Raw genomic sequence first — 144,179 nt, 5'->3', positions numbered from 1 at the left:
TGGTAACAACTGCTTGATGCTGTATATTGTCATGCCAGTTGTGGTGAAGATCTAAAGCATTTTTGATATTTAGTACTTGAAGGGAAATTCCCTAGAGGTTCCTGTCATGGTTCTCTGCGGTTAACGATCTTAACATGACCTTTCCTTCCTCTGTCTACGAACCATGTTTTATGTCTTATCTAAGCGATCCTGTTTTTCAGCAAGGACAATTCATGTGGCTCTCCTGAAGTTCACAAGTGCTACAGAAACACCACTTTGGAAATCATAGTTTAATTAATATAGTTGATATTTGCCCTTTCCTTAGCATTAAATAGTAATGAGACTGCCTTTTTTGTTTTTTCTTATTAGATCTATGAAATAATAGACATGATTTATTTATAAGTGAGAGTAGGAAAAGTCAAAAGGGTAAGTTTAAGACACACATTTGGACAAATGAGGGATTTTACGTGGGAAATTAGTAGATGGGTGGAAAATCTTGGAAAATATATGTGTGTAGAAACCCTTAATTGTTTAGAACTGTTTCCTCTTAATTGTTCCATTAAAGGAATGGGTTAGTAACAGCCATATGAAATACATTTTAGCATAATTTGAGGAATCACTATATATTAAAGGAATACTAAATTTAATAGATCATTGGTTTCTTGTGGCAAAAAAAAACAACTTGTGTTTAAGGAAAAGCTGTATATACACATAGGAACAAAAGGAACAAAGGAATTTTCTTTATAGATGGATGGAGAAATGATCTCAAATTTGCCCCACTTTATATTTACGACAGATTTTATAATTTTATGGAGCCATGATATGAATAAGTAGAATCAATGCTTAATATTAACCAAACCCATACAGGGATTTAGATGTTTCATTTCTATTGGGTGTTTTGAATAGTTATAGTAAAAATATATTTTTAAGACTGTTAGGTAATCAGTATATATTGTTCTTTGCTAATTCCATGGTATTTTTCTGTTTGTAATCTTTTCAGTCAGGATGAAATACAGGATGAAATATTCATAAGAATATTATCTTTAAAAGACTGATAAAAGCAATAGCATTAATAACTATCATTAAAATAAAAATATGGCAGCACACGTTTATTTCCACCAGGGAGGAATCCCAATGTCTGTAATTCTCAGAACCTGCATTTAAATAGCTTCAGATTCTTTGAGTAAATATTCTTGATTTTTGCAAGGGCAATTAGTATAATTCTTCTCTCAACTATAGACTCTGAGTTTAGAAGAATTAAACTCCCGAAATAAATGTATATGCATATAATTATGTATGAGTGTTTATGTGTATATTTTTCTATTGAACAGAGTGAAATATATATGATATGGGAAACTTAAAAGTATATCTCAATGGAGTGATAGCACAGCGGTAGGGCATTTGCCTTGCACGTGGCCGACCCGGCAGACCCACATTCCATTCCTCTGCCTCTCTTGGAGAGCCCGGCAAGCTGCCGAGAGCTCACGGTCATGGTCCTCTCATTGTTCATCGATTTGCTCGAGCGGGCCCAGTAACGTCTCCATCATGAGACTTGTTACTGTGTTTGGCATATCGAGTACATCATGGGTAGTTTGTCAGGCTCTTCCGTGTGGGCGAGATACTCTCGGTAGCTTGCCGGGCTCTCCGAGAGGGGCGGATCCATGACATATTCAATATGCCAAACACAGTAACAACAAGTCTCATAATGGAGACGTTACTGGACCCGCTAGAGCAAATTGATGAACAACGGAGGACAGTGCAGTGCTAAATCTTTCCCTATATTATATATCAAGAATATACTATTTTAGTTGACTTTATGTATAATATGCAAAATGGCAGCAATCACCTGAGATGTGCTATTTCAAGACTGTTTTCGGTATGTGCCAAGAATTGTGGTTAAGTGCTGGTGGAAATTATGTTACATGCAGTTTTGACCCACAAACGCATATAACTTAGTGGAAGAAAGGAAGGAAGCCAACTTAAAACTATCTAAATTAGTTCTAATTAAGTATTTTTGCACAGCTCTTTATTTTTAGCACTTACCGCCCATTCTCAAATAGGACTGGGTCCTTGTACTTGCTTTCATTTATTGTCACAAAATCACAACTCAAAAATCATCCTGTTAATCGTCGATTGCCTTGAGCAGGCCCCAGTAACGTCTCCTTCATTCTAGCCCTGAGATTATATTCAAGGCTCTTTAGGAGAATGAGACCCATCATTGTTACTGGTATTTGGCATATTGGGTACGCCACGGGGAGTTTGCCAGATTCTGCCCATTTATTGTCATCATACAAAATTATTTCCATTTTTTTTCATTGAATTATGTCCCATAATTCGAGTGATATTGTTTTTTTTTTTAAATAGAGTGGCTAAGGAACTGTGTTGATTAAATAAACATTTACGTCACTAACGAAGTATCTTTGCTTTCAATAAATCTGATAAACACTACTATTTAGTAAAAGTGAGTACAGATGACAATGATGATGATTAGAGAGTCACATCTGGATGTACTCAGAACTTTCTCTGGGCTCTGGGCTCAGGGATCACTTTGGGGGGGGGGGACCAAAACCCATATGTGCTAGGGGGATCACACCGGGATTGTGATGCACAAGGCAAAGACCCCATTGCTGTAAAATTGCTCCCATCCCTTAGATATGATTCTTTAATTGGTCAACCTATTGCAAACCGATGGGCAGGAACAGATTTCTGAAGGATGACAGATTCCCCCTGATAAAATAAAATTGGCATTTTTTTTTTCCTGAACTAGTACATTAATCCCACATGACACAATATATTACAATACTCTGTAAGTTAAAAAGGAATTGGGAACAGTTTGTCTAACAAAGAATAAGAAAGAGAAATTGTCTTGCTTGTGGCGAAGACATATGCAAAGATTTACTTATTGATTCAAAGTACTTAACATTGAGGGATGAGCCATAAATTTCAAAGATTGCTTTTCCTACCGCCATGGAAATTTGCTATTCTCCATCATTTTACCAATCCATCCTGCTGAAATTGTCCCCGACATTTTATTGAATCTGAAGATGAAAGGAGGCCTGAAGAGAGAGGACAGGGACGAAGATTCTAGTCTTGCCAAAAGTGATCCCTGAATGAGCCTGGCGTCAGCAGGAAGACCAGAGCACCGCCAGGGGTGGCCCCCAAACTGACAAAGCACACAGAAGTGGGAGGTTCCAAACTCAGAGAACTGAAACCTTAAAAGTAACTCTCTTGGGGCTGGAGTGATAGCATAGCAGGTAGGGCATTTGCCTTGCACACGGCCAACCCGGGTTTGATTCCCAGCATCCCATATGGTCCCCTGAGCAACGCCAGGAGTAATTCCTGAGTGCATGAACCAGGAGTAACTCCTGTGCATCGCCAGGTGTGACCCAAAAGGAAAAAAAAAAAGTAACTCATTTGAGGAGTAATGAAGTCTGTGAGTGAATCTTCTCAATGTCATCATTTTAAAATACTTTTTTACACATTATTTTAAATGTGACCAAGTTGACTGCAAAAGGCTGACTGCAAAATATCCCTGAGAACCCAGGTAGAGGAAAACCAATCCTCCCCCCTCTCCCCAGTCCTTTTTCCTCCTCAATTAATGATTTCCACACAACTTATCAACTCTTTGCAGTAAAAAACAAAAGTTCTAGTTGATTTTGACCATGTTGTGTGTGTGTGTGTGTGTGTGTGTGTGTGTGTGTGTGTGGCGGGTGGTAGATTTTTCCCTTAGGGAAAGGAACAGGATGCAGGTCAGGTTGCTGTGTTCTGGGGGTAGGTCTGGTGCTGGAGGTCCAAAGGCCTTCCTTTCTCAGCACAATGAGCAGACGCTGACGGTAGGGCCACAGAAAAGTCCACACTCTTTGGTAAGCCTCATGGTCTGAATTTATAACTGAATTTCTGCCAGTTCTCTCCCGCTCATGCAACAGCTTGAGCCTAACAAGAGAGTCAATAGATCTATATATTTGAAAATATTGGTTTTTTAGAAACACGCCTCTCACCCCCTGCTCCTGCTACAAATCTGGCGTGCTGACAGCTGAGTGCATTGTTGAAGAACCTGTCGAGTGGCTGTCAGGCAGAGCAGAGGGACAAGGGGCCCTTCCTGGAAAACATGGAGCTAATTTTATTCACGTCAGCCTGTTTGTCCTGCTCCACTTCTAGAGAATGACATCTTGGAGTTCCCAGGGAAAGCAATTTGACTCCATTCAGCCTCAAACCTCTCGTCTGTTTGGACAGAATAATTCTAGGATATAGATGATGAAAATCTATTTTTATAGGAAAGAGAAAACCATAAAAAAAGGTTAAAAGTGGAAGAATGAAAGAGGAAGATGAGAAGAAAGAAAAGCAACAGGAGAGAGACACTGGTAGAATCTCCAAGGTCCAGGCTGAGGCACGAAGGGTTCAGGGAATAATATACAGCCAGTGGTCAGGAGACCGTGGCGATGGAGAACTGAGTGTTTGAAAGACATTGTGCTTGTTGGAAAGGAATCCCCAAAAGTATCATTCTTCATCCTTATTAGATTTTTCAGTTCAGATAGACACCTTCTAAATAACCACAGGAAATCTTCCATGTTTGGCGAATGTGGGAAGGGGACACAGACTGAGTTTTACCTAAGTCCCCCTAGCAGGGATTATTTTAATACTTACTGAAAAGTGTGATTCTGTTGCGAGAATATTCTTGAAAAACTTGAAATGCAGAGTATGATCATATATATTAGAATGGCATGAGTAGGAAAAAAAGAAAAGTACCTTGCTTGGAACCTCATCTGTGTTTTAAATAGAAAAAAACAAAATTCAGGGTAATCCCATCAACGCAAACACAAAGAAACAAAATCAGGTGGACAGATAAGACACTGAAAGAAAGGAGGCCCATCCTCAGGGGCTCAAGAGAAAGAAAGACAGGTTGTAATAGGAAGTTCATTTTCTTGCTCTCCGCAAAGATTATTCTCTGAATATTCTCTCCTCAGGGATAGAGCTGCTCAGGAAAAGTTACCTAGGCAACATTTATCCAAGAATAATTTTGTCATGTGTGGTCACCTGCAAGTCTCCAGCCCCAACTGGGTAAGTCAGACTCAAGTTTTTAACAAATCGTTGTCACTCACTGTGGTGGCCACACTCTGTGGTCAGGGATAAGAGGACTCACGTGACTCACCCCTCCAATGTGAGAGGTTCCTTTTCTCTGTTCTCCCCACCACAAGAGAGTTCTCATTAATATTCAAAAGTTTTATATAAGAGATTCAAAATATTACACAATTTATATTTTCCCCCAGTTCCTTCCTTTTCTTCTTCTTTGTTTCTTTTTAACATGTCCCAGGTTTTGTTTTGATCTTTTCCTGATGAAGGCGCTTTCTAATTCAGCCAAGCACACATGCATGCTCTCTCCAACCATCAAGACCAAAAAAGCTAAATCAAAACTGAGAGACACATTTTAAAGACTTGCCAATGGGCGCAGTGTCACCAACATTGTTTAAATTTACAAACTCAAACACCTCCCCATGGAGAAGTCTGGCTGGCCTCTTTTCAGCTGCACAGAAAGAATGTTCCAAGACAATTGTGTGCACCAGCTGCCCTCCCCGCCACTCTCTCAACGCCCTCTCCAGAGCACTCCACAACAAAATTGCGCCTTTCAAGTTCTCATAGTTCCACTGGACAACTTCTCTAGTCGCCTTTTAATTTAGCTTCGCTCTCACAGACGCTTTCTCTGCACTATCTTCCTTTCTTCCTTTCCCCGGAGTCTACCTGGCCGTTGCTCTTGTCACTGCTAGAAACCCGCTTAACACATGTGCTCAGCATGGAAGGATGAACAGACAGTAAATAAGTCCATAGAAAATGAAATTAAAAATTAAACCTAAAATCCAAGAGTGCATAATTGTATCAGTAGGGTTGACCATCTTATTCTTCAGAAATAAGCTACCCAAAATATCCATTCTAAACTGTAGTTCTCCTATTGTCTTCATTTTCGGGCCAAACTGTGGGAGGAACTTCTACCAGGAATGCAGTTGAGGAAACAAGGGCTCCTTGAGCATGTGTATTGGCCAGAACAGTTCAAATGACCCCACAAGTGTCCCCTAGGATGGGAGGATAGAACTCTTGGCAGAGCAAGACCGTAACTTTTGCTTACAGCTGTGATCTCTCCCTAAATGCACAAATATAAAAGCATAAACATCAACACTGCAATTCACTAGCACCCAATAGAATTATAATAAATTGCTATAAGAAATCTGTTAAATACATCAATACTATCAAGATTTTTCTGCCCTTCACGACAAACACTAAATCACCTTCTCTGTGGGGAGGAAAGTTACAGAAAATGTCTACTAATAAATAAAAAAAAGGCTAGGAGGTTCGGAAGGACATATTCAAGGAAGGGTTAGCCATAAATACTAAAATCATTATGTGAAGGGCCCGGAAAATGGTATTTTCTCAGTGCCCAAAGACCTTACCTGCTGCTGAGTGAATTCTTGGTGCAACACTGCCTCTTTTTCTGGAGGAGACAGGAGGCTGGCCTGCTGAATCCCAAAGCTGATGAACTGAGGGGCAACTGACATGACGTTTTTCGAGTGGTGCTGCGACAGAGAAGAGAGATCATCACTCATGAAATATTCATGCACGAAATGTTGAATTTGATCCAATCAAGTCCAGAGAGTTGACTCTTAGCTTACAGGAATAAGGTTTAAAGGAACAGGAAATGCTGCCATCAAGGATTGCTTAAGGAAGGCCACGTATATGTGTGGGGATTTTATGATGAGGCTGGCCCAGCCTTTTCAAAGTGGACCGGGAGCAGTAGGTAGGGCTGGCGAGATAGCAAAGCAGTAAGGCACTCCTTTTCCATGTTCCAACAAAAGTGTGATGCATCACAAAAGTTCCCCAAGTTCTCACCAGCGTGATTCCTGAGCTCAGAGGCAGGAGTAAGGCCTGAGCAATACTGGGTATGAGCCAGCCCCTTCTCCCTGGGAAATTAAGTTGAGGGTATTTCTACATTATAAAAATAGGAATATCTCAATACACTGTGCAAATTGTGTTTGTATCCTCACGATCACGATCGCAATCATCCTGTTTTTCTTCGATTGCCTTGAGCAGACACCAGTAACGTCTCCTTCGTCCTAGTCCTGAGATTTTAAAGTGCCATATTCAAGGCTCCTTCAGGGTTAGGAGAATGAGACCCATCATTGCTCAGTCCCGATCAGAGCAGGCTTGGAGATCTCAGCCCTGGGACCCGCATGCCTTTGTTCCTCTGCCGGTACCTTCATGCTTGTGGAGAATGGTCTCAGCATGGTTGTGGCTGGTTCTAGAGGTCTTTGGCTGCCGGAGCTCTGCTCGGGGCAGGGAGGGAAACTCAACCTGCCCCCTCCAAGGGGCCCCGGCGAGGACAGCTAGGTGTGCAGGCAGGAAGTCTCCTGCCTTTGTATCCTCATTAAAATAAAATAGTTATAAGACATTGCTTTGGAAAAAACTGAAACTGCCTATACATGTGACTGATAATGTACGTTTGTGGCTCAATTTCTTAGTTGTGGATCAAGTGAGAAAATGGTTTAATTATTAAAAGAGATCAATGTACTGATTTATTTACAGGCACAATTTTATGTTTGTTGCTTGCTTGTGAATGGTTCAAAAGAAAAAAGTATAAAGTAAAATAAAATGATTTGCAGTGTGTGTATGTGACCATTGTTCTACTTTATTAGTTTTATGTGCTCAGAAATGTTCATACTAAAATGTAGAGTATTGCACTGAGATTTCATTTCTCCTCTCAGCATTGGCAGAACATTAGAGATGTGATGGTTTCCGGCCATAGTCTGAGTTTGCCACATAAACTGCTCTGTATTTTAGTGATTGGATAATAAATTTCCTTAAAAAGTAATTTATCAAAATGGAGCAAAACTGGAAAGCAATTCATTTCTGTTTTATTTACAAGATAAAACAATTGGAACTAACAAAGAAGACATCTGCAGAAAAGAGAAGGCTTGTCGGCCAGAAATCTGCATCCGAACTTCTCTTTCTCTGTTGGTTCTTTCTCTTCTCTTCATTAGCAAAGGTCCAGGTAACTGGCCAAGGAAGTGTCTGCTTCTCAGGACCTGAGATTTGTGCACATGAGAACACCACAGCTTCTATCTCCTGGCTAAATAGTGCAGAATCCAGTTACTACTCTTCTGTAGAATCCAGTCTCTACTTGCCAATGGAACTCTTTGACGTTAAGCAATGCTCAGCTTCTCTGAGCTCAGAACACAGAACACAGAATGCATCTATCCTAAGAGCCACGCAGACCTCGTTCGATATATCTGAAACTTCGCCCTCTGCTTCAATTTTTGAACAGTCACGTGACTCTGATTCAATATATCTGAAGCTGCACCTTAATCTTTTTTTTCTCAACTCTGTGTGTACAAAAAACTAATTTTAGAACTCAAAATTGAATGAGAATTAATTGGACAATGATAAAGTGTTCTTTTTTAAAAAATAAAAACTTTAAAGATTCCAGTTTACAAAGCTGTTCATGATGCAGTTGTTATGTGCATTTGATGTTCCAACACCAACCCCACCACCAATTGTCTCTATTTTCCCAACCACTAACCCCAGCCACTAACCTTAGCAGGCACATGACCTTTTGTTCTGTATTTTTACTACTAGATGGCTAAATAATTATAAAAAAAATAATTCAGTAAAAGAAAAGGTAGAGTCATCTTTTACTTAATTTGAAAAGCTTATATAAATTTAAAAACCAAAAATAAGAGTCTCAGAACTATAACCCTGAAGTTAATATTTTCCTTTTCTTTCCCACACATATGCTTCAATGATATGTGAATTTTCAAGATACCGAAAATAAAGTAGATCAATGCTTATACCATTCTTGTTATATATTTAATACCAATCCAATTTGATCGTGGACCTTTCTTTTTTGTGGCAGTGGTGTCTCTAGTTACTCAACAAGCCAACTTCAAGAAACTTATTTTAAAGATTTTAAACTGAGTGAGATAAATAACTTATTTGGAGTAAAGCAATCCTTCAAAAATTCATGCACCATATTGCATAGGTATATAATGTACCCTAGCATTATTCAAAATAATATTTCTGAGGTTTTAATGTTTGAAAAATTCTCCATCATATGAGACACTTTAAACAAACATTAGAAAGTATTTTACTTGAATAATTTCACAGACTTACTGTAATATTTCAGTGCCGAAAGTCTCACACGGGACAGCTCAGGTCTCTGAAGTCACTGTGTCTCAGAGCAACATCAGCAAACGTTGGCCATGGGTTCATTTTCCTATGGACAGAAGGTATACTTGGGGTTTTCCAATTATTTATCAGTATATGGATATACTGATTATTTGTCAGTATATGGATGACTTTTCCTCTCACATTTTACTCTGGTGCATATTGTTGTTCACATTTTATTTTAAGTCGCTATTTCTGTGAGTTCAGAAGTGATTCTTTTTCATCCATGCAAAACTGGAGGACATGGCAAGATTGAGTCTAAGAGTAAAAAAAAATGTTGGAGGCAGCAAAGGCATGACTATTCTAGGGTAATGCTAAGAGCAGACATTATGCTAAGAACATAAGAACATTAAGAACAGACATAATGCTAAGAACAGAAGAAGAAAGTCCCTTTCTCCCTTTCAAGCTTTCATTTTTCTGACTCATATAAGAAAAAATACAGCAAAATGCAAAATATAAAGCATCCCAGAGTAAAAGCACAAGTACAGACTATAAGAATAACTTTCCTCTCCATCCCCCGTTAGTCAGTGTGCCTGTCCCCCTGGAAGTGTATCCCAATATCCATTCAGTAGTGATCCCTGGGTTTCCAGGGGGTGGTGAACCTCTGATAAATGAAAAACCTGCCATTCGCACCAAGCTAACATGGCATGCATCTCTGTCCGAGGCTAGTTGAGTCAAAATCCCAAGGGAGCTCAACCCGGACTCTTGGGTGAGAGCCCAGATCTTCCAGCTGAAGATTGAAGTTGGTTGAACTTCCTGCTGGTTTTGAAGTTCAACAGCTTAGTAATAAGGGTCTCGGACATTAGTAACCTCTGGCTACCAATCGTCAGAAACTCTTTCATCCATTCCCTCATCATCTCCTTCTGTTTGCCACACTTTCTTCCTCCATTTTTTTTCTATGAAAAACATTAATTACTTTAAGTAGTGATAAAAATCAAGGCAAGACAGATTTAGTGGAGGTCTACATTAGCTAATACAAAGAGTTCAAGTCTTTCTACTGTTGGTTAGTATCGTTAGATCAGAAGTCAGGAATTCAGCCAGAGATGTCTTGGTGTTTCAGAGATCTTACAGATATTTTATTGTAATAATTATTTTCATTGTTTTAAATGAAAACATATAAAATTTTGATTTTTTTGAAATCAAATATATTTAAAAATATATTTTGAAAATATGTGAAATTTTGAAATTTTGATTATGATTTAGCTCATTATTCATCACTCAATTTCAGGGGAGCAGTGCTCCAACTACAATACCACTACCTGTGTAGACGTTCCTTTACCAGTATCTCAAGGTTCCTTCTGGCTGCCTCCTTAACATGTTTAAGTTTGGTTGTTGTGGACTGAATTGCCTAATTGCAGCATTGTTGACTTTGTAGCTTCTATATGCATATCTATACATGTAACACATATGTACACGCATCTTCATGTATCAAATGTCTATACCACTGATGTGCTCAAGGTCTCTTATCCCATCCTATCCCTACTTACTTGTCACTCCTGTACCACCTGTTTTCTTCCTTCCTCATTCTTTTAATTTCTAAGATCAGGAGTCAAGGGTAATTCGGATATGCCCCATCCCTCTCCACCCCATCGCTTTGAAACCATGCATTGCCTCCTCCTATTGTTCTGCCACAAATAAGTGAAGTCATTCAGTATTTGTTCTTCTGGCTCACTTCACTTAGCTTAATAATTTTCAGTTCCAACCAAGTTGCACCAAATTTCATGTAATGATTCTATTTTTGTAGAAAATATGAGTGAATACGTTTCTAATCACAGGGTTATTTTTATTTCTTCTTACCAGTAAGGGGACATTTGATGAAATATTACAGTTATAAAAGCCACGTGGAAAATATATTCCTTATATTTTAAAAGTCATGACCTAAGCCCCTTTACAGTCGAAGATTGAGGAATAATAACAATGGTGATAAGAGATATGCAGGTTCAAATGGCAGATTTATTACATGCAACTGCTCTTAAAAGGTCATATTGAAACAGTAAAAAATGCATAAGGAAATAATTGCATGAATTTTAAAAAAACAGATAAAAGTTTAAAAACATATTTTGGAGAAATTCCCATAAGAAAGTATATCGCAGTCAATGCAATTACATTATTTTTAAGCAAAATAGTACAACTGCTATTTAATCAATATTTTATTTCTAAGGAAAATTATAAAAAATCCTGATAAATTTAATATAAGAAGAAAATACAAATGTATATCTTAAATTTATAAGGTTATATGTTCATCACAGAAAAAATAAATGGTATAGAACACTAAGATACATAAAGAATAAATATTAATTACACTAAGTTTTTCCTCTTTTATATTAGGATGCATCGAATATGCTCATTAGGATTCATGGATTTCTATTCACTACTAAAAGAAACAGGAATAACAAGGACCCAAAAAAAGTCACTGAGAGGGTATAGGTGTCAATAGTATGCTGATAAAGGGAAATATTGAAGTGTCATATTTGTACTTACAAGAACTATCACTTAATTAAAAGGAAGTGTTTAATCTAGCCAATTTGTCATCTGTTCTTTGTCTTCTTAACCTTGACGTGATTGATAGGTCCAGCAAATCATTAAGCAGAATGCCTCTCCATTTGGGTTTGACATATCGTCATATTTAGATTTAGATTGCATTTTTGGCAGAATTTCCAACAAGTGATATTATATCATTTCAGGAAGCCTATAAAGTGAGATTTATGCACAATAAGTTGGAATATAGGTAGTGTTGACTTTAGCCACTTATTTCCGATGGTACATAACAGGTTTCCACATTGTCAACTTGCTCTTTTCCTGATATAACTGATCAACTGTATCTGGAGAGATGTAGTAGTAATATGCACTGCATATAAGTTCTGTTGATATAAAGTGCCTATATTTTGATAACTATACTATGTATGAGACATTCACGTGTTTGTTCTTAGAAAATATATGTAAAATATTAATAAGCATAATATTCTTGATTTCACGTGATTTTGAAGAATGTTGTATACAGATTTATACCAAGATGAAAATTCATTTAATGTTGCAACAAGAGAATGAATAAATCTGTGGAAAATTATCTGAGAGATTTATTTATTTATCTTGATTTTATTTGCAATTTGAAAATAAGAGTTAAAGGTACTATACTATGATAACTATATTATGTATGAGACATTCACATGTTTGTTTTTAGAAAATATATGTAAAATATTAATAAGCATAATATTCTTGGTTTCACGTAATTTTGAAGAATGTTGTATACGGATTAACACATTTATATCAAGATGAAAATTCATTTAATGTTGCAACATGAGAATGAATTAATCTGGGGAAAATTATCTGAGAGGTTCATTTATTTATCTTGATTTTATTTGCAGTTTGAAAATAAGAGTTAAAGATACATAAATAAAAATAAATCATTTGCACTCATTTTAGATTATGAAGGCCTTGAGGATGGAGGCAGTGGGATTATTTTTCAAACATATGCTCTTAGTTCTCTAAGGAAACGAAGGATTTTATAATAACCTGAAGCATTGGGCCTTCCACTAGGCACACTGGAGGGACTGAAGGAATGTCTCTGGAGACAGTGTAGTCATTCAAGAGAAATCAGAGGGGAAGCTGGCTCTGTGCCTTTGCAGAATTGGACACTGTGGCTGTGATTCCTAAAATGTCCTGGCTTCTGGGAAGAGGATTAATACTCTGAGCCCCTGCAAACCTTCAGCTGACACCATGAGCTCGGTCCCACAGTCAGGATTTACAGGTGAGAATTGACATGTCAGAGTGATCTACAGGGAATCCAAAAGTGTGTCCTGGGGAAGTTCAAAAATCCTAAGGAAGAGATGCTGTTCTCACATCACTTCCTCCAGGGTTCCTCCACATAACGGGAGATGATATATTCAAGAACTGTTTCACCCAATGATTCTTGGCTGTTTGGAAAACTTAACACTTTATAAATATAAAATTTTTTTAATTGCTACTGAAGATTATTTGAAATTCACATTGAATTAAGGGAAATATGTAGAAGTATGATTCTATGTATGATAGAAATATGAAGTATGATAGAAATATGACTCGATCCAAAGGGGTTTGCCACTCCTGGTATCCATTTGTGCTTTTGATACTCTTGAACAAGACAACATTGGTTTGATAGAAATAAGGCACTAGTAGAACCGGCATTCACTGGAAATAAGAGACTTCTGTATTACTGAATGCAAAAGGGCATGCAAAAAAATAAGAGTAATTTCGCACATGGCTAGAACGATAGGCACAGCGGTAGGTCATTTGCCTTGCACGTGGCCAAACCGACCAACCCAGGTTCAATTCTTCCGCCCCTCTCAGAGAGCCCGGCAAGCTACCGAGAGTATCTCCCCTGCATGGAAAAGCCTGGCTAGTTCCCCGATATGCCAAGCACAGTAACAGCAAGTCTCACAATGAAGAAGTTGCTGGGCCCACTCGAGCAAATCGATGAACAAAGGGAGGACAGTGACAGTGACAATGTCCCACAAAAGGTTTACTAAAAAGTTAGTTTCTATTTGTACTTTTGGACTAAATTTGGTATTCTATGGAAGGACTTATGTTTGGACACAATGTAAGAAAACACACTTACATTTTCTCCTTTAGAGTATATGAGTTTTATACTAAACATTTCTTCATTAAAGTGTGATATAAGAAGCTTTCCTTTGCCAGTGTATACCATCAGTGTGCAAAGTACTTTAGAAAATACTTTCAGAGTGCTTTCTGCCGTAAAGTAATTGACTGTTTATAATACTTGAGAGTTGTTCGAACTCTTAAAATTGTACCAATGCATTAAAACTTAGTGACTACAGTGTAAATGGTGGATTGGACCATACCCAGTTTGGTCTCGTGCAAAGCAAGCTTTCTACCCGATATATTCTCGCTCACCCCCCCAAAGTATTATTAAAGTATCTTATGAGGTTTTACCGTCAATAGTAAATCTTCCAGTGACTTTAAAGAAATTCCTATGACTTTATTATTATTATTATTATTATTATTATTATTAGACATACTGGCAGGCTACCGAATGTAACCTGCCCACACGGCAGAGTCTGGCAAACTCCTCGTGGCATACCCAATATGCCAAATACCAGTAACAACGATGGGTCTCATTCTCCTAAAGAGCCTTGAATATGGCACTTTCTTAAAAATCTCAGGGCTAGGATGAAGGAGACGTTACTGGGGCCTGCTCGAGGCAATCGACGAATAACAGGAGGATCGTGATCGTGATCGTGAACATGAGAAAATAAAACATCATATAACTAAAGGTTCAGGAATGAACTTCCTGTTTAGCTAATCGATTTGAACTAAAACTTAAGAAGAAGTTCCTATGTAACTGTGACACCAGTTTGAGGGAAGAAATGAATTTTATGCCAATTTCCTACACTGAATTAAGTTTTCACTAGAATACATGTAATAAACTATTCTGAGTGAGCAGACAACCTATTAATTATACGGTCACATCATTAATACAGGCATTCATTTTGCAATCATAAAGTACACCTACACACAGAGGACTTTCTACTCAGAAAATTTATTTGGTATGTGAAGAAAAATTAGAGTCTCCTTATTTTCCTCTTCTTATAATCTATTTCTCCCTGGCCTTTGTTCTGCCCCTCAATTTTAAAAAATTGGTCTATGCATTGTGTATTTGAAGATGAACCAGGTCCAGTTGTGCAAGGGGACATAGAAAACAATAGCCCCTCTCAGGATATTTTGGGGTCTCCTATGTCCAAGGACCCCTCGCTTCCTGGGGCAAGAATCTGCAACAGACCCTCTGGAAGGGCACTTCAAGGTTATTGTTCAGACCCTGGCAAAGCTTACATGTGTATCACAGAAATACAGACTTCATCATAAAGAACAAATCATCCTACTGCCAAGAATCCACTAACCACTGACCCCAGTCCCAGGAGCCTTCAGACAAACTCCCTTCTGCTTTAAAATTTCTTTGAACCTGTTATCCCAAGCCAATCTATCAACCTTAGAGAATGATGTGTCTTTGGGGACCAGAGCTTACCATCTTCTCAGCTGCAGGCCCTGAGTATACTCTTTACTTGCATCAACACTTGTATCTTGACTTTAAGATCACTTTGAATGAAAACGTATGCATGAAACCTTGTCATTTGTGATATTGTAAAGCACAGTGCCTCGAATGAAATAGAAAACCTTATTGGATATTAAAAATCTGAACAGCTATGAGGCCCCTAAACAAATAAAGACATGACTTTAAATTTGCTGGCTAATAAAAAAGTGATAGACACAATTTGGATTCATCTACATATTCACATTTTTTTCTGGAATCCCAAATTTCATAATCCTTTGATTTTCACTTCATCTCATCACTCTTACAAGTACAGAAATGAAAGTCTTGTGGTTGGGAATTTTGGGTGAAGGAAACTGTTTGTGGGGGCCTATCCCAGGGTAAAAATAGTACATTTTTACATTATTTTAAAATTTATCTTCTTATATTATTTAGGCTATGCCTGTATTTGGTTCTGTGATTCATACTCTTTTGAACTTTTGCACAAGTCAGTGGACATTCTGCTCAGAGGCTTAGCTTAAGCATTTTTGAAATCTTCTCAACTTGGATCTTTGTAGATGGGATTCTGCAGCTGACTTTGGTTGGGTGGTATTTCTTTAGACGGAGCACTGTTTGTTCCTTTGAAGATCAAAGGACGTATACATCTTTTCTCCTCTCCTTCACAAAGCATATGAACAGTAAACAGACTGTCAGGGAGTAATTCTCCCAGCTCCCCCTGGCAGGCATCCTGCTTGAACCAACTCTCTCATAGATTAAGATCAGAAGACTTGAACAAATCACTTCTTTAACAAGGGTCTGAAATCACTGGCAGGTAATAACAAGACAAGAGAACAAGAGTTCTTTCTTCCTGAAGGGTAGGCAGTGCCTAGGTAACATTCTGAGTTTACAGTCTTTACAATTCAGTGGTGAACACTCTTCCCTGGGCCCACGATTCTGCACCCAACTGTAGGTGTGTTCTAGATGTCAGAAGACAGATTTCAGAACTAGAAGATTGGAGGGAAAGAGATTCAAAAATCACCTGTATTTAAAACTCCACACAATAAGGGGCACCCCAATACAAACACTGATAATACCCCAGTAAGTTTTGCAAAGTAAAGCTGGAAACTTCAGTTAAGAAGCAAAAAGAACTGAATGAAGATTTATTCCATTGCCCATCTCAGGGGTTGGAGGGCATGTTCAGAGGATAACATTACCTAAGTCAATTTGTTTAGTTGCCCCTGCCCAATTACAATCTTATAATCTATAAATTTTGGTATGTGGTGTTTAGGACTCCCGGGGGAGAGGGGGCATTAAAAGCAAAAGCTAAGCAAACCAAGAAACACAGAAATCTGACTCAAACTTAAGGCAAAAGGCAGGTAAACAGAAACCAATTCATCAGAAAAAAATAGCATCCATGTTAGTGGTTAAGTTTCCAAATCTGAATAACAAATGCTGAAAATACATTAAATGTCTTAAAAGGAATGATGTTCATAATAGATTTTTTTAAAGTATGGGCGAGAAAACCTAGACATGGAAACATTTAAAGGAAGCCATATGACACAGTCCATCTTCCGGAACTCAGCAGCTCTTAAACAAACTCATTCCTTCCTTTTCCATTTCCGGAGAAGCCTGTGTTCTCTCTTGAACACGCCTCTCTCCCTCCTCATGTGCCCCTCAGGAAAATTATTTTGCTTTACTAAGTAACTACATTAATGTAAAAGCTAAGAAAAGCCAACTGAAAATCAGTTTTTTTTTTTTAAAAAAAACCCTCCCCAAAATGAAGGGGAGATTTTAGATGTCATGCATTTTTACCTTCTCCAAAACTGTGATTAAAATCTCGGCATGGAATTTTAAAGAGCAAGTGACCAAGTCTCTGAAATATGAAGCCACAGCAGATGGATGATGGAGGGAAGCCAAAACACGAAGGGTTTTTTAATCTTGTTTTTTTGCTCTTTTCTTTCCTGGCTTTGATCCAAGGACTGTCTCAGCCATGGGATAATCTAGGCAGCAAGAGAGAAGAGAAAAATCTTTCTCTCCAAAACTCGGGACTGCAAAGCATGACAAGAGGCACGCGTGTTCTTCATTTCCTCCTATATGAAAATACCATTAAGGTGCAGATAAGATTTAGTGGGCTCTATGGTGGCCTCAATCTTGAGTAGTCATCCTCTCTTATAGCACAGGAGAAGGCCGTTGTGCTCACAGCAACTGCCGAGATTTGGATTTGGGTGTTTGGTGAGTTCTGATTTCAATTTCCACCTTCAAAGGCACCAGAGGCCATGGGGCCAGCTCACGGGATGGAGGGAATGACGAGCTGTGTAAGGAAGGGTCTGAGTCTGACTCTGCGCCACATACCTGATGTCCCCAGCACTGCAAGGAGCAGCCCTGGGGGCCCCAGGACTTCGAGGCTCTGAGGCACCATCTTGTCCACCACAGAAACATCCAACCAGCACAATGAGATGAGGTTCAGCTGGGAGTTACCCCAGCTCTCCAACCTCACTGGAGAACCTCCCCCAAGAACCTTTTGGACAGCACATAAATAGAAAACAATAAAGAGCTGTCACTGTCACTGTCGCTGTCCTCCCATTGTTCATCAATTTGCTCGAGCGGGCCCAGTAACGTCTCCAAGTCAGTATAAGTAAAAACCAGAAAATAAGTCTATGAAACCAAAAGTAGGCTCTTTGGGGTTAGTTGGTCTTCTGCTGTTGTTTGGTGCTGGGACTTAGCCCAGGGCCCCACACGTGAGGCATGTGCTCTGTTACTGAGCCATATCCTGATCCCAGAGTTAGTAATTGAAAATATTGTTTTTAATTAGCAATGTAGGGCTTAGAGAGATTGTATAGGGACTAAGATGCTTGCCTTGTAAATGGCTGACCCATAAAACTCTTATTATAGTGATGGTCAAATATGTAGTATTGGTTCACATTACTTGTATTTTGAAATTTTGTGAGAATTTTAAACTATATTTTTTCGCCATATAACTTTCCTAGGAAAGGTTCCTAGCAAGATGTTACTTTTTAAAAAAATAAGCATTCCAAATTAAAAATGTCCTAGGTACTCTGCTAGATATTTAGAAATATTCGATTCCTCCGCCCCTCTCGGAGAGCCCAGCAAGCTACCGAGTATTCGATATGCCAGACACAGTAACAACAAAGTCTCCAATGGAGACGTTACTGGGCCCGCTCGAGCAAATCGACGATCAACGGGAGGGCCTTTACTTTACTTATACAAAACAAGCTTGTGCAATATGTGAGAATTTTCACATCAGTAAAATTTATTTGTAAAATTATAAAATAATTTTATGTATAATAACTATCCTTAAACACTATTTTGGTATTTTCTTATTTTGTATTTGTTGTAAGGCTGTTTACAGGCCATATAAAATTCATGTCATTTTTCAAAATTGAGTTTTAAATGGCTAAGCTTTTGCCAAACACAAATACCCATGTTTTACACCAGATGTAATTTTAAATTACATTTGGCTCTTTCCAAGTAGCAAAAGCATTCCTCAAAAAAAAAATAAGAAAAGAAAAAAAAAGATAAGAAAAAATAAAAGAAAACCCATCCAACATTATTATCAGTGAGAATATACTTAATATATACTGATTCCCAGGCTTATTTAAAGTACAATAGTTTCTAGTTAAATAGAGGTCGGAACTAGAATCATGGAGTGAATTTTAGCTCAGTTACATAGCAGCTCGATGATTTGACTGATTGCTTTATCTCCTATATGAATTGATCTCTGCTACAAAGTGTCAATAATAGTACTAGCTCACTTATATGTTTCTTATTATATACAACGAATGAACTTATGTCAGTGTAAAATTTAGAATACAACATAGAGCATTCTAGAAATCAAAAAAAATGTTAGCCAAGGGAGTGTGAATTTGTTTTTCTAACGTGAGATAATAAAGGCAGCTTCAACAATCAAATCAAACATATTGACAGAATATTCACTTTTCAGAGAAGAAGCTCTGGTTGAAGAAGTAGTTCTGCCTAATTTTAACTGTTATATGATACTAGTTATTCAAAATGCATATGTTGATAATCTCCTGGTATTTTTCTGTGGTTTTATGCTATTAGGGATTGTTTTTGTTAGAGGACATTATTTTGGTCTGTAAATGAATCAAAAGAACATACAAAACAAAGCAAATACAGAGGTTATTTTTGTTTATATAGTTTATGCTTTTTTTATTATATACACATGCAGGTCACATGCTGTTGGCATGGAAGCATATTCTCTGACTGGGCATACGATCAATAAGGGCTAAAACTGGGCATAAGATCAATAAGGGATAAAACTTGAAACTTCCTCTTACCCTGTGTTACAGGAAGCTTTTTATGTTAAAACTGGATTGAATACCAAGGAATTTATACAACACAGATGATTAAAAATCTGATTCAAAATATTTAGATGATTAAAAAAATCTGTACTATTAGCCTATCTGAACGAAGTTAAATTAAATACTTATTAAGGATACTGTCCAGAACATTATGCTATCTTGAAAGGAAAACAGTTAGCAACTATCTGAGTTTCACGTGAGTATTGGATAATCTCTTTTAGGGGGTCCAAAGGAGGGAGTTTGTATTGCATGCAGTCAACCCAGGTTCAGTCTACAGCACCCCTAATTTCTGCCAGGGTGAGTCCTAAACTCAGTCAGGAGTAATCCTGAGCACTACTGGGTGTCAGCCCTAAGACCAAAATTAAATACAATGTCACTGTCAAAAGTTAATGAGTTAAATAAATCTTGAAAGAGAGTAACAAGCTGCACCAATACCTCCAGACCCCAGGCCAGGCTGAATCTCATACAGGCACCCCAGAGTGGGGCAGATGAACCCACCATCTGTCCAAACAGAGCCCCAGCAGCTGAAAACCTCCATAACCCAATCGCTGTCATGCCCACTGCCAGACTTACACTGCTAATCTAAAAGAAAATATTTAGATGAGAAAAAAATGCATAAAATAGATGAGAAAAGAAATATAGCTCTGTTATGCAACAAACATATTATTCAATCAGAATAAGGGATAAAACACCCTCCTACCCCACTATACAATACAATGTACCTCCAATTTATTTCAGTGGAGAGACTGGGACATGCAGACTTTCCCATGGTTCACTATTAATGTCCTCAATTTTTCTTTTTCTTCTAAAATAGAGGAAAAACTCTTGCTTAAAGACAAATATCTGTGTGTTCTTTCTTTTTACTTTTAGAATCACTGATAGCTGATTAGATTATTGGAATGAACAGTAAGGATTAGAGAACTGATATCCTGACCCTTGTCTACTGAGTCGGATATCTTTGATTTTATTTGAGACAGGAATGGGGGGGTTAGTGCTGGGGTTTTATTGCCAGATGTAATATTATGGACAATTTTCACTTATATTTGGGGAACTCTGAGATTCAAGGTATTAAATGAAATTTTTCTGATAACAAATTTGGTTTATAGAAAAACAGATTCCTCTCTGATGTGGTGATATTTCCTCTGACTACACCATGCTGAGCAACCAGAACATCCAAAAGTCACTGTGTTTCTCATGAGAAAACCAAGAAAACAGCACAGAGCAGTTTAAAACGGAGCTAAATCTTGCTGGATTCCAAGAAGATAAGGCCAAGGAGGCCAGCATATTCTCCAGAGTTTACTGCTGAAGGATTAGACTCCCGGATGCAAACAATTATTACAGGCAAATCAGTTTCTTCTCAAATGACCTCCACGACTCTATTGACTAACTTTGATTCTAATAGAAGAATCTAATATGGAATCTTTGTGCTCTGTAGCCTAAAGAACTACTTCTATCATTGATCTAAATGAAGTGAAGGAGAAAACAAAATACTAATTCCATATGGGAAGCAGCCAAAGAAAATCATTACAGTATTGGCAAAAATTGATAATTACAAAGAGAGTTCCTTACAGTTCAGGCATACATTCTTCCATTAATGAGTTGGTGAATATTATGTTTTAGCAAATGATAATGTGATTAACAAAATGTGTTCTACAGCAATCCTTACTTTTCTTAGATGACACAATTTTTTTTTTCCAGTGCTGGATATGTTTGGTGGAAGCTATGGTATTTATTGTGTGGAATATACTTACTTTCTCTATTGAAATTTCCTGATAAGGTTATGAGAGGTCAATCTTCTAGCTTGTAATTGCTTTGTGTTGCAGATCAAAAGCTTAAGAGAAATCATGGCAGCCTGACTTTTCCAAAAACGTTAGCACAAGCTTATTTCCTCACAGTTATGACATCCAAGAAAATGGAAAAAAAATATTTTTAAGCGTGCCAGTTCTTCAAGTTTCGATTCAGCAATGTCACATGTCACTATTATGTAGCTCCAGGCTACCAGGTGGGCTCCAGAACACAGTGTGTTTAGAACGCATTGAGAATCAAATGAGAAACCTCTTCACTCACATACGGAGGTTCTTTCTGTTCTTACACAGAAGCAAAAAAAAAAAAAAAAAAACCAAAAAAACCAAGGTACAAGTTGCTGAAAACAAACAATTAGAAATCAAATCAAAACCTGTTTGACTTCACAACTGGATGCTGAGATACTGAGAAACGGTGCGAAGTAATAGCCTACCGGATTCAATGAATATGGCTTAATCCCTTTGGACCATCAAAAGACTTAGGCAAAATTAAAAAAGAATTGGAAAGCTCGTTGGGTCCGTTTCACTAAATTACTATTCAGAGGCTTGAGTCTGTTTCAGCCCTTCACATGTACTTCTGGTTTTGCTTAGAACAGTACTTGCATTAGGACACATTCATGTGCACAAAATATACCATATGCTCATCTGGAAATTCACAACAGAGTTTTCATTAGTCGAAAATAATGCCAGTTTTGCAGGATGGAACCTGTTGTCAATAAAATGGATTGTGTGTCACTAAAACCAGGTGACATGCTAATCTTCCGGGGGTCTCTGTTCTTAATCTCTGCAGGACATGAGTCAGTTTCAAAGTCCGAGGGCTCTCACAGGTAGTGACTACTAAGCGCTTTCATGCAAATTCAAAAGCCAAGCTTATCTGTGTATTTCAGAAATTGTTTCAGTGTGGTTGCGGTCTATGAAAATAATTATGCCCCGTTTTCAGTGCCTGGGAGCATCTTTTAATTATGAGGAAATTGGTTTAGGTGAGAGCTGCCCTGTGACCAATTGGATTACAGGCATTTCTTCTGGCTATTACGAAGCTAACCTGGGTATTGCCCGAGGATAGTTTGGCATGATCAAAATATTAATTAAAGCAGTGTCTCAGGACAGATCTTCATGGCCTAGCAGCCCATGTTCTTGAAAATAAAGTCATTTTATAAGAAAAGAGCTGACTAATAGGATAGGAATAAAAAAAGACCTATTTGGTTTGTAAAGAGGATTGCAGAGAATATTGAAAATAACTTGGATTTCTCTTCTAGTATTTTAAAATCACTGTCACTGTCCACTGTCCTCCAGTTGTTCATCAATTTGCTCGAGCGGGCCCAGTAATGTCTCCATCATGAGACTTTTTGTTACTGTGTTTGGCATAATGAATACGTCACGGGTAGCTTGCCATGTGGGCAAGATACTCTCGGTAGCTTGCTGGGCTCTAAGAGAGGGGTGGAGGAATCGAACCTGGCTCGGCCGGGCTGGCTGCATGCAAGGCAAACGCCCTCCCACTGTGCTATTGCTCCAGCCATTTTTTGTATTATATCATAGGGAATCTAGAAGGCTTAAAGACATTCTACATATTTCCCCCTGGATCTAAGAGCTAAATTGATATACAATAAAAATCTTTATCACATGAAATCAAATCAAAGTCTCCATTCTCTTTTACCTTCAAAATGCTAACAAGTGTCTATTTTCTGTGTTCTTGTTCAAAACGGAATGGAACACAATTGTCCACTGTCCACTGTTCTCCAGTTGTTCATCAATTTGCTCGAGCGGGCACCCGTAATGTCTCACAACAAATTGTGAGGCTTGTTATTACTGTTTTTGGCATATCAAATATGTCACAGTGAGCTTGCCAGGCTTTGCCATGAGGTGAGATACTCTTGGTAGCTTCCTGGGCTCTCCAAGAGGGAGGGAGGAATCGAACCTGGGTTGGCCATGTCGGCAAGGCAAACCCACTGTGCTATTGCTCCAGCCCCTGCTTTGGCTAAAAGTGGTGATCTAAAAAAATTAAGAATATGTGATATAATAATTACAGAAAATATGGATATACTTACAAGAACGAATTTTTACTTTACTTAAGGAACCTATTAAACTACTGTCACTGTCACTGTCCTCCCATTGTTCATGGGTTTTGCTTGAGCAGGCCCAGTAAGAGCTCCATTGTGAGACTTGTTACTGTATTTAGCATATCGAATATGCCATGGGGGGAGCTTGCCAGGCTCTCCGAGAGGGGTGGAGGGATCGAACCCAGGTTTACCACATGCAAGGTAAATGCTCTACCTGCTGTGCTACTGCTCCAGCCCTTCTTACATAATCAGGACTCTGTTTTAGTAACATTAAATGGTGCCAGGGGCTTACTCCTGGTTCCACACACGTGGGTCACTCTGGTCAACACTGGAGCATCAGAGCCAAGGCGACCACCTAAAGCAACTGTCACGGCCCTGGCCCCACATTTCCAGGTTTAATTCTACAAAAACAGTCAATCAACGGTTGCTATTCACAGCTGTACAGAAGACACCAGCTCCGGGGCCATAGAAGGCCATGAAAACGGGTGGTCCAAAGCCTGCGCCCCAAGCAGGCACGGCCCCAGTTGCGGGGTGGGGGTGGGGGGGACGTCAGCTCAGACCCTGGATTCTGAGTTTCAGCTGCTGGAACACGGACATTGAATCCCCGGGCCACACTCCATCCTCTGGGTGGTAACAGGCCACGGCCAGGTTCAGCCAAGGGGTTCCAAGGGAATGCAATTCTTATGGTGAAAACTGATCTCCTCTCCAGTATGCTATTTTCTTTTAATAAAACAAGAAGATCACAGTTATCTTCCTTTTTGGTAATAATGACATTTCTTTGTTAAATTGTAGCACTGTATTTGTAATTGTCCTTCTGTTGTTCATCAGTTTGCTCTAGGGAACCCAGTAACATTTCCATTGTGAGACTAGTTATTGTTGTGTTTGGCATATTGGATACATCACCTGGAGCTTGCCAGGCTTTGCCCTTCAGGCGAGATACTCTCCTTAGCTTGCTGGGTTCTCCAAGAGGGGCGGAGGAATCAAACCGGGGTCCGCCTGGTCAACCATGTGCAAGGCAAACCCCCTACCTGCTGTGCTATCGCTCCATACAAACATAAAAAAAAATTGAAAGTAAATTTAATTTGGTGACATAAAAATGATGTCCAAAAAATGAAATTATCATATATTTCATCACCTCCAAGCTCAAAGGAAGATAAAATATATTATGGAATTCAGAGGTATTCTTGTCTAAAGAGATATTTTCAAATTTAAATAAAACTTTTTACAAAGTTTTGTTCAACACATTCAGTTTTAGTAAAAATGTTCCGAAGTTTTATTTAATTTTGAGTTAATATATGTCACCATTGGCATTGTTATTATAAAGATAATATGTCTTGATTATTTACATGTAAACACTGAAGCATACACATTCGGAATAGTGTTTATCATTCTAGAACAATGTACTCACATATGCTTTTGACTATAGCTTTCATCTTTGTGTGTGTTATTCCTATAATCTTAAACAATGTATACCATGGATGATCCAATGAATATTATTAGCATTGGGTAAAAAAATTTACTCTTACCACGATAAATCAGTTTACTGGTCACAATAAAAATATATCACATATTACTTTAATATAAAGAAATACTCAAAATAACAACTTAGAACCATTAACAGAGGACTTACAACTGCCATAAAAGCCTCTACTCAAGATTTTATCCAATAAATCTTTCTCTTAGATTGAGGAAGAGACACAGATATCCCCAGACGAAGTAGCACTGATGATAGGCTGAATGATAGGCTCGGGAAAGATTTCTAAAGGATGAGTTTGAGGAAGAAATGTTTCATAGCTATGAAGGATGCTGTTATTACAACTCGTTACACAACTATGAAGGGTTTTGCTACTAACTCCATATTTAGTAAATATTTAGATAAGTAGATCTTAATATAATAAAAGTGTGAGGACATGTCTTATTTCTGAACACATATATAGATAATATTAGACACATGCATTTATATGAACATGAATCTCATTATTGAAACTTATAGAATGTAAAAGACAAAAATACAGGACATATTTCATAAATAATATAGCATATGTGATGTTCTACTATTTAACATATAGTACAAATATTCATCTAATGTTAACTATTATAAGGTTTATAGTCCATACATAGGGTATTATGAATTATTTTTTGATAATGAATGAAAGTAGGTTATCTCTTTTAGACACATTGATGTATATGTGCTGCCCTTAGTAATCTCTCCATCATAAAGTCTATAGATTACATGTGTAATCTAAGCTCAGACTAGTGTCTTGAATGAAACATCATGTAAGTATCTGATTCCTAGTTAAGAAAAATAGACTTCTCAAATTAATTTAATTGCCAAGCATGTCTGAAAGACACTTTATTCAAAATTTCTCTAATATCTAAACTCTAGGATGGGTATTAGAATAAATGGTTATTGTAGCTGTGTGTACATGACATTTCAAAAATAAATGAAAAATTACTGAAGTACTAAAACATGAACAGTGGTATGTCTAAGATAATCCTTGATACTTTTGATTAAAGAGACTATTGATTCTTATTTAACAGAATATTTGGAAAACATCTTGCAGAATTCCTGAATAACTGATTCTTCTGTCAATGAATGATTTTACTAAGATATTTCCTAGTATTTTGAAACCATATTTAATCTCTGACTGAGCCCATTTATGATATTTAAATGAAATCTAGATAAAATTTATGTGCGATACAAAACTTGAAATCACGTTTCTTATAATTTAAAGAAAAACATGCACTTAAAAATACAGTTAATATTGAAAATAAGAGAGAGTTATTACTTTTTTGCCTTGAGTTAACTTTTCTCCATATGCCTCCAAGTTATATAAAACATAAAACTTTTGTAGACTTAGCGGAATATAAGATTAAGACTTTTTTTTAATCCAAACATACAGATACATGCAGGAGAGAGGTGGTTTTATTCCCCATAGTCTTCTTGAGGTCAATCGAAGAGAGGCTGAGCAGGAAAAAAAAATGTCTGTTGATGCGGTATGTATTTATCTATTCTGTAAGGACTAAATTATATTGATGCCTGTTATAGGAGGGATATGACAATATTATCACTCCCATATGCAGTTTCTGAAAGCAAATGAAAGGATAGAGAGAGAGTCAAAGGCTCAAACACATACAACATTGCTGGGTATTGAATCTCTCCCCAGCAATGTCTGGCTCCAGCTAAGTCTCCAAACACACACTCATATCACTGGGCCCAGGAACACACACCCAGCAGACCCATAGCCAAGGGGAAGCAGGAACACCAAGTGACACCCAGGCCTTGTGAACATTGGTTACTCCCCCATCCCCAACTCCCCCCCATAAAACAAAAGCATAAAGCAAAGTCATGTACTTGGCATAATGGAAGGGCAAGACTGAACATGGCTCATCAGAGCCATTACTTCAAAACTTGAATGTGATGTTAGAATTGAGAGTATTAAAGTGAAGGAGATGTGGAACTCGATTTCACAACTGAAGTTTCTGTGGTAATTATTGCCTGGGTCATGGATAAAGACAGAGGTCTTGTCTTCGAATGCTTCTTTTTATTATGTTCAGGTAAATTGTGTGGGTATAAATTTTATAAGTTAGGAACAATGGGAGGACAGTGCTACAGTGCTTCAGTGCTACTGAAGTGAGTTAGATTACTAACTAAAAAAAATCCATTTATTCCTTCTAGGAACTTACCGTGTTTTTATCTGATTCACAGGCTTGAAGGACCCAAATTTGATAGCTTTGTTAGTGTGAAGCTCTAAAGGAGAAAGATTTCTAATAGAATTAATGGGACACATTGAAGGTTTACTATGGTTAGAGAATGAAAAACATTTTTGTTCTTCGTTTCATTGTAAATCTTAGGAAAATAGAGAAATATTAATGATATTTCAGAACTGAGGGTTAGTTAAGGAATTTTCTGCAAGTTATGAAGCTTTTATGTATTAATATTACAGTTTAAATCCCAATATCAAAATCTCTCCCCTCAATGTATAATTCATTTTTATGTTTGTTTTGGGTCCACACCCACTTGTAGTCAGGGTTTACTCCTGACAATATTAATGGATCATTGCTGGTGGTATTTGGTGCTTGGGGGACCTTATATGGTACCAGAGATAAGTCCCAAGTTGGTCATATACAAGGCAAGTATCTTAACTGCTACCCTATCTTTCTGCACCCTCCCTTCATGCATATTCATAATTACCTGTTCCTCACACATTACATTCAAATCTGAAAATGAATGTTACAATTTGATATAGCACAGTGAACAAATGTACTATACCAAATATTGTCATAGATATATATAACACAATTCTTTATTTCTAAGTGTTATTTATGCTTGTATTTATTGGAATTTATCTTTAGAATAAGTTGCAGTGTGTTTATTTAAGACTTTAATATGTTTTCTAAGAGATATTTAAAAACATACATTTGAGTTGATTTTAAATGTTTTCTAGTTTTTTCCTACTTGTGAAACTTTAACATTTCAAATACCTGTTCATTTTTGGTTATAACTTTTCCATGGTAGTATTTTTCACATTAAACACAAAATCATTTTTGAAGTATTCCTTAGAATACAAATATAGGCAGCATAATGAGTTAGCTTTTAGTCACAGTGAATTCCAATTACTTGGTCATGATGTACAATCCTTTTTGACAAATTCAAGTTGCTAAGATTTTGAAGAATTTTTGTATCTAAGTTTATTAGAAATAGTGGTCTGTAGTTTAACTTTTGGTGGTGTGCTTGCCTACTTTTGGCATAATGTCACGTTGTCCTCATGAATAAAATGCGTTTGGGAACTTCTTCAGTTCTTGGGAAGAATGTGAGAATTCACACAGTAATACTTTGAGACTTGGATAGCTCTAGCCAACCTCGTCATTTAGCCTGTGTGCTTGTTTCTCTGATAGTCTCTGTTTCATCCCTTATATGATTGGTCCATTCGGGTCTTTTGTTTATTCTGGATTGGTCTTGGAAGGCTGTATACTTTTGAAAATTCTACCCATTTCTTCTTAATTTTAATTTTGTTTGTTTTCTTTTTTTATTTAGTCATTTTAATTTTGTTTTCTTTTTTTTTAGGTGGATATTCATAGTAGTCTCTTATGAGTCTTTAAAATTTGGGGCTATTTGTAATTTCTCTTTCATTTCTAACTCTTTTAGAGATTTCCTATTTTCTTTTCAGCAGGTATAGTTGAGGATGGCCAAAAGGTTATGAGAAAATCACCATCATCACTTATTATTAGGGAAATGTTCATCCAATATACTATTAGATAGCAACTCAGCCCTGCAAGACTGTGCCAGAATTTCCAGGATTCAGTGCGTAGCCACAGCTTCAAGATCCGGATGACTGTGTGGGTCTTCCCTCTTCAGGTTCTCACTGTGATTCTAGGGTGCTGCATACCCCACAGCCCGATGCTCCCCTCTGGTCTGCAGTTCCTACGGAAGTGAGTCTCACCTCCGTGCCCTAGACTCTACAGCACAGCCCTCCCACCCCCTACTCCAGAAACAGAAGCCATGTCTCACTTCACAGATGCTGCTCCTTAGGCTGACCACAGAGAGACTCTTCAGGGATAAAGTTTTATGAAATAGGACATTGATCCCTCTTGTTGATTTAAGGGTATTGTTGGTTTGTTTGTTTACCTCTTGAGAGCCCTTCCTCCGTGTTCTGCAGCCTAATACTCCTACTAATAGTATTGGTGAGGCCGTGGAGACAAGGAAACCCCAGTATACTGTTGGTGGAACGAATGTAAGTTATGCAGTCTATACTGAAAGCGCGACATCTTTTTATGACATCTTATTATCTCATTCCTACTTTGGACAAACTTGCAGGCTATCGAATGTAGCCTGCCCACAGGGCAGAGTCTCGCAAACTCCCCGTGGCGTACCCAATATGCCAAATACCAGTAACAATGATGGGTCTCATTCTCCTAAAGAGCCTTGAATATAATCTCAGGGCTAGGATGAAGGAGATGTTACTGGGGCCTGCTCGAGGCAATCGACGAATAACAGGTAGATTTGTGATTGTGAATACTGAAAGCAACATGGTGATTTCTAAGATAAGAAATTAAAAGCCAATAAATATAATTAAGGTTTCCAGCAGTTCTATTCTTAGAGAAATACCAAAAAAAATTGCAAAAACACTCTTTTGGGAGATAAGCACACACACATCTAAGTTCAGTGTAGCACCATCTATAATCTTCAAGGAATGGAAACAAGTTCAGTGTTGACAATTAAATGAGTATGTGTAGAAACACACACATGCACACATTCAACAGGATATTATTTAGATATGAAAAAACGTTAAGGTCTTATAAGCTTGGACAACTTAAATGGAATTTGAATGGATTATGTAAAGTGAAATAAGAAGTGTGAGCATTTACTTTCAAAATATAAGGGGCTGTTGTACATAGATATTACTTGAATAAATAGCGGCACGTAAGTGAGTAACATAATAATAAAATGTATTTCTTTCAGGATGGATTGATAATGATGATCTCTTTAAAGACAAAAGAGGTTCTTAATCTATAAATATATGATATCAGAATATCTAAAGAGACTATGGAAATTAAATATTTAACAAGGCTTAGTGTTAACAATGTTATTTTGTTTTAAATCATTAAAAATTTATAAAGGAGCAAGTTATCCCTATTAAGGTTACAATGAAGTTTGCTACTGGTCAAGCTAGAAAAAAAATTTGTCGTTTAAATAGTTAAAACCTTCGGTCTCAAAAATGTAAAGTTTAAGTTTCAACCAGAACTTAAGTACTAAAGTACTGGTGTTGGTTTTCCTTGTTGGACTAAGCCCCCAAACACTTTAAAAAGGTTTTATTTATTTATTTATTTTATTAAAGTGTTTGATCAGATAAGTGGAAGCCATGTCGCTGGCTTTGGCCTTTTGGTTTAAGGGAATAAGAAAGACAGAGACAAGTGTTTATTAATTTATTTATTTTTTGAAGAGGAACCTGGATAGGACATTTGTCTTTGGAGCATGTAGAGTTCATGGCTTTGCTCTCCGTGTCTTCAGGCTAGGGTCCAGCTGTTGGAAAATGATATTGTTGTTGTGTCACATTTGCTCAGAGATGCTGCTGACTTGTTCTCTCAGCCCTTTTCCTACCAGTTTGCTGATCTGAGACAATGGGAGTTGTGGGGCATGGAGAGATAGCACAGCGGGTAGGGCGTCTGCCTTGCATGCAGCCAACATGGCTGACCTGAGTTCGATTCCTCCACCCCTCTCGGAGAGCCCGGCAAGCTACCAAGAGTATTCGATATGCCAGACACAGTAACAACAAAGTCTCCAATGGAGACGTTACTGGGCCCGCTCGAGCAAATATAAATGCAAAACAGTAATAATGAAAGAAGTGCACAAACGGACTGAGAAACTAAGTACAGTTAAGTGTATCTTGCTTTTCATCTTCTTTGGAGTTTAGAGGCAAACTCTAAAAAATGCAAGCAATTTTTTTTGGGGGGGTAAAGAGATAACAGAGTCTGAAGGCATTTGTAGGCATACAACCTGGGTTCCATCCTCTGTAATTCATCCAACCTGTAGGCATCCAACCTGGGTTCCATCCTCTGTAACACATCCTCTGTCCCGAGTGCCCCGTCTGCAGGAAATCCTGAGTAGAGAGAAGTTTGGCTCCCCACAGAAACAATACAAATAAGCTACTGTGTTTAAAAATAAAAACTCAAGGACTGATACCAAATTAAAATTCCAAAGGGGAATTTTGAATTTCATTTTTCTTTTTTTTTTAATTTTTGAAACTTCTTAAAGGAAATGAACTTTTTATTTCAATAAATATCAACTTAGGAAATTTTTCATGTGTATAAATCACTGTAATTAGAAAATGCAGTCACAGGAGAATATTAAAAAAGATGTACTCCTGTTATAATATTCCTGTTCTTTTCCACTGTTATTATAATGTCTCATAAAGAAAACTGCTACCAAAATTCAGAAACAATCACTCTTTATCAATAGTACTATGTTTTAGATGAGGTTCTAGGAAGAAAAGGAATCAATAAGAGTGAATTCCTAATGAAAGTTAGACTTTAACAGTGAAATGTGAAAGTTGCTTTTAAAATGTGAAAAGTGTTTCAGGGAAACATAAGATGTTAATATTGAGGGGAATTGGGTCAGGGAACAGGGAACTTTCAGCAGACATAAAAGCATCCTATCATAAAATGTTTATTAAAAAACATACCCTAGGTCTGGAGGGACAATACAGTGGGTAGGGTGCTTGCCTTCCCATCACCATTACAGGTTTATCCTCGGCATGCTTTAAGTCACAGTCCCCCAAGAGAACAGGAAAGATTCCTGTGTGCAAAACCTTAAATAAGGGGGCTGAAGCGATAGCACAGCAGGTAGGGCATTTGCCTTGCACGTGGCTGACCAGGTTCTATTCCCAGCATCCCATATGGTCCCCCAAGCACCATCAGGAGTTCCACATTGTTTGAGTGCCCCAAACAAAACAAAACCCCAAAACACAGCACCAGTGATCTGTGAGACAGCACAGTGGGTAAGGAACTTGCCTTACATCAACAGACTAAGGTTCTATCCTTGACACCCCATGGGGTCCGCCAAACAGTAAGAGGAGTTCTCCCAGAGCATAAGAATTGTCAGATCTACCAGACTGTATTTTAGGGGTACAGTCTTTCTCTGATTATTTAGCACATTTTCATTCAAAGGCTCCTGCAGCTACACTTTGGGCTTGGCATTGAGTGGAAAGCAGAAACTAAAATCAAACCACTCAGATATATTAGCACTATGACTCAGATGCTTAAGAGAATTTAAAGATAAGTTGGGAAAGATGTTCTAATCAACTGACCGGCAGAAGACAAGAAAAACGCATTCTAAAGTTTTTAATTTCATAACTTAAATTGTAATAAGGGGAAAATGTTATTGAGATAAAGTATTTTAAAAAGTTTCTTTTTTTTTAGATTTTTCTCTCAGTACAATACTTGTGGTATGCATTTAATAATTTTAATGGAATAATTCCATGACATCAAATATATCCCCACTCATCATATAGCTTTTCATCATCTGCAACTGAAGCTCCTCATTTAAAATATCTCCTGCTGGTCCCCACTCTAGCACCTGGTAAGCCCATTTCCATTCTACGTGCACTTCGAAGTGGAATCTTGTCTTTGTGCTGAGCTTTACTTAGTCCAGCTGACTTGAAGTTTATCTGTATTGTATGTATGAATGAACAGGAAGCCTGTTCGAGGATGAGTGACTGTAAGTTAAAGGAAACACTACATTTGTTCAACCATCCATCTCTTGATAGGGACTTGGGGTGCATTCATCCACGTTTTAATCACAATAAACATTATTGAGGGAGGGAGAGACATCTGCACTTGCTTCTGATCCCTAGCTTTTAGATCTGGAAGTGCAGTTGCTGGGTTAGACAGTAATTCTGCAATAGATTGTTTTGAGGCACCACCAGCCTATTATCCACTGCTGCTATTTGAGGAGTTTCCCTACCAAGGGATGATGGTTTAGAGGTACAGAGTCCACTCCTGGAGATACTCCAACAGCAAACGGTTCGGAATCTGGGATGCAGCTTGGGCCTTGTGGTTCCAGGGACCACGCCAGTAACCTCAGAAATGTTGGAGATCACCGAGGTCAACTGGCTATGTCCTGTGGGGATCCAGATGGTCCGGGGATCTTTGGAGTGACACAGACTTTGCATGTGCCTTTGACCTTAACCTCTGTTTCAGTCTCTGGTTCCTTTCTTTACACACCCCAAAGGACTTACTTTGGGGCACCTACAATTTGAAGCATGTATGAGATAGAATTACTTTACTAAAAGCTATCTTTATTAAAGTCTTACTTCTTTTTGCCTTGCAGAGGAATTCTAAAATATCTTTTTTGAAATCATTTTACTTTGATAGTAATATACAACAGTTTATCAAAAGGAGGAGAAAAACAAAGAAAAATGCATATCACATCTTATTTGAATATTTTATTTCATAGACAGAGTAAAATTTATTACTGGCGATTATTTGATTAATTAACCTTATGTAATTTGTCAGTCCGGGTCACTCAAGCAAAATATGTACCACCTTTAAAATACATTAAAATTTGCCTGAATATACAGAGCCAATATACTGTGAAAAATAATAATAAAAAAACCCTATATATTACTTAATTTTACAGATTAACTCTCACTTTGGTTCTCTATTTCTGAAGCATCTTTTTATGTTTTAGTAATCACTATTGTTTGGATTTTTGAAGTCTTCTTTTCCTATCCCACATGAATAGAAGTGTCCTGGCAAAGGAAGTCTATTTGTCACCCATTGTTAGGACTTTAAAACTGTTGTCAGTTGGTCATTTATAATCTCAGTGTGCTCAGAATTTTATTGGTTTTATGCCACTTTGCAAGCAGCTCCTTCTCTCTGATATTTTACAATATAATTATTAATCAGGCCATTCTACTTCATACATTTCATGTTCTAGAATATATTCCCAAATAAAATGCCTACTGAGGAGTTTAGAGAATCTTTAAGTAGGGCAAAAAGATATTATGGTTCTATTCAGGTAATCTTATATAAAAAATCTGCACTATTGTGGCATTCATGCCCAATTCTACAGCTTAATCGATGGCTGAATAAATAACAGGACTCCTACATTAATATATAAAAAATTAAAAAATTCTGCACTTCATTTGATAATTTATGTGCCTTGCTATCATTACCAAATTGGAAGTAATCAGTAATGGGAATTTACCAATATGGCAGCAAAAAGTAATTATCACTTGTACTTCAGAATTGTGATTATTCAAGTTTGTTGTGATTGTATGAGTTTATCATTTGTTTTATAATCTCAATTTCCAACTCCATATTATCCAAGAGGAAAAATGAAGGTTTTCATAGAACAACATAGAAAAAAACTAAAAAGGAAGAGAGAACAGAGATAAGAAAAGGTCCAAGGGAAAGAACTACAGAGCTGGCACCCAGTCCTCCTGAACATGCCCTTTATTTGACTGCAGTCCAAATTAACATTAAAATAAAGAAATGCATATATTAACACCGCTTCAAGCACAGTTTAATCCTGTACAGAAAAAGTACTCGAATGTTTATATAATTCAGATACATTTGCATTGCAAAGCTTTGCTCTGTTTCTGTGACTCAATGTGTCACTAGTACTTCTTGGCATTTATTTTACTAGCAGCCTCATTGTAGTGACCTACTTGACATGTAGTCTCATAGAGACCCTCATGGGCATGGAGAGGACAAAGACCTCACAGTGCATCTAGAAGGCGGCCAACTTGATATAGTATCTCAACTGAGTAACTGATTGGTGTCTCTCCCTTTCTGAGAAAACCTATAAGAGTTAATTTGTGGAGCAATCAGAACTTTAGGGACAGGGTTTATTTTGGCAGGGGGTCACGGTCACGGTCACGGTCCTCCCGTTGTTCATCGATTTGCTCGAGCGGGCCCAGTAACATCTCCATCGTGAGACTTCTTGTCACTGTGTTTGGCATATCGAATACGTCACGGGGAACTTGCCAGGCCCTGCCGTGCGGGTGAGATACTCTCAGTAGCAGGGGGAGGGGGGGATAATATTTTGTTTAAGCAGGGTCATAAAATAGGTGTATCTTTCTAGAAAATGTTCAAACACAAGTTACAAATGAATTCTCCACGTCATTTTAGAGATATTCTAATATTTGTGAGAAAGGGAAGCTTATACTTGGAATAAGATGGTATGTCCAAATTTTGTCTGTTTTTCATCCACAAAATGGAAGTATCCTTTAAACTCCCGCATGTTGGCTCAGTTTATTTATTTCTATTTTAGTTCAGAGCCATATCTGGTATTGTTTGGGGCCACACCTGGCCATTCTTGGATTGTCATTGTGCTTGATGCTCAGGGTTTGTTCCCGGTTTTGCTCAGGGCACCAAAGATTGATCCAGATTGTCTACATGCAAAACACTCACTCCTCCTACTGAATATCTTCCTATGACCATTCTTGCTTAATTTATTAATCATTAAGATTAATCAAAAGTTCTCTTTACCAGATTATTGTGATTAAAGACGTTCATGTCAACAGATTCAGGAGTGGCCACACTGAGTGACCAGTGTCTGGTACAAGTGAATTGTATGCCTTAGCCATGATTTCTATCGCCTGCATGATTTGCCCTGACGCTGCTCATTAATAGGTACTATCTCATTCATATGCTCATTCTACAATGAATCATATAATTGGCTATTCATGCATGACATCTTTCATGTGGAAAGGTTGCACATTTTATTTTCTCTGCCCTCCTCTGTCAGCTCAGAGGGTATTCTGTCAGAAGATGGCGTTAGCCATTTTCTCACTGATCCTTGAATTCAGAGCTTTTTTGTGCTTTGCAGACAGACTTTGTGCAATCTTACTTTCATGAATGCTCTCCAGAGACCACTAACTAGCCTGGAGGTGGGGTTGGGCTAGAAAAGGTCTTCACCCCTGAGAAAAGGGACTTGAGCTTCAGACTTTCTCTGCTACTCAATACTTGGTCTTGAGCAGTACAGCCTCTTAAGACCAAGTGTGTGTCAGTACCCAAAAGAAGAGAGAGAGAACAGGGAGGAATGCCCTGCCACAGCGGCAGGGTGGGACGGGGGGGTGGGGGGGAGGATGGGGGGTGGGAGGGATGCTAGGACCCGTGGTGGGGGAGGATGGGCACTGGTGGAGGGATGGGTACTTGATCATTGTATAACTGAAACCCAAGCACAAAAATTTATAAGTCTATAAGTGTACTTCATGGTGTTTCACTAATAAAAAAAATAATTAAAAAAAAAAAGACCAAGTGTGTGTAATGTGTGTGTGTGTGTGTGTGTGTGTGTGTGTGTGTGTGTGTAGATTCACTCAGAACACTAACATTCTCCTCTTCTCCATTTCCGAGTCTTTGCCATTCTCTTCGCAAATATCATAGAGCTCACAGAGAAAATCCTTTCGAACATGAAAGACCAACACTGATTATGAACTGAGAGGAAAGATAATTGAATACATGTAGGAAATAACACTTTTCTTCCCTGAGATGCATGAGAAGCGCAAGGACAACACCGTCAGAGGGAAAAGAAAGATAAATCAATGAGTAAGTTCTGTTGCCAGAGCAGAGAGATTTGATTTTCAGTTGCCAAAATACAGTGAGAGATGACAGAAGCCTAGAGAAGCATCCTTAGAACCAAAGACAGGAGCGTCTAATTGGGATGAGCCTTGATAAAAACAGATGAATAACTTGTTCTTGTCCAAAAATCTGCTTTCATTTGGGTCTCAGTGAAATATGCTGCTTCCTATCTGTGTGTTGCATGTTAATTCTGTGGATTTGCTACCTTCTCATGAGATGTCTTGATACCACAATGCGGACTTTTTCTATCTGAGCCAAATATATCTTAACTGGGGGGCAAGGGAGAGTCAAAGCCAAAAAGATGAAGACCTGGGATTCCAGGTAATGTGCGAAAGAATATTCGCTATGTAAAACCTGATTCTTGGGCAGATGCAGAATTAACCAAGATGATTCAAAGAGGGAAAGATGCAGCTTAAATTCAAATCTCTGTTTGAAAAAAGCCAATTCCTGTGTTTTTCTTTTAAATTTGCTTGTTTGGGGTCCATACCCAGTGGTGATCAGGGATCTACACCCAGAGATCACTCCTGGTGGGTATGGAGTTACCCTGTGGGGTACTGGGGATCTAACACAGGTTGGCTATGTGCCAGTCAGATACCTACCACTATACTGTAGCTCTGTGTCTGAATTCTACATTCTTTTTTTTAAAAAATAATTTATTTATTTATTGAATCACTGTGGGAAAAGTTACAAAGCTTTCAGGTTTAGGTCTCAGTCATGCAAATATCAAACACCTTTCCCTTTACCAATACTTATTTTTTACCATGAAGAACCCCAATAAAACCCCACCCCCCACCCCTCCCAATGCCTGCGAGGGAGATGAATTCTAGTTAACACTCTATCTGCTTTGATTAGATTCATTGTTTCAATAAAAGATGCACCACTATTATTTAAAGTTTACCCCCTCCCCCAAAATCAGACATGCTGAGAAAGCATTGTGAAGTGATTCGCTTCCTACAGCTGGATTCAAGAATTAAATGTTGGTTTTGGATTTCCGCTATTTTGCTAATTAACTCTGGAAGTATTTCTACTGAGAGTCAGATAATTAAGAGATTGGTTTCTGTGCTCTGGAGTCGTGGCCGTGCCGGAGAGCCGCTTGTGGGGGGCAACTGGTGACCTCGGTAGGGCGTGAAGGAACTGACCGGAACGACCCCCTTCCCATGAGGTTTTTGTTGCCCCCGCACCCCCGGCTCATACCTGCTCTCCACAAGGCCCCCAAGCGGCCGCCATCTTTCTTTCCAGAGCAAATGGGGCATGGATTAATGCATAGTCCGTTCACTTTTCTGCTCCAAGGTGCTGGCTTCTGCATTAAGTCCTTGTGCTTCTGAGTCAGTGGCCATGCTCCAAACTTAACTCTGATTTTCATGGAGAAACGTTGGGTGATTTACTTCCCATTGATCACTTTGTATATACAGAGATGTCGCGCGGCCGCAGTTTGGAGGAAAAGTCCTAGTTCCCGCATACTCAAGCTATGCTTGTAGAGGCTTCTGGTCACCGGGGTTCCATCTGGGGGAGGCGGGATGCGGCACCTACCCCATCCTGGACTTCCCGGTGATCTCGTCTCTTTTTGGAACCTGGTGTCTTCTCCGGGAGCTGTGGAGCCAGCCCTCCATGTGGTCCTTCTTCTCTTTCTGAATTCTACATTCTTAAACATAACCCAAAGCTTGTGAATGGTGGCTTCTGAAGGGGAAGAATGTGCAGGAATACCTTTTTCTTCAAAGAACAAAAGCAACCGGTGCTGGCACGCATGTGGCAAGAAAGGGACCCTCCTTCACTTCTGGTGGGAATGCCAACTGGTCCAACCATTTTGGAAAACAGTATGGACTATTCTCAAAAAATTCGAATTTGAGTTCCCATTTGACCCAGCAATATCACTCCTGGGAATATATCCGAGAGAGGCAAAAATATATAGTCAAAGTGACATCTGCACTTGTTTGTTCATTGCAGCACTCTTTACAATAGCCAGAATCTGGAAAAAACCTGAGTGCCTGAGAACAGATAACTGGTTAAAGAAACTTTGGTACATTTACACAATGGAGTACTCTGTAGCTGTCAGAAAAGATGAAGTCATGAAATTTACATACAAGTGGTACTACATGAAAGTATCACGTTAAGTGAAATGAGTCAGAAAGAGTGGGATAGACACAGAAAGATTGCATTCATCTGAGGAACATAAAGTAACATAATGGGAGACTAACACCCAGGAGTGGCTGAGACTAGTTCCAAGAATTTTGCTCCATAACTTGGAAGCCAGCCACACATGCTAGGGGAAAAGGCAGCTCAGATAGACAGATAGAGAAGGGAACACCAAATAAAGGTGTTGGGAGGATCCTCCCAGGATGGGAGAAGCATGCTGAAAGTAGTCTATAGACCAAACATGATCGCCACTCAGTGCCTCTCTTGCAAACCACAGAACGCAAAAGGAGAGAGAGAGAGAGAGAGAGAGAGAGAGAGAGAGAGAGAACAAAAGGGAATGACCTGCCACAGAGGCAGGGTGGGAGGGGAGAGGGATGGGGGGTGGGAGGGATGCTGGGATCAGTGGTGGTGGAGGATGGGCTCTGGTGGAGTGATGGTTACTTGATCATTGTATAACTGAAAGTCAAGCACAAAAATTTGTAAGTCTATAACTGTACCTCGTGGTGTTTCACACACACAAAAAAAGTACTAGTGCAGCAGCAAGAACGCTGTGCCCAGAGTCTCCAAAATGCTCTAATCTTCTCCCTTTATTTCCTCAACCACACACAGGGTGCTGGGCTCATTTCCCTGGATACCCTTTCGAAAAACGCAGAAGAACTGACCGACACGACAAGGTGAACCAAGAAAGGCAGAAAGAATAAAAATTGGAAGAAATAAACTGATGGTGTTCACCACTCATTAAAACTCAAAATGTTGAGCAAGAAATTAAAATGATCCCTCTGAAGGAATCCGTACATCTGAGCCAGGAGTCCCTGTTAAGATCTGCCAGATCCAGATCTGGTATGGTGGAAAGAAGCCTTGGGTGGGTGTCAGCCTTTTTTGAAGCTCCAGTTGAACCAAGGCAAGACCTCAATGCGATATTTATCTTATGTTTTTATAGCAACCACCTTCATAATGATAGCTGTTAGTTTATTTTAATCTCCTGACTGTAGGCATGTTTCATTGAGGCCCAAGTAAAACCATGATAATCTCCTGATTATTACAAGAGTGGGGCTGGAGTGATAGCACAGTGGTAGGGAGTTTGCCTTGCATGTGGCCAACCTGGCCTGGCCACCCCCAGTTCAGTTCTTCCGCCCCTCTTGGAGAGCCCGGCAAGCTACTGAGAGTATTTCGCCTGCAGTGCAAAGCCTGGCAAGCTACATGGCAAATTCAATATGCCAAACACAGTAATAACATGTCTCACAATGCTGACATTAATGGGTCCGCTTGAGCAAATCTATGAACAATGGGAGGACAGTGACAGTGACTTTAGATGCAAAGAATACCTGATATTCCTAATTTCAACTGCTGCATAAAATACATTTATGTTTTCACAAATTTACAAATGGATCCCATGTTTTAAATTTATTGACATATATGATAACATGGGCTGGAGCGATAGCACAGCGGGTAGGGTGTTTGCGTTGCATGCGGCCGACTAGGCCAACCTGAGTTCAATTCCTCTGCCCCTCTCAGAGAGCCTGACAAGCTACCGAGAGTATCTCGCTCACATGGCAAAGCCTGGCAAGCTATTCATGACGTATTCAATATGCCAAACATGGTAACAAGTCTCACAATGTTACTGGGCCCACTTGAACAAATCGATGAACAACGGGAGGACCGTGACCATGATGTGATAACATATATGATACTCATTGGTTCTGAATTGTGTTAAAACATTATATATATATATATATATATTAGACAGAATAAATATTTATTACATATACTAAGTAGGCCATTGAGTGTATTGGTGAAATTAATCCTTAATGTTTCAGGACGTACTGAAATTGTTCTATTTTCAGGCTCTGAGCTTCTTAATTTGCCAAAGCTATGTCCTTTATCAAATTTAATCTGATGTTACTCAGCTTCCTTCCCAAAAGAATAATAATAGCCTCTACCCTGGGAATCTGATATGGTTATTGCAATGTTCACACTGTTGCAAATCTATTTTGGAAGCTTTAGGAAACACGATTACAGAAATCTTAACTTCATGATTGTGAAGTACAAAGTTATAGTATCTTCACCACCACTGAAGTGCCTAAGACCCTCCATCCTGCACTGTGTCCTTTCATATCTTCCGCTTCATTCTGGGCCCCTTGGTTGGGGAGAACACGTGATTATCTTAACAAAAATAACTATCAATAAAACTGTAATAAAACTATCTTATTTCTTAATATTTGAAACAAGCATTCTAGGAGAACAGTAAATTCCTATTCTTTATCACAATGAAATAAGAGCAATCATTAAACTTAAATATTTAAAAAGTCTTATTTGGGGGTCAGAGGAGGAGTAGAGTGGAGAGGGCACATGCTTTGTATTCAGCCAACAAGCTTTGGCCCTGAGCACTGCATATGGTCACCCAAGCTCCACCAGAACGGATCCCTGAGCACAGAGTCAGGAGTAAGTCTTGTGCATCACCTGGTGTGGCTTTTAGAAGCCCGCTTTTTTTATACCACCAATATAAGATCCAGAAGATGAAATATTAATTTTTTGTCTTTATATTTTAGCACTATATTACCACAACTATTTATTTATCAATTACTTATTTTGTTTTTATTTTTATATGGTTGTTCACATTGGGAAAGAGGAGTAAGGAGAGGCTGCTAAAATCTCAGGACTGGGACAAATGGAGACGTTACTGGTGCCCACTCGAGTAAATTGATGAACAACGGGATAACAGTGATACAGTGATAGTTGTTCACAATAATTTATTACATTCCACATACCAATCCCACCATTATGGCTTCCCACCACCATTATTTTGAATTTTCTCACTACCATGCAAGCTTGCTCCCAAGTCAGATGCTAAATAATTTACTTTTCATTGCTTGTTATGAATAATCCACTAAAATGAACTGAAAAAGTTTCCTTAAAGGAAATTTTGTAAGGATTGTTGTATCTCACCCTGGCAACATTAAGCCCCTGTTAAAAAAAAAAATATATATATATATATATATACACACATATATATGCTTCTTGGCGAGCCTGGCAAGCTACAGAGTATCCCACCCTGGCAATCTCCCCTAGCATATTTGATACGCCAAAAACAGTAACAATAACAGGTCTCATTTCCCTAACCCTGAAAGAGCCTCCGATATGGCAGCATTGAGAGAGACGAGTAAGGAGAAACCGCTAAAATCTCACAGTTGGGACAAATAAAGACGTTACTGGTGCCCACTCGAGTAAATCGATGAACAATGGGATGACAGTGATGTATATGTATTATAAATCAAGATTGGTTTTCTTCTTCTTTACACCTCATCAAATGTGGTGTGATACTCTTGGTACATCAGTGGCCTAGAGAATGAGATGCCATGTTGGAATTCTAAAATTTTAAATAGTGTAATAGAGCTGGAGTTAAATTTTTAACTCTGATGACTTAGGGGTCTAGAGGCATCTCTCAGCACGTTGCTCTCTTCCAAGATTCGTGAGTCTCTGAATCATGGCCAGTAATGAGCTTATATGGCGCCCAGAGGCTGCTCCTGGACATGACTTCCAGGAATTAGGAAGCACAGGGAGATTGGGGGAGGGTGGGTCCATTCGCAACTCTATGTGAGCCTGGAAATTTCAGTCACAAAACTCCAATACCTGTTTTTTTAGTCGATTCATTCTCATACATAAGGGGCTCTTCCTGAGCCTGTGAAGATTGGCCGTGAGCTTGGTGACGATTGTGTTTTGGTGATTTTTGGCTGCCTGGGCTCTGTTGGAGCAGGTGGTAGGCTCATCTGTCCCTCTCTGTGGTACCCCAACATTTGTCTTTCTTTTAAACTCAAGGTATTCTTTCTTATTTACATTTTACTTATATTTTAAATAATTGTACATGTCAATATTTACTTATATATTTTTCTGTTAAACCTATATTTAAAATAATTTAAAAAATAATATGCCAACCTATTTTCTAGTATTTATAAATGGTTTTCTCAATAGTTTTGTACCTAAAAGGTGTCTCAATGTTTGCCTACATTTAATACTTGAGTGAGACATTTAAAAATATTTGACACTACCTCTTAAGAACAGAATCATGTAATAGTCAAGACTATAACTGAGGAAATAATATTTTTCCAATTAATCTGATTTTTAATGGTGAGCCAGTTTCAAGGGTTCGAAACAAAAAAAGAATATAAAATCGAAAGAATAATGTAAAATTTGGTAATGTTAAGTAAAGCATTCTGTCCTTCACTAAAATTTTAAAGGCTAGGACAAAAAATAGAGCATGAAAATAAGCAAATTCTTAAGAGCCATCTTAAAATGTGTGGACTTAAACAGATATGATCTCTAGGTTGTAAACTGTGATTTAGGGCTTCATACATGAAAAGTCCTTATGGGAGTAAACTCTTGAAATGAAGAAAAGTTCCTAGGAGTTTCAAGACAATGTGTAAAATGCAGAAGCGGAGATGATACATTTTGGATTTCATAAGAAGACTGCTATCTTAGGATTCTTCTTGTAAATTCAAACCAAAGGCCAACCCAGATAATAGAAACTGTCTTCTAATGAAAAATGTCCAAATTTATAAGGGCGTTTTCAGCTTATAGTCTTGCATTTTCCTTTTTATTTGTAATGCTATAATACCATCCATCCCATTTTAAAAACTGCCCATTTTCCTAAATATAATATTATATATACCTTTTAAAAACAAAGTACGTGCCAGCAATTACCTTACTAACTTTTGTGTTATTGATAAATACAATAAGTAAAATTCCTTAAAATATAACAATTATCAGAATTATCCAGGTGAATACATATGCTTGACTTACCCTACTAATATGCCAGTCATTTTGCATTTCTAACATATTTTAATAATCATTTTTATTTTCCTTTACAAACACCCATGTTAATGTATTATAATTAAGACTTGAGTATTAATAGTTAATACAGAAATTAGTAATGATAGTAACATTTATAATAGAAGTAATTCTCTATTATCCATACCGGAACTATGAACTGAACATAGATCAACTTTTTTTGGTGAAGAACGCAGATAATTTGCTTTATGCTAAATGAAACAGATATGTTATAATTTTAATCTCTAAATTATAAAGTTTTTTATGGCTATCAACAATGTGTTGATATTTTCTAACAAAAATGCCTACTATATTAGAAGAAATGACTTTAAATTTTGTATTCATTTTCTTCTATATATTAAATATATCCTTTCCTTTTTCAAATAAAATATGTATATCATGCAATAATTTAAATGTGAATTTAGAAGTGAGTTTCTCAATTATGTGAGACAGAGTAATTACCACTTCTGATATACGAAATTTGAAGATTTAGAATAAATGAACATCCTTACAACAGAAGTTGTTTCCACCACACTTTAAAATTCTAACATTAAAAAAAAAAGTTGCTAAGCTCCAGCAACATTTCTGGAGATGATTGATTTTGTACTAAAAGGTTTTAAAAAGTCAGTACCAAGGATGTCTTGGTAACAAGTGACAGAGTCATATTCAGAGGATCAGATCACTGAATATTGAAATTAAAGATAAGCATCATTTTAGCACATGAATATAGAATGAGGAGAACTCAGAGGAAAATGGATGTGTCAATTCAAAGGATTGTGTACATGGAACTGATGACATTAATTCTGCAGTACGTGTGAAATAGAAGCCAGTAAGGAGGTAAGTCTTTGTTATGAGCTCTGTGGCGGCAAGTCAGCTACATATAAGTGGGCATACACTCCAGTCCAAAAGTCGAGAGGATTCCAGAAATTATAAGAAAAAATGCAAGAATATTTTGAGAAGAAATCAGAGAAACCAAACACTTCAGGAAGTATTTGTCTGAAAGTCCTATAGGGCTTCAAGGAAACCATATGGCACACATGACAAGGAAATAGTCATATAGGTTATATCCATTGAGCACTGCCATGCTCTCTCAGTATAGCTTCATTCTGGACTACCAGGTTTACAAAATAATATGAGAGTTTTGTGCAAGTTATTTCAAATATATAGTATGTTTATCTGCGGAGAGTTCTAGGTCAACTGAAACTGTAGACACAGTGCTATGACATAAAAAGTCAAAAATTTTGAAGAGTTCATATTTCAAGAGTTCTTTTGCCAGTGAACTGGAAATAAAAAGTACTGTATAAAATACAGAGTGTGTTTTTTTCTACTCACTGATGACATATTCACAATCAATCACAACCATCCTGTTATTTGTCGATTGCCTTGAGCAGGCCCCAGTAACGTCTCCTTCATCCTGGCCCTGAGATTTTTTTAAAAACTGCCATCTTCAAGGCTCTTTCAGAGTTAAGAGAATGAGTCCCTTCATTGTTACTGGTATTTGGCATATTGAGTATGCCATGGGGAGTTTGCCAGACGCTGCTGTGTGGGCAGGTTACACTCGGTAGCCTGCCCGTTTGTCCAAAGTAGGAATGAGATGATAAGATGTCGCTTCCGGGAGCTGTTTTTTATAGTCTCTGAGTCTTGGCTGTTGATGGAATTACACGGCGCCAGTGGGCCAGTTGGTGGGTGTGACCCCCGCCTACTGGAGTTGAGGATCTGGGTGGAGGATGCTCAGCCCTGATCCGAGTAGGCTTGGAGATCTCAGCCCCGGGATCCACGTGCCTTTGTTCCTCTGCCAGTACCTTCATGTGTGCAGAGAGTGGTCTCAGCATGGTGGTGGCTGGTTCTGGAGTTCTTTGGCTGCCAGAGCCCTGGTCGGGGCAGGGAGAAAAACTCAACCCACTCCCCTCCAAGGGGCCCCGGTGAGGACAGCCAGGCGCTGGGGCAGGAGACTCTGCGCTGTTCTCTTCCGGGAGCTGGGTTTTATAGTCTCTGAGTCTTGGCCATTGATGGGATTACATGGCGCCAGGGGGCCAGTTGGTGGGTGTGACCCCCGCCTACTGGAATTGAGGATTTGGGTGGAGGATGCTCAGCCCCAATCCAAGTAGGCTTGGAGATCTCAGCCCTGGGACCCACGTGCCTTTGTTCCTCTGCCGGTACTTTCATGTGTGTGGAGAGTCAACGGCCAAGACTCAGAGACTATAAAACCCAGCTCCCGGAAGAGAACAGCGCAGAGTCTCCTGCCCCCATGCCTGGCTGTCCTTGCCAGGGCCCCTTGGAGTGGTGCGGGTTGAGTTTTTCTCCCCGCCCCGACCAGGGCTCTGGCAGCCAAAGAACTCCAGATGACATATTATGACAATGTATTGACCAGAAATAAGTAAATTATGGGGCCAGAGTGATAGTTACAGTAGTAGGACACTTGCCTTTCATGTGGTCAACTGGGTTCAACACCTAGCACCCTAGATGGCCCCCAAGTCTCGACAGGAGTGTTCCCTAAGTGCAGTGACATGAATAACCCCTGAGCACCCCTGGTGTGGTCAAAAATAAGCAAATATCATTTATTTAACTACCAATAACAAGGCAGTTTAATAAGCTATTATATTACTAAGCACTCTAAAATATAGTTGGAAAAAATGTACTGAAGAATTTAGGATAACAAAGTATGATGATGACCACAATGGACAATGTTTAGGAAAATTATCTGGTAAGATGTACAGTGTTATTGGAATAGTTAAAAAATGCAGGGAGATTTGTAACTAGCACTAGTCCTGAAGATACAATAAGAAATAACAATTATTGGGAAACTGAGATGAAACATATATGTAGATCAACGTTCAATATATACTCTCACAATGGGTCTAGCTAATTAGCCAATGGCAATTTGGAAGTGATGAAAAAGAAACTGTCTACCTGATACCCTTCTGAAATTTTCACAGGCGAAATCTTTGATTTCTAACATGCCAGATTCTTTAGGATAAAGCTAGGAAGAGAATAGGAAGTGGATCTGGAAGACGAATAATTTCATTAACATATTAAATATCCTCAGGTCCATTTCCTTCAGCAGAAGCTCAAACGTTACCAATGTACACACAAAGAGAGGAGGCAGACTTGGACAACTATCAGCATTTCATTTTCTCCAAGTAGACTGTCAAGACATGGTCCTTCTCTCTTTATTAATCTTCTCTACGAATTGGGTGAATGACCCTTGGTAATACATGAGGGTGAGATGCGTTATGAATTAAAATGCATCTATATAAAATTGAGCAGATGCCACGCATTCAAATCTGTTTTATCCCCTCTTGTCAATCACATTTCATTATGGTACTTGTCCATGACACACCTTATTAAAAAAAAAGTTCTTGCAAAGAGCTATTTTCTGGGGCCAGAGAGATAGTTGATAGGTGCCTGCCTTTTACAGGACTGACCCACGATTGATCCCTGGCACCAAATATGACCCCTGTGGCACTCGCAGGAGTAATACACTGAACCATGAGTAATCCCTGAACAAAGATGGATGTGCCACCCACCCTCTTCCTCACCCTATGTGAGCTTGTGGGTGTGCGCGTGCATGCGCTCGTGCCTACAAACACACACACACACACACACACACACACACACACACTTCTGAGGATGTCTTTATTTTACACTACTTGAAAGTAGGAAAGAATGATTTTAGATCTAAGAGGTAATACAGAGGTTAAAGAAGGTGTTTGCCTTGCACATAGTGGGCCAAGTTTCTTCTTTGACACCACATATGGTCCCAAGCACTCTAAGGAATGAACCCTGTGCACATAACAAGGAATAAATCCTAAACACAGCTGGGCTGTCTCAAATTAGTCAAAAAAAAAGGAAATAGGACTCTGAAAAATATTCTATATTGAGTATACTTAGGAAAATCAGGATTAAATTATATTGCAATAAGTATGACTCAGAAACTTTACTATATTTTAATATATTACACTGAATTTTTTATGCATTGGCAAAGTTCGACATGGTAAAGCAAAATGAATAATAAAATTAATCCCAGTCATATGTACCTTTAGAGTAGTGAGTAGTGATTATTGCCTCCATTATTGAATATTTAGTTTGCTTAGTAAAGTATGATCGAATTTAATATAGCATTGCAGAATTTTTTTCATACATGCTTTTTTAACTCAAATTTCTATGCTTTAAAGAGCAAGATAAAAATCTGTGAGAAGATAATTTATTTTATCTTAAACAACTGGACAGTAGTAATAATTCATGAAATTATTAACCTGTTAAAGGCTAGCATTTGAGCTTCGTTATTTTAGGAGTGTGTGTCTGAAGCTGACACTCCTGAAGTTGTTCTCAGTGAAAATAGGACATTTATTCAGCAGAAGTTTGTGAGAATTTTTTTTATTTTAATTACTTGAAAGCTACAAACAAACAGAAAAATTCACAAGAGTCCTCAACCTTGATCTCTGATCATGCCTGTTGAAGAAAGAAACCATATGCTTCTTTGAAGACTTGAGAACATATTTTTATATAGCAGATTATTAAGAAAAATAAAATATTATTATTAATCAACATATTATACCTCTTGCACAGCAAAGCCTGGCAAGCTCCCCGTGATGTATTCGATATGCCAAACACAGTAACAAGAAGTCTCATGATGAAGACGTTACTGGGCCCACTCAAGCAAATCGATGAACAACGGGAGGACCGTGACCATGATATACCTCAGATACAAATATTCAAATGGAGTTCAGAAAGCACAGAGCCAAGAGTAGGCCCTAAACACAGCTGGGTATGGCCTCAAAATTAGCAAAATCATACATTGTATTCTTGAATAAAAAAACCCCTAAATTTAATTGTAATAAAAATAAACAATTTCCCCAAATAAACCATTGTGGTTGATACATACAGCTTTCTCTTTTGCAGTTTCTTATACTATGAATGAGATGAATATTTCATATAAAATGTTATTAGAAAATGTTTTGTTTTAATAAGGATTATAATATCTGCATATAATATATTGAAACAATTTTTGAAAATATATTGTCAGACATATTTATCCTCAATTAAATTTAACAAAATCAATATATTGATTATTTCATGTGGGATTCAAACAATATTTTATTTTACAGAATTAAGGTCTATTAATCTTTTAATACTTGCAGGAACCAAGCTTAAACTGTACTGCCAATTGGTGCCTTATTTTATATTGTGTTTTTTTTAAAATTAAGTTTCCCATACTGTATTTTAAATATATAGTTTGTGTATGAAGCATTCAGAAAAAGAAAACAATCGTTTATAAGTGTATTAACTTACAGTATCCTTCCTCCTTTCTCTTAAAAATAAAACATGAATTTTAGAAATGAAATCTATCAAATGCAGTGTTTAGAGAGGCCTTTTGAAGTATACTTTTAAATAATAGTGTGAGTTACTCTAGTAAATGATACTAAACCAATTCCAAGAAAGTGCCATACCCGTTCATTCCTCCGCCACATCTCTATATTCATTCTATATTTTTCAAGAAAAAACGTTTGCCCTTATAATCCAGTTCCTTCGTTGACACCCACAAAAGTAGAAACTGATGAAAACTGTTGAGAAAGCACATGTTTTTTTTTTTATTAGTGAAACACCATGAGGTACAGTTGTAGATTTACAATTTTTTGTGCTTGGGTTTCGATTATACAATGATCAAATACCCATCCCTCCACTAGCGCCCATCCTCCACCACCATGGATAATATTCCTCCCACCCCCATCCCCCCATCCCACCCTGCCTCTGTGGCAGGGCATTCCCTTTTGTTCTCTCTCTCCTTTTGGGTGTTGTGGTCTGCAAAAGAGGCATTGAGTGGCAAACATGTTCAGTCCATAGTTTACTTTCAACATGCATCTCCCCTCCTGGGAGGATCCTCCAAACACCCTTTATTTGGTGCTCCCTTCTCTATCTGAGCTTCCCTTTCCCCTAGAATGACCAGCTGGCCTTTAAGCTATGGAGTAATCCTCCTGGGAGAAAGCACATGTTTTAATCATTGTTTTTCTCCTTGAGAAAATACCTCAGAATAGACTGTGCCTGGTTCAAGAAGACTTTGAAACCCTAATGAAAATGCTGTACTTAGTGGTGCCTGGGAAAATCTAACATATATGTTGTGTTTCTAGCAGTGCCTGGGGTCTCTTTCCCTTTGTTAAATGTCATAAATATGAACTCAAACATTGCCTAGCCCTTTTATTATCAATAATATGAGGTTTAGATCTAGATCATAACTTAGGTTTCAAAAGCATTCTGATCTAGATTTGAATATTGTTTTTTATTGAGATATGCTCATTGGAAATCATATTCTTATTTGACAGAGAAATACTGGAAGATAATAAGCTCATGAAATTAATACTTGTCACAGATCCCAGTTTATCTTGTCTTAAAGTCTTTGGGCAAAGGATGAATGAGGCAAAGTTGATGCTGTTTAATGGCAGGTGCAGGGTAGTTACTAAGGAAACGGGAGTTCGGGGGCTGAAGGAAACATGTGACCTAGTAAATAATTGTCGAAAATGCAGCCAAAGAAAACCAGAAAGGTTATTGATGAATAACAATGAGAGATATTTTAGAGGTAGAAGCTTTCGACCTTAAAAAAATGAAATGCCCAAACAGGCAGGTGCAGAAGTGCCTCTCATCACTGCATTCAAAGGAAATGAAAATGACAAAAGAAATCGTATCACACACGTGAGAATGGCCTATGAGAAAGGCTTGGAAACAACCCGTGTGATGTTAATGTGGTAAAGGGCCACCATTATGGGTAGGGCAGTTGTGAGGGCCAGCCCTTATGGAAAACAGCAGAAGCTCCTCAGATGAGATGACTCAAAGAGAATTCAGATATGGCACAGCAATCAGTCTTCAAGATATATGCTCATTCACCTATGTTCACTGAAGCATGTTTCACCAAAGGCAAGGTAGACAATCTCAGCCCAAGTGCCCCCATATAAAAGAGAATGTAAAGAAGTTATGCAAATGGGCACACCACACAGCAATATTACTGTGCTATGAAAAAATAAAGATGCAATGATGCCGTCTGCTTCAAACTGGACGGAATTGGAGGCAGTCATGTTAAATGGAGTGAGTTGAAGGAACTAAACACATATCAATAATCTTGCTCCACTGTGGAACATAAAGAAACGCTGGGATTAGAGATTCCCCCATGGAAGCAAACAAACTCTGCAATAACGCCAAGAAACAGTGAACTGAGGCTGGAAAACGATGATGGACAGAGGGAGAAAGGACCAGGGGGCATTGATCTCTGGTGTTGGGCTAGTGAATAAACATTAGAAGAGTTAAGCAATAATATAAGAATTGTTGTCATCCATGTTGCCTCAATCAACAAACACACAGACACGTAGGACAAGCACATCAAACACCATCAGTTACTTTTTATTTTATTTTATTTATTTTTATTTTTTTATTAGTGAAACACCATGGGGTACAGTTATAGACTTACAAATTTTTGTGCTTGGGTTTCAGTTATGCAATGATCAAGTACCCATGACTCCACCAGCACCCATCCTCCACCACCATGCGTCCCAGCATCCCTCCCACCCCCCATCCGCCCCATCCCACTCTGCCTCTGTGGCAGGGCATTCCACCTTGTTCTCTCTGTCTCCTTTTGGGTCCTGTGGTTTGCAAGAGAGACATTGAGTGGCAATCATGTTTGGTCTAGAGTCTACTTCCGGCATGCTTCTCCCACCCTGGGAGGATCCTCCCAACACCCTTTATTTGGTGCTCCTTCTCTATCTGAGCTGCCTTTCCCCCTAGCACGTGTGGCTGGCCTCCAAGTCATGGAGCAAAATTCCTGTTATCCATGTTGCCTCAATCAACAAACACACAGGCACATAGGACAAGCACATCAAACAGACCATCAGTTTCTTTTTAGAAAAAAATTTCCCCTTTGTTTTTTGGACCCCACCTGTTAGTGCTTCCTTTCACCCTGTGCTCTCTCTATGCCCCTCACCCCAGCCCCATTATTCTTACCAGCCAGGTGTACAGCCTCTGCTCCTGGTCACCAGCAGCGCCTCCTTGCTGTCCTCCTTCTCTCTCCCTCTTCTGAGCCTTGAGGAGAGGAACATGCACGGGAGCTCCCCCTTCTGGCCTCTGACACTGTTTTCAAGGAATTTTCTTTGATTTATTGTCATAAAAGCCAGAAACATGATTTAGTAGGCAGAACGGAGGAACGGCTTTCCTGGAATGTGAGATTTGAAATACATGATTCAATATATTTCTGGCCCAAACGAGGATAAGAAGGGAAAGGCAAGTTTTAGGGGAAGAAGTGATAACACACAGCAATAACTGTATCTGATGAGATTAAACGGCTCGTAGGATGTTTGCAGGTGAATTTTCAGAAAGGTCTACATTCATCGGGAAATGACATTGCCCTGGGCAATGGCGTTATCAGTAGGTGTCATAGAGCTTATTTAAATAGCTTTCGGTGATAATAATTACTTATTTTCTAAAGGAACATGTTTTATGTATTTCATCATCTAGTTTTCTTTTGGGGTACCGGGCCACACTCCCAGTGCCCAGGAGGGACTCCCGGCTTGGAGCCTGTGCTGACAGGGGTGGGAGTACGTGTTACTGACCTAATCTTCTCGAGTGCAAAATGTGCATTACTGGTGAAACTGAGTCATGGCTGGCACTGAGTATTTCAGAAGCCTATGTGCCTAACTAACATAATCTCAGCCTGGATCCAGGACTCCAAGAAGCAAATGTCAGGAGAACGAGCAAGTGTCTCAAGGCAGATAGTCATAATTTTGGCTTAAAAATCCTATAGTTGGAGAAGCATGCTGAAAGTCGACTATAGACCAAACATGATTGCCACTCAATGACTCCTTTGCAAATCACAACACCCAATAGAAGAGAGAGAACAAAAGGGAATGCTCTGCCACAGAGGCCGGGTGGGATGGGGGGGGGATGGGGGGTGGGAGGAATACTGGGATCCATGGTGGTGGGAAACAGGCACTCGTGGAGGGATGGGTATTTGGTCATTGTATAATTGAAACCCAAGCACACAAATTTGTAAGTCTACAACTGTACCTCATGGTGTCTCACTAATAAAAATTTTTAAAAATTTCTATAGTTGAGGAAAAAATCAAACTCAAAAGGGATACACTGTCTGATTCCATTTACACGACATTCTGAGTAGGACCAAACAGTAGAGACAGAGAACAGATCAATGGTTTTCAGGATCTTAGAAGTTGACTTCAAAGGATAAGTGGAAAATTGGAATAGGGAAGCAGTAATGAGAATATTATATGCCCTAATTATTCAGATGCCTACATGACCATGTGCATAGAACATACTAGAAAGTTTTAACTGTATCGCATGCAAACTATATTTCAGTAAATCTTCTTTGTGTGAGATACATGTGTGTGAAGTGTTATACACATATGCATGGCAGGTTTGGGGCCCATGAGTCCCCCTTTGTCTTTAATCTGGTACCTTAAACTATCATGTCCCAGAAGCAAACATGTTTAGTGATATGATGAACATAATTCTGTTTATACCCAACTAATTACTACTGCCTTACTATATGCTTTGTCAGGTGAAATTCAACTTCCTGAAAATAAATATGAATAGAAATGGCTGAATTCACCAATGGTTGGAGTTTTCCCTTGGATGAGACATATATTAAGAGCGTGGGAGGCAAAAGTAGAGAGAAAGTATGGGGAATATTGTCTGCCATGGAGGCAGTGGGAGGGTGGGAAAGGTGGGGGTATACTGGGGATATTGGTGGTGAGAAATGTGCACTGGTGGAGGGATGGGTGTTTGATCATTGTGTGATTGTAACTCAAACATGAACGCTTGTAACTATATCTCATGATGAATCAATAAAATTTTTAAAAATTAAAAAAAAAAATTCTATAGTTGGGCTAGAGAGATAGCACAGCTGCTAAGGTACTTGTCTAACATGCAGAAGACCCAAATTAGGTCCATATATATATATATATATATATATATATATATATATATACACACACACACACATATATATACATTCCTTGTGGTCCTCCAGAAGCCAGGATTGACCCCTGAGTAGAGTCAGCAGGAAGCCCTGGGCATCTTCAGGTGCAGCCCTAAACACACACACACACACACACACACACACACACACACATACACACACAGAATACTTCCTATTGTTTCATTTTTATTAAATACAAATAAGGGGAAATGAAATCAGGTTATACCTTACTTTCTAATAAAACATAAGAGCAATTGTTACACTAAGTTACATGACCACAATGATGATGCCGATGATAGCTAATACTTACCTCACTTCCTCTGTATCAGGATTGTTCAAAGCCATGTAATGTCCCAAGAATTTTACAAATGTTCCCTCATGTATTTCTCAGACTGTATTACACAATGTCCATTGAACTTTGGAGTCACTTAGACTAAAAGCTGCCTCAATGATGTAACTGGAATATTTCATCCCAATAGATTTTTATCAAGCTATCAGAATTAGCACTCTGGGATGGGAGTGTAGCTCAAGGCGTAGAGGATGAGCCTTCGATGTATATAGTCCAGTTGGACCAGAAGGTGGGCCACATCTATTCAAATGCAAACGTCCGATTCAGGTTGTTAGGCATTCGAATGAATCAATGCTCATGGCCAAGTTTGTGTTGACAAGGACACCGATGCCTCCGACACCTCTTTTATTGCATGTTCCGAGGAACAACGGAACGACCATCTCTGAATGCAACAGCTATGTGTACCTAGGTCGAGAAGTCAAAATGACAAATGACCCGGCACCCGAGCTGCGCAGGAGGAAGAGAGCGGCTTGGACCACCTTCAAGAACGTCGAAGAAATAGCTAAGAGGACGAAGAACCTCCGGCTCCAGGCACATCTCTTTGATTCCAGTGTTCTTCCTGCATTAACATACGCCTCAGAGACCTGGGCCCTACGCAAACAGGATGAGACCGCTATTCGGGTCTCCCAAAGAGGAATTGAAGGAGCTATGCTTGGAGTATCACGCTTCACTCAAGTGAGAGAAAGAATCCGGAGTTCCGACATCTGTCGACGATCAAGAATCAGGGACGCTGTCTCGTTTGCCAAGGTGTCGAAAATCAGATGGGCTGGTCACGTAATGAGATTTAAAGACGACCACTGGACTAGAGCTGTTACCGACTGGATTCCAAGGGATGTCAAAAGACCTCGTGGCCGCCCACCTACCAGATGGTCAGACTTCTTTGTCAAGATCATGAACGATCGGTATGAGGCCCTTCATGTTCCCGGAGCGAACAGATGCCATTGGGCTACACTAGCACGTGACAGGGACAAATGGAGATGTTACTGGTGCCCGCTCGAGCAAATCGACGACTAACGGGAAGTTAAGTGATTAAGTGATTAAGTGGACATGAAGGTCTCCTGAGTGCTGGTCAGTAGACCATGGCTCTCCCCTGCCTAAGGTGGCTACAGGTTTTTGGCACCATGGAATATCTCATGTGAGTCAACATAAAATCAAGAAAAAAATTTAAAAAGTGTATTTAACTGAAGTAATGGTAAAAATAAAAAATTAAAAAATATATGCAGCCGAAGACCTCCAGAACCAGCCACCATCATGCTGAGACCACTCTCCATACACATGAAGGTACTGGCAGAGGAACAAAGGCATGCGGGTCCCAGGGCTGAGATCTCCAAGCCTACTTGGATTGGGGCTGAGCATCCTCCACCCAGATGCTCCAAATTCCAGTAGGCGGGGGTCACACCCACCAACTGGCCCCCTGGCACCGTGTAATCCCATCTACGGCCAAGACTCAGAGACTATAAAATCCAGCCTTCGCGGTCACATGTCATCTTATTATCTCATTCCTACTTTGGACAAACTGGCAGACTACCGAATGTAACCTGCCCACATGGCAGAGTCTGGCAAACTCCTCGTAGCGTACCCAATATGCCAAATACCAGTAACAATGATGGGTCTCATTCTCCTAACTCTGAAAGAGCCTTGAATATGGTACTTTTTTAAAAAAAATCTCAGGTCTAGGACGAAGGAGACGTTACTGTGGCCTGCTCGAGGCAATCAACGAATAACAGGATGGTCGTGAAGGTACTGGAGTCTGGTGCTTATCTTTCTTGTGACCAACTCTGGCTGAATCCTCAGTGCCATATAGGGTCCCCTGACATTGCCAGAAGTCACACTAAGTGCCAAGCCAGGATTAGCCACTGAGAAACTGAGTTTGTTAGTTCAATACAAACTATCTTGCTTCACTGAAAACCCATATTAAATCAAAACTATGTATATCCACTTAAAAATCCGAAGGCATTAGCCAAATCACTATGAACAGAGTCACATTGATTTCAGTTAACAAGAGAGAGTTGTTAACCTCTGTCCTAATTATTCCTTGTACAAATTATATTTTTCTCAATACAGACTCAAGTCTGTATGAGGAAAAATTCTCCCTGAGATAATTACAATCAATAGAGTGTACTTCACATCCCGGCTTCATCATGACATGGAGCAACAAAAATATTTATACTCGTAAGATTGAAGCATATACTCCTCAGCACTATCGATCTCTCTTAAGTTTATCCATTTCTTTCAAGGGCGGCTGGGGTCACAGTGGGTGGCACAAGGAATCAGGCAGTGCATCCATGTCTCCTGAATGAAAACCATGTGCTCTGTCCCTCTGGGTCAGGGCTGTGGCCTTTACACTTGTATTTAAAACTCCAACAGTGGAACTAGAGAGATCTTCAAGGGCCTGGGGAACTCGGAGATGTTCAAGGGTCTGGAAAGCACGCCTGGTGGGGTCTGGCTTGGATTTCCATCCCTGACATGATGCAGTTCCCTGGGTAAGCCTGGTAACCCCACTGATCTTGAGCACTCCTGAAGGTTTGAATTCTCACTTCCACAGGGCAGGGCTGAGCATCAGTAGAAGTTGCATCCACTGGAAGGAAGGTTGGTCTTATTGAGCACTGCTTAGGGGCTCGCTCCCCAAAAGCATCCTCCAGTTTTGAGGTTCCTTTCTCCTCCCCACCCTTGACTCCTCCATTAACTTGCATCTTACATTTTAATGCTCACCTTTAAAGAGAAATTTGGGGCTAAGTCAACAGTCGGATTTATCATTTCCTAAAGTATGCACACCAAAATATAGGGCTGAACGTCCAACTCGAAAACAAAAGGATTGGTGGACACCAAAACTAACACAGAAACTAGCCAGGAGTTTAGGGAGAGGGGATAGGAGTCATTGTTCAGTGGGTACAGAGTTTGTGTTATAGGAGTCAAATCTTCTGGAGATGAATACTGTGACTGTAGGCAGCGTGTTGATATCACTGAGCTGCAGAATTTAACATGGCAGGGGTATCATACTTCAGAGCATAGTAAAAAGAATGTTATTAGACTTGTATGCAAAGTATTCCACAATTAAACTTCTTGCCATTCACATCTCCTACCAACTTCTCTCCAAAGTCTACCATTTGATTGATTTTACCCCCCAATATGTTAGGGTTATTATTTACTTAAGCACTCATTGTCCAAAGCATTGCTTAGATTTTTGCCTGTCATCACCTTATCTTTCAATTTTGACTGGGAGGAGGGGTTGAATACAGAAATAATGGCTATGACCCTTTGACACTCTGGTTGAATATGCTTTCATGTTCAAGAGTGGCTCCACATTGACTGTCTCTGTTGGAAATGCCACAAATAATTTCTAGAAGTCCTGACAATAATTTTATGCCTTTCTATTTAAAATTTGCTTCAATATTTAGATAGAAAGCTCAAAGTAGCTCCAATATTCTTCCCATGTAAAAGTTTGGTGAGCACTTCTAATTTGATTTTTAACATAAAATCATATTTAACATAACTGAGCACATCAAAATTCTGAACAACGAGGAAAGCTTGACTGGATAGTTGTGTGTGTTCACATGTGTGTGTTTGTGTGTGCATGTATGTGTGTACAAGTGTGTGTACATATGTGCGTGTGTGTGTGCATGAGTACAAGAGCAAGAGAGAGAAAGCATTGTTTCTCTCTTGAGAAAAAATAGAGGGGACTATTTTAATGGAGGTAACTATCCAAAATTGAGAGCATTTATAGAAAGCCTAAGTTGAAAGGCAAAGGCCTGCTTTAACTTCATGCCACTCTGCTATCAAAAACTCAACAGAAACAAACTAGGCAGCTTTCATGACTTTGTGTGTTCCATCATGTGTGTACAGGAACTTAACAGGCAGGAAAGGACAAGAGAAACTTCAGAGGCTCAGGGGCTCTGAAGCCACAGTACAAGACCTAGCAGGGAAGGTGCATTGAAAACCGATGGTTCCCAAGGGAACTCTGGTAACTAGAGGATAGTTAGACGGAGTTGGCTGCTAACATAAGTCCTGGGTCTGAGTCTTCAGTCAGGAAAAGCCAACGATAACAACAACAAAAGGACTTTGATTTCCCGTTAAAGAAAACTACTGTGTTTAAAACTCAAGACAATATTTGATGTTGTTCTAATTCCTAATCTTATTGCTTTCTCACATTTTCTTTTTAAAACATATGACTCTGAAGCATTTTACTCTTTTTAATAAAAATATTTGTATTGAAACTTGCTTACTGGTACAATAAAGAACTTCATGGTGTGAATTATGGGGTAATAATTCACACCTTGTGCATTAAATTGGGTTCGGCGCAGTTTATATAAAACAGGGAAGCCGGTATGAATGATTACATCATAATTCACATCCTGTTGTGCAGTGCCTCTTAAACATCAGCTCTTTGAGGAAACGGCCACTTTGTATTCATAGGTATCATTCTTCAATTTGGATTGGGTCTAGGGGTAAGAGGAGGACACGATACAATATACTTTGATGTTGTGGATTAAGGTAGGTTTTATTTGTATTATATCAAAAATGCTGAGTTGTTGTGATCACAATATATAATTCTAACCCAGGGGTTCTGTAAACATCTGAGCAGGGATTAAACATGCATTGTGATTGTTTATCAGTTGACATTCCATTATTGTTGTTAATGGCAAGATATATGTTTGCACTTTTCTTCCACAAATTGAGACGATCACTATAATTATTTGAATGCCATTCAGATGAAAATCCCTTTTATATTTAGGGTTATATCTTGGCAAATACTTCAAAAATTTACTTCTGGGTTTCTTGTTTGTTTGTTTGCTGTTGGTCCACAAGCAGTAGTGCTTCGGGCTTTCTCCTGCTTGGCACTCAAGGATCACTTGTGGTGGTGCTCAGGGAGCCGTATGTGGTGTTGGGGCAAGAACATTTGGCTTCCTGCAAGGCAGTGCCTTACCTAAATGGTCTCTCCAGTCCAAATTTACTTCTTAACTCTGGGAGTAGACGCATAAATGTTTTGACAATGTGACCATTTTTGCTAGTGTCAAATACTTAATGGAAAGTTAAAACATGGAGATTAGTTTGAAAATAAAATCTGGCACAACTTGCTTTACTTCGCCTTTTTTTTTAAAGACCAGTGCAATTCTAGATTAAGTTTAATACATTTGAATATATGAGAGCTTAAATTTTTCACTTTTTAAATGGCATATTTGATAAGAGGCATTGCCGAGATTTTTAACAGTTCCTTCTTTTTTTATGCTTCGATGAATTTGGAACAAGCAGCAAAGCACACAGTCTTCAAAATGCATGTGAATATATATTGCATACTGATTATAATTACGAATCGTACATGTATAAAAGATGGGTACTCGATCATTGGATAACTGAAAAGTAAGCATGAAAGTTTGTAAGTCTGTAACTGTACCTCATGGTGATTCATTTAAAAATAAAAAAAAAATTGTGTCTACAACTGTACCTCATGGTGTTTCACTAATAAAAATAAATAAATAAATAAAAATTAATATATATATATATATAGAGAGAGAGAGAGACAGATTTTAGGGACTAGAGTGGTAGTATAGCAGGTAGGACATTTGTCTTGCATGTGGCCAACCCTGGTTCAATACCCAGCATCCCATATGGTCCCCTGAGCACTGTCAGGAATAATTCCTGAGTGCAAAGCCAGGAGTAACCCCTGTGCATTGCCAGGTGTGACTCAAAAAGCAAAAAAAAAAATTACAGATTTCTATTACACCCACCATCTGTGATTTTGTTTAGTTACATTTTACTTAAAATTAAATATTGACTAATTAGCATACAACACAATTTAAAATTTAGTGCCTTGGTCAAATAGTCACATTTTAAGTGTTCACCATTCAAGTATGGTTAATAACCAGAGCCTGAACAGTGTAGATATAAATCATTTTCATTACGGCAGAGGTTTCTAATGACACTGTTTAAGGTACATATATTGATAGTTCAGAACATTAACCATCAGGTTAGAAGTGGAGGCTTCTACTTGCTAACTGTGTATACAAGAGAGTGCAGGGAGCATTAGCTTTAAAAAATGACAAGTCTGAGAGGTTCTTAATTTTTTTCCATTAAACAATTTATCTCAGTAACTTGTTTACTATTTGTGTTTTTTCATTTGTTTTATATTTTAAAACACTTATTTTCATCCTAATTGAAATATTTGATTCAAACTGCGTGTATGCTTCAAGGATATAAAATTTCCAAATTGTGTTTAGGAGGATTTAAAAGCAGGAAAGCTAAATCCCAAATGGAGCTCTCTTTCAGTTTATGCACATTTAGCAGGTACCTCCTTCAATTTGTGTAAATAGAGTCATTTTTCTCTATGTTGTCTAAAGTATTTTCATGCAGTCATCATACATTTTTATTTATAAATGCCTATACTAATTTGACTGCAAAACTTAAGTAGACTGTAATTGGATTTGACTGCAGTTGTTTTTATAATTAATTTTCATGTTTGTTGAATGTATTATGCACACATTTGCCACATGGAATTAATTGTAAAATATTTGACCTGATATGCTATTTTTCTTTAATTAAAACTCTAGCTCACTGTTATGATGAAGACTGGCACCGTGAATATGACAAGAGATTTGAAAAGGGGTGTAAGTGAACTAGCTTTAAGGAAGCATACGCACCACAGTTGAAAGGAGGGGAGAGAGGTGTCATCTAACATTTCTCTTATTACCTTTCCTATGGGAATTATCTTGACATTATGCACTCACTCATGTTTTAGTCATTTATTTAGCACCCCTCATGTATCTGCTTTGGATAATAACTGGAGAGATAGCACAGCGGGTAGGGCGTTTGCCTGGCATGAGACTGACCCGGGTTCGATTCCTCCATCCCTCTTGGAGAGCCCAGCAAGCTACCGAGAGGATCCCACCCACACTGACAATCTCCTTGGCTCCATTGTAAAGGAATGTAAAACTAAAAAAAAATAAGAAAACATAAAACCATCATAAAGCAGAGCTGCACACAATATTTGAAGAGAACATTTGTCTCAGTCCTATACACAGTGAAGCGAAGTGGAATTCCATAGCGCAGGCTCGGAAGACAGAGCGGGGTGGAGACCCATTTCCAGGAAGGTTGCAGATGGGCATGGAGAGTCACATCTAAGGACAGCACCTTTCTTTACTGTGCAGTGAGTCAGGCAATGCGTCACCATTATCTCCCTGGTTCTTCCCTCTCTCTGCACCTTCTTTCATGGCATCTTCCTTTCTGGGAGACTTCCCCTTCTCACTGTCACTGGCCTATTCACATTCTTTAACTTAAGACTATTTTTCTCCCTGAGCACAGAACATTCTTCTTATCTCTGACCTTCCACAAGTGCTCCACTCTTCTCACGAGTTTCCCAGTCCACAGGGGTAGAAACCAGTGATGCTGTCTCAGCCCTGCAGCATGGAACTCTAGAAACTTACTCTACCCACTGCCATCACTTTCATTCCTGAGATATCTCAATCTCTAAAGTTATGAATTCTGCCCCCCATCTCTCCCCACTGACTTCTATCTCTCTTGCCAAAAATTTAGTTACTCACGTATGAATGGAAATACCCAGACCGCTATTCTACTATTCTACGGATGAAAAAGGATAATACAACCTATGTATGACTATCTTAGAAAAAGGAAGCATACAGTATGGACGGTTCTCAAAAAATTAGAAATTGAGCCCCCTGCTTTTGAACACTGTATTCTATACAGCAAAAGTGAATTGTCAAATTATAGCTAAATGTATTTTAAATTATAGCTCTTGCTAGACTTTTTTTTGTAGAAATAAATGCTCTCACGTGAAATGGTCCTTTGTTGCAGAGCAGAGTTGTCAATTTGATGGGAAGGGTCTTGACAAACAGTTAATTATCTGAATGAGCCAACAGGTTCTGACTGGCTTCCAGACTGGGATCTTTGTGATTTGTGGCATGGCCCCGTCCACGGGAGATGTGGAGATCAGATAGATGGTTGAGAGCCTCTTTTCTGCTCCCAACACCTGTTGATGACATGCTTGGCCTGACTCTCATGTAGGTATGAGATTCTGTGAAGTTCTGAGGTCAACTTAGGATTTCAAGTTTAGCCCTTGGCGAGGGCCACATCCCCACTTGAGGGTCTTACATGTGATGGCTTTGCAATGACCCTGGGAGAGAGAACAGTGATGCTGATGACCCAATGATTTTGTTTTTGCTTTTTTTTTGGGGGGGGTCACACCTGGCGATGCACAGGGGTTACTCCTGGTTCTTCACTCAGGAGTTATTCCTTGCGGTGCTCAGGGGACCATATGGGATGCTGGGAATCGAACCCGGGTTGGCCACGTGCAAGGCAAACGCCTACCCGCTGTGCTATCTCTCCAGCCTCACTATTTTGTTTTCAAATAAAATTGGAAATAAGAACCAGAAATTGTATGTGAAAGCCTTCAGCATCCCAAAGAAAAATATGACAATCAAAATTACCTCCCAAACATTCTCTTGAATTCCAAATACAAATAAATACACTGACCTTTTATAAGAAAAATAGAAATAACCATTGTTCTTAAAGCCCATATCCTTCTTAATAACTCACGCTTAACATTTTTTTTTTGGGTCACACCCAGCAATGCTCAGGGTTACTGCTGACTCTGCACTCAGGAATTACTCCTGAAAGTGCTCAGGGGACCAAAAGGGATTCTGGGAATTGAACACGGGTCGGCCACGTGCCAAGCGAATGCCCTGCTGACTGTGCTATTGCTACAGCCCCATGCTTACATTTTTAAAGATGTATTTATCCACATTATCATTCACCTTGAATTTTTTGCAATTTTTAATGATCCCAACTCCTTCAATAGCATACATTTGGTGAGTAAACAAAAAGTGAGAACTTGTATGTATTACTGACTGCTTTCCTTTCATTAGTGTACTCTATTACTGAAAATATAAATAAATAAATAAATAAATAAATAAATAAATAAATATAAGGTTAATACAACACACATTTACCCAGATATTTTGAAAATTTTTAAGTAAACAAAATGAAAAAATAAGAAAAAAGTCAACTACTTATCCTTTGATAAAAGGATATATGTAGGAGCTGGAGTGATAGCACAGCGGGTAGGGCGTTTGCCTTGCATGCGGCCAACCAGGGTTCGATTTCCAGCATCTCATATGGTCCCCTGAGCACTGCCAGGAGTAGTTCCTGAGTGCATGAGCCAGGAGTAACCCCTGTGCATCGCCGGGTGTGACCCAAAAAGCAAAAAAAAAAAAAAAAGGGATATATGTAAACGAATGATTATTCATTCTTTTACATCCCACAGGTCCAAATAAAAAATTGTGCATCTTTTTCCAAGGCCATGGGGCAGCTAAAACAGAGAAGTCTAACTGCTCTGGATCCTCTCACCGAATCCCAGCCTGTTTGGAAGCTGATTAAGGTTAATTTGAATCACATCAATTTGAATTAGCATGGCCTTTGCAGAATGAACAACACCTCAGTGCCAACATGATCAATTAGTACCTTTACCTCCATACATCCGCCTGGAAAGGTTAGATTTATTAGTTATCAAGATAACATTTTAGAATGCAAATACATGTGATTTCATTTCCTACAACCAACCTCACCTGAGCACCTGGACGTTCTCAGGACAGATGTGTCGCAGAGGAAAATCATCTAGAATCTTAATCAGAAAGGATGTATGCGGAAGCACATGGGTTGCGATGCTGAAAACAGAACTTTGCCTCTTCTCAAATGCCACACAAATGATCTCAAGTGGCCTAGAAGAGTTAAGCTTATAACTTGGGATAAAAATAGTTTATCTTGTTAGGCATATAATCAGGCATCCCGTGTTGAGAGTTTCCAGTGTCCTTGCATCTAATTTCTTAATTGTCTTCTTCCACCTCCTGTTTCTACTCTTTTTTTTAATTACTAATATTTTCACACACCTATTACTAGATAAAAGTGTAGCAAAATGGCCTGGGCACAATAAATAAAGGCCACAATAATCACTGGCACTGTGAGTAGCCAGGCACAGATGACAGCTTTCTATTTTGGGTAGAGTCTGAGATGGCTGACCGGGGCTGGAATGTCCGAGGATGGACATTGACAAGGTTGTCATCTAACTGGGCAATGACCAAGGACCATGTTGGGAAGAAACTTTCACCCTCCACTTAATAATTAATAATAAATCTCCCTGAGGCCCCCCACCCACCGTTTTCCTTGTCGAGGACGCTCTCTTCCCAAAGTTATCTAGATTTCTTTTTGATGACTGTCCATCAAGAAAAATTGATAGAAACTGCTAACCACTTTATGTCCTAGATGGGTAAATAAATAATACTTGAACTACTTTCTAATAGTTATAGTCAAGTTTAGGACCTTCCCAGGTTAAATCTAATGGACAATCTCTGTCCTGTCTGGAGAGAAGGCACAGCCTTTGAGGTTGGAAGAAATTGTTGGTGAGCATTTTTGTCATTAGTTGCTGTGACATTGGCAAGTTGAGTCCTGTGGTAGAAGCCTTCCTTACATATGCCAGTTAGCTGAGCTGTGACTTTCTACCCTGCTCCTTACAATTACCTGTTTACAGAAACAATTTGTGACTTCTTTCTTGCAAGACAAAAAGAGACAAGAAAAACATAATGTTATAATGTGTCAATAGAAAAATATATGCTGAAGAGTAAACAAGAATACAATCAGTTCTTATGTTCCCCTGTCTCATCTGCATTTGGATCAGGTCTTCTGTGGAAAGCAAACGCCGATAAAAGATTCCCAAATAGTATTCAAACTTTAACATGTTTTTAATACTAAACTGAGAGAGGGAAGTTGTGTTTGGAAACAGGACAGCTCACACAGTGAGCAAGTAATTATGATACTTTATGACAAAAATGTAATGGTAAAATGAAACAATAACACCGAAGAGTTTACCAAGTTTGTATTTACTCTTCGGAATGATGCAGGATATTTGATTCTATTGCAGGATATTTGATTCTATTGTGTGATGTCTCTAATTCTGCTTCAACTATATTAACTCATTTTCATTTATGTGCCTCCATTTGGCCTTTGTAAATATTCTTATAGATGTACATCTTATATATACCTCAGGAATTATAAGACAGACAACCATTGCAGTCAATGGTTTTGTTCCAAAAGTGAAAATCTCAAAAATCTCAGTCCAGAAACTTAAAAAAAAAACTCCAACTACTCATAGATGAATATCCACAGTCTACATTCGTACATCTGAGAGATGGGATTTCCTTCACTGAAATTTCCAACAACCACTTATTTACAATGATCTCCAAACACTGGAAGTACTTGTGAACTTGGAACAATTTATACAAATATGCTATTCCAGGAGCTGGAGCAATAGCATAGCAGGTAAGGCGTTTGCCTTGCACGTGGCCGACATGGCCGACCCGGGTTTGATTCCTCCACCCCTCCTGGGGAGCCCAGCAAGCTACCAAGAGTATCTCATCCTCCTGGCAAAGTCTGGCAAGCTGCCTGTGATGTATTTGATATGCCAAAAGCAGTAACAACAAGTCTCACAATTTGTTGTGAGACGTTACTGGTGCCTGCTTGAGCAAATCGATGAACAACGGGAGGACAGTGCTACAGTGATATACTGTTCCAAATCAGTGAACTGTATCAACCATTTTATTATTTCTTCCCATCCTTTTCTTTCCTCCCTCAATTCTTCCTCCTCCCTCCCTCCCTCTCGCCTGGCAGAGTGCTCTACAAAATGTAGAGCTAGTTTCCTGATCTCTTTTACAACTGCGAGACACAAAATATGGTGGATGTAACATATTCAATTTCTAGTCCTGAAGAAGAGTTTGCCAATAAAAACAATACCTGTAAAGTTGTTTTTCATCCCAAAACAATGACAACATATTTTTTTTTTGGCACACTAAAGAATCTATGTGTTACGAACTGCCTAGACACAATAAAAATGCTGTTTTCCAATACGAATCACAATGAAGAATAAACTGCCACTTTCCTGTTTTAGCAGTAACTTTGTTTACATACATCAGGCCTTAAATTGTTATTCCACAAATTAGTCCCATTAGCTTTCTATTTCCTCTCATTATGGTGAAGACTATGAGAAAAAAAAAAGCCATCTGAATCTATCTAAAATTTGTCCTCCAGAGAGAACTTTTTAGTAAAAACGAGAAACAGAACCCACTCTAATGTGAAATTTAAAAGTTAAGACTACACAGATATGGTCAAAATAAAGTTGTATATTTACTTCAGGGGCTGGAGCAATAGTACAGTGGGTAGGGCGTTCACCATGCACGCAGGCAACATGGTCGATCCGAGTTTGATTCCTCCGCCCCTCTCGGAGAGCCGGGCAAGCTACTGAGAGTATCTCACCCACACGGCAAAGCATGGCAAGCTCCCGGAGGAATATTCAATATGCCAGACACAGTAACAGCAAGTCTCACAATGGAGCAAATCCATTGTGGGCCCGCTAGAGTAAATTGATGAACAACAGGAGGACAGTGACAGTGACAGTGATTTATTTCAAATTCCTATGTGAAGATCACATGGCTTGGGATTCTATAGCAGAGAATAAAATTGCAAGGCAAAGAAAAAAAAGTCTTCAGGTTTTAATTTTTAATAGGAAAATATTAATATTTGATGGGGGGGTGGTACCAAAGTGGTGGTCAGGGCCCCAGAACAACTTTGGTGACACTCAAAGATGTTGGAAGGCCAGTGACACCTGATTTTCAGACCCAGTAATACTGGGGACCGCCAGTCTCAGCCTGCTGTGCTAGGATACCACTACCACTTCTAGGGTCTGTGCCCATAAGGTTCATAATTGCTAGAATATCACCTGCATCCCTTGAACAAGAAATTACAGAGGGGGCCAGTGGTAGAAGCAAAAGTGTTTCCCAAGAAATCTCTCTGCAAAGTGAGTGTGTAGAGGCAGCTAAAACCACATGTTCCCCATTTTTTAAATTTTTTAAAAATTTTATGTGGTTCACAATATTTGATTATATAGTTAATATCCTAACACCAATCCCACAACCATTACACCTCCCACCACCCAATTTGGGATGTTTCCATCCCAAGCCCCAAGCCCTATCCCAGAACACAACCGAAATAAGATATATTTGTATTATCTGTTATAAAAACCGGCTTATTAGATGTCACGTGGCCTCAAATGCAGCCGCATGGTTCAGGAATACGTTCCCTTGTGCATGATGCTCGCCCCCGAGAGTGTGGGGAACAGCCTTGAGCATTGGGGTGGTTGGGTTCTGGAGGTTTTCAGCTGCCAGAACTGGGTCTCCTGGTGTGGGGAGGGCTCTCACCAGCCCCTCTCTGGGGGTCCTTAGTGGAACACCACATGCTCCCTTTTCAACAAAGAAAAGTGTGAAGTAAGGGGGACTTGTCTGCTTGCCTGCCACAAGACTCTTTCCTGAGACTAGTCCTTATGATTAATCCAGGAGAAAAGCATGGAGTCAGACAACGGACTAATGGTATTCCTGCCTCTCATATCCCATACTTCTGGCATGATCCTTACTGTCAAGGTGGGGTCAGCTGCTCAACTGTGGAAGCAATACGATCGTTTAGTGACTCGTTATAAAACAGGTAACATTTTAATACTGTCGATCACTCACACTGTCTTCATTATATTTTCTAGAAGTAGATGTTTGTGATAAAAATATCATAAAATTAACTTTTAGCAAGCACTGGTTTGTGAGTTTAAAATATTGACATCTACTGTTGAAATATGTTGACATAAACGTACTAAAATTAAAAATGTAACAGATATTCATCTGCATTTTATTTAGCCGAATGTTTTCTTTTTTAAACTTGCATACTTGCATCCAAAGAACATTCTGGAGTTTTTATCTATTTCCTGTCATTCTCATTTAATAATTATGTCTCTGTTTGTTCATCTTAGCACATTTCATATTCATCAATGCAAATAGCCTATCTTTATTTATGGAACTCTAAACAATGCTTAAATAAACAATCGGGTGCTTCATCCCATTTAGCAAATAATTGCTGTGAGTAGCTCTATAGCTGAAATCCATTAAGCATGCAAACTTTATATATTATCCACACGGAATATATATGCTTCTCTTTGCATGCATACCTTATATCTGGTTTATACTACATGAGACAGCAATATCAAAACAGAAATACGAAATATAGGAAAATTTTTGAATACAATAAAAAATTGATCTTATAGAAAAACTACATATAAGTGGAAAACATGTTGAAAACGAAAAGGGGACAAACTGTTGTTAGAAACAGTCATTCAAATCAGTTGTATTAGTTTATGAAGTTACAACCGCGTGGGTCTATACTTCACAATCTTCAAATTAGAGAAAATCTAATTACCTCATATGATTAAGTACTGATTAAATTCGTAGGTCTAGAAGAAATAGGATATTCAATAAATAGCCTATTTTCACCCAGCATATTCAAAAACAGATGCAAGCTGTTTAACTTCTTTGAATATCTATTAAATTCATAATACAAGAAAAGCAAAGAAAAAAAGTTTCTGGTTTATGAAAATTTAGATTCCAATTCCGATTGTTCCTAAGATTTTACACTGAGTCACTTAAAAATCACTTAACTTCCCATTAGTCGTCGATTTGCTCGAGCGGGCGCCAGTAACGTCTCCATTTGTCCCTGTCGCGTGCTAGTGTAGCCCAATGGCATCTCTTCGCTCCGGGAACATGGAGGGCCTCAAACCGATCGTTCATGATCTTGACAAAGAAGTCTGACCATCTGGTAGGTGGGCGGCCACGCGGTCTCTTGACATCCCGTGGAATCCAATCAGTAACAGCTCTAGTCCAACGGTCGTCTTTAAATCTCATTACGTGACCAGCCCATCTGATTTTCGACACCTTGGCAAATGAGACAGCGTCCCTGATCCTTGATCGTCGACGGATGTCAGAACTCTGGATTCGTTCTCTCATTTGAGTGAAACGTGATATTCCAAGCATAGCTCTTTCTATTCTTCTTTGGGAGACCTGAATGGCGTTCTCATCTTGTTTGCGTAGGGCCCAGGTCTCTGAGGCATATGTTAATGCAGGAAGAACAGTGGAATCAAAGAGATGTGCCCGGAGCCGGAGGTTCTTCGTCCTCTTAGCTATTTCTTCGACGTTCTTGAAGGCGTTCCAAGCCGCTCTCTTCCTCCTGCGCAGCTCGGGTGCCAGGTCATTTGTCATGTTGACCTCTCGACCTAGGTACACATAGCTGTTGCATTCGGAGATGGTCGTTCCATTGAGAGCGAATGGGGCGTCAGGAACAAGGCTGTTTCTCATAAACATTGTCTTCGTAAGATTCAGCTGTAGTCCTACCTTTCCACACTCACGGTCAAAGTCGGCCAGCATTTGTGCCGCTTGGCTGATGTTTGGTGTTATTAAAACAATGTCATCAGCAAAGCGGAGGTGGTGTAGTTGCCGACCATCTATCTTCACTCCCATTCCTTCCCATTCCAGTCGTCGCATGATGTTCTCGAGGGTGGCACTGAAGAGTTTTGGTGAAATGGTATCACCCTGCCGCACCCCTCTCTTGACATCAACGATCACTTCTTTGTAGAATGGTGAGATCCTGGTAGTGAATCCGCAATACAGCTCACGGAGGATCCTGATGTATTGGGCTTGAATGCCCTGATTGGCTAGGGCTTCAATGACCGCTTCCGTCTCAACAGAATCAAAGGCCTTCTTTAAATCAATGAACGTTAAGCAGAGCGGCATCTTGAACTCCCGAGAAACCTCAATGAGCTTGGTTATCATGTGGATATGGTCGATGGTGCTGAATCCTTTGCGGAACCCTGCTTGCTCGCATGGTTGTCCTTCATCTAGTGTTCTGCCAATCCTATTCAGGATGACTCGAGTGAACAGCTTGTAGATGACAGACAATAGGCAGATCGGGCGATAGTTGCCAATGTCATGGATGTCTCCCTTCTTGAACAGTAGTACGGTCCTGCTGGTTTTCCATTGGGACGGAACCTTGCATTCAGATAGGTAGCGAGTGAAGAGCCGAGCCAGTGTATTGATGAGTACTGACGGCAGGTTCTTCAGGTGTTCAGGTCTGACCTTGTCTGGGCCGGGTGCTGTTTGCTTCTTTACCAACGAAATGGCATTGGAAGGAAGACAAAAATGATTGTCTGTACTTTCAATGCACGTACGCTAGCATCAGATGCATCCATCGAGGACCTGATGGTACAAGCGCGAATGATCAAGTACGACATCATTGGTCTGACCGAGACAAGAAGGCACGAATCTCACCATGCCGTTTTCGACACCGGAGAAGAATTGTTCCTCGGAACATGCGATAAAAGAGGTGTTGGAGGCGTCGGTGTCCTTGTCAACACAAACTTGGCCAAGAGCATTGATTCATTCGAATGCCTAACAACCCGAATCGGACGTTTACATTTGAATAGATGTGGCTCACTGCCTGCAGTTTCTATCTTCGTTGTCTATGCACCAACATCTCATTATGATGAAAGAGAAATCGAGAAGTTCTACATGGAGCTAGAGAAGTTCTATAAAGAAGACCACACCTTCTACAAGATCATTGTGGGTGATTTTAATGCCAAGATAGGACCGAGAAGATCAGCTGAAGAACTTCACATCGGGACCCATGGCCTAGAATGGAACGAACAGGGTGAGAGACTGTCTGAGTTCATCATGTCGACCAAGACCATTCATGGTAACTCACAGTTCCAGAAGGCAGAATCTAAACGATGGACATGGGAGTCTCCCGGTGGACGATTCCACAACGAAATAGACCACATCATATTCAATCGACGGTTTTGCCTGACTGATGTCGCTGTTGTCCCAAAATTTCTAACGGGATCGGACCACCGTCTCCTTCGTGCAAAATTCTACTTCACAGAGCGGGGAGAAAGGGCTGCAAAGTTCAAAAAGAGAACTCCCAGAATGACCACCAACTGGGAACTCTTTGGTACTATTGCGGCAACATGGGAAGATGCCATTGTTGACAACATTGACGAGGAATACGATCGACTGGTTCAGCACCTCCATGAATGTGCGAGGAACGCCAAGAGAGAGAGAGCCACAAAAAGTCGCCTATCTTCGAAAACTCTTGAGCTAATTCGCCAGCGTGGTTTGGCGCATGCCTCAGGCAACCGCAAGCTAACGTCCGAGCTCGCAAAGCAGTGCAGAGATGCGATCAAGGAAGACCTCAAAGAGAGAAGAGCAGAAGTACTGGTAGATGCGGCAGAAGCCGGGAACGCCCGCCTGTCCTTCGCCAACTACAAGACCAAGATGACTGCCCTCCGACGTCCTGATGGATCCATCACATCCTCCAGAACGGCAATGGAGAAGATTATCCATGACTTCTACTCAAATCTCTTCGATAGCCATGTCCACTTGCCGACATACCAAATTCCACAGGATGGGTATGTCGTTCCTAACGTTCTCCCTTCCGAAATCCGACACGCCATTTCGTTACACTGAGTGATGTTACCAAAATGAATTTTCATATTCACAAAATTTATTTTGAGTTTCCTGGTATACAATAATGCATTAATTATGAATAAGGGAAACATGCATAACTCACCAAATAACTTATAGGAATTTGGTATTCTAATGGTAAGAACATTCTATATTTATATAATATTAACTATGATAAATACTGAGCTAAGGATTTTTATATAATCTTATTTAATACTCAAATGTTCTTAATTTTTATTTAACTGGCTTCTCAAATTGTTTGTAATTCCTCTAATATCACCCCCAAAAAAACTACTTGTGATACATGAACTTTTGATATTTTCTGCCTTCTGTATTATATAATATGTTGATCATCACCTGCCAAAGTATGATTAGTAGAAGAGAATTTTTTTTTTAAGATTTAGTTTTAATTATTTTAAAACTAATTTCTTTACAGAGGGCCACCTCCAGCGGTGCTTGTTCTGAGAGTGCTTGCAGAAGAATTCCAAGGGTTCGCACCCTGCTGTGCTCAGGGCTTACTCAGGGCTCTGAACTGAGGCTGAGGGGTAACTCATGGTGGGTCTCTGGGACCATATGAGATGCCAGGGATCAACACCTGGTCAGTCACGAGAAAGACAAGCAAACTACTCACTGTACTATCATACCTGAGCCTGCATTGTATAATCCAACACTGACTCTTACATTGCCAGGTGGCTGTTATTTAATGTACATAGTACTGTCTCCTCAATTTGTCCTGAAGGCCGAGGGAGGTGACCATTGATTTTACTTTTTGCTTTGTTTTGTTTCGACTCTATGTTCCTGTCATTAATCCTTTGCACAACATTACCTTCTTTTTACAATTTTGGCATCTAAAAGTAGCAATCACCAAATATTTATCACAGTAGAGCTGGTTATGGGAACACATTAATGAATAAACAACATAAAATCATTCACTATATGAAATGCTATATCATAAAAGCATGAAATTATCAAACTTTAATTTGCAAATTTTGATGATTCTCTATTATTTCAGGTTTCACTGAGTATAGGATCAGCTTAGCCACACTCTAGATATTTTAAATATATTTATTAGAAAGAAACCACAGATACTATACAGTGTTTTATCTACCTGGGAACTTAGACTGACATTAATTTAGGACAGTATTGCTAACTTATAAATATTTAAAACTCATTTAAAATTAAAGATGAAAGCCATCAAAAAGCTTTAAAACATTTGTTGGAAAGAAGATTTTTACTAATGTCAAATAGTGAAAATCATGCTAAATATACTTGTGGTAATAAGACATTATTTTGAGATTATTGTTCTATATACCGCTAAATAGGTTCCCTTAGTTTTTTGTCAGTTATTTTAAATTCTTCCAAAGTGTTTATTTTACCAAAGTAAAAGACAAAATAAAATGAGAATAAAGAGAATGAAAGAATAATTTACCATTTTTTGTGTCAACTTTCTTAAATAAATCAATAAGCATGTGCCTATCAACAAAGAATACGACTATATATTTTATCACCACTGTCAATAAAGGTCTGCAAAAATTTTTGAAACAAAAAAAATTCTTAATTGGACCTATATTATTTACAAAAGTACCAGAACAAGACAGCTTATTAGTAATAAAGATTAGGGTTCATCTCATTAATGGATCTTGAAAACTAGAATAAAGTTCATTTATAAAGCATATTTTTGGCTTTGAATGTAGACTAATGACTTTTGAGTATGATTAAAGGTTCCAAACATAATTTTAAATATAAATTTTACATCTCAATGAAAGAAAATAAATTCCTGGAAGACAGGCCTCATAAATCAAAAGTTCCAGATTTGCAGACCACACAGCTGAGTAACTAAGTGGTGAATTTCTTCACCTGGAATTAAGTGACATTCACTGTGCTAAAATACTATGTACATATAAGACAATAAGAAATTACATGTTACTACAAAGCTAGAAATTTCCCCAGAGCAGTAATAATATAGCTTCAGGATATAAAAACTACCAAACACACCACGGGCGTGCGGTGGAATACTGTGGATATTTTTAAATAGATATTTTTTATTGACTGTTTAGAATTAGAAATCAGTATATTAGTCTTTAAGATGGAATTATTAGAAAATAGTATTATAAATGCATATTATTACCATACACTGATCATATCATTCCACATTTCTAATAAGAAAACTAAGTAACTAGCTCGCTTTCACCGTTTCCTTTCATTTGTTTTTACCTTCAAGCTAATAGCTGAATTTATTCTCTTTACACTTTTTTTTTCTTTGAAGATTAAAGACAAGCCTCGCTTTGTACTATAGCTGCCTGGACAGCTGACAGCCCATTACATTAAAGTCATACAAGCTGTACATTTTAACGCCTTGATTCCAAAGCGCAACCAAAATGCATTTTTTTTTTTTAAGCCATGGAGGAGTCCGGCGTTTCTGCAATGTTTTGAGATGGCTCCATAACACTTTCATAAGCCTCTCTTGGCCTTTTGCCTTTATAGGAAACACTGAAATAAAATAAGCTGATTAAAAATCTATCTTGGTCAGGACTTATGGAGAATTGTGTGGCCTATAGAACATGTAATACTAGCTTCCCATTAACTCTGAAATAGCTTTGGGAGTATGTAGAATGATATAATCCCGAAAGGACTATGAGAGTGTCTAGTAACAGCTTGAAAGCTACATCAGAAAAGGTAAAATATTTTAAAGAACTAACAAACCTGGTGCTGATCCGACAAAATCACTTTATGTGACAATAACCACTGCCACGTGAATTATCCTGTGCGGAAGCATTTAATCATCATTTGTGTGTGTATTTGAGAAAAGGTGCTATTTTATATAGATTTCAGATTCCCTTGCGAGTATATTTTAACTACGAGGGAAAAGAGACCCACTCTGTATACCCGTACTCCTACAGAAAGGTAAAGTTCAAGACACAGCTTTGTAAGAGCCTATTTTCATGACAGAGAGCAGAGAGCAAGCCTCCTAGCCCAACTCTGATTTCTTTTAGCAAGGACAGGAGGGGAAAAAAGGGGAAAAGTTAGTAATTAAAAGAAATCAAATTTGCACAACTCTGACGTGATTCCGAAGGGCATCTTTTAAAAGCTGCACATACTTTGACTTCCTCATCTCCAGGTTATGCTTGTTTTAAAGATTGCATATGTCCTAACCGGGGCTGGCCTAGACCACGGCAGAGAACAGTGATGGATGCTTCTTGTTATGTGGTCAGATTGCTTATTCAGATCCTAACAAAACACTGCTATGTCCTACCTCGCTCCCACTTAAATTCTCTCAACGAAGAATAAATTGCATTGCCCTTTATGTGCGTACTTTTCACTTGGAAGCAGCCTACATCAATTCAAAAGTGTTAAATTTTTATGTTTTGGCACTGCATAGATAAAATTTTAAATAAGCGGATAAAAGGATCTGTTTGTTTTTTATTTAAATGAAGAAGTGCTAAGAAAACAAGCAAATCTGACACAAATAGCAACACTTGTAAACACAAATTTAACAAGACGAAATTATAATAGCATATTTTCCGAAGCAGCTGAATGGAGAAATTATTTTTTAAAACGGTTCTAAGTAGATTGCGGACTTGAGAAAATTAGCTAATATTTCGCATAGAATGATCAAAGCAGTGGGCATTTCTATTTTAATTTATATTTATTAAATGAATCAAACAGTGATGATACGAAACTATTGAATGCTAAGTGGAATTCGGCATATGTTAACTGCCACATGTTATATTGGCCACTGAAATTTCATACAGAGAGACTATGTTTTTGTAGGGTAATTTAAAAAGGCAGCTATATTCTTTTGATTACTTTGGTGTATTGGCATTCTTCTGTGGCTTTCTGCCTATTTTATTAAGCTCAATTTACAAATATTTTATGAGTTATTTTACTTTTTCCAAGATATTTGAAAAAAATTGGGAAAATTTTACTACCAAAATAAGTCTTTCCTATTTTCCTGTTTTTCATTTTTTCATTTCATCATCCTGTTATTTGTCGATTGCCTCGAGCAGGCCCCAGTAATGTCTCTTTCATCCTAACCCTGAGATTATATTCAAGGCTATTTAGGAGAATGAGACCCATCATTGTTACTGGTATTTGGCATATTTGGTACGCCACGGGGAGTTTGCCAGACTCTGTCCTGTGGGCAGGCTACATTCGATAGCCTGCAAGTTTGTCCAAAGTAGGAATGAGATGATAAAATGTCATAAAAGATATCCTGATAAGATGTCGCGTGGCCGCAAATGCGGCCACGCGTTTCCGGGAGCTGGTTTTTATAGTCTCTGAGTCTTGGCCGCTGATGGGATTACACGGCGCCAGGGGGTCAGGTGGTGGGTGTGACCTCCGCCTACTGGAATTTGGAGGATCTGGGTGGAGGATGCTTTTCCTGTTTGTGTTTCAGAATTAGGTTCCACTTGCAATTAAGATTCAACATACTTGGAAATTCACTTCTTATGGAAACAGAAACACATTTTCCTTCTGTCGGAACCTTCATACGTTAAAAAACGTATACCAGTTTCCCCACAAAGCATCACATTTTCACTTGGGCCACAGCCTATACATTCAGAGCACAGATAGTATAGGGATTTAGGAGCTTCCCTTGCACAAGGCCAATTCTGGTTTGATCTCCAGCACAGCATATGCTCATGAACACAACCAGGAGAGATCCTATTCACAGAGCCAGCAGTAATTCCTGAAGACATTAGGATGAAGCCGCAGAATTCACTCCCCGCCCAGCCAAACAAACAAACAAAAGGTGAGACTGTTTTCAAAACAGCATCAACCATCCTGAAGGAATATGTTTTCAAATTACTTTTGGAAATATTTTAGCCAGTTCTTCTAACCTTTCCACTCGGAACTAGTTAGACATTGCTTGTTTGCAGAAGCACTTCTGAAACTTGAAATAGGCAGCGTCTGCAATTCTTCGTGGAACATTTTCATTTCGTCATTCTTTTATTAGTTGATGCTATTGATAGAAAATACTTAGTATCATACAACTTTATGAATAGTTTCTGTTTTCTCTACTATTCATTGTGGCTTTTAATCAGAAGCATACATTACTTCAGAATTCTTTTTTGGACCTTTATTCCACCATGTTTTCCCCCCCCAAACAATCAGCACTTCTTTTACAAAACTGTAAGAATTAACCAATACCAGACACAATTATCCTGGTTTCCTGGTTATGTAGAAACTTATATGTCAACACATAGCTTTACAAAAATTATCTTTTAAAAACCCAAACAATTTTCTCAGCACCAATTGAAGAGGTTTTCCTTGCTCCACTTCACATTTTTTGAATTACTTTGTCAAAAAGTAAGCAACTGTATATTTGAGGGTCTGTGCCCATTATAGAATGGGTCTCATTCCCCTGACCCTGAAAGAGCCCCCAAATTGGCAGAATTGGGAAGGACTAGTAAGAAGAGGCTGCTAAAATCTCAGGCTTTTCATGTTCCTGGAGCAAGCAGACACCATAGGGCTACAGTAGCATGCCACAGGGATGAGTGGAGAAGTTACTGACACCACTTGAGTAAACTGATGAATAACAGGATGACAGTGATACAATGTGATACAGTGTCAGTATATTCAACTTGGTTCCATTGGTCTTCAGGTTTCTCTCTATTCCAATACTATACTGTTTTAATTATTACTGCTTTGTAGTACAGTTTGAAGTTGGGGAAGTTGATACCACCCATCTTCTTTTCCCCCAATAATTGTTTTAGCTATTCATGGGGGTTTATTGTCCCATATGAATTTCAGAAGCATTGTGTCTATTTCTTTGAAAAATGTCATGGGTATCCTTATAGGGACCATATTGAATTCAAACAATGCTTCTGGGGAGAATTGCCATTTTGATAATATTAATCCTTCCAATCCATGAGCAGGGGATGTGTCCCTATTTCCTTGCATCCTCTTTTATTTCCTGAGGTAGTGCTTTTCAGTTTTCTTTGTACATGTACTTCACCTCTTTAGCTTATTCAGAGGTAATTGATTTTCTCAGGCACAGTGGTGAATGCATTGTTAATTTGATGTTTCTTTCTTTTCTTTCATTATTTGTATATAGGAAATCATCTCAGACCTCTTTCTAAGGTCAGGTACAAAAATCAGATCTAAAAGAATTAAAGATCTCACTATCAGATCTGAATTCATAGGTGAAAAACTTAGGTAGAACCCTCCATGATTTTGAAACTGAAGGTATCTTTAAACATGAAATATCACTGACCAATCAAGAAGAAGGAAAGATAAACAAATGGAACAACATTAAGAGAAGAAGCTTCTCGGGGCTGGAGCAATAGCACAGAGGGTCATGCATTTGCCTTGCACACGGTTGACCCAGGTTCGATTCCCAGCATACCATATGGTCCCCCCGAGCACCACCAGGAGTGATTCCTGGGTGTATGAACCAGGAGTAATTCCTGTGCATCACCAGGTGTGACCCAAAGAAGCAAAAAAAAAGAGATAAGAAGCTTCTGTACCTCAAAAGAAATAGTGACCAAGATATAGAGACAGCCCATAGAATGGGAAAAATTATTTACCCAATACCCATTAGATAAGGGGATAATCAGTGCTGGTGATGATGTGGGGAGAAAGGAACTCTCATTCATTTCTGGTGGGAATGACAACTGGTTCAGCCTTTTTGGAAAACAATATGGACTTTCCTCCAAAAACTAGAAATTGAGCCCTCATTTGACCCAGAAATACTACTTCTGGAAATACAACTGTAGGTGCAAAAACACACAGAAGAAATGAAACCTGTACTTGTATGTTCATTGCAGCTTTGTTCACGATAGCTGGAATCTGGAAACAATCTGAGTGCCCAAGAATAGATGACCGCTTAAAAAAAAAACTATGGAGCATCTGCAAAATTGAGTACTATACAGCTGTTAGAAAAATGAAGTCATGAAGTTTGCATATACATGGATGGACATGGAGAGTATGATGCTGAGTGAAATAAGTAAGATGGAGAAGAACAGACATATAATGACTGTACTCCTTTGTAGGATGTAAAAAAAAAACATAGTATGAGACTAATACCCAAGGGCAATAGAAACATTTGCCAGGAGGATGGGACCATGGTTGGAAGCCTGCATCCAGGGCTAAGAGAGAAGGTGGTTGGGATAGAGAAGGGGCCATATTGACAACAATAGTGGGAAGAGATCGTTCTGGGTGGGAGATGTGTGCTGAAAGTAGGCAAAGGACCAGATATGATGACCTTTCAGTATCTCTATTTCAAATTATAATGCCCCAAAGTATATATGTATATGTATATATATAGAGAGAGAAAGAAAGAGGAAGAGAGAGAGAGAGAAAGTGCCTGCCATAGAGGCAGGTCGGGGAGGGTTGCAGTGTGGCAGGAGGAATACTGGGGATATTTCTGGTAGTAAATGTATACCATTGGGGGGATGGGTATTGGAACGTTGTATGACTGAAACCTGATCATGAAAGCTTTGTAAATGTAACTCACAGTGTGCTGGAGCGATAGCACAGCGGGTAGGGCGTCTGCCTTGCATGCAGCCAACATGGCCGCCCCGAGTTCGATTCCTCCGCCCCTCTCGGAGAGCCCAGCAAGCTACCGAGAGTATTCGATATGCCAGACACAGTAACAACAAAAATAAATAAAATAAAAATAAAAACTTCTACAAAAAGTCCTAACTCTTAAATTTGGTGCATCCATCCAAACACCTCACAATTTTGTGAGTTTGTGACATAAATATGGTGTATTACTTCTGAGATACCCACTTTCTAGTTGTTTTGAAAGAAAATACCCACACTCCCCAAGAAAACATGCTATTTTTCTTTAATGAGCAACATCTTTCCTCCAGAAATTGCTCCCGCATTTCCTCCGCTGTTAGGTTCTTGTGAGTTCTACCATTTTCCTAGAAGACATACTTTCCCTTACATGTAGAGGGAACGCTCATTCCTAGCATATTTCCCACAACGCATCTTCCTATAGCTCTACTTGCTTTTGGTTTGCTCTGGATGCCAAGGCATGAAATTCAGGCTCTTATCTATGCAAGACAAGTGCTCTAGAAAGTCACTTGTCTCTCCTCCTAACCTCCTCCTAAGTGGCCCTTGATAAATAAATCAATTAAATAAATTTAAAAAAACAAAGAAATATCTCTCCATTTCTTCTCCCTATTTATTTCTTCTCTTTCTCTTTCCTTGGTCACTTCTCTTTCTCTCCTTTAAAGCTTAAGAGTTTAAGATACATAAGTGAGAGGAGGGACTTAACAGAGAACAAAGAAGGAAAGGCCTGAAAGAAAGTCTTCGAGCTAAGTCCTCAAGAAAGGCCAGTTGTTGCTGAAACTTAGCTGGATCTGGTCTTCTGTAAGATAGAACCTCTCTTTATAGCCCATAAAAATTTATGTCAAGATCCATTTGAATTGGGCTTCTATGATTTTTTGTGCACCTGCTATAATTCTTCCACCCACCCAAGAATTCTGCTGTCAGATTAATTTCTCTCAAATATCTCCATGCTGATGACAATTTTCTAAAATTAAGCAGTGGTGATGGTTGCAAAAGTCTATGAATATACTAGAAACCACTGAATAATACAGTGTAAGGGGTGACTTTTTGGTATGTGAATCTTATTTCAATGTACATACATATATTTCACTTCAACACTCTTTTCTCAGCAGTATCTCCAAGCCTCTACTCACTTTTCAGACTTAATTCTATTTTTATCATGCCACTTAATGCCCCTTGCCCCCAAACCCCTCTTATCTTCGATGATCACTTTTCTACAAAGAACCTTTCAATATCCTCCGAGCATCACGTGCTAGTTGCTAGCACCACAACGCACTCAATCATCAATGCACGAGGCACTTTTATTTCCAATTATTACATTAATCAAGTAGCAGTGATGTGAAACTATTGAGCACTAAACTAATTTACTATATGTTAATTGCTACGTATTATTAATGGTCATGAAATTTCATTGAGAGAAACAATATTTTGGTTGAATAATTTTAAAAGGTAGGGATAGTCTTTTGACTTTATTAGCATGCTTATATGCATAAGTAATTTGATACCTATAATCTACAATTCACTCCATAAATTCAGTTTACAAATATTTACAAACTATTTCTAAGTTACCCTAGCCTTCCTTTCATTTCCTCTTCTAGTTTCATTGCAAGCGCAGTATGCTTATCTATTCCTGTTTACTTTAATGGAGTATTACTATCATTATTATTATTATTACTATTTTGTTTGGAAGTGGGCACAGCTGAGTGTGCTCAGGGTTTACGCCTGGTGGGGCTAGTCACCATATGTGGTGTCAAGGATTGAAATAAGATTAATTGCATGCAAGTCATGAACTTTATCCACTGTACTATCTCCAAACTCTATAAATATTATTTATGAAGCAACTTCCAAAGAGAAATCAATGTAAAAAAATAAAGTATTCTTTTACAAAAATAGCATTTTATTCTTGAAGACTGTGTCTTCACTCCACTGTTGATCTCCTTTCCAGGTCCACATGATGCCACAGTGATGAAGGCTTGTGCCCATCGGCCAAGGCCTTCCTTTCCACAGGACACAGTCTCATCCTTGTGGGCATGTCGTGGCCCGGCTGCTTCCACTAGAGGCTCTGCCCGTGAGGGTGTGTGGCCAAAATCTCCCTCAGGTGTCTCAGCTGAGACTTCAGCGTGGAGAAGAGAAGGTCATCTTCAAGACCCTCATTCCTTGCCTGACTCACTGTGTCACATTTTGTCTTCCTGGACTCTCTCCTTTAACCATATGCCCAAGCCACAATCCATGAAATGATTCGAAGCCCTGCTCCCTTGCTCAGTGAAAACTTCTCTGGGACCCAGATCCCAGCCCATCTGTTTTAAGAGGGAACTAGCAAAAAGTAGAAGCACAGCTGCTACTTTGTCTAGGTCAACCTCGGACAGCACGGTTCCTTGCATGGAGGCTTGAATCTTTGATCAGCCACACCAAACACGGACAGCTAAGCTCCCTCCCGCTCAGCTCTGCTCTTAACAGATAGTATCTTCTTGTTCAATAATTAGCTTTATTTTCCAGGATTCAATTAACAATAACCGATGACAGATCCAGAATAAATAAGTTTGGAAAGGATGAATGGGAAGTTATTTGCAATGGTCCAACACTCTTAATTTTGTTTGCGCGAATCCTTCCCTAATTTTCTCTTAGCTGGGTTTGTGTACATAATATTGATGAGAATGATATCAGAAATTTTCTCCAACCTACCATATCTCTTCTGATTTTTGCTATTTAAATTGAGCAGGAAGAAGTGTTTTTCTTTTAAATATGATTTTGAAAATCTAAGAAAATTTATTTGTATTTGACTGCTGAACAGTTAAATCTCATTTTGTCTACATTTTAATAGCTTTCACATTATTTTCTACAGCTAAGATTTGCTCAAGTAATGCAAATGAGATGATACCTACTTATACTTGTTAATGGTTTTGCTAATTATGGTAAGATTGTTTCGGTTGGTGTTACTCATGCAAAATATTTCAGTGCCGTGAGCAAAAGTGCTGCAAGTTGTCTGTCTTAGAGTATAGTCTAAATATAAGGGGGGATTTTTATCTTAGAAGAGGGTTGAGAGTTTTCTAGAATGCTCTAGAAAAACCTATCAGATTCTGCTTTCATGCCGAGTTGAGGATATGTTAAAGTGAGTAGTTCTGGATGGCTTACCAAGGGAAACACAGTTTGAAGTGTCTTTAGTTAACACTTCAAGACGAAACTGAATGATGCATCAATCTGGGCTATGCTTCACTTACTTGCCCAAATTCAACAAGAGCCAGACTGTGAATAACCACCCAGCAAATCCTTCAAAGACTCTTTCAGTTCTGTCATCTTGAGCTTAGCATGGCAAGTGCTAAATAAAATCTTTATGTCAAGCAAAATACATCCTGTCATCCACTTACTCAGTAATTCTACTAATCATGCAACATTTATAAAAAACACAGACATTAGTTTACAAGGACATACACACACACACAATCTCTAAAAACCTACAGTCTTTGCATGTTTTCAAACGGTTTGAAGCTCCTAATTCCTGCCTCTTCTCAGTGTTCAAGAAAACCTTCTAAGGAAGATCTTCTCCCCTTAGTTTCACCGTATATCAGGCACCTATTTTGTGTGCACACCAGATGGCTGCATCGAAGAGATTCTTGCTTCCAGAACACTCCAGTTTTGTTTTGGTTTGAACACACTCAGCAATGTTCAGGACCTAATGCCAAGTCGGGTGCTAAGAGTCCAGCAGTGCTTGGACACGATAGAGGCGCTGATGACACCTGAACGTACATATTTAAACTATCCCCTGGACCCAATACTTTATTTCACTCTAGATTAATGGCATTGCAAGAACTTATTATGTACATGCAAATGGAGATGATGAACAATAGCAGAATAAAATGTCTTATTAGAATTATATCATAACGTCTATCCTTGTTTTCATTATGATTTGCGTCTTGCAAAATTTTTAAACTAGATTTGTTCAAAATATTTCTGGTAAAGGATGCTCTGTCCTACACATAAATCTCATACAACGAAGGCTTCAAAAGCTACATAATGGAAGCACGCAATGAGAAATACGGTGATGCGGGATTTTCTTCCCAGCTCAGAGGAAGAATAACTCAGTAATTTTACTAATCATGCAACACTTACCAGAAACATGGATTCTAGTTTACTAGGACACACACAATCTCTACACACCTACAGCCTTTGCAGGTTTTCAAAGGATTTGAACTCCTAATTACTGCCTGGGCCCCCATCACCTCACAGGGAGGGAAGGGAGCTCTTTGGGCATCTACAGACATTAACTGCTCATAGGATTGTGGGACTCTTCCGGGCCCTGGAGCCCTGTGCAGGCTCTGTCCTGCTTCCAACAGGCAGGGCTCCGTAAGGATCTGCTGTTTGCTGTCGCCTGAGACTCTTCTGCAGAGAGGGCCACCGTGTAACGGGGGTGCTGTCACCCTATCAGAATCCTCTAGAGCCCCTCCCTAAGCAGTGGACTCCTTGTCAGGGTCAGGTCCTTGTCCAGGGTGGAACAGAAGAGGACTGAGATGCAGAGACATCAGAACTCTGTGCCCTACAGGGTGGGAAGAATCCTTACTCTGCACAATTACTCATTCAAAGTATCTCTTAGCAAAATGCATATTCAAAAGGTGCTATAGATTTTTGTTTTCTCTTAATGTTTCACAGTCTCCTCACTGAATAGTATTAAAATATGTTCTATCTGATGGAGGCAATCATAGTTTATAGGACTCTATATTTTAGGGGTCAAATTTCATGTCTCTTCAAATTATGTAAAAATTAGAAGTAAAGGTTACATTTAGAGGATAAATTTTTAAAATCAATCCGCATATATGTTGTTACATTGTGTTTTGAAATGCATAATTTTTTTTTGTTTTGTTTCACCGAGTCACCAGCTGTAACTTTTCTTTGCCACAGTTAAAATAGAAATACATTAGATATTTATTTCATACTCATTTATGCAAATATTTTTTGTGGTGGCATTTACTGAATGTAGTGCATTTGGATTTCAAATTTCAGTTTTCCTTTTGCCTCTGTGGTACTTTAAGCCATTAATTTGCATCTTTTCATTGAGTTAAAAGATAAACATTTGATGGGGTTTTATACGTATTCATATGTATCACAATGACACTACAAATATGTATATGTTGACCTTACAGATATCTTGTGCTAGCTATAAGCTTGAATATTATTACTGATATTTTAAAATACATTCAAGAAATATCAGAGATTCAAGAAACAGTGCATAAGTTTTGGAGAAGTGAGATTCTGGGTTTGATCCCTGCTGCCATATGGTATTCTAAACACTAAGCACCACTGGGTGTAGGCCCACAAAAATAGAGAAAATAAGAAATGTGTATCCAGAAAAGATTTTGAAGAACATATTTACTATTTTTTCAAACACTATGCTTTACTAAATAATCAAAATGCCTATATCTTAAAATCTTTTAAAAGAAAAGTATTTTATTTTTAAGCTTATGCAGAAGTCGACGGCCCTCAAAAATCTCACATTCCTGAATGCAATACCTTGCACAGTTTGGCCATTCGAGTCCCTGAGTTCTTCTCAGTGGCATTTCTGCTGGTTTTCTGTGACTTTGCCTAGGTTAATTACTACCACACTTTCACGAAGAAGCATATGTTGTTTGCCTTTGCTCCATTAACACTGATTCTCACCTGCTAGGTCAGAAAAACAAAGGAAAAGCTGAGAAAAAAGAACTAGTTCGGGTAACTCAGTTATTTTTGAGGACCAGATTCACTACTCACGAATTATTAAAGACATCGCTTACCCTTTTCCCTTGCTGCCCAGGACAGGGAAGAGTTTTATATTCATTTTGTAAATTGGCAAGCTAGCAATGTTTTTTTTGCACAACTTAGGAAAGCTGCGATTGGTAGTAGCTGCATTTTCCGGAAAGATACTAGTGTTATTATTTTTTTCTATGTTTGCTATCAAGTTAACTTAAGCGGTGAACTATACATTTTAGATTTAATTAACAAACTTCTCATGCTGTATCAATGTTATCCCCAAGGGTGACAAGAAATAGATAACAAAAGAAGAGGAAATAAAATTGCACTGTTGGAAAAGTCGAATTCAAATGAAAGGATCACATGTGGACATAATGATTTCATAGAAATGCAGCCTTGAAATGTCACTAAGAGGAATGCCATTCCAGAAAAGATATTTTGCAAAAAAGCCGGTGCCCGCAGAAGATGCTAATTAAGAAATGTATACTAATGCCACACTATAGAATTTCGTATATATTCAGGGTATTTTTTTTTCAAAGAATAGTGCTTGAAAAATCAAATAATTATTGATCTAAGAACTTGTAGACCATTTTTTTAGCTGTGAGCAAATATGTAATACAGAGATTACATATAAATCTTTCCAAATGAATGTTTAATGATGAGGAGCCCATGGTACTCAAAGAAAAAGGACGATTGACAATGCTGCATGTAAAGAGCTTTTTTAAACAAATATTGTCTTAAAGTGTCAGCCATTTGGGAAAGATAAGAGAGAAAGAATATACTTCTGTAGTGTTTGATATGATATGTTATGCAACAGTTTTCTTTTCATGATCTGTTTTCAAATAAATTATCCAGACTCTACAGGAGTTAGAGGATGAGACTTGGATAAACACACTCATTTTTAGTTCCAGTCAGAAAACAGGTGCTTTGTTAAGTTGGCAAATTGTCAGACATCTCCAGTTGTGTCCTTAAATGCAAAAGGTAGACAATGGTAATGATTATTATCCTGTGGTCTGTTCTCTCTGGTTGTTTGAGATATGGTAATCATTTCCTAAACCTTTCTTATTAAAATTTTAAGCAATGCAAGATCCAGTCATCATTCTGTCATTTTTTAACAGATGAAAAATCAATCTGAAATCACAGCAGCTCTATTCCTACGTGAAAGTCACAGTGCAAACAACAGGCATTGTGGGAATTGAATCCAGGGCTCTAATTCCTAAGTTCAGCCCTTCAATTACTTTATCATATTTGCTAGATAATGAAACGGATGCGGAATGCTAGCATCATGCTTATTACCTAGCAGGGGACTAAGCATCATTAAATCGAACCCTCCGTTCATTTCTAAGTATTCTACTTTGAACAAAATACATTGCTTTCTTATTTAAAATAATCCTCATGAATATCCTGATGGTAGTTTTTGATATTGCTCATGAGGTTTGCTATAGGTAGGGTGTAGACGCATAGAATGGAGAGAGAAAACAAAGAGGAGAAATCTCTAAACTATCCTCATATAAATAGCAGGATCTTTCTTTCAGCACCAAGTAGGGTATTAAACTAAAAAGGTGCACCTTGGCCGAACATCGATCTCTTCTGTCACCTTCTACAAACTATGATTGAGTAATAGACGAGTATTTGCATAGAGCACTATATTCCATCATTGGCATGTCGACCGTCAGTGCTGACTCAGTGAATTGTGTTGCTCACTGATTAAGTTGAAATAAAAAGGACGATCATTCCCATCAACATTTATCAGGACCTTGAGGTTCAGGCTGAACTGTTGGTCCCACAACTATTCTGAGGAGGTAGTTCCAAAAATCTCCAATTTGTCAGTAGAATGAGTTTCTCAGTTCCGTACAGATTTGTACTCTTCAGCATATTTTCTGGTAACTTCTTCAGAATATTTTCAAGCACATTGGCTGAAAATCTCTTATTGCTTGAAAAAAATGGCCTTTGTAAAACATTGAACTGAATAACCTATTTTTCATGATTGTTTTATAGTAATAAAGTTCTAAAAATATTTATCAAGGTGTTTGTTCACTGTGCTATTACAACATTATAATATATGGTATGTATATTATATATTAGATATGTATCAGATATGCTTTAGTACTAACACAGGAATTGAAAAAACTATTCTTTTAGCTCTTCCTTCAACATCAAATTATGCACATGGCTTTTGCGACGTTGTTGTTTGGAAGACACACCTGGCAGCACCCAAGTTTACTCTTAGCTCTGTTCTCAGGGATTATTCCTGGCAGTTCTGAAAGAACAATTTGTGGTGCCAGGAATTGAATCCAGCAAGGCAAGTGCCCTACCTGCTGTACCTTCTCTTCGGACCAAGGTTTTGTGAGATTTTGGAGAAAAAAAGGAAGTCAAGGAGAAACTATTTCTGACAAAGGGGTGGGTACATAGGTTCTTATCAAAGGTTTATAAATCTATTTATTTTGTTTTTTTGGGTCACACTCAGCGATGCACAGGGGTTACTGGGTTACTCCTGGCTCATGCACTCAGGAATGACTTCTAGTGGTGCTTGAGGGATCATATGGGATGCTGGGAATCAAACCCGGGTTGGCCATATGCAAGGCAAATAAATGCCCTTCCCACTGGACTATCACTCCAGTCCTGAAGGTTCATAAATTTAGATAAAAGGTCAATTTGAGTCATAAAGCTAAGTATATTTTTTCAAAATACAAAGCTGTAACAGATTCTGTGATGTTATTAAGACCTGTGGGAGTGATCATTTTGAATATATTCCTCTACAAAATCTCACTTATGCTTCCCCCGAAAGTCATATTTAAAACCATTTTTGTATTCTTAAAGTGCAAATTTACATTATATACACTTTATATGGATGTTAAAGCGCAGTTTATATTATTAGATTCCTAACAAATACTAAAAAGGGGTGGAGAGATTATTTAGAGATAAGTCATATATTTTTTAATCTACAAACCTCATTTCTATTTTGTGATAGGAACTTATAACACCTACTCACAGCACCTGTCTAGTTTGTGACTAAGGACTATTGGTGATGATCTGTATGCTCAGAATTAGATAACCAGAACTTTTTTATTTTATGGTGCAAGTTTATGTTCTTTAACTAACATCTTCCCTTTATCTAATTCCCCAGCCAATTGTAATACTATGTAAATCTGTCTCTCAGCTTAGCTCTTATAGAATATCCACATTTCATTTCATGTTATACATGCAAAACATATGAAAAAATCCTTTGCCTATTTATTGATGTACACAAGCTCTTTACATATTTTGGACATTATGAATAATGTTGTAATAAATCACATTGTCTTATTTCACCTTCCAGAGATTCTGTTGGTAAGGCAGATATTATTCCCAATGTACAGACAAGAGACAGACAATAGATACCGTTTGACTTGAAGAAGCAGAACTTGCTAACACTGTCTGTACACTCACATTTGGCCCTTAAGAACTGTCTATCTGCTTCTCCTACAAGCAGACATAGAGAGTTCGTCTTCACATCCCATTTCACTTGTGACCTCAAGAACACTTACTGATAACACAGCTAGTTGAGTCCTTGGCCTCCCTGGAAAGTCACAGGGTTCAACTGCTGGGACTTCCCAATCATTTTCTCCAGGTCAGAACACAAAGTCATTTTGATGTAGAGCTAAATGTCAGAAAGTCAGCCCAGGCTAGCTGGGCAGTTTAATATAAAAGACGATAGCTCAGAACATGGGGAGGCATCCCAGGGAGTGCCAGCGTGCTGGAGCTAGCTCCCAGAGTTCTCCAGTAGGAAGCTCCTCATCTTGTCTTCACAACAGAACTCTGGTTCATTGAAAATAGCTCTTCACTGAACTCACTACCTGTTTGAACACTGCCTGTACACTCACATTTGGCCATTACTAACATTGACTTAGTGCTTTAGCACCTGAACTCTAGCAGACTCTTGGGAGTTGAATTATTCCATCAGCGGCTCCAAAACCAGCTGCCAAATGGTGTGTGTGTGTGTGGGGAATTGCATGTGCCCCCACAAAGCCGATTGGTGGGGGACAGTGAGAAACAAGATGAATTAATATTTCAAAAATATGGAGAATACATCTGGCACAGCTGACAACCTATCTAAGTATTTTTGAACAGTGATGCTTTGCTTGTTTTTTGTTTTGGCATCATACCCTCAGTGCTCATGGCTTTTCACTCAGGGATCAACTTCTGGAAGGACTCATGGGATCATATGGGGTGCTGGAACTAGAACTGATAGGCCAAATGCAAGGCACGCACCCTACCTGCTATACTATATCTCCAGCCCTAAACAATTTTTTTAATAATTTGCTGATAATATAACCATTACATGGTCATCTCAGGATAGTGTATATTCAACTGTAATAGCATTCACAAATGTCTTTGACCATGGAGTCACCTTACATAATAATTACTAAAATACATTGGTTAAATTGTAGGTAAAATTGTGCCAAATTTTCAATTGAAAGTTTCTAAATTGAAAGTTTATTTGTGCATAGAACTTTATTTTTTATAGTTTACATTTACATTACAGTTATTATATCTATTTTCTACTTTTCCTAATTACTGACTTCCTCTGTAGTGCTTAAAATTCACTGTCACTGTTCTCCCATTGTTCATTGATTTGCTTGAGCGGGCCCAGTAACATCTCTATTGTGACAATTGTTACTGTGTTTGGCATATCGAATACACCACGGTTAGCTTGCCAGGCTTTGCCGTGCAGGCAAGATACTCTCAGTAGCTTGCCAGGCTCTCTGAGAGGGGCGGAGGAATCGAACTTGGGTTGGCTGCCATGTTGGCCGCTTGCAAGGCAACCACCTTACCAGCTGTGCTGTTGCTCCAGCTCGCTTAAGATTAGTTTTTAAATATTTTTTTTTATTTTTCACAACTTCTTCTTGGTTTTACTGTTATTTTCATTCTTAATAAACATTTCTCTTTTATGTGTATAAAATATGTGTAAAAAGATATGTATAAAATTATTTAAACATCAAAAATATAATTTTTCTCCTTTTAAAAGATGTTGCAATAATATCGCTCCGTTGAAAATTAAATGCACTGCAAATGATTATGGCCATTTTTCACTTGTGAAAGAATCATTATTACATCATATTATTTTATTTCGGTAGCTTGCTGGACTCTCCGAGAGGGGTGGAGGAATCGAACTCAGCTTGATCAGCCAACTGTGCAAAAGGCAAATGCCCTACCTCTGTGCTATTGCTCTAGCCCATTTTATTAAAGTCTTTCACTGTTGTTTAGTCAAATCAAGTTTCCTGATCATTCATGTATACGACAGTGTCATTCTCAAGCCTGATCCTACCTCTCCTGTCTCTGTTACTGCACTGATAACCCCCCTGCTGCTCACTTTATTAGCAGAACACAACAGAAGAAGAATCTGACCTTTCAGGAAAAGGAATCTGAAGTACCATCAAACGACCCAGCTCTGATGTATTCAGAACAAACTAAACAGAGAAAAAATTCTTCTTTTTGGGTATGATATTCCTACTATATAAGTCAACGTGATGGTCAAATTGGGTAGAAATTACTCATCAAAGAACAATTAAAATATACAAGATGCATCATGTTGAGGGAAGCCAGGCAAAGAGGGATAGATACAGAATAATCTCTCACATGTGGAATGGAAAGAAAGAATTGATAGTAAATATTGCAATTAAATATGCCAAACACAGTAACAAGTGTCACAATGGAGATAATACTGTGCCCGCTTGAGGAAATCGATGAACAATGGGAGGAGAGTGACAGTGATTGTAATTCTTAATGATTATAAAGAATTATATAGGAAGGTAATAAGAATTATATAGTAAGGCTGATATAAGAAATGTATCACGGTCACGGTCTTATATAAGAATATATGAATTTGATAAGATGTCACACGGCCAAGAATGCGGCCGCGCGTGCTTCCGGGAGCTGGGTTTTATAGTCTCTGGGTCTTGGCCGTTGATGGAATTACATGTTGCCAGGGGGTCAGGTGGTGGGTGTGACCCCTGCCTACTGGAAGAAGGAGGATCTGAGTGGAGGATGCTCAGCCCCGATCCGAGCAGGCTTGGAGATCTCAGCCCTGGTACCCGCATGCCTTTGTTCCTCTGCTGCTATCTTCATGCGTGTGGAGAGTGGTCTCAGCATGGTTGTGGCTGGTTCTGGAGGTCTACCGAATGTAACCTGCCCACATGGCAGAGTCTGGCAAAGTCCCCATGTCATACCCAATATGCCAAATACCAGTACCAATGATGGGTCTCCTTATTCTAACCCTGAAATAGCCTTGAATATGGCACTTTTCAAAATCTCAGGGCTAGGACAAAGGAGACATTACTGGGGCCTCCTTGAGGCAATAGACAAACAACAGGATGATTGTGATCATGATCGTGATGAATTTGATAAGAATTATACAGTAAGGTAGTGGAGGTAAGCTGCCGGGGTTGGGTCCCTAGGGGTGAGGAGGGCTCTCACCACCCCACAGCCTGGCATGGAGTTTGGAGTCCACTATACAACCACTGCCATGCTCCAGGCTGCTTTGTGGACCATTATAAGACACTTCCTACTCATTTTCCACAATTACTACACCATATCTTATGGTGTTCAGACAGTAGGCAACAAATCATAGAGAGAAATATATAAATATATGCCTCCTGGATAGCCTGGCAAGCTGCCGAGAGTATCCCACCCACACGAGCAGAGCCTGGCAAGCTCCCTGTGATATATTCGATATGCCAAATACAGGAAAGGCAACAGGTCTCATTCCCCTGACCCTGAAAAAGCCTCCAATCATTGGGAAAAGACAAGTAAGAAGAGGCTGCTGAAAATCTCAGGGCTAGGAGGAATAGAGACGCTACTGGCACCCGCTCGAATAATTTAATTCCAAGATCCAGGGGATGACAGTGATAACAGTGATACAGTAAGGAAATAACAAATGATCAAAGGCAAAAGTACCTGTTAACTGGTCTAAAGAACCAGCTTGCCACATAGCCTGGGGGATAGGGTGACACATAGGCTGGGAAGTAGGGTGAGTGAAGGAAAGGGTTAAGGAAGTGACTGAGATCATGGTAGAAACAAGTGGATAATCCACTGCAGAGTACAGTGTGGGGGCGTGCTGTGTGTGGGTGAGCAGTGTGGGAGAATGCCACGAGGGGGGCGTGCCTTATGGAGGCGTGAGGTGTGAGAGTGCAGGGTGGGAGTGTGCAGCGTGGGAGTACGCTGTGTGGGAGTGTGCACTGTGAGAGACTGCAGTATGGGAGAGTGCAGTGTGTGGGCCCTGCATGCAGGAACCCTATCAGGAACAGAGTATAACTGTGGTATCCAAAGGGGGAGAAACCCTTAAAATTATCCCAGAGGGACTGGAGAGGTAGTATAACAGGTCGAGTCCCCAAGCTGGGTGTGATCACAGATAGTCCATTGTGCCTGTCCACAGTGACCTCTGAGCACAGAGCCATGCATAAGGCCTGAGGACAGCCAGGTATGGGCCCTAATCAAAACAAAGCAAAATTGCACAAAACTACACAAGAAGGGCCCAAGAGGGAGGGTACTTGTCTTGTACATGACCTACTGGGCTCATCCCCCTAATATATATATATATATATATATATATATATATATATATATATCTCATATATATCACCATGAACTAGTTCAGGATGAAAGTTAATATCTGTAAGTTAACAGAGCAAATACTGCTAAATTATGAGCAGTTTCTCTTAAAACTATAAATATTAAAATAGCAAAAGGAGAAGTAAGAGAACACAATTCTCACATAAGAGTTGTGAAGCAAAACAAGACTAATCTTTGATGGCATATAATATGGTATGAGAAACCCTGGCATGATGGACAAGCTACTCCCATCCCATGCCTCTGTTTTTCCTTGGGGAGAGTAAGCTCCCAACAGTGCTGAGGAGAATCTGGCAGACCCTCTGGGTGAGTCTTGGGCAATGGGCCACAGTTCAACCCATGCTGGTGTCCTGTGAATTTCCCAGGGTTCCCCAGGAGTACTCAGAGGGTTTAGAGTCACACTTGGTACGTGTGAACTTCTGGGGAGCAGTTGTTGTGTCAGGTGCATGCAAGACAATTACCTTAAGCCCCATAATCTCTCTCCAGCCTCACACATTCCTTTCTAAGCAAGGGGGATCAGATAAAATTATTAGGATAAAAATAAAGAACTGGGGCAGATAACAAAAAAACACTATATTGCTTAAGATTCACTAAGTAGAACTGTAAATCACACAAGCAGGTAATGTTACTAAATAAAGTGAATCTAAATATAGACACTGAGTTAAGCGTGTTTAATAATGGTGATGTATTCTGCATCAGTGACTCAAAGACTTCTCTAAAGTAAAAAGAGAAAAATCTCCCGGTGCCTTTTTCCTGGAGTTCTTCATGGTCAGGGAGTCACCCTTATTCTTTCATTTACTTTAAAATATCTTTTGTAGAGTTACGGTTATCATTTTGTGATATCGACTTACAATGAATTTGGAATGATGACAGACTAAATTAATAGTCTAGAGTTGAAAGAAGCATTTTAATTTTTTGAAAAGTGAAACTAAAAATTTACTCTCTAGGGCAGAAAGTGTGTGTTTTTGTATTTAAAAATACATCTATCGGGGCTGGAGCAATAGCACAGCGGGTAGGGCATTTGCCTGGTTTGATACCCAGCATCCCATATGGTCCCCTGAGCACCACCACGGGAAATTCCTGAGCTCAGAGCCATGAGTAACCCCTGTGAATTTCCGGGTGTGACCCAAAAAGAAAAAAATAAAAATGCATCTATCAGTGCTAACACTTTATGCTAAGAAGGTATTATGTGGTCAGTATGAAATAGGAAAAATGTAGAAATAAAAAAATGTTTCTACAATCCAAATCAAGTATATCTTTCATTGTTCTTCTAAAGTCCTTTAAAATGTGATAAACTCAATATATAGGGAAAGTCACAGGCAGGAAGTACTCTCCCCTGGACTGAATGGGCTTTGGGCACAGAAGAAAGAACTTCACAATGCTCTGATACCAGAAAGATAGCACAGAGCAAAACTGTGCAAGCAAAGGAAATGTGTGAAACAGCAGGAGTCCTGCCACATTCAAGGCAGCCAAGAAGAATTCAAAGCCCTGGCTGTGTACTTCAGTAGGGACTTAGGCTTGAGTGGGCAAGGGGACCGAGATGGAGACTTCTAATTTACCAGGAAAAGAAAATCTTATTTTTTGGTCCATTGGGAAGTGTTGGAATCACTGAAAAGGTGTGGAGAAATGAGGCAGGGTTAGTGAGGGAAACCATTTAAACTGTTGTTCAGTACTTAATTTTACACAAAAGGGATGCACACTTAGTTTTAGATGAAGAAGTGGAAATAATGGATATTAAAGATAGTGGGGTGATTTGAGTGGCTATTATCACATCACGTGTGGGTAGCTTTTCTGGCCTAAAAGTAAAGAAATCTAAAGAGAGTATTTATCTCGCGTTTCAGTTACAGAATACAACAGGAGACGACCTTTTATTCATATTCTGAAATTGAATATGAAGAAAATCTAGACCATTCCGTTTAAAGTATGAAATATTCAGGAACATGCAGCAGACTGAGGTGGAGAATAAATAAAGTATAAAAATGAGGATTATTCTTAAGTTTCTAACTTAAGAGATGGTGACTTCTGGTAGAAGTTGAAGAATGAGGGAACGATATGCATACACATGAAAATATGCAAAAATAATGGAGGTCCGTAGCTGAGCATGAACAGAAAATCTTTCCTAAAGGTAGATTTTTTTCTAAGTGAAAGTTCTGCAATATTTGAAACCAGCTGCATTTAGAATGTCTTAGGGTAAGAGGGAAATTCATAAAGGGTATGGACAGAAATCTGTTAACTGACTGACGCAGAAAGACATCCTCTGAAACAGCACAATCAGTGCTGGAAGTTGACTGGGGTTTTGCAACAGGAAAGGACTGAAGAGAGAAAGAAAAATCTTTGCAGAAATGAAATGATCCACTATCACCGAGAGATAATAAAGCAAAGACAGTGACTTCACAGGCTGGCTGTCCTCCAGCGTTAAGGCAACCCTGGCAGTAGTGCTGAGGACAAAAACCAGGTTGCCTTGAAAGGGAGAGAGAAAGAAATGCAACGGAGGAAAGGCAGGCAAGAACATCCTGATTGGAAAAGTCTGGTGTGGAAGGGCAGGGGATTGAGAAGACAGTTCTGAGATTTCACAAAGGGTCATGGGATGTTGGCATCAGTGCAAAGGACAAGCTGCAAAGGAGATTTGAGGGAAAGAAGACTGATGCGTGAGAAAACAAGAATTTCTAAGTGATAAAGTAGAAATTAAAGTCCCAAACAGAGAAGGATTTATTTCACTGAGGCAAGAGAAAATGTGGTAAGTATGAAAAGATGAAGACAGCTCTTCTCGGAGAGAGAGGGAAATGGAAATACCATGTAGCCCAGGAACTAAAGAACAGAGAGACAATTCCAGAGACCACTGCCGGCCCCGTCTCCCAGGTCCGGTGCAGATGTTCTTGCATCTTTTATCTGTTACAAAATTGTAATTGAAGGCTGATTAATAGCAGGGGCTGAGAGAGAAGAGGAACATAAAATTCAAGACTGTCTTGTTTCATAACATAGACTGAAGCCCAGAAGGGCTGAAAAGGAGAGCAGGCAAGAAGGCAGAAAGGAGCCCTGAGGGCACCATCACCGAATTGCCCTCAGGCTGACCTGAAATCTGAGCTCTTTCCAGATTCCATTTCCAAGACTGCTCTACACTCTTCTATCTTTTCAACGACCCCAACAGGTTTCCACCCTGATATTACTTAACTGGTCTAAAACTGACATCTGCTGGGACAGATCTCAATGGGATGGCATCTGATTACTCTAACTGTGTAATACTAATCACGATCATGATCACAATCATGCTGTTGTTTGTTGATTGCCTCAAGCAGGCACCACCAGTAAAGTCTCCTTCACCCTAGCCCTGAGATTTTAAAAAGTGCTATATTCAAGGCTCTTTCAGGGTTAGGAGAATGAGACCCATCATTGTTACTGGTATTTGGCATATTGGGTACGCCACGGGGAGTTTGCCAGACTCTGCTGTGTGGGCAGGTTACATTTGGTAGCCTGTCAGGTTGTCCAAAGTAAGAATGAGATAATAAGATGTCCCGAAGCTGGGTTTTACAGTCTCTGGGTCTTGGCCGTTGATGGGATTACACGGCGCCAGGGGGCCAGTTGGTGGGTGTGACCCCTGCCGACTGGAAGATGGAGGATCTGAGTGGAGGATGCTCAGCCCCGTTCCGAACAGGCTTGGAGATCTCAGCTCCGGGACACGCATGCCTTTGTTCCTCTGCCGGTACCTTCATGCGTGTGGAGAGTGGTCTCAGCATGGTTGTGGCTGGTTCTGGAGGTCTTTGACTACTAGGGCTGTACTTGGGGCAGAGAGGGAAACTCAACCCGCCCCCCTTCAAGTAATACTAATAACAAACATTAAAAAACAAAGACAATTCATTTGCTGTAAGTTACATGTTACTTATAATTTACTCAGTATATATCAAAGGTAATCAATTTCTGTACTCTCTCTTCATGCTGATGATGAACCAGTACTTTGTTCTGACTGTTTTGAGCTCTGGTAACCTAACACAGCTTTAAGGATGAGTACTTAGCAGCAAGTCCCTGTGGATACATAAACCTGTTCCATGGCATTTATTTTGATTTATTTTATTTATTTTGTAGTTGTTTATCTGTTTTTATATTAGCACTAAAACCATATAATTTTCTAGTTATTCATATGCAGCAATAAATTGCTTGAGTATCAAACTAGATACGGTAACCTCTGATTCATATTGTGTTGACAAAATGAAAAGCTTCTATGGCTATCTGAACTTAAGTCCATGATCAAATTTATGATCTTTTGAACTACCAGCAAATAATGTATCAAGTAATTTTTTCTTTGCAGGAAACTCTTGTGTATAATGAGATAGAAATAAAATGATTTCCTTGAAGAAACTTACAATTAAGGGAGCCATATCGAAATAATAAAATTAAGTCTATAAATGTGATCAGTTTTGATGTAAATGTGTACAAATCCCCAGGAGAGCAAAAGAGAAACTTTTATTTTCCTTGCAGAACTACAGTAGACTTTCTTTGGGAAATGACTCCTATCTGGAAATCAGAAGGATAATCAGGATACACACACACACAAACACACATACAAACACACACACAAACACACATACACACACACTCACAGAGCACTCTCAAGCTCAGGAGAAACAAAAAATCAGTAACCCATAAAAACATTAAAAGAGGAGTTGAACAAAGAGATCCCCAAACAGAACAGAGATTCCAATAGGGATGTGAAAAGGCATTGTCGTTACTTATTTTAGCACTGTAGCACTGTTCTCCCATTGTTCATAGATTTGCTCGAGCGGGCCCAGTAACGTGTTTCCATTGTGAGAATTGTTGTTACTGTGTTTTGGCATATCGAATGCATCATGGGGAGCTTGCCAAGCTTTGCCATGTGGGCGAGATACACTCGGTAGCTTGCCAAGCTCTCTGAGAGGGCCAGAGGAATTGAACCCAGTTCGGCCAGGTTGGCCGATGCAATTCTATGCTCTACTCACTGTGCTATTAAAATACAACGTGATACTATCACCCTCCACAAAGAATTACACATATCAAAAAGGAGGAAATATGAGTATTGGTGGAGATGAGCTAATAAGGGTACCCTCACTTAGTATCAATGAGAATTGACTGGTTCTGCCTCTAGAAGGAAAACAGGAAGGAAATTGCTCAAAAGAAGACTAGAGGGGCTGGACCAATAGCACAGTGGGTAGGGCATTTACCTTGCACATGACCAACCTGGGTTCAATACCCAGCATCCCATATGTACCCCCGAGCACCACCAGGATTAATTCCTGAATGCCTGAGCCAGAAGTGACCTGTGCATCACTGGGTGTGACCCAAAACCCAATAAATAAATAAATAAATAAATAAATAATAAAAAAAGAAGACTAGAGTTTGAATGTTGTTTGAATTCAGTAGATGATATTGGTATCATTGCTAAAAAGTATTCATTTAACAATTTTCAGGCAATCTGATACTTGTAAGTTCTTTCAGTAGATCATCTATTTCTACGGATTTGAAATTAGGCTTATTGACATCTTGTTTTAAATATGTGAGCAAAAATGACTGGACTAAACTTTAGTACGAAATGCATTTCTCTATGCTATCAAGTTGGCTGGTATGGTGTTATTGGCAATTTTCCCAAAAAAATCAACCTATAAACAAATACTTCCCTGTATGAGGTTGCGCTATATTCCTATCACCACTGGCCTTTCCGCAGAACCTGCCATCTGTCATCCTACAGTGCTGTGTAAGCGCAGGAAAGGTTTGGACACACTCGGTGCAGGGAAGAGGAGACATTTAGAAAATACATGTCACCTTCTCATCTGTTTTCTTAAAAATATGTCTGATGCCATTTACTCCCTGCTTATCTGAACTTTATAGTCGAGATGGTGACTTTATTCTTGCTTAAGCATGTGCTAGATTGCAAATTAACTCAATTGTTCATTTTAATTTATACATGAATATAGGCATTTTGTTTGAAAAATGCAACCATAAGCTGTCTCAGCTGTTCAATGACATACACATGATCACATAGAAAACATATAGAAACCAAACAAAATTCCTGGGATAGAAAACAATCTTAAGTTATTTTCATGTTTATTATCTGAGCATCTCTTAATACACCCGGTTTCCACATCAGCTAAGGATACAAATATTTGCAGGTGAATCTACATTTTTACATAAAAATATTAGAAAGAAATACAGATAAATATATTGGTTTGCTCTGTGATAAATGTTCCTTACTGAAATATTACACAAGGCTTTAGATACAGACTCATACGTTTCAACAATAAAAAATAAATGTGATCTGTCATCTACTTTATTAGAAGCATTTCATTATGCTTTTTTGGACCTTTTGTTTTATATTTTTATGAGCCACACCCAGTGGTGCTCAGGGCTTTCTAATGTCTCTGTACTCAGGGATTACGCTTGGAACTGTTTGGGGGACCATCTGGGTGTAGGATCAAACCCGGGTTGAACATGTGTAAAGCAAGTACTATCTCTCTGCCCTGACCTCTTTCTGAATATTAGGCATCAAAAGGGAAAAATATAGAAGTTATAATTAGTAAGCAAGGGTTGCTTTGCTCTATGATGCTACTGAATCTGAAGATTCTAGGTGAATTTACTCTTTAACCCATTTTAATTATTATACTTTGGAATCTATTTTTTATCTCTTTAATTGCAAATTTGTTGTCAAATTGATCTATGCGTATGTATAGATGCCATGAAGGTACTATCATTTGATATAAACAAACAATACCACAACAACTCCGTTCCTCTAAGAGAGCCGGGCAAGCTACGAAGAGTATCTAGCCTGCACAGCAGAGTCTGGCAAGCTCCCCATCGCGTATTCAATATGCCAAAAACAGTAACAACAAGTCTCACAATGGAGACGTTACTGGTGCCTGCTCGAGAAAATCTATGAACCACAGGACAGTGCTACAGTGCTACCACGACAATGAGTAGAGGATTTTTTATGCCAACATGGTTAATATCCAGTAATCAAGCCAATAATTATTTTCTCCTATAGTATAATCTTTCTAGCTTGATATACAATAAATTAGTGAACATAAGGAAGTGTGTTATTTTAATATTACAGTGTTTTGAGATGAAAGCGTGTGATCTCAGGTCTCCTCTTCACATACATGTACCTCTTTCTTTCATCAAGAGGAAACGAATCAACCATGCTATATCGCTCCTGTAACCTCTAATGTTCTTTACCAAGTGATCAGTATTAGGATCCAATTTAAAATCAAATGTCTTATTTCACACCTTAGCCACAACGACCTCCAAACTATAGTTTCTGTTCATTTTTTAATATTTAAAAACTTTTTTTTTACTGTTTGAGGTACTATGATTTTCAATACTGTAATGACAGTTTCTCACATAATTCTATTTAAAGCTAGCATTATAATCACTGAAAAATACTGGTGGAGCTATTTCTAATTTTCTGATACAGCTTATCATACATATTTATTTTTCCTATAGTTCATTTCATTTTTTTGTCAAGCAGGTGGATCTGGATCAAACCCAGTCATGCTCAGTACTTACTCTAAGCTCTGTGCTTAGGGATCCCTTCTGGTGGGACTCAGTGGGCATATCTGGTGCCAAGAACTGAGCCAGGGAAGTTGGGAGTGAGGCTAGCACCTTACCAACTGTAATTTCTCTCGAGTCTCATTCTATACAGCATTTTAAATTCATTTAGTGCCTCCGTACACATATACCTCTTGGATATCTCTTGATCATCTGCTTTTACCACCTAGTAATCTTTAAGCCAAAAGCAAATCTCCTACCATTCAAATAAGTGGCTTTACAATCTTGGCGAGTGCTTTCCTGAAATATGCATTGTTGGGTCAATTTCTCCAAAGATTCTGATTTAGCTGTTTAGATGTGAATTTCTCTGCAGAAAGGTGTACGCCAGTGTTCCTGGGCACGAGTTTAGGGGAGAGAACGGGAAGAGCCGAATGTTTCTCTGTTGTTGGTCTGCCTCTGAAAGTCATCCCCCTCTGAGGCCTGGGATTGGGCCTTCGGACTCCACAGTGATGGGGGTGTTGGCTCTGTCATAAACGAGCATAGTTTAAGATAAAACAGCATCTTCTGTTGAAAATAGTTCCTAAAATGTTTTCGATCCTCTCCATTGATGCTCTGCTGAATCAGTAACTCTACTGTTTCTCTTGGTTGGAGAGAACTCTAATGCCCAGAGTTTTACATAACTGGGCTTGACGATAAACTGTTACCTTTATTGTCAAGATTTGAATATGGAAAACCTACTTTAGTAAACTGCATATCCTGGAGGTATAGGGATAGGAAATAACTGCCTGGATGCTTTTCTATCAATCTCAATCCAAACAGTAAAGCCAGCCATTTTCATTGGAAGGATGCAAAAGCAAAGACTGGAAGTCAAAACCCACTTTTAAAAGCAAGGCCACTCTACCCTTTCATTCAGCGGTAGAGCATAGATGCTTTAAGGACAGGTGCCTTGCTCGGGGATAGAGGGAAGTCTGTATTCAAAAAAATAAATTGTGAAGGGCTATGAGGAGGCTCTCTCTCCTACCTCCTGCATTCGGTGGTCTCCGCCATGTCCCCCACCCCGGAGAGGCCAATAGCAATGGGCAGACAAAGGAAGGAACGATGGCCAGGCTGGTTGGTGTCAGCTGAAAAATATTCCATTCCCATCTCCATTCTCTGATTCTCCTCTGGATTCCCCTTCCCTGACTTCCCTGATACCCCTCGTCCTCCGCTTGGATCCTGCTCCCTCATATTCCTCATTCCTGCTTCTGCCACCCCATTCTACTTCATTCCCCTTGGGGATAACCCCCCTGCCCACTCTTACAGCCCTAGTTAAATCCCAAAACATGAGGGGTTGGGGCTTACACATAGGTGCAGTCACAGTCAACAGAGGTAAGGTCCTTCCCTCAGGGGAAACTTCTGCTAGGACAGATTCTAATTCAGCAGGAAAACCCAACCAAGGGAGGAATCCCATGGGTGTGTTTCTCCTCTCCTTGTCCAACAAACATATAAACATTCATAATGTTACTCCTTGTGTATGGACACAGTAAGAGATACATTAAGCTTATAGGATTGCCCTCCTGGGTCCATCTAGCTATAGATCTCAGAAAACAGTGCTCAGGCCAGATTAGTCTTTCCTAACTCTAGCAGGGTCCTAATCTCTTTGTTACTTTTTGGATCATAACAACATTTGTCCATGATCAAGCTCTTAACTTATAGTTAAGTATTATGATGCTTTAACTTATAGTTAGGTATTGTGGAACTTTGGTCTGGCCCATATCTATGCCAGGGTAGGTCACAGCTTGCCCTGGGTCCATTCAGTCCCTCATCGGGATCCTGCATTAGGGGTGTTAGGAACCAAGAGCACCTGAGGCTTCGGTGGAGAAAGTAGATGCCCGGGAGTGAAAATTAGTCAGAGTCAATTAACTCCCAAGTTGCAAAAGCATAATATTAACTGTCTTCCGGTGTCTATACAAAAAGGACATTGCTTTAAGGTAAGTAAACTATGCAAAACGCATAAGGAGAGGAAAAAAGCAATATTTCACTCATGAATTCAAGTCCAGTGTCCTTAGAAGTATCTCTCTTTACAAGTCAACAGAGTCTGATTACGAAAAAAAAGGTGATAGACCAGATGGGGAAGAGAGCACAGACAAGAGTTTACAGACAAACACCGAACAATGGGAGTGACTTGAGAGCACTGTGGTGGGTGTAACCCGATAAACCTTAGCTCCCTGTAGTAAGGGAGAAAGGACAAACCAATGTTGTCCTACAGGTAGCAAAGCAAGAGGATAAGTGGATATAAGTTTTTCCTCCTGTTTAAATCAAGCTTCTAATACAGAAGGTATCTCCTCTTGGGTGAATTGGGAGGTTCTGGAGGATGGAAGAGGCTGGCTACCACAAATGAGGCTTCTTGAAGACACTGAGATATTTGAGCTACCAGTGAAAGCACCTTTTGGGAACCATCCCAGAAATGGTACAGAGCACTACCTAGGGCTAAGAACAGAGGGATATGGACTACGTCTCGGTCATGGTCAGACACTAGTTTTTAGAAGGGACTTTTTTTTTTAACCAAGCAACAAAGCAACACAATTGAATAGTTACATAAATGAATCTTACCACTTTTTAAAATTTTAAGTGGATCTTGGGATCAGTTTTCCTTCTCCCCAGCTATTCCTCCTAATAGCTGCATGACCTTGAGTATGTTGTTTTGCCTTTTTTAAATTTGTTTTTCAGCACAAGTGAGCACTAACACAACATCTGTCCTTTAGTGGCTGCGAGAATTCCATGAGGCAATTTAAGAGATGTAAATAACCCACTGTCTAGAAAATTCTTAGTTACAGCTTTACTAGTAATAGTCAGATGTCATAAATAGTTCATTATTAATAAAATCGCAGTGGTTTTATTAGTACAGCTGAGGAGTTTATCAATCTGTCTACTAAAAAACATGGTTTCTAGCAGTACATCCTGAACTCGTCATGAATGTGTTAAATGCAGTGAAAATACAACCATTTCTGATTTTTTCCAACAAATTCCCCAATTACTTTTAAAAATACAAAAGACATTTCTTTCCTTCATTTTTCTATTGGGTCATAATTAATAGTGCCCAAATTTACTTTTGGCTCTGAACTCAGGGATTTCCCATTATGTGGAAGATCACACAGGGGTGCCGGAGATTGAACCCAGACTGGCCACGTGCAGGACAAGTGGCTAACAGCTGTATTCTCTCTCCGACAGTCCCAATTCACTTAAAAGACTTAAAAGACTGTTTCTTAAAAGACTGTTTCTCTTTTACAAGAGAGTACTGCCCAGAAGAGGAAGATACTGTGAATCATCGCAATCTCTGTCTAGATGTTATCCCATGAGGAAAATGAAGGATGACCACATCCTTCTTTTGGTCCTTTCCTGAGTACTGAATAAATCAGTGGTTTAAATAAGCTTATTCTCCATTCACTGGACCCGTTCCGTGGATGATAAATGCTGTTCTGTGTTGCATGAGAAGTTTCAGATTTAGAAAATCATTTATTTGTATATGGAATAGTATTTGTCTTCCTAAATGAATAAGTCTGATAGCCTTCAATGTTCACTCATTATTAAATCAGAACACCAACTTTGAAATAAAACTCTGTTTTAAGAGAAAAAGCTAATTACAAAAACGCTAAACCTTTCCTCACCAAGGTAGAATACTTAATGTCTAATACTCCAGTTTCTTTCTTAGAAAATAAGATAACTGGCTTTAAGTCTCCTAAAAATTCCTCCCACAATTGCTTTCTAAATTAAACTAATCCCCACCATCCCTCAACCATTTCTCTTTCTTTGTAGAATTATAAGAGGAGACTGTGCACTTACACATGCTAAGATATAATTTCCCAAAGTCTGTGCCCTGTCCAATTTTTCTAATAGTTCAGAGAGCCTAATATAGTTCCTATGTTCAGGGTATATAAAACCTGTCAACATTAAAATCATCTTTTTATTTCTCTGACTGCCTCCTACCCCAATCTAACCTCCCTCTCCATTTTTATTTCAAAATACATTTAGCTCTTAGGATATTGCTCAGACTTTTATTCTTCTAGGGGCCCAAAGCCAAGAATTTGGCTCTTCAAAATATTAAACTCATTTAACTCACTTTTACTTCATATTTTAAAATAAATCACTGAATATTATATTTATATTTCCTTTGATTAAAGTAGACTATTGAAGCTGTTTCTCTTCATTATATTAATATAAACTTATTAAAGTATTCTAATTTCTATCCTGGGGTATTGAGAGATATATTTTATGTGTCCTTCATTTCCCCTAACAAAAATATATTTCTATAGTAAATTATTAACTCCAACCCTATTATTCATGAAATTTTATGGAAAAAGATTCTATAGTACAAACATACATCACATAAAATATTATTATTTAGGAATACATCCTCACTTTTGTTTCCAACTTTCTTTTGTAGTCTCAAACCAAAAAATTATATCTTTTATAAAGTTTTAATTTTAAGTCATCTTTGATCAGCAATTCTCCAGGTCATTCTTTATCAGAATGGTAATGTGTAGCTTTTCTTGAGAAAAATTGACATGATCAAGTTTAAGAAAGAGTTTTACATTTTTTAAGGTACACAGGCATTATAGAAGCTTTATGAATATGGTAGACAGAATGCTCATTTAACTCAACATTTTGTAATGCTATTTAAAACATTTGAATATATGAATTTAATTGATATTCATTGAGGAAAACAATATGTTTAACATTTACTGTGTGTCAGACTTTATTCAAGGGGGAAGAAAACTAGAAGTTTGATATATATATATACATATACATACATATATATATAAAATGTATTATGTCACTGCCACTGTCACTGTCCCCCCATTCATTGATTTGCTCCAGCGGGACCAGTAATGTCTCCATTGTGACACTTGTTACTGTGTTTGGCATATCGAATACGACATGGGTAGCTTGCCAGGCTTTGCCATGCAGGCGAGATACTCTCGGTAGCTTGCTGGGCTCTCCAAGAGGGGAGGAGGATTCGAACCTGGGTCGGCCGGGTAAGCCACGTGCAAGCCCTACCCGCTGTGCTATTGCTACAGCCCATGTATTATGTATCTGATATATATATATGGATATATATATCAGATACATAAACCTAGAAGTCTGATATATATGAGATACTGGTCTTAAAATAAAAGGTCTCTTCTTAATATCTTTAAATGAGTTTCAATTCTTAAAAATTAAAATTATTAAAATTGAAAATTTAGTTTTAAATATTTTGAGCATCATAGAGATATCCAGGCTTTAAGGCCCTGACTTTGGTCAACCCCTGAGACCCTTCTCCAAAAGAGACACTTCAGTCCAGACTTTGGGTTCCAAAGCACAATATTAGACTGCTAACTTTCCATGCCTTTGCAAATTCTGTCAGTTGGTTTGACTAGGGACCATTCTGAACTGCTACGATGTTTTATTCTGTCCTGATACAATGTTAAGAAATTAATCACTGGGTCAGAAAAATAGTGCAGTGAGAAAGCCATTTCCTTTGAAGAAGTCCCACCAGGCTTCAATCCCTGGCATCTCACAGGGTCTCCCAATTCCTGCCTGGAGTGATTCCTGAGCACAGAGTCAGGAGTAAGTCCTGAGAATCACTGGATGTGACTGCAAAACAACAACCAACAAAATCAATTAACTGCCGTAAGTTTCATGTCATCGATAATCAGATAAACTGAGAAATCCTGGTGCGCAGTACTATGTAATGACTCAGATGTGCTTCCTACCTCGTAGAAAGAGATCAAGTTTAGCACCTCTCTTATCTCTGCTTTAGTCCTTTCCCAACTCCGGACCTAAAACTGATCTAAAATCACATTGTCCATTATTTTATTTTAAAGCCAATATGTGTTTACAAACCCATCCTTTCCCCAAATCCCAATTTGGGGAAATTACATTTTCGTCACTGTCATGCTCTTCTTCTCAAAGAGAACCTCAATGGACTCTGTTCTTTGTCCTCCATAAAACCAAATTCATTCACCATGAACCTCTTACCCTCCTTCTATAAACTTACTGAATTGGAACGCAGACTCATCGTCTTTCTCTTAACTTTCATTTCCAATCAAACGTGCTTGATGTCTTCATATTAGAAAATACAATTAAACAAGCCTCTGTTTATTGCCTCGACCACATTACCTATCAAACAATACTTTTTTTTTTCCAACCCTCCCTGCCCATGGAGCTTAACTGGGATGAATTAGCATGCATGATGACTTCCTCTTTTTTGTTCAGTTCATCCACTTTATTCTGATCTTCTTTGAAAGCATCTTGGTCACGTCCCTGCATTATCATCATAGCTTCCCTACTGTTTTCATTGCATTTCTTTCCACTTTTTCACTGGAGCCAGAGGGATATGTGTGAGAATGTGACACCACTGCTACTATTCCTGTTAGAGGGACATGCAGAGGGGATAGCTACATTGTAAAAATAATTTAAAATTGCAGAGAAAGACACCATGTTCCATATGGTCCTATTTCTGGTGCCAGAACCATTTAATCTACATTAACTTTCCTACTGAACCAAATTTTGTTTTGACTCTTGCAGGAAGGAAGTAAAAGAAACGATCTTGAAGAGAATCGTTCCTCGGCATTAAGACTTTTGCTCTCCTTTTTCTGTAAAGATTGGGGAGAATCAAAGGAAGGCCCCCCCTCACTGTCCATCCAACTCTCCGTTCTCCACTGTCCCGCTCTCTTTAAGCTAAGAGCACTGTGTGGAGGATTCAAATGAGTCTCCGCTGAAGAATTTATGCCTGCGAGCTTGGGACAGGATGTGGGACAGGGAAAGCTAAAAATCCAGCTGGAAGCCCTCTGTCTGGATCAGGAGGAATTTCTCTGCAGACAGAGAGGATGGCAGGCCTTGGAACACTTGAGTCCGAAGGTAGGAGAGAGAAGAAAAGTTCCAAGACTGTGGTAAAATGAGCATTTCCACCTTCACAGACTAGCCCAAATTAGGAAACTGAACATGCCACTGCTGTGGGGCAGTGTGAAGCTCTAGCAGATGTTCCCTGTGGGCGAGGCAGCATTTAGATGCGAACCACACAGGAAGCCACTGGCAAAGCAGTTAGGAGGGGAGACATGGGCGAGTTGGAAAACACATGCTAGATTGTGGTGGGTAGGTGTTTCTGTGCCACTTCTCCCTCTCAAAAGACAAGGGCGGACACATGCAAAAGTTCAGGGGGAGGAGAGGGGAGGGAGGGAGAGAGAGAGAGAGAAAGAGAGAGAGAGCAGGAAAAAGGCAGAGATGGAGAGGAGAAGAGGGGGAGAGAGAGAGAGAGGGAGAGAAGGAGAAAAGATGGAGAAAGAGAGAGAGAGAAGAGAAGTAGAAAGGGGGAGACAGAGAGGAGGAAAGGGGGAGAGATAGAGGGAGAGAGAGGGAGAGGGAGAAAAGATGGAGAGAGACAGAGACAGAGACAGAGACAGAGACAGAGAAAGGAGGAGAGAGTCAGTCTGCCATAGAGGCAGGCTGGGTTCGGACAGGTAGCCAAGTGTAGGAGGGAAACTGGTGATATTGGTGATGATAAATGAGCATGTTGAAGGGATGGGTGTCGGAACACTGTATGACTGAAATTCAATCATGAACGCATTTGTTATCGAATCACAGTGATTCAATTAAAAAGAAAAAAAATTAAGGCAAGCTCCAAGCTCCACAGTCCCATCCTCCAAGGAGTTTACTGAAGTCAGGAATAACCTGAGTTTTTGAAGCTGACTTCAGAACGACAGAGGCAAAACGTTTGCCCTTTATTGATTTTTTTATACATAGGTGTTTGAACATCCGGAAAATTGAGTTGTTCCGATTAGAAGCCTACATTTTGGTTAAGTATTGAGATCTCACATTCCACACGTTAAGTGCCCTGTACTTACTTCATGATCAATGAGGTTGCAAACACTAACATTGAGCTTAGATGCTGATGGAAATATACTGGGATCACTGAATTGACACCACTACCCAGAAACCTCATGGCAGTCAGGGCTGCGCTGACCATGGTAGAGATAAGGAAGCCTCAACTGAAGGGATGTTGACTATTGTGACTTCAAGGTCTGTGGTATGAGTCAGAACTGATGTTCCCAACCTCTCAGCCCTCTCTGTGTTAGCGATCTCTGCTATATTTTCCAATAAGTTTTAAACACTGCCAATCACTTAATTCGTCATCTGGAATGTTACCAAGATCGCTATATGCTGACTATATGGGACCTTTGACCTTGTCACCCTGCTTTTCTTCCTTTCATTATCTCTTCTATGAAAACATCATTTCCTGAAAGTCTCTTATTCTATGCACATGGATCAATATCCAGGTCATGTCAAACCCTCTCTTCCCCTATTTCATCCTGTTCCCTCAATATTTCTAGCCCTGGTAATTTACCTGTAAAATGACAAATGTTATATAAAGCTAAGCATAGAAACTATTTTTGATTTTACTTGATTTTGCAGGGAAAAATATTCAAATGGTCATGGTTGTCCTTATTCTAAGGACACAAACTCTAAATGCAACCTGTAGTATTTTCAATTATATTTCAAATAAGTAGAAGAGATTATTATTCCATAATAAATCAGCAAGGAAACATAAATTTCGTTTCATTTTTTTTGTGGGGTAGGTGCCCATCTGGCAGTGGTCAGGGATCACTCCTGGTGGGACTGGGGAGAGTCCGTGTGGGGTGCCAAGGATCAAAGCCAGTATGGGTAGCAAGGAAATAACTTGCTGTACTATATTTGCAGCACTAATTTTAAAGCTTATTTAATAGAGAGTTGGGACTTGGTAGCATTGAAGTGGTCCTTAACATATGGGCTTGAATAATAACTTTATTTATAGAAAATGTCTATTCAATTGCCATTGCATTACACTTCTAAAGCTTGAACCCAAGAAGGAGCATTATGGCTTATTAATTTTAATTCAATTCCTTTCACTTTTGATGAATAATAGAACTTCTTGTCTACTCTAATACACATAAAACAGAATCTGAAAATATTACAACAGTGAAGCCTAATTCTTCAGCTCTATCAGATTTTTTCTTAATTTATATTTCCCCTTCATTTATTTTTCTTTGTTCATTTATCTTTCTGATACTGCTGAATGGAGTTTTAAAGTTCCCCAAATTGGAGCCGCCGTCAAAAGCTATGCCTCTTTCAGCTAATGCTTCACACGTACAACTTTCTAAACCAGTGTCCTTTTGCTTCAACTGTCACATTTTAAAATAAATTAGAGACTCACCATCCAGTGGCTATTGAAGTTCATGAATTAATTGACTTGAATGTTTTGGCTTTCTTTGATCTAAGCTATTTTCTCAGTAATACTGTGATTTACCTGACATTAAAGGGCAAACGGAGCAATGAGTTTCAGGAAACACATTCATATAAAGCAGCACCAGTATACTAATGAATGGCATTAATTGCACTTGGGATATTTACATGGGAGGAAGATGCTAATATAACATTTTCTAGTATATATCAAATGTCAGATATTATTATCAGTGTGCTTTCAATGGGAGACGCAATCATTTGCTTCTATTCACCTTCTCTATGCAGGCGTTTTGGAAGATATCAGAAAGAAAGAATGTAAGTGTATTTAAATAAGATCAAAATGGATATAGCCTAATTTTGGAATATATTGTCTCCTACTCTTGTCATTATAGAGGGGGAAAAAAAAGTTTTTCCTGATTCTCATCATTTAAATTTAAAATGAAAAACTGAAAGTTTGAAAATGAGGGAACGAATTAATTTGGGCTCAAATAAGTGAACTTTTGCTATTATAATTTCAGAAGAGGTAACAAAATGGAAAAAAAATTAATTCCAACTCCCTGCCTGCATTACTAGGGAAATCTTGATGCAAACATACATTTGTTGCTTATAAACTTGTTTATTCAGTGAGTTCTCCGTGGCCCTGCTGAAGCAGCCTGCCTTGCATATCTATTCTCATGCTTTTCTGCAGAGTTCGCATCCTAATGAAATAGGAGGTAGGAACGCTTAGTCATTACTCATGCCCAAAGAACAGAGCAAAAGCACTTACGCATATTTATTAAATTTCCTTTGTATCTCTCCTTGTAATATTTTTGTACCTTGCATCTCATTTCTACTTTCATTATCATTCACACCCCACGTTGTGGCACTTATCTGCCAAATTGTACTATAGATATTTTTCTATAATCCTATCTTCTCAATTCAAGAAGCCTCTAAGAGGTTCTCTAATTCCGAGTAATAAACTGGTTTTAGTATTTTGAGGATGAGAAGAAATAATGTTAAATAAAGCCAAACTCCTGTCCAACGAACAAGTTAGACTGACCCAAGCAGTGTTCACCGGGGAGGTTAGAGGAAAGAGGTGTGAGAATGGAGAATAATGCCAAACCTGTGACCGTTGATTATTATATAATCAATTAATATGAATTTGCAGGAAATAATCACCGATGGGGCTGATTTAGTTTTGGGGGTGCAGTTGGGTAACACCTGGTTAAGGGTTACTCCTGACTCTGTGCTTAGGGTCATACCCATACTCAAAATGTATGTTTGCATCAAGATTTTCCTAGTAATGCAGGCAGGGATATGGAATTAATTTTTTAAATTTTGTTACCTCCTCTGAAATTATAATAGCAAAAATTCACTTACTTAAGGCACGCTGTGCCTCCTGACAGTATTTGGGACCTGGTGCATTGGTGAGAATCTAATCGTGCAAGACAGGAACACGTCAGGTTCCATAATCCCTAAGTGATCTCTCTGACGCTCATGACTGAGGTATTCAGCAGGAGTTTTATTTACATTCCCCAAAACTAGAGGGTTCATTTTTGCCCTTAAAATAAAATCCTGACTAATAGTTTCCAAGGCAGAATAAAGCGAAGTGCTACACAGCCTCCGAAGCTCGTTGTTTGAAAGCTCGGAACAGCTGTGCAGGTTTTTCCCCTCAAGATAAACTAATTGTGCTGTTGTTGTTTCTGTTTGGGTTTCCGTGGAATGCAACAGGAAGCATATTGATGAAAGTGAGTGGAATGGAAAGGGAGCAGGTGTGGAAAATGAACTTAATTTGAGATTCAGAGAAGGATCTAGAACCTGGTAAACAATATCTCTCCGTTTGCAATTAATACCATGGAGCCCAAGATCACCAAGCTTGTCTAAGGCCTGACATTCTAGATGTGGCAACAACTGTATTTTGAGGCACAAGAGAGAGGAGATAAGAAAGAACTAATTCTATATCTCTGTTCTCCCTTGAGAGGATCTCGGTAACTGAACAGTCACCTAAGGGAGGAGTTCCAAGAGATTCCGGGGGTGAGAATGCAAATCTCGCCCTTCTGGGTTCACTTTGTGAAGGTTTCCAGTGCTCTCTTACTTGTAACAGCATCTTCACTTCCCTACAAACTATCTCTTGCGTTTTTTAACCCTGGCGCTCACTCTCCTCCCATTTATTTAGCGAAATTCTCATCATTCTTTAGGTATACATTTCAGGTCCAGTGCAGTTCCACTTTGTTGGAAACAGTGTCATTAGCAACGCTCCTTCTCAATGATCAAGTACTTTCCTGCTAATTACAATTATAACCGGCAATGGTATACACCCTGGATCTAAAACTGTAGTAGGCATTTTACATTTAACTCATTTAAAATTCACACTGCCTTATAAGGAGAAACTTTATAATCAGAACCACAATGTTTAAAACTTTAGGGAAAAACTATTTAAAGTACAGTACTTATGTTTCTCTAGTCACACAGTAATCTCCTTATGGAGGATTTATGTAAATTAAAATCTTTTCTTTCAATTTTTAAAACACTATATTGGACGTATGAAAGACATTAAACTCTCTTTTGTCTGGGTATAAAAAAATGAATCCGGGGATATCACTTTATCTGATACACAGAGTTCCTCTTGCCCCCATGCCTCCAGTAAATAAGCAGAACAAACCAATATAAGATTCATTATCTCACAAGTTTCTTTATGTCACAGGTCAGAGTCAAGTGTGACCTAAGCACGATGCTTAAGGGGTCCCAGATCCCATGAATGTCGCATACCATGGGAATGAATTCCTTCCCAGCATGTGCAGGATGTTGACCAAGTCCTGTGGACGCTGAGCCAGTCACATACGTTTTCTTGCTGTCATTCGGAGCATCGTTTCAATCCTGGGTCCTCTATCATTTTTGCAAATAAGACACCACCTCTCAGAGCTAACCAAAGCAGAGCTGACTTGAGCGCTTTTATTTTTTCTTCTTTTGGGTCACACCTGGCGATGCACAGGAATTACTCCTGACTCTGCACTCAGGGATTACACCTGGCGGTGCTCAGGGAATCATATGGGAATCGAACCCCGGTTGGCCACGTGCAAGGCAAACGCCCTACCCCTTGTGCTATCGCTCCAGCCCCTTGGTCGCTAATTCTACGGAAAGATGCAGAGCACTCTTTGCTTTGGAGACTCTGTGATTGATTGGAGACACCTGTAGAATGTGAACTCAAGCCCCAGTTAAAGAGAACTATAAGTAAATTACATCTGAAAGGTTCCTTTGACATTGTGATATAATAGGCTCCTAGGTTCTGTGGATGAAGACATGGATATTTGCAAGAGGAAGGAGTGCAGGATTATTGCATTTGTACCAGGTAACTTTGTTTTAACTCATGTGGCTAAAGGATCTTTAAAACAACAAAACCAGCTTTTGTCCCAATATTTTTTTTTATTAAAAAATTTTTAATAGTGAGACATCATGAGGTACAGTTGCAGACTTACAGATTTTTGTGCTTGGGTTTCAATTATACAATGATCAAATACCCATCCCTCCACCAGTGCCCATTTCCCACCACCACAGATCCCAGTATCCCTCCCACCCCCCATCCCCCCCATCCCACCCTGCCTCTGTGGCAGGGCATTCCCTTTTGCTCTCTCTCTCTTGTTGTTCCCAATATTTTTAACAAAGTACATGGAGGTGAAAGTGACCGATCCTAGGATGATATATAATATCTCTGCTATGGGTTCAACTTTTCTTAAAGGTATTTCTAATGAAAAGGCACAATAACAATTAGCAAATGAAGCTTATTAAAACACTGGAAAAATATCTTTCTAATGGTAAAATGCCAACTGGTTAACAAGACTGTTAAAGAGGAAATTAAAATGTTTCTAAAGATATTTTGCTCAAAGCAGGACTTACCAGATTAACTGTTTTAAAGACTTCTGTTCACTTTAACAAACATTTGGTAAAAGTTTCATCCTATCAGATTGCAAAAGAAAGGCCAAATTAACGTTTGCAGTGCTGTTATTGAGCCTACAGCCCAGTCGTAATGTACTTTGGAAGTTTAATAAAGTTATTGGAACCTCAGAACCCAAGGATAGAATCTTAATTTGTGTTCTTTAGAAATTAAACTTTCCTTTCCATCATTAGGACATGCGTAAGCCTCCTTCATCCCCACTTTTAAATTCAACTACTGACCAGTGACATCAACTGCGCAAAATCTCAGACTTAATTGACTTAGATCTAGCAGGGTCAACCCCCTCAATTTATAGAGCATAAAGGGACCTTTTCCTAGCTGTTAAGTTCTTTAAAGAATAAGCACCTAAGAACAAAGGGAAAAAAAGAAAGATTTTCCCAAAGCAGTCAGACTCAAGAGATCAGCCAACACATTATTACATTTCTGAAAAGGTGACTTAAAAAAAACATGACCACACTTTTTCACTTTATCAAAAGTCATGGCGCATACCCGTGTTCTAGCTCCATTCTTAGTTCTCTACTGTACCTAAACTTAGAAAAATTAAAATGGTACTTAAGTTACATATTTATTCATTTTAATTAGGCATATTAAAATGACATCTTATTATCTCATTTTTCCTTTGGAGAACCTGGCAGGCTACCGAAAGCATCCTGCCTGCACGGCAGAGTCTGGCAAACTTCCCATGTTGTACTCAATATGCCAAATACCAGTAACAATGATGGGTCTCATTCTCCTTGCCCTGAAAGAGCATTGAAATGGCTCTTTTAAAATCTCAGGGCTAGGAAGAAGGAGACGTTACTGGTGCCTGCTCAAGGCAATCGACAAACAACCGGATGATCGTGATCGAATTAAGCATATAATCATGCAATGTTTAATAGGTTCACTTCAATTAGAAGAAACTTTCACCTAGAGCCTGGAGGCATAGCAGAGGACAGAGCACTTTCTTTACACGTATCCAATGTGAGTCCCACCCCTGACAGACATGTAGACCCCCCAAGACCTGACGCAATGAGCACAGTGTCAGGAATAAGTCCTGACCACCATTGTGTGTTGCTCCTTTCAAAAAAAAAAGAAAGAAAAATAAAGAAAAGCAAAAGTGAAAAAGAGAAAAAAAATATTTTTAGAAGTGACCCACTTATCTTCCCAAGACTACAGATGTGTAGACACTAAAGTATCAGACTAGAGTGACTTTAAACTAATCATTCTTTGATGATATTTGATTCGGAATATTTTTATGAGAGCAGAGAAAAATCTAACCAAATAATTCCCAAATTAAACTGCCACTGAAGTCGCCTGCTGCATACTGCCGTGAGTAGGGCTCTTCATGCCGCACAGGTCCGAGCTGGGTTCAGTCCCTGTCATCCCACAGCGTACCCTGAGCACTGCAGGGTGTGGCTCCACAAACAGACAAAAACATGCCACACTTTAGAGAAACCTCAAAGTCAGCACTAAGGAGAGCACATGTGACTGACAGAGAAATGCAGGCTTGGAGCTTGGGGAAACATTTCTTAACACTTGCAATGTGGCAAAGCACAACACATCCCCAACTCCAAAAATTTTCTCTACGCATGACAATTATGCCAGCCCAGATATTATTTTGACACTCTTTTTTTTTATTTATGCCTTTCATATAAATTAACAGGGAGGATCAACAGAAGCCTGTGAAAAGGAGCTAATGTGTTTCCTGAGGCAAGCATGGACCATTTGGGACCTTCCTGGGCCTTTATGCACGTCCAGTAAGAGCCCCTGGCTTAGAGGAAGGCAGAGCACAGCGGCCTATTCACAGCACATGATTCTGAGAATCAAGATGCAAGATGAGAAAGAAACCAATCACCAGATTGCCATTTCCCCCGAACTACCAAACCGGCTTCGGAGGGTGAATACAATCCCAGGAAATAAATTGATTTCGGAGCTAGGTCTAAAGGCAGAGGGAGCAGGTGTGGTTTCCTGTTTTGTTCAGTTTTGTTTTGATCTGAGGTGCAGGACCGAAAGGTTGCGGGGGCCTGGAGGCCACCAGGTGATTACGGAACCTGATTTTACAAGCGTTTTAACTGTAGGTGCATGTTTGTGGCGCTAACATAATACTGCTAAACTCAATTTCCTCCCAGACCCAAATCTCTAGCTTCAAGACTAATTTTCTCAGTGGGATGAAATATCTCCAAAGTCAGCTTTGTCAATCATATCCTAACAGAACAATGTTTAGAAAGAGCACTTTCTTTCTCTGGTCACAGAAACGGATGCAAGGATCAGCTTTGCTTCAGATTTTTATAAAAACAGTCAATGTCTCTTTCTTCTCATGCTCTGGAGTTTACATATAATTTTGGTCAATAAATCTTTTATTTTGCCATCTATTTTTACCTTTTGTGAATTTAATTTTTTTTGAAAAGAGTCCATATAACAACGTCTTTCATTTCTTTCTCATTTGCATTAATGTTTTCAAGATTAATCTAAAACACTTCACATGCCACATGAGTCATAGTGTAAAAAGGACTTTTATTTTTAGCTTCATTCCATCCAACAAGATAAGAATTGGAGGGTGACAGGGAAGTCAGAAGAGCTTTTAGTGTTTCATCAAAGCTTTGATATCTAGCGGAATCTCTGCATTTTACATTTAAGGAAACGAGAGTTCAGCAGCTTGGATAAAATCACATATCTGGCATGTGGACTTTTGCTCGACCATTTATTTGATTCAATATTTAATTTCTGATAATGCAATTGCTATGGTGACTTCACTAATAAAAATTAAAAATAATATTAGCCATCGTCCTAATTTTAAAGACAACATGACAGATTGGAGAGACAAAGCAAGAGTTTGAAAAGTCAATTAGAACAAGTTCAAGAATCCTTTACAGATTGCTCAAAATTTCTGCTTTTGGGAGGCTAAGGAGGCACACCTGGCTGTGCTCAGGATTTGCTCCTGGCTCTGTGTTCAAGAATCACTCTTGGCAATGTTCAAGTGACCATCTGTGGTGCCAGAAATTGAACCCACGTAAACCAGGTACAAGGTCAGCATCTTATCCACTCGTACAATATCTCTTGTTTCTCAAACAGACTGCTCTTACAGCCTTTCTGCTCTCAAAGTTTGGCATAATTTTCCAGACTGGGATTGTGTCTCTACATTTATAACCCAACTAGTCAGTGTCACATGCTTGCACAACTGATGATGGAACCACCCATTTGGTTATCATCAGCTCTGACTCGAGCACAGCCACTACACAATGCCTGTTGTAATTAAGAGCAGAGTTTCATACAACACAAGTTTCGCCTTCTCTTTTTTGTCGGTGGCCCACGCTACCTTGCTCAGGGATCACGTAGGGTGCTGGGGATAGAATCCAGGTCTTCCTCATTCAAGGCAAGTGCTCTGCCCACCATACTATGACACAGAATATTTTCTTTCTCTCTAGAAAAGACTGAACGGCTAATTATCACACAATTTGAAGTATTTATCTTTATATTAGACAAAAAAACTCCATGTATTTCAATCCTATAACTTGTGTTAGAGATAAAGAACAGTGAAAATTATGAATAAGAGCCTTCTTTAGAAACTTCTCATGATGCAAGTCACAGGTAGGCTTAGATCCAGAATGATGCCTAAGAACCTCATCAGGACTGATAGTCACTTAGAGCAGAGAAGCTGTGGGAAATTCACTCCCATTTGCTGGTCTCTTGGACAGCTATTCAAGATCAGAACTGTAACACAGCTATAGAACCTTTTGAACCAGCACAACTGAATCAGCCGCCCCCCCTCCACCCAACCCACCTTCTGCCAAAAAATGGGTGATTGTTTTTACCTGATGGCAACATACTATGTAAAACAACACGGTCATGGTCCCAGTCACGGTCCTCCCGTTGTTCATCAATTTGCTCAAGCGGGCCCAGTAACGTCTCAAAATTGTATAAAGGTTGGGCAATGCCTGCTTGAGATTTATCTTATTCCCTGATCATTTGTAGGTTAATGGAATATCAGAATTAGTGTGACTCAGTAGAATAAAAAGAATATTTTCTATGTGAGTGAACTGAAGTATCACACAAAGTTCTAAAAATCTGGTTATATTCTTCATTTTCATATTTAACTATTTATGAAAATTAATAATGCTTAACTATAAAAATTCAACTCTAAAAATGTGCTGGGTTCCTATCGTCTCTGGATTTACATAAAAAAACCAACAAAATAATAGAACATATTATTTTTCTTTGCCCTCTTAATTCAAATTGAATGTGTGGAATTACTTACACCGCCCAGATAATTTAAAACCCAAGCTATGCGGAGTCAAGATCAGATAATTTAAAATGCAAGCTATGAGGAGTCAAGAGACAAGTTTACATTTTCCTATTTTTACACACACACACACATGCACACATACTCACACAATCTACTTATTGATGTACTTTTTGTTTTTGAAACAAGTTCCTCTAATTTTAATGATCTAAAAACCCTTTTATGTTACAATTCTTCTCAGGGTTGCTCTCAAGCAGTATTCAGGAAGTGCAGGGTCCCTTCTTGCGATGCTCCATCAACTGGGCGAACAGTTTAACACAAGAACCCAAGGAAGTGGCTCCAGGACTCTCTACCCAACAGTGCTCGGGGACCACACGGTGTCAGGATTTGAACCAGGTCAGCTACAGGGGATGGCAGCTCCTCACTCCTGAATGCACCTCCAAGCACGTTTTACAATTCTTGCAGTCACAAACCCCCCAAGAGTCTGTAGGGTGTGTTGTGGGAAGATCCAGGAGAGACCCTTTCCTGACATAGGACTTCTTACACCCCTTAGGCTTTCGTAGAAGAATCTCTGCTTCAAAGCCAGAAACATGAATCTTGTAATTCTCTGGCTCTGCTTGAATGATCATTCCTCTTCCTCTGATTGATGCACATGCTTCCTATTTATAATAATCCTGTGATTACAACACACAAAATTTCAGACAGTCGAGATCTTTTATAGCAACAAAGTCCTTTCTATCTAAGTTAATATTTATGTTAGGCTATGGAGATTATTATTCTCGGATTAAGGGAGCTGTTATTCTCTCTAATGTGTGAATATAAACATAGATAATAAATCTGAAGCACATGATGAACAATTCACCCAAATGGAATGAGTTGGAAAATTGTACTGTTTGTAGGAAAATGTTCCCTGTACCACAAAGCTGAATAACCACATTCCACTGTTTCCCCAAGTAAGCAAATATTCTATTTTTATAAGCAAGTTAACTGCTACATGTCGATATCCATCAACATCAATCAGCTCAGCTTTCCGTCTGTCATCGGTTCCCATCACTGAACAAGTTTTATTTATTAGCTATGTATATATATTTGCAGTCCCGCACTCAAAACCCAGAAGCTGTGTATCTTTTTGTGAACAAAGTTGATGAGTTACAAATGTTAGACAAAAAAAAAAAAAAGAAAAATAATAAGTCCCAAGACAAGTTAGAACAGGATGAAAGGACCAAGTGACCCTTCGATAACACCCTACTTCATTATAGGTACTTCTTAATGCATTTACATTTTAAAAATCACGCCCACACAGGCCTTGACAGTTTGCAATTTCCATAGCAACTCCATTAAGTGATCAAATATGGTTAGGATTTAGGTGGTGCTTTGATTCTAGAAATTTCCACGCTAAAGCCTTCTTCTTTGAAATTCCAAGCATATTCTACACCTTAGGATTTTAAGGTTCTACACCTGTCTCTCTATGTGATGGCTTAGAAATTGGCGCTGAAGCATCGCTCCTGTGCCCCCATGTGTGGCCACTCTCTGACCCTCAGTGTGAGCACTTGTTTGGAGTAAACTGTGTCCCTATAGCAACACTGCTCATCCCTCTCCATCAAGCATGCTCATGATGGCTGATGTGCACATTTGCTCCAATAAACTTCCTGCCATGCTTTGTTTAGTCGTTTTGTTCCTGAATTCTTTCCCCTGGCAAAAAAAAAAAACAAGAATCTGGATTCTGAGGACAGGCCTAACGGTTAAGATCCTGCCTGGGCTGTTCCTGCAACACAAACATGTTGTTTATCATATCTAAAAACGCGTATACAGAGAACTAAATATGTTTATATTTAGCGAGTAAATCAAGGGTTTCTGACAGTGAAATAATCATTTGGGTTACTTTCTTTTTCTAATTGTGGCCTATCTTACTTAGTAAAGATTGAGTGAACATTAATTTCTGTGAGATCTTGTTAGAAAATGAACATGGAGAATCACTCAGTGCCTGTTGACCACTAGGTACCTTAAAGATATGAAAGCACACACTCCCCCCAATTTTTAACTTTAGAAGAGGTGGAAACATGTAAAATTCACCGAGAGCACAGAAAATAATTTATCCAAGAGAGAAAGATATAAAAATTTCCGAATGGATTTTAGGGTTTTCTTAGCTTTTAGCAACTTACAAATCCCTTTCTAGCATGCAGAAAGTGCTCCTGCAGCAATTTCAACTTCTTCAGGTGATTTCATTGAAGGGGAGTTTGGGAAGATTTTTACCTACAGGCATTAAAAAGCACTATATCCTATAATACAAATTACCACTTATGCTTCTGATCTCTTACCACTGTATTCAGGAAGCACTCTCATTGAGGAGCCTTCTCAAATAACTTTGGGCAGATGAAATTTTATTTAAATCCGCAGAGAAACTGTTGTTCTGAAAAGCTTTCAAAACCAACTAACTCTAATAACCACCATCGCCAAACCTCTAATTGTTGACTTGATCCAGAAAACGGGTCCTAAGACAAATCAGAGAGGCAGTCCTGTCGGCCAAGAAGGAGGTGGTTTAATTGGATACACTCAAACACATTCTGGCAATTATTGGCGTCTTTGGGATCAGTGGTGAGATTACAGATCAATTTCCTGAAGGACAAGTGCAGATAATCACGAGCTAGAACCCGAGAGCTCGCAATCCCTCTGCGAGCCTGTGCAGCGTGCTGAGGAGAGATACTGCATTGTGAGGGGCTTTTTGTACAACAAAATGAGCTGAAGGTGGTGATCAGTAGAGTGGGATGCTGATACTGGGGGAAACACTACATTTAAAAACTGCCTTACGGTCCAACAATGTACCCACACTATGGAAAACCGAGGGAAAGCTGGGGAGCGGGAAAGACCTATTGTAGATGAATCCAAGGGCACGAGTATATTTTCTTTATGTAGGGGGAAAGGAATCATTTCCTTTTTCTGCAGAATACACACGGAGAAAAAGCTCAAGGGCAGGCAGAATATATGAGAAAAACAAAATGACAGGAAAAGTATAAGCCTCAGGTTGTTTGACTGGGCAAATTTAAATGCCTTTCTATGTTCTTAAAAATAAAAAAAAAATGAAAGACTTTGCTCTATTTGTAGTTACTGTTACTGTCGTTCCCTTCCAAATCCCTTATCTTTTGATCAGGGCAGATCATTTATTCTCTAAGATTGGACAAAATGTCTGTTTCTTTGTTAATGGCTCCTATTTAAATGAGCCAGCAAACCCCTTTATTTGTGCTCCAGAGAATCTCACACCTCAGGGCCAGCAGACATGTGATTATTTTACCAGCAGTATGATGGCAGAAAAAAAAAAAAAAGAACATTTTCTTTCCCTTGAGGCCATTTATTAGCTGCCACCAGCTAGACCTTTACACATCGTGTGACGCTCACAATGTAATAACGGTTAAGCATGAAATAATTTGGGTTCCGACACTAAGAAAAGTGTCTGTCAAATTACATTCTCCTCAGATCCACCTGATTCATTTTTTAGTTTTTGCCCTTAATTTTTGGCACAAACCTTTTGCATCCTGGTAGACTTGGACACGAGGATAATCTGACTTTCTACTTGTCTGCATATCATCTTGACATCTGATTTTCCCGAGGGGATTCAAGATTGCACAAAGCTGCCATGTTCTTTGCAGTCCTTCAAGAAAGGCTGCTCAGAGTGATGCCACAACATCTGACATTCAGCTCTAGTTGACACGGAAGCATCACTTAGAGGAAACGGTTGCTTTAGGCATTTTTTTCCCCTTATTTGAGCTGTGACAACTTCATCTAATCACCTAAATGACATATCCCCAGAAAAAAAAAACATTAATCAATATCTAATTCTATTACTTTGTATTCATGTAGTTATTCATTACCTCCCCAGATTTTGACTTCATTTCTCCTTACTTTCCCTTCAGCATTTATGTCGAAGATTAAGAGGGAATGAGCTAGTTTCTTATCTTTAGTAGCGGATAAATGAGTATTTTTCAAGACCAACACGACACAGAGTAAAATAATTTTGTAAGGTTTGAATGAAAAAAAAAGTATTTGAAAGAACAATAAGGAAGATTAATGGGAAAATCTTTGGGGAAAAATGATTAACACATATATAAAGAGGGACAGAATATAAATGTAAAATAACTTTATTTATATGCTGAACTAATTGCATCTATTTTTCTTATCATTACTAGAACAACAATTATGTAAAAAAGAAACTATGAATCACTGATCTCCTAAACCACTTATTACCAACACTTTATTTCCTTCAAACATGTACATTTTAACAACTTTGAAGTGTCCTGCTAAACCAACCAGTTCTTCAAAATCCAATTTGAGAATATTCTCTGCGATATTCTACCTTCTGGTTGTATTGGGTGTCTTCTAGGTGGAAAGCACTCCTCCATATTTATTGCAAGAAAGGGGAAATAAGTTTCTGACGTCCTCATCACTATCTCTTTTTGACAGTCCCAACATCATTTCCCTGCTGGCTGCTTTTCCCTGCTGACAGCAAGCCTGCCAGCCACCAATTCAAGTGACAGAAAGGAAGGTGGTGAAAAGAAGTGGTAGAGAGTGTGGGGTACAAGGCTCGGAGCTGGAAATATTTCAATAGTAGCTTGAAAATATTTTTCATACCTTACAATGTCATAGATCAAAACAATGAATTCAGAACAATTTGGCTAAATTGTCCGTTCTAGCCAACCTTATTATTACTCCTCCATCTCACTTCAGATTCTCTTTCCTTCCAAGGGAGACTAGAAATCCTTGTGTTTTCATTTGACATTATGGACTATCACATCGCTCCAGGGAAGGGCAGGGAAAATTATGGGTTAACTGTAATCTGCATCCGTGGGTTTCTTCTGTGGCAGTGATTGGCTTATGAGATGGAGATTTCTTTCTTTCTTTCTTTCTTTCTTTCTTTCTTTCTTTCTTTCTTTCTTTCTTTCTTTCTTTCTTCCTTCCTTCCTTCCTTCCTTCCCTTCCTCCCTCCCTCCTTCCGTTCCTTCCTTCCTCCCTCCCTCCCTCCCTCCTCCCTTCCTTCCTTCCTTCCTTCCTTCCTTCCTTCCTTCCTTCCTTCCTTCCTTCCTCCCTCCCTCCCTCCCTCCTTCCTTCCCTCTTTCCCTCCTTCCCTCCTTCCCTCCTTCCTTCCTCCCTCCCTCCCTCCCTCCCTCCCTCCCTCCCTCCCTCCCTCCTTCCTTCCTTCCTCCCTCCCTCCCTCCCTCTTTCTTTCTTTCTTTCTTTCCTTCCTTCCTTCCTTCCTTCCTTCCTTCCTTCCTTCCTTCTTTCCTTCCTTCCTTCTTTCTTTCTTTCTTTCTTTCTTTCTTTCTTTCTTTCTTTCTTTCTTTCCTCTTCCTCCCTTCCTTCCTTCCTTCCTTCCTTCCTTCCTTCCTTCCTTCCTTCCTTCCTCCCTCCCTCCCTCCCTCCCTTCCTTCCTTCCTCCCTCCCTCCCTCTCTTCCTCCCTCCCTTCCTCTTTCTTTCTTTCTTTCTTTCTTTCTTTCTTTCTTTCTTTCTTTCTTTCTTTCTTTCTTTCTTTCTTTCTTTTAAGTAATACATTTCCAGAGGCTAACAGCATGATTCCCATGCCTGGTCACTGAATGCTGTGTTTACTTGGGGACTGTGGCAGCTTCAGGAGCAGGACAATTCCATGACCAAAGTTTTCATTTCAATCACCAGGGAAATGCAATGCAGGGGAGATTATAAAGCTTGGGGATGAATTCACCACACCAAGCTGGAGAGATAGTACAGGATTTAGGGCATTTGTCTTGCTTGTGGAAAACCTGACTCAAGTTCTGTACCTCATGGTTCCGTGAGTAGTGCCAGCAGTCACCTGACCACGAGCGCAGAGTTGGGAATAAGTCTGAGCCCCTCTAGGTGTGGATCAACTCGCCCCTTCTCATCCCTCTCAAGAGTACAGCAATATTTAAGGGACCATTTAAAAAAATTGTTGAATCACCGTGAGATAGTTACAAGCTTTCACTTTTGGGTTACAATCACACAATGATCAAACACTCATCCTTCCACCAGTACACATTCCCCACCACCAATATCCCCGGTACACCCTCCCTTCCCCACCCTCTCACTGCCTCCATGGCAGACAATATTCCCCATACACTCTCTCTGCTTTTGGGAATTATGGTTTGCAATACAGATACTGAGAGACTATCATGTTTGGTCCATTATCTACTTTGAGAACATATCTCCCATCCCGACCGATTCCTCCAGCCATCATTTCTTGTGTATTCTGTGTCCCATCAGAAAAAGTCTTAGAAACTTAGACTTTCAAGAGTAAGATGATAGCACCAAAATTCTTTTCTGCTTTCGAGATCTGGAAGGGTGAATTTGGTTGTGAACTATTTAAATATTTGGGTTTTACGTTATAAAAAAAAGTGTACAGCAATCAGTATCACCCTAGGAAACCGGCCCTGGGATAATTTGCAACACAAGATCTATGGACTCATTGCATGAATTAAATCTAATAATTTGGGGGATGACTGGTAGATTTTGGAACAGTCAATGTTTATCTCAAAGACCTGCTTATAGGAAAGTTGCTTTGATCTTTAGCAAGACCTCCCTCTCACATCTATAATCGTCTCCAAATATCAGAGCATTCAGAACACAGAAACAACGCAAGGTAGTATTATTGGTGTGATAGGTGAGAGGCTAAAGGACAAGACAGAATCACCACACAGCATAACACTGTAGCACTGTTGCACTGTCCTCCTGTTGTTCATTGATTTGCTCTATCAGGCACCAATAATGTCTCCATTGTGAGACTTCTTACTATTTTTGTCATATCGAATACGTTGCGGATAGCTTGCCAGTCTTTGCCGTATGGGCAGGACACTTTGGGTAGCTTGCAGGGCTCTTGTAGAAGGATGGAGGGATCGAATCCGGATCGCTGTGTGCAAGGCCAACAACCTACCTGTTGTGATTTTGCTCCAGCCTACACAGCATAGACTGTATCAAATCTCAGATGTTGAAATATACACTCTGAAAATCAGGTTTCCAGTATGAAACTCACATTTGGTGGTTCTCACATTGATCAAAACCAGTTTAACACCTGAAATCAGGAACATCTAAATCTTTCCTAATGAAGGACGTATTACTAAAGGAAAGCAAATGACAGAAAAGAATTTGCCTGTGCTAAGAATGACACTGGTGTATGCTTATAAAGTACTTGTTGAATATACTCAATAGTGTCATGGATATATATATATATATATATATATATATATATATGTGAAACAATAGCAAAACAGCAACCTCACATTGATTTCTGAGATTAGAATTGCTAATGAATAGATGCTAGGAAAATTCTTTTTATTTGTGAATAATTCCATAATCATATCAAGGTACTAATCCTTTCAGCTTTTCCATTTACCCAGGGTCACACGCATATCCATCCCCAAATGCTCCTCCATCCTCTCTACCACATTTAGAGAAGCAGCCCTTCATTACAAGGCCACCTCCACTCTCGATGTCATCAGAATTTCTCTCTGCTGACAATTTCCCCCTATTCTGGGCCTCATGCATTATTCATATGCTCCGCAAATATTTTTTCAGTACCTTATTCCATGATTGCTTTTGTGCTGGATTTGGGGGCATGGTGCCTAGAGTCATTTTCACCTGCTCCCCCAAATTACATCTGTAGGAACCTGCACATCTGGCTTTATTTGAAAAAAGGTGTCTGCAAAAGCAATTAAGAATATGGACATGTGGTTATTTTACATGATCAGAATGAGCACAACATCCATTGTTTTTACAAGGCTATTTTCGTTCCATACATAAATGATAATATAAAGTACTGACCTGTCTTGGGCTGATTATCTCATTCAGTGTCGTGGACTCGAGGTTCTTCCATAATGGCACCTGAACCTTAACCGTAACATGCCAGGAATTTCCCTGTTGTGGCTGAATAGGACTCATACTCCTATATATCTGATAATATCCCTATATATACCTTCTAATTCAGCTAAGTATGTCCACATAGATTCTATAAAACCCTCACTGTATTATCAGTTCTCTGTAGTACATTTTGAAATTAGAAAGTCTACTTTTCCTACTTTGTCTTCTTTTCTATGGGCTGGAGCGATAGCACAATGGTAGGGCATTTGTCTTGCACGCAGCCAACATGACCGGCCGAGTTCGATTCCTCCCTCCGCCCCTCTCGGAGAGACCGGCAAGCTACTGAGAGTATCTCAGCCACATGGCAGAGCCTGGCAAGCTACTTGTGACGCATTCAATATGCCAAACACAGTAACAACAAAAGTCTCCAATAGAGACGTTACTGGGCCCACTTGAGCAAATCAATGAACAATGGGAGGACAGTCTTCTATGGCAGTCTTGAGTCCTTTATAATTTCATATCAAGCTTAAAATTAACTTGTAAATTCTAAAATAAGTGAAATGGGGTCTGATAAGGGGTGGCTGAATTTATGAATTGCACTGCCACCTTGATAATGTGAAATATCCAGCCAAACCACACTTTGAGACTCACCCCCCATATACTTAAATATTTAATTTCTTACAACATGTTGAAAGTTGGTACACTTGTATTTGTGAGATATTTTAAAAATATTTCTCAATTATTCTATATTTTGGATACAATTTTGAATGGAATTGTGCTTTCTTAACTTTATTTGTGAATGGACATATCCAAATTATTTTTTATACAAATTAATTTTGAACTGTACTATAGTTTTTAGTTATTTACAGAATAAATCTCCAATTTTAAAATGTAGTACATATGTATTAGAATATTGCATAACAGGTTATAATTCACTCGTAACTATAGACGTTTGGGCATTGTGTCATTGAGTTTCTTGAAAAAGAAGTGAGATGTGAAGGAAAAAAAATATATATGTAGCATATAGATAAAGACATGTATATATGTATTACTGAATCCATTTGTATATTACATTTTGTTTAGTTTTGTAGTAGAGCGTATTTCATATTTATATTTTCTAAAAATATAGTTTTGGAAAAAAACATACTTTTAACAAAGTATTTGGACAGATAGACTAGTGTATAGGTGAGAATCATTCACATACATTTAAGTTACTTCCAAATTTTATTTGATGAAAGCATTTTGATGAGAATCCTGTTTTGGCAGTTTGGTTTTTGGTATTAGTAATGGTTTCTATTGAAATTATTCCAATACCACACCCACCAGAAGTGTGCCTATCTCTCTCCCCCAGTATTCCAATCCTGTCCCTCTCATGCCCCCAACCCAATTGTGTAGGTCAGACCTCATCATGTTGCCTTTGTCCCATTCTTATTGCCTTGTTGCGTATCTAAGCCCCGTATATGAGAGAGGTCCTTCTGTATCCGTCCCTGTCCAGACTTCACTCAGCATGGCATCCTCAAGTTATATATATGCTGTTACATATTGCAGTAGTTTGCTCTTTCTTGGAGCTAGATACAGTTGGCAGGGCATCAGAGTAAAATCACTGAGCTTAACATATAAAAATAATATTTTCTAATGCTGGAAGAAACACATAAACATTGGCTGCACCAATAACAAGAACATGGATTTTCAGATCATTGGCAGCTATTGGAGGTAAAATATAAAAAAATCTTACATTCATGACCAAGATGATTAAATTACATATTTTGAAATGTGGGTTTTAGGGTGGGCGTCGAGCTTGGTTTTGTGTGTTTTGTTTTGGCGGGGCCTACAACCAGCAGAGCTCAGGGATTCGTCTTGGCTCTGAGACCAGGGCTTGCTCTTGGTTGTGCTCGCAGAGCTGGTAGTACCTGCAAGGAATCCATGCGCATTGCTTGTATCCTAGACCCCTCTGGGATGCGGACCTGTGCACAGTGAGTTAAAGGCACAGTTCCCTATCTTTAAAAATGACACTTTCTGCTAACATTGTCAATCATTTTCCTTTTGCTTCAAAGCCTTTCTGCTAAGTTATATCCTCTTTCTTCAATTTTTATTTTTTTTAGGGTTTTGTGGCCCCGCCCAGAGATGCTCAGGGGTTACTCCCAGCTCTATACTCAGGAAATATATCTGGTAGTACCGGGGGGGGGGGGGGGGACTTATGGGATGCTGGGGACCGAATCCTGATTGGCTGCATTCAAGGAGAACTCCTTAGCTGCTAAGCTACCTTTACAGCCCCATGAGTATATATATATATATATATATATATATATATATATATATATATATATATTGCTTTTTTAGGTCACACCCAGCAATGTACAGGGGTTCCTCCTGGCCCTGCACTCAGGAATCACTCCTGGCGGTGCTCGGGGGACCATATGGGATTCCGGGAATTCCGGGGATCAAACCCAGGTTGACTGTGTGCAAGGCAAACACCCTACCCGCTGTGCTATCACTCCAGCCCCCCCATGAGTATATTTTAAACAATATCTCCTTTTTAAAATTTGCCAATATTCTTCTTTGCTGTGCACAACTTTTGTAATGCTGTTTTCTTTCTTTTTTTGCCTTAACAGGTTCAATTAATTGTATCTTCCAACAAACACAGACTTCCACAGAAATAATGCCATTTTCAAAATATATTTCTTCACTCATAAAAGAATCGCAAGCACTTACTACAGAAACAAATTAATTACATATGTATGCTACACAGAATTGCATGGGACTTTGATCTGCCACCACTTCCTACTTGCGATAATTCATTCTGCAGCAAGTAAACAACCTGCAAAAAGGAAAAGCCTGTGAATTGGTTTTGCTAATTTGCACCATGTGAGCCTTAGTACATGTTCATTGAATTGAGTGCTGTGTTGTTCTCAAATATCAGGACACTGTGAAATCAAGTGTAGCAAGATGTTCAGTATTTAAATCCCACTAATAATAGAATTTAGTTTAGTGATCATGATTTATTCATCTTTGAATATCAATTACATCCTGACAATATTTGAATAGCTATATTGAAAATAAGTATAGACATAATTAATGTGAGGTAATAAATCAATATCATTTACAATATTTATTGTCTTTCACTGACATATTAATAAAATCATCATAGAAATTCCATTTTGGACTAATTTCTGAAGTAGAAAAACTTAGTCTTATTAGTTCATTTCTAATGCACATAATTGTTTGGATTTCAAGAATTTATGGGATTTTTAAAAAGCAGAGCTTTTATTTTTCTACAATTTACTTTGAATTTTGCTACACTAGTTATTTCTCCCTAACATATATCTTTGTGGTGGAATGAAGTAATTAATTTTTAGAGCGTACACATTCAGAATCAGGATTTCATAAGATGAAAAGTTTCTTTATTCATCCGTAAAATTGCTCCCTTTATCAAAATGAAAAAGGGGTACTAACAAGAAAACACCTCTTCTCAGAAGTGAAGACTGAGCATGGAATACATATTATACAAAAAAAGGGAGAAAAAAGATGTAATATTAATGAATCGTATAGGCATATATTTGAGGACCCCAAATGACACTAGCAAAATAATTTTACTGTTTCCAGTTTTGTTTTTGACCTACTAACATTTATTAGACTGTTACTTTTGTGTTATTTTAATATAAGTGCTATGTCTAGTATAAATATTTAATATGAAGTAGAAAAACAGTTGTCGTATGTTTGTTTCATAGGTAGCAGTGCCATTTCTGATATTTATATCAATATCAGAAATAGTAGCACTGCACTGTAGTACTGTCCTCCCATCGTTCATCAGTTTGCTTAAGTGGGACCAGTAATGTCTCCATTGTGAGACTTTGTTGTTACTGTGTTTGACATATCCACTATGTCACGGGGAGCTTGCCAGGCTTTGCAGTGTGGGTGAGATACTCTCGGTAGCTTGTCGGGCTCTCCGAGAGGGGCGGAGGAATAGAACCCAGGTCGGCAGGGTCAGTAGTGTGCAAGGCAAATGCCCTATCCACTGTGCTATCGCTTCAGCCCATCAGAAATAGTAAGCAGGTGCAATCTATACTGTTTATCTTACAAAGAGAAGAAACGACCATGAAGAGAAAAACACATACTTATTCATTTATTCACTTTCATTCATTCTTACCCTCTTACTCTATTACTTGGTGTCATTCTTATCCTCACACACTCCCTCACTCACATCCTTTCAGTCTCCCTCACTGGCTCATACACTCACAGTCCAACTTTTATACTTAATTTTTTTAAAAATTTTTATTAGTGAAACACCATGAGGTACAGTTGTAGATTTACAAATTTTTGTGCTTGGGTTTTAATTATACAATGATCAAATACCCATCCCTCCACCAGTGCCCATTTTCCACCACCATGGATCCCAGTATCCCTCCCACCCCCCATCCCACCCTGCATCTGTGGCAGGGCATTCCCTTTTGTTTTCTCTCTCCTTTTGGGTGTTGTGGTCTGCAAAAGAGGCATGGAGTGGCAATCATGTTCAGTCCATAGTCTACCTTCAACATGTATCTCCCCTCCTGGGAGGGTCCTCCAAACACCCTTTATTTGGTGCTCCCTTCTCTATCTGAGCTCCACTTTCCCCTAGAGTGCCCGACTGGCCTCTAAGACATGGAGTAATCCTCCTGGTACTGATCTCGGCTATTCTTGTATATTTACTGACACACTTCCTCATTCATTCACTCAGCCAATTGTTCTCATTCCTACCCTCACTTAGTCACTCATCCACACTCTTAAGGTCTCACTCATTAACTTTTTCACTCATCTTCTTTTCACTCTCATTCACATGCTCATTTTCACACATTCACTCACTTCTATGTCTGCTCACTTGTCCATGTCTTCCGTTCCCTCTCTGTTCACTTTCCTCCTCACTCTTCACTCACTCTTTCATTCACTCACTCTCTTTACCTGACTTTCTCATTCTCATTCACTCATCATTCCTCTCCTCTAACTCACCTCTTACTCACCTCTCACCAAAGTATCCTCATTCAAACTAACTAAAAGTGCTCACTCAAAGTCTAGGGACTCTCAAAGATGCTCTACATAAATAATTGCCAGCACACACTGCCGCCCAACAGACAATCCAACCAGTCGGTCTGCATCTTTTTACGCCACACTATATCACTCATTCACCATATCACTCATTCACTGTGTGGCTGGACAAGATAAGTCGGCGAACAGGATCATGCATAGCTCCACAGACTAATTAGGGCCTGGTCTCTGTATCTTCTTCCTGATGGAGCTTCATGACTAAGAGTTACTCTTACTTGTGCTACTTCCTACTATTATCAACCCTTTTAGAAATCCCACTTTCACAGTCAGTAAAAAAACATCCAAATCTCACCTTTTTTTCTTGGAGGCAATGTTCTCCAGCCACTTCTTGATCGTAAGTCCAGCCCCTCTGTGGACAATATCCCTGGAGTGGGGGCTCAGAACATCCACACTCCCCTCACATCGAGCTTTCTTCCTAATGGTCCAGGCAAGTCCACAACTGCTCAGGCACATCATGCCTTCATTTGGACGTGCAAAACGCTTATCCCTGGGCCTATCTTCTCCTGTATGGTTTACACTCAGCAAGCCCCAAGTCATGGAATATGTAGATATCTGCTTTCTCTATCTCATCACTCAGAAAATACTAGGGGACAAATGAAGTTCAGGAAAACCAATGCCACACTGAAGACATGGTGAAACTTCTCATCCAGACACCTGGGACTGCCTAACAAATTTTTTAGGTTCTTTTTCTCCCACTTGGATAAATATTCATATGTGCATCTTAATTCTCCAATCTGCTGCCTCATTTTTAGCTTGATAGTGTTCTGCCATTGAGCCTGTCGGCATGTTCTGTCTTTCCTTTATTTTTTTTATCCTTTTACAATACATTTAATATTTCTGTTCCCACTGACTGTCTCTAGTTCTCTGGAATTTTCTCCTGAACACTTCTCATCCTGCTATGTATTGTCATCAATCCCATCCTACATTTTCAAGTAGGATCAACTATCCTACCGAATCTATTATCCCAACAGTGAATCCTGCATCTCCTATCCCAATCTATGGTGTGTTCATTTCACAGTGCCTCCAGTACACGAATCCCATTAATATTTTCTGTTTCTGCTTTAATGTGTTGTCTTTTCCTTCTCATTCAGTTAAACTTCATTTACAGCCAGTAACTGAAAATTGAAATCACACCCTCATCTGTGTACATGTATGCAACTCTGTTTGATCTCATTAACACCCTAAAGCTGAAGGTAGAAGGAGAAAAATATGAAATCATACAGGCTGTGCTCACTTGAGAATTTTCCAATGAACCACAAATGAACTTTTAATGCTGCACTCAAACCAGACACAATTTACTCTTGGTAGCGTCCATTCACTTGGTAAATATTTGTTCCTATAGAGATATTTTGAAATTTTCTTTATTCCAAGCATGCCTTTAAAAGTTACTTCAAATGACCTTTTCACATCTTCAAATCTATCTTCCTGGCACAGGACTACCTCACTACCACCCCCTTAATAACACCATAATCTCATGTCTCTTTTTGATTGCTCTAGTCTGAAAGTTTAGTTTTCTCTATCAAAATAATGTTTAAACCTAATTGTCACTGTGATGATATTAATAAGCTGAAGTCTGAGAGGTGATGAGGTAAGGAAGATGGATGCCTCATTATATATTAGCCACAGCAGGTAGGGCATTTGCCTTACACACTGCTCACCCGGGTTCGATTCCTCCATCCATCTCAGAGAGCCCTGCAAGCTACCGAGAATATCCTTCCCTAAAGGATACTGGCAGGGCCTGTCAAGCTGCCCGTGATGTATTCAATATGCCAAACACAGTAACAAGTCTCACGATGGAGACGTTACTGGGCCCACTCGAGTAAATCGATGAACAACGGGAGGACCGTGACTGTGACCATTTCCATGTAAAAAGTGGAAGCCCCTCTGATTTTTCTTTAACCTTTCATTTTAAATGCTTGGGAACAGAAACTGGCACAGAAGACAGAAATATTTGAGGACTTAGCTAAGTAAAGTGATAAGATATAACCCCCCAAACTTGCTCACAGTTCTCTCTCCTGACGAGATAGATTTAAACTTCTTACCAAATTGTTTGTGGATCTCATCCTGTATTCTCAGGTTTTATGCTTATTCCCAGAACATATTCATTTCATGGTCTTTAAAATGAAAACAAACGTACTTACTCAATCCTAAGAATTTTCTGCAGTATGACCTTCCCCTGAACTTGAAAAATTAAGAAAAAATATCACTAATTGTGTCTTTATTTCCATGTCCTTCGTGTACCTTTTCTCCCACTCTTTCCTGAAATTTAGCACACTTACTTGGAACCTGTTCTCCACCAAAAATGTACTTCCTACTCCTTCACGGCATTTTGTTCAGAAGATATACCCTATAGGTGTCTATTAATATTTCAGCTTCCAAGATCTGTATTAGATACTTCGCCACCCTCCACTGGCTCCTTGGAAATCATGTCTATTCTCATGCCCTCAATGATACCAGATACCAAAATCCTCTGAATTTATACCACAACTTATAGAATTACACTCTTCTCTAAATGCTCAGAGGGAGTCTATGCTACAGTGAATTTCTGCTCTTGCCAACATTTGTCCCTTACTCTCGTTTTTATCATACTGTACCAAATCATGAATCACTGGCTCTAACATTCACTCAACAGGAACTGTCAATTCTACACTTTTAATTATCTTAGACACTACTCTCTTTTTATTTCTTCTAATCTTTACTGTCTATCATTTCTGTGACTATCATCTCTTGATTGGATGGTGTTCAGCCTTTTCTTACTAGAAGTCAATTTACAAATTCTACAAGTGTTATCTTCAACATCCAAATCTTATCACCACATCCTCTGCTTATGTTCTTTTAATGACTCAATAATCCCCATTTGGCTCTATGTAAAGAACCATTTTGATTAGGATCTGCTCTTCCTTCCAATTCTGAGCCTCATTCATCTTCATTACTTATACCCATCTCCAGAGAATGAGCTTCTTATTGTTCCGTGGACGTAACAGAGTTTCTGACCCTCAAATTTCCTCCTTAGCACATATGAATTTCACTTTACTCTTCACGCACAAATTACTGCCACAGCATATTTCCTTTGGGTCCTAACCATGACATTTTATTTGTGATCTCTACCTTATTTTCACTCTTTTATGCTTCTGTGTCATATAACACTTACTCTGACTGACTTTAAACTCATGAGATAAACTTCACGAGCTGCGTTAATTTTCTATCTGAAATTCCAAGTAGGAAATAGGACATTTATTTAGAGAGTCTGATATGTTTTCTAGCATAGTCACACTTTGTTTTCTGTTTGAATATTTTAATGTAGTGATTATGATGCATTTAGAACGAGTTAATTATCATAAAATGCTACGGGTATGGAACACTATCAGTAAAACTTCACAAATGGAGAAAATGGAGGCTATAAAACATAAAGATTTCTAAAAGGTGCAATAATGATTAGGTGGTGAGTGAAGACTGCCAGATATTGACTCCCACTCAGCCTTGCCTCCATGAACACAGTCAATGGCTGATTGCGTGAGTGTAGACAGTCCCTTTTCTCAGAGGACTAAATGGGTGACTGAACGCACATTTCATGACTGGATTTCTCTTCTATCTGGATGATCCCCACCTCAGTCCTCACCCTCAAGAAACATTATTTCTGGAAGTCTTAAAGTTTCTCAATGTGATCAAGAGATCACTTGATCACTTGACTTCCCATTAATCGTCAATTTGCTCGAGCGGGCACCAGTAACGTCTCCATTTGTCCCTGCCACGTTCTAGTGTAGCCCAAAGGCGCCTGTTCCTTCTAGGAACATGAAGAGCCTCAATCCAATTGTTTATGATCTTGATGAAGAGTTGTGACCATCTGGTAGGTGGGCGGCCACGCGGTCTTTTGACATCCTGTGGAATCCAGTCCGTAACAGCTCTCGTCCAGCAGTCATCACTAAATCTCATTACGTGTCCAGCCCATCTGATTTTTGACGCCTTGGCAAACAAGACAGCGTCCCTGATTCTTGATCATCGACGGAGTCAGAACTCTGGATTCCTTCTCTCATTTGAGTGAAACGTGATACTCCAAGCATAGCTCTTTCAATTTCTCTTTTGGAGACCCGAATAGCGTTCTCATCCTGTTTGCGTAGGGCCCAGGTCTCTGAGGCATATGTTAATGCAGGAAGAACAGTGGAATCAAAGAGATGTGCCCGGAGCCGGAGTTTCTTCGTCCTCTTAGCTATTTCTTCGATGCTCTTGAAGGCGTTCCAAGCCGCTCTCTTCCTCCGGCGCAGCTCGGGTGCCAGATCATTTGTCATGTTGACCTCTCGACCTAGGTACACATAGCTGTTGCATTTGGAGATGGTCGTTCCATTGAGAGCGAATGGGGCATCAGGAACGAGGCTGTTTCTCATTACCATTTCACCGAAACTCTTCAGTGCCACCCTCGAGAACATCATGCGACAACTGGAATGGGAAGGAATGGAAGTGAAGATAGATGGTCGGCAACTACACCACCTCCGCTTTGCTGATGAAATTGTTTTAATAACACCAAACATCAGCCAAGCGGCACAAATGCTGGCCGACTTTGACCGTGAGTGTGGAAAGGTAGGACTACAGCTGAATCTTACGAAGACAATGTTTATGAGAAACAGCCTTGTTCCTGACGCCCCATTCGCTCTCAATGGAACGACCATCTCCGAATGCAACAGCTATGTGTACCTAGGTCGAGAGGTCAACATGACAAATGACCTGGCACCCGAGCTGCGCCGGAGGAAGAGAGCGGCTTGGAACGCCTTCAAGAGCATCGAAGAAATAGCTAAGAGGACGAAGAAACTCCGGCTCCGGGCACATCTCTTTGATGCCACTGTTCTTCCTGCATTAACATATGCCTCAGAGACCTGGGCCCTACGCAAACAGGATGAGAACGCTATTCGGGTCTCCAAAAGAGAAATTGAAAGAGCTATGCTTGGAATATCACGTTTCACTCAAATGAGAGAAAGAATCCGGAGTTCTGACATCCGTCGATGATCAAGGATCAAGGACGCTGTCTCATTTGCCAAGGTGTCGAAAATCAGATGGGCTGGTCACGTAATGAGATTTAAAGACGACCGCTGGACTAGAGCTGTTACCGACTGGATTCCACGGGATGTCAAAAGACCGCGTGGCCGCCCATCTTCCAGATGGTCAGACTTCTTCGTGAAGATCATGAATGATCGGTTTGAGGCCCTTCATGTTCCCGGAGAGAACAGATGCCATTGGGCTACACTAGCTCGCGACAGGGACAAATGGAGACGTTACTGGCGCCCGCTCGAGCAAATCGACGACTAACGGGAACTTAAGTGATTTAAGTGATTATCTTCGTAAGATTCAGCTGTAGTCCAACCTTTCCACACTCACAGTCGAAGTCGGCCTGCATTTGTGCTGCTTGGCTAATCAGGAGATATAAGAGCAAAAGTGAGACATGATGGATGTTACACTGACAAGACTAACTGGGTACTTAGAAGCTCCAGTGACTAGCTGTGCATTCTGTGACATGAACTGGGCCTGATCAGGGGGTTTAAAATCCTGCCCACTATGTACTGTCATTTCAGAGGAAGCAATATTGTTTTTTTTTTTTTTTAATGTCCTGGTACCCGCATACAGGAGCTATTGTTGTAGAAGCTCATGGTCACTGGGATTCCATCTGGAGAAGGCCTGGAGACAGCACCTGCCCCATTTGGGACCTCCTGGTGATATCGGCTCAGTATGGGATCCAGAGAATTCTCCGTGAGTTGTGGAGCGAGTCGGCCAGTTTTCTTCACTGCTGTGTGCTGTAAGATGATGCTGGGGGTAAAGCAATAATGTTTTTGGGCAAATAATTTCCCCAGCTAGTATTAGCACATTCTCCAGCCTGTCAGATTGAGTTCTCTCTTAAAAAATTCTACATTATGTTCTTTTTAAATTCTTTTTTAAGAGATATCATATATGCTAACAAAGTAGCTTCTCAGAGGCCCCAACATTTAGTTGTATATTGTTATTCACATGATCCCTACCAGTGTTATCATTTTCTTTAGAAGTTTTTCTTACATAGATTCATTTTATCTTTGTATCCCAAAGTGAAGAAATCTTAATGTGGCAAAACTCTTGAAGTGATAGTAGGACAAATGTCTAAGTAGCAACATCTTTCTCACCTGATTATCTACATTCCAAACACTCAAGGGAAACTTTGATTTCACATGTCCAATCTCTGTTTAAAGTTATCAGAATTAGACTCTCATACAAGATAAAACATATTTTTCATAGACAGCAGTAGAAATTAAAGTTGTTTTATGTTACTAAACTTGGAAACTTAGAAAAATTTCTGCGTAATAACTTGAAGACCATTCTAGAGAAAGAGTAAGCAAGAATCTAAAGCAAGGTCATAGGTACATGAAAGTATTTGAGTTCTACAGTAATATGAATAATGATTCCTCTAACTGTCCAGGACTTAATTTCTGCAAACTTTGGCTGCTGCTTGCAAAGTCAATGAGACCTATAAGTTTAAGTAAGTTGAGAGTCATGGGGTGGAGAAAATGTGAATTATCTGGCTGGGCCAGACACAACCAAATGGTTCCTTACAGGGGAGCAGATCAGTCTATAGAGGAGTGCTATGCAATGGGATCAAGAGGGAGCAGTGAATCAGAAAGCTTATTAGGATATTAGAAATAAAGGAATGATTAGAATAGGGAAAGTAAAAGTGAGGCGAGGCGAGAGATTCTATCCTAGAGTTTCTAGAAAGAAGACTTGGGCCATCAGCATGGATTTAGTTTCTCAAACATATTTTGGATTTCCAGCCTCTTGAGAGCTAGAGAGTAAATATGGCAATACTTTTAAGCCACTACATTTTTGATGATATTTCACAGGAGCAATAGTAAATAATTAGGAGATGTTCACAGAGAACACGAGTGAGGAACTGGAATAGGAAAGGAAAAGTTCACTATGAGTAGCAATGAAATTACAACCATATCAATCTACCATTTTATTTTATTTCATAAGAATAATTATAGAATATATACCTCTAAACTTTCTACTTCCCATCAAGGACTGAAAATCTTGCAGGCTTATGTATTTAAATCATCATCAGGATAACGGATGAGGGCTGGTTCTGAAGGCACACATCTCCTGACACCACATGGTAAGGCAAGCACAATCTGGAAGAAAAGAAGTCCCCTGGATGGGCCAAGAGCTACAGGTAATGGTGTTTGGGAATCTCTCTGCTGTACACTGAAGCATAAAGTCGGTATGTGGAGGACACATAGAATCCACAGACATTTTGATCTGAGTTTACTTACACTAAGGTCCCCCGTGCACCGCCAGGAGTAATTCTTAAGTGCAGATCCAGGAGGAAGCCCTGAGCATAGCTGGATGTGACCCATAAAGCAAAAAAAGAAAGGAAGGAAGGAAGGAAGGAAGGAAGGAAGGAAGGAAGGAAGGAAGGAAATAAAGTTAGAATTGCTTTTAAAATTTTGACTTGATCACATACACATGACCACATATGTATGTACATTCACACAGACACATTTCTCTTTGAAATAACAGAGTGCATAAAGAAAACTCATGGATTTAAGGACAAAGACAAACTAGGTCTTACTGTGGTGAACAAAAATACTCAAAAATCGTTGTGAAAGTCTATCTCATGTCCATAGGAAGATTTATTTTGAAAATTAACAGGGAATATAAAGCCACATTTATTCCAAAGATGATAAATTTTACAAAATATGTAATGGTAACTTTTATAGTAAGATATAACATTCTAAATAGGTGATTAGTAGAATATTGACTATGATTTATGTAAAATGTAGGCAGTTTATTGTAACAATATGCTAAGCTAAAATTATTTTCTATATTAGCAACCAAAACGGTAAGATAAAATAATTATCATTAATGAAACTGAACTCATCCAATCAGTCTGAACTCATGCAAAGAGTTTTAGCAAAATATACAATCAGGTACCTCTTATCAGGACATGAATCACTTTTAGACTATTTTGATATTAACATTTAACCAAAATTAGTCATTAAGGAAAGGATTAGCATCACAAATATTTTTTAAATTAACTATGCCTAAGAAATTATATCTATGATATATTTGTTTTAAAATGTTGAATAATTTATTGGCCATGTCTTTAATATTTCAAACATATTTTTACCCAATATCTGCTAGACATGACTCTAGGTGTTAGAGATATAAAGCTTACATTATATCGAAGACAATAAATAAATATAGTTATATAAAATGGTATTGGGTTTAATCGAGAAATCATAAAATCAGAACAGTAAATATAAAAAGTAGATTTTGTTTTTGATATCTCTTCGAGTGGCAGAAAGAGATATCCAAAACAAAATTGTTATGGAAAGCTTTTACTCAGGGTAATGCAAAAGAGATTTTGAGATTAAACTTACACAGTTGGCATTTGTCAGTGAAGAAATGTTACTGAGATACAGAATGCATGGGATCAACATATGTGTAGGATGAAAATAAATCACCCAAAGACTAAGCTCTGGGGCAGAGATGGGCAAAACTCAGTGATGAGAGAGAGAACATCAGAGAAGCAAAGGCAAAGTAATGTGCGCTGTCCTTCAAACCAAATTAGTAATGAAACTGGATTGCAGGGGAAGGGAGTAAGCACTCTCGCAAACTGCTGTGTCATGAATGTACTTCTTGCAAGAGATAAACAACCCAGTGGGTTGACCATTGGTTAGTTTACAAAAGCCCTCGAAACAAAGCATTTTGTTGAAGAGATAAAGGTACAGACTGGAGATGATTTTTTGAAAAGGGAGAACATCGAACTCCAGTTAGACTTTGTATAATCTTTACTCTCATTTAACTACCAATCTCTCCACCTGACACCATGCCTCTTTTTGGAGACAATTCTATCTCTCTAGTCTACTTTTTAATCTGTGTTCAGTAAGTCCTCCTTTCATAAACTAAATTACATCTATTTTGAAATTGTGAATATCTGATTTTTCTGGTAGTTAAATAACTCTTAATTCAAATGTATATAACAATCTAATCACCCTTTCCTTCATTTTTAGGTATATGTGTATATATTGGGATAGGGGTCTATTGATTTAATGAACGTTTTGGTTCGTTTTCCTTCTTGAACTGCTTGTAAAATAAGAGTTTTTTTCATTTGTTCCATTCATATTCACTTAAATCAGGTTCTCCTAAAAGAATATACAATGCAAAATTGAGGAAGTAATTTTGTACAATTTCTTTCATCCTTAATCTATTTCTATTTTTTTCTATGTGCGTTTCATTAAACTATGCTCAACTACCCCAAATGTCACTTAATCACTTAACTTCCTGTTAGTGGGCGATTTGCTTGAGCGGGCGCCAGTAACGTCTCCATTTGTCCCTGTCGCGTGCTAGTGTAGCCCAATGGCCTCTGTTCGCTCTGGGAACATGAAGAGCCTCAAACTGATCGTTCATGATCTTGATGAAGAAGTCTGACCAACTGCTAGGTGGGCGGCCACGTGGTCTTTGGACATCCCGTGGAATCCAGTCGGTAACAGCTCTAGTCCAGCGGTCGTCTTTAAATCTCGTTACGTGACCAGCCCATCTGATTTTTGACACCTTGGCAAATGAGACAGCGTCCCTGATTCTTTTTTTTTTTTTTTTGCTTTTTGGGTCACACCCAGCAATGCTCAGGGGTCACTCCTGGATCTGCACTCAGGAATTACTCCTGGCGGTGCTTGGGGGACCATATGGCATGCCGGGGATCGAACCCAGGTTGGTCGCGTTCAAGGCAAACACCCTCCCCGCTGTGCTATCGCTCCGGTCCCCGCGTCCCTGATTCTTGATCATCGACAGATGTCGGAACTCCGGATTCTTTCTCTCATTTGAGTGAAGCATGATACTCCAAGCATAACTCTTTCAATTCCTCTTTGGGAGACCCTAATAGCATTCTCATCCTGTTTACGTAGGGCCCAGGTCTTTGAGGCGTATGTTAATGCATTAACCCCAAATGTGTTCATTTTTTTAATGGAGTCTTTGTTATTGGTCGATTGCCACCATACCAGTGATCTACTTTTTTTTTAATCCCCTTGATTGTAGAGTTATTTATTTATTTATTTGCTTTTTGGATCACACCCAGCGATGCACAGGGGTTACTCCTGGCTCTTCACTCAGGAATTACATTTGTCAGTGCTGGGGGACCATATGGGATGCTGGGAATTAAACCCGGGTTGGCCACGTGGCAAACACCCTACCTGCTGTGCTAATTAATGCTCCAGCCCCTGTAGACTTATTTTTGATACTAAAAATTGTCAAACTAAAATAGTCAAGCTGAAAACTTGGTGATTTGGGAAAACCTTGGTGAACGTTTCTTTCTTTGACAGTCAGCATTCTGCTGCCCCTACTCCTGCCTCATCCCCGTCTTCAATCTTGTTTGGACCACAAACAACTGTTGGTAGGAGATTTGTGTTTCATCACAAGTTCGGAAATTAGGATTTCAGAGTCATTTGCCTTGTTCACAGGCTATACATAGTCAGTCCTCTAAACCCTCATGTTATATGTCCATTTATTCAACCAACTGCTGACAAAAACAAGTACTTCTATAGTGAGGACTGTGAGGGTTCCACATATTATCATCATTTACTATAGTACAGCAACTCTTTGCACAACTTTTAATTTTTTTTAGGTATATGATAAGTAAGCCAGCATTGAAAAATCATTGGGTAGGATGTGCATAGGCTTTATGCAAAGAGAATGACATATCATTTTATATTTGGTTGTTTTTTGGCTTCTCCAGGCTCTGCACTCACAAGTTACTCCTGATAGTCCTAGGGGTTCATATGGGATGCCAGGGATAAAACCCTGCTTGGCCTCATTCATGCAAGCATTTTACCTATTATACTATCTTCCCAGCTCTAAAACAGCTATAGGTAAATACAAATGAATAAATTTCTTTCGTTCAGAGAATGATAGTATGAAGCCAACTGGCTCTTCAAGAAGATATGAAAGAACGTTACAAAGAAAACAAATTAAACTTTTATAACAAATATATCTGAAGAACAATGCATAAGTGTTTATTAATAATTATTATTTAAATTAAGTTTTTTCATTTTTTATAATTTTAGTTATTGAATCACCGTGAGAGCAGTTACAAAGCTTTTGGGTGTAAGTCTTGGCCATACAATGAAACACCCGCTTTTTTAAAAGTTTAAGACTTTAATGGTGATGAAACTTTTGAGTTAATGACCATAAAAGACATTGAAGATTTCTATTTTCTAAAAACTACAAGATAAATTAATATTTTTTATTCTTACAGAAGACAATCTTTTGTAACCATTAAGAAATGAGGTGTTTGACTTGTCAGTGTTATTATCAGCCGTAACACCGGTTTCTGTGATCCAGCTGAGTTTCTCACCTGTTACCTTGCTATCTTTTTTCTTTCTGGTATAATTTTACTTTGCTGTTTCTATGGTGACAAGAGAAAGGTACCACTTGGTGCTCTTCATACCCTCTTATGAACACTTTTGCCCAAACAGAAGTGAAGGAGAAGAGGAAATACTATAGAAGTGGTGAGCAGCTGGAAATAAAGGAGAAAATTTCCTGCAATGTTCATGGCTTCAATTTCATACTTAATTTATCTATATGACTCAACAAAAATCACTTAACCACACAAAATACTTAACATTTGAAATTGGAAAATTACTGCACTAATATCATTAGTAAGAACTATCATCAGCAACATAAAAAACACTCAAATATCTCTAATCCAGAAAATTTTAATTACCTAGTCATGCTAAAAGTAACAAAATCATTTTCCCAGCTGCTTTTCTATGGCTTATAAAATAAACCCTTGAGTACAATGATAAGTTAAATGCTACTTTTATATAAAGGAAGTCATCTGAAAAGAGTGCAGCTGCCGAAATACTTTCAAGAAAATCTTTTATATTACAGAATATATGCCACATTCATTTGTGTGTGTCTGAGCATAAACAGACATGTTGTCTGTCTTTTCTCTCTCTCTCTCTTTCTCTTCCATTTCTCTTTTACTCTCTCTTCTGTCTCTCTTTTTATTCTCTCAAGCACACAGATAAAGTTGTGAGAAAAAAATTTACCCACTTTTACATTCTACAAAAACACACTTAGGCACATCAATGGGTGATAAATTTAAGTTAGCAGATATAATGAAAATACATTTTTAATAAAAATGTCTATTGAGATAGTAAAAAGACACAATTTTGGTCCCAAGTAGAATGAGGTAGTTTTTCAAAATTCCAATTTAAATTGCACTTTTATGTTTACTGCATGCATTTGAAAACAATCAATTTTGATGGACGCCTTCCTATAGTAATCTGTGCTAAATTTTGAAAAACACAAAGAAAATGTTGCTGGAAAAAAATATTGCCAGTGCTGCTGCTGTTCAAATATAAAAATATACAAAATTATCTTTATATGTATATAACCACCTTAGGAAGAAATATATTTTAAACATTAATGACCATAGCAAATGAAATGAATTATTAAATTAAATAATTTATTTTGAGTTAACCACTGATATTTCAGTCTCATATCAACCTCTTTTCTTGAGCCCATGAACCTCTCCATTCTCTTCTACTTGAGAACATCACTTGAATATTTATATTTTATACCTCTTTTCATTATTGTCCTTTATGCTATTTTCATTGACATCAACAGACATACAGATATCTCCCCCACCTTAAAATTGTTCAGTACCTATAATGCCTATCCTAAAATTATTTATTTTTACTTTTCTGAATTAATTTCTTAGAATAATCTACATTTGGGTGCATAATTACACTTTTATTATGTGGCTCAAATCCTGCATTCCTAGGATTTGTTCTTTCCATTACACCTCCATTTCTATTATGTCCAGCGTCATGTTAAATGTTTTCCTAGTCCTTATCTTCCTGGACATATTAGAGGCATTTGATACTTTCAATGAAATCCCGCCCCCTCCAGAGCACTTTATTCACTTAGTTTCTTACCCTACCACACTAGCTGTTCATTCCTTGTCTCCTGTGCTCTGACTATACTTTTAATTTAGAAAATCCCTGGGGTCTCCATTTGGGAAGGTTTTATTATTTTGCCTGTATTACTTCCCATGTAACCCACATTTTGCCGAACTTTCAATATCATGAGTATGACAGTCTAAAACTGTGTAAATCCACATCAGACTTCATTTTGAAACTCAAGTTACATCCAAAAGTTTGATGTATTACCCATTGGATTTATTAGAAATGCCATGCTTAACACATTCAGGAACTATCTGTGTGATAGTTCTCTTAGTAAGTGTTGAAATCCTCCTTCAAGACTTTGTGGTTGTTATTCTTCTATGCCCTTATCTTAGGTTTTCTCTATTTTTGTTTTTCTCAAACATCCTGGAAAAAGGAGTAGCAAACTTTTCAAGAAATTTACCCAGTCTTTAGATCTTACTTTCAATATACAGGTAGACGATCTCCACTTCTCATGGTCTTTACTACTAAAGCCAGCTTCCAGATTCAGTCGGCCAGACTCTTACCTGGAGTGGTGCAGTGCCCACTGAAGTGTTCGCCCTCTCTGTTTTTGCCTGCTTTCCTGTTGCCCTTTTTTTCTTCATTTAGTGGTCAAACTCATCCTTTAAAAATAACATCAAAGCACGTGAAATTTCTTCTTGAAATTGTCCCATGCATTAACCTCAGAGTTCAACCTGGCTGAGTCTGGATATATTCTCTGTTCTTTGTCTTGCTGAACTTCGATCTTACTATTTCCCACAATCTGTTCCATCCTACTTGGCTGCTGTGCTAATTTCTTAGTTGAACCAGGGTAAGGGGTAATCAGGTTTACCCCAGAACTTTGTATATGTATTTTTATTGGAATGGAACTTTTCATAAGATATGTTATAAAAAATCCTTCTTATTCATTTATTTTTTTTTTTTTGCTCTCTGGTCAGATATACTCAAAAAAAACAAGACAGTTTTGTTTTTGTTCTTGTTTTTAAGCACAATTCTCTTCACATTACACATTAGGATTTAATATAGAATCTCCTTCTTACAGATTTATTTAATGGCCAACAAATAGATAGAACCTATAATATATTACTTGAACTCATTAGCAATTTAGAGTAACCACGTGTTTGGTTTGTCATTGGCATAAAGATCTCTAAAGTGAAAATCTAATGTTGCCTTCCAAGAATACTTATAAGTATAAAAATGGAGGGTACTAGAGAGAGGGAACAGCAAGAGGGCACATGCCTAGCACAAGACCAATCTGGTGCCCTGAGTGATGCCAGGAATGATCCCAGAGCAAGGAGCCAGGAGTAATCCCTGAGCACTGTCAGGTGTGACCCATCCTCTGCAAGAAAACAAAACTAACCACAAAATGAAAATGGAACGAAAGAAACATGAGAGTTCTTAGATTTTATTTTCT

The sequence above is a fragment of the Sorex fumeus genome, unplaced genomic scaffold (genome assembly GCF_029834395.1).
Source record: "Sorex fumeus unplaced genomic scaffold, SorFum_2.1 ptg000099l, whole genome shotgun sequence".
In the NCBI taxonomy this organism is placed as follows: domain Eukaryota; kingdom Metazoa; phylum Chordata; class Mammalia; order Eulipotyphla; family Soricidae; genus Sorex; species Sorex fumeus.
This window is presented reverse-complemented; position numbering follows the sequence as displayed.